Here is a 144,179-nt window from a genome sequence, read left to right on the forward strand (position 1 = left end):
ATGTGGTGTATGTGTATGTGCATGTATGTATGTATGTGTATGTGTGTGTGTGTGTTGACTCTGAGGGAAAGAACAATAAGAAAAATTCAAGATTTCCAATACACTTCAAGATACAGCACCCATTCCATGCAGTAAGATTGTTTATAAAGATGGAATAAAATATTACTATTAAAATACAATTACAGAATCTGAGTGAAAAAGAATGAAAGGTCTTCCAGGAAGCTAGAAAGGCAGTATTCTGCCAAAACCAAAATCACGACTTAGCAGTGAGTCTGGGCACGTTGATCTATTCTCTTTAAGGCCAGTGACTGAACCATGAAAAGTTTGTTAAGCACCATGAGTCACGGATGATCTTGATGCTCACCTTGAGCCAGGCACTGTGCAGAGGCTGCTATGTCCTCAGCACCTGCAGCAGGCAGCAGCAGTTGTAAGTGGATTACCAGGCGCTGCTCTGTGCCTTCCTTACACAATTGGAATACACAACCATGAAACCCATGAAAAAACAAGTCCACCTCCCAAGTGAGGGGAGTCACACAACGGAATAGTGAGTCCTTTGAGAAGAAAACTGCTCCCCGTGGTAGAAAATAAAGGGGAAGGAGTCTCATGTGGGGAGCCCAGCAAGCAGAGAAGGTGGGCCCTAGGGAGCGTGACATTACACAGGGCATAATGGGCTTGACTGCATGCTTGTCTAATTACTAGAGATATTATAATCTCTATAATTTAGATTCAGCCTCCCCTGCCCCCCCCCCAAAAAAGAAAGAAAAAGCAAAAAGACTTCTATAAAAAAGAACACGTGCTCCTGATTGGGCTTTACAGACCCATTCCTTTTAGTCTATAAAGACCCCATCCAGCTGTGGACATGTGGCTGTAAACCTGACTGATCTTCTTCCCCAGACCCTGTCCTCACCACTGACTGGGGTGCTCTGTTACTAGAGAGAGCAGTTGGGCCAGATCAGGTGATGCTTGATGAGGTCACATGTGTTGGGGTTGAGCCCCAATACTTCAGTCAGTGGGCTTAATCTAAACCAAATGTGTCCCTACCACAACCTGAAAGCTTCAGGAATGGAGACAACAGGAGTTTTACCTTCGTTCACAGAGCAGATGAGATTCTGAAAACTCAGAGAGTGGGAGCAAAAAAAAAATCTCTCTGGAGTTTAATCCAAAGAACTCTGAGTAGGCATTTGCATGCAGGGGCCTTAGCACATCCCAGACACCCAGGAAACAAACACTTCGGGATGGCCAAATGGGCAATGGTCACCATGGGAGTGTAGCACCTATGCTTTTAGCATCAGACTTCATTCTGCCCCGTCTCTGTCAGGAGACTTGGGTTCTGTATTAGTTAAGGTTTCAATTGCTGTGAGGAGACACCACGGCCACAGCAACTCTTATGACGGAAAACATTTAATTGGGACTGACTCACTGTTCAGAGGCTTAGTCCATTATCATCATGGTGGGAAGTATGGTGGGTGCACAGGGAAAAATGTTCTGGAGAAAGAGCTGAGAGTTCTAAGTCTGGATTCATAGGCAGTAGAAAAAGAAAGAGAGGGAGAGAGACACTGGGCTTGGCTCGAGCACTAGAAATCTCAAAGCCCACTCCCAGTGACACACTTCCTTCAACAAGGCCACACCTGTAATAAATACTGATACTCATAGAGAGCTATGGGAGCCACCTTCATTCAAACCACCACAAAACCAAATCTGCAAAATGAAGCTGTTGTTGCTACTGCTGCTGATTATAGTGGTGGTGGTGGTGCGATATTGATTGGGGGGATAAAATAAATTAATGTACCTGTGCAATCAGCATAGAGCCCAATAAGTAGATGTAATCAACTAACTAATTTTTATTAGTCTTAATACCTTCCCTAACTAATTGGGCCACTCCTTGCCCAGCTGACAAACCTGGTGATGGCAGTAAGGATGAGGGTGATCTCTTGAATCTATAAGAAAGGTAAACACAGATAAGTTTCCAGAGACACCTCAACATCTGTTACACTTTATTCCATCTGGATCTCAGACATCTGTAATTTGAAAGTCTTCTGCTGAGCTAGAGATTGTTGGTCAGTCAATGTTTGAGATACCGAAAGGACAGGTGAGCATCCCAAGGCCATTTTGTTCCAGTTATTGTCTAAAGAAGTATTTCCAAGGAAGCAAATAGCTCTCAGTGACTGTAGCTAGTGACATAGTGATTTGGTAGTCACTTATTAATTCACTTCAAAAGTATTTTATTGCCATCTTTGCATGTGAATATTAATGTGTCCTGGTACTCTCTATCCATTCAAGTAGTATTTTTGTTTTCTTTAATCACAGCTTTTTTTTATTATCTATTTTCTTGGTCAGATTTCTATGTTATGCTAAAATGTCCAGGAAGGTCATCTGAAAAGGAGGGAGAATTTATTTGGGCCTCTAGTTTCAGAGATGTTAATTGGTCAATAGTTTATTAGCTCCTTTGTGCAAAAGGAGAATATCATGGCAACTAGTGCACAATAGAGCACAGTGTGCACCTCATGATGAGAAGTAAAGAGAGAAGAATGAAGGATGGTATATGTGTATGTGTGTGTGAGAGAGTAATATATATGTCCAAAATAGGACATAAATATGTGCTATATATGATATATGTACAAAAATGTCCTTTGCAAGAGTCTCTAATACCTAAATTTTTTTCTAGTGCCTATCTCCTAAAGATTCTGCACCCCCAATAATACAAAATAATAGTGACCCAGACTTGAACACATTAGCTTTTGGGGTGTACTTCAGGTTGAAACTATAGTACTGTGGAGGCCCAAAAATGTGAGCCTATTGCCACCTTGTCTGATAGTCTGAGAGTTTGGAGGTTGCTCAAAATGTTTGACAAGTATAGCTATACATACTGACTGAGGATGTGTTTACTTGGTTCTTTTGACATTAAGATGGCTTACACAAGAAAATCCATTCCATCCTGACAGATGGTCAGGATATGCAAGTATACTTCTGCTCCTTCTTTTGTATTATGAGGTTACCTGGAGAGTACCTGCCTTCAGGAGACTTGGTCTAGGGTAGTTTCACTGCCTAAACAGCAGGATGCTAATAATTTGAAGTCTCAAAGTGTTAAAGCAATTAACTGTTTGAGTTGTCCTTTGTATCATGTTAAACAAGTCTTTTGTTGCCTTCTTCCCCTCCTTTTGTATTGGGTATAAAGGTGCATGGAAAATTAAATGTGGATGATTTCAGTATTCCCTGGCATGCCCTCCCAGTACTATTCTATTGCTTATGTTTTATTATTTTTCACTTGTTTTCGTATTCTTTACTTATATTTCTAAATCACCACAATCTTACCCTGGTAAAAGATGTTTTTGTCGAGACTAATCCCCCACATAGCACCCTGCCTCTGGCCCCACAAATCTATACCATCTTAAACGCAAATTATCTTCAGTCCATTTGCAAGAATTGCCTAATAATTCTTAACAGTTCCGACATTTCTCGAAAATATAATTCCAAAGTCTTTGGACTCAAAGCAAAGACTTATCTTGGAGTCACTGAAAAAGAAAAAGAAAAAATTTAGTACTTCCCAGGAATACTGGCATAGAGTGAACACTCCTATCCAAAAAAAAAAAAAAAAAAACAAAAAAACCAATAGGAGCATTACAATGAAAGATCAGATCAAAGCAGGAAAAACAGACCAAGTTCCCATGTCTGATATTGAGATACACAGTGGTAAGATATGGGCTCCCAATGATTTAGGTAGCTGTGTTCCACCAGTCTTGACAGCTACAGCCACACAGCTGCTTCCTCAGACAGCTCTGCCCATTATGTGCAGCTTCCTTCAGCAGGCATTCCATATTCCTGGCATTTCTGACTTCCAGGGATCTCTACAGCATCCTAGGCTTCACTCTCAGGGACCTCTCAGGAAATGCTAGTGAGGACAGTAACCCTTCCACACAATGGCTGGTTCATGTTTTCTCTTGAAATCTTGGAAGGAGCCTGATGAACATATAACTCTGGCATTCTGCATGCCTGCCAAACCAGCATATGGACAACATCTAGGTCAACCACAGGCGTAATCTATACAAGACCCTTTCAAACTCCAGATCCAGCATCCTCTGAGTCCCAGGCGAGCTAAACATGATGAAATGAACCATGGGGGACCAATTCTCTGGGCAGCCCTGTGTGAGCAGGATCCCCTGGTGTTTCTTTATCAACAGAAAGGGTAATACTTTGATATCTTTGAACCCAGGCCCTGTAGGTTTAAAATTCCTGATGAGTTCTCAGGGCATCTTTCCCACTACCCCAGTGCAAAGCCCTGGACACTTTCTGAATCATGTCAGTCTCTTTGGCAATTGTATATTCTTTGGCTAGAAACTTATACACAATTCTTGCCAAATTATAAATTTAGTAAAGATTTCTAATCTGCATTTGTTCTCTCAGTTCTGGTAATAAATCTCCTAAGAACAACAGGAATATCTATGCTATATCCTGATGCTAAAACATTCTTCACCAGATGAACTAGCATGTCCTCCTTCAACTGGATTTATCCAACATATTAGGGCTGGAACAAATGTAGACATATTCTTTGCCAGACTGTATAAAATTGCCTAGAATATGATTCCCAACACAATCCTCATTTCTACCTGAGCTTCCATGAGCTGAGTCACTCCTATTCATATTCCTATCAGCATTCTGGGCTGCTGAGCCTTTCCTAGAGTTGCCCATTACAGCTTTCATGCCTCCCATGATCTGATTCTTCAATGTTCTTCAGATTCTTGACAAAAATCAAAGTCTTCTCAACCACAATTCAGGTGTAGTCACATCAACAGTTCTGGGACCAATTTTCTGTGTTGGCTTTTTTTTTTTTATAACAATGACAAATCAGGTCAGAGAGTTGGAACTTACTTCAGTTCCTTCAAGGTTACTGTCAATGGTTCAGACAACAGGTGTGGCTAATATACAGAACTGGTATTTCAGGTTTTAAGAAATAGATCTGTTTCTACATCAAACAAAGGTCAAGGATCCGTTCCACCTTGATTTAGATCAGAGAGTTCTATTCTTTCAAGGTTATTGTCAGCAGTTCAGACAAGAGGTATAACTGCTTTCCAGACCTGGTATTTCAGGTTTTAAGAAGTAGATCTGTTTCTATATCAAACAAAAGTCTAAGGGTTCAACTAGATCCCTATTCTCTTAGGGAGATAACAATGGATTCCACCCAGAGAGTTGTGTGCCTACAGAATGTTTTGGTCTAGAGTATGAGCCTTACTTGTTTTGTATTGGCAACAGAATATTTAACTAGGAATGTAATCCATAATCCTTCAACTGGTCTGTTCATTCCTTGTATAATGTTAATAAAGTTATTTTTTAGATCTTACTCCTGCCTTTTGGGGTAGGGGTATTTAAGCAAATGGAAATTAAACATGGCAAATTATCAGTATTCACTGGAACTCCCTCCTGATACTAACCTATGTTTCTGTTTATTATTTTCACTAGCATCTTCATTCTCTTTACTTACTTTTTTAACCCCCATGCCCCTACCTTGGTAAGTGGGAGCCTTGTCAAAGCCGGTCACTGACAGCTGGGTCAATTGTTAGTTGGCTAATTTATTCCGGGGCATAGTAGACACACAATGAGGCAAAGAAGTGAAGGGGGAAAACTGCTTACTTCAAGGAGACCAGGAAGCAACAACAAGAAGGGGACAGGGTCCCAGTTATAGAAATATAGGCTAGGAAGGCAACTCTCAATTTCAAATACTTTATATTGGTATGGGTTTTTGTATATTGATGCAATTTGAGATTATTTTTGTTATACTAAATGTATGCTTCTATTCTTGTTTAAGGTATTGTATCTATACATCCCATTAAAATGCAGTGTTCTAGTATTTGAAAGTTACAAATTATTTAGGATAATTAAGAAATATAGGATTAGTAGTTGTTAGTAACCTATAATAATCATATTTGTAGTCATGTTAGGTATGTTTTCAAGGTCATACAGAGGTATATTTTATATAGACAGGTTGTCTTCAAATACTTCAGAGACCTACCAATAAGCCATTTGAAATGTTTTGTTAACAAAGGGCTCATGATGGTAAGACATGTCTGCTCCTGATTTACTTCACAAAGGATGACAGGCATGAAAACCCCCATATAGTGTTTGCTTTCAATAAGACAAAGCTAACCATCTAGGCAAGAAATTGTCCTTACCTGAACTGCTGACAGTATGCTGTCCAAATTGGACAAGCAGGGTACAAAAGAAGGCAACTGCTGAACTTGGCCACCACAAGGTAGGACAGTCCTTCAGAATTCCTGCTTCACAAAATAGTCTGTCAAGAGATTCTAGTCCTGTAGACTGAGGATGGATGCCCCAACATTGCAATGGAACCTTGGGCTACATGTCTCTGTCATTTTTATAGTTTTGGAAGTTGCTTGCTTTGTACTTCTGTTTACTCAGGTAATATTACATCCTTCTTGGATCTCTGATGGAGTTGAAACTAATAGAGTTATAGGTTTACAGTTTTCCTTGTTACCAAATTCAGAGAAGAAATTTAATAAGAAATGCAAAGTTTATAAATTTGAGAAGCATAAAAGCTTAAGCTGTTTATCTAAAAAAGTTTTTAGGTCTAAAACATATTTTTAGGATGGTGATACAAGTTATGATATAAAGTACTTTAGGTATAAGACTTTGGACTCATTATGATAGGATAGATAATACAGTACTCTCACCAAATTTGTCAAAGGCAAATGGCCCAAGAAGAAATGAAGAACAAAAGACTGAAAGATAAAGGAGAGAGAGAGAGGGAGCCACCCAGCCACCCAGCCTCCCAGCTAGCCACAGAGTAAGAAAGACATATAAAATAGAAAGATAAGAAGCCCAGAAGCAAAATATAGAAAAAGAAACAGGCTAATTTAAGTTAGAAAAGCTGTCTAGAAATAAGCTAAACTAAGGCCAGGCATTGGTGACTAAAAATGAGTCTCCGTGTCTTTATTGGGGAACTGGGGGAAGGCCCCCTAAAGAGAAAAAGCCTGGTACATTTTGGCATTCCAATGTGAGGCCAGAATTTCCACATAGGGCATGAGAAAGGTAAAAAAAAAAGAAAGAAAGACAAAAGAAAAGTAAAGAAAGAAAAAAAAGATAAGACTCCTCTGCCATACAGCAGACTCCTCTGCCATACATAAGACACTCTGCCATACAGCAGAGCACTTAAACAGCACATTAAGTAGAAGTAAAAAGTGAAGTAGGGAGGAGAGAGACTGGGAGGGGAGCAGAGAAAAATGTAGAGCTCAATAAAAATCAATAAAAAATAAAGTGAAGTAAAACCTGCCACAGGGTAGGCAATTCCAGAGTTAGGGCAATTGAATGCAGTTCCAGGTTAAAAAAAAAAATACTTTCAGCCAGATGGTGGGATGGGGGAGGTATAGAGCTTGTCTCTCAGGGACCTGAGTAGGGTGGAGTCAGCTGCCAGAGCAGCCAACGCAAAGCTGCTTAGCAGTTTAAGGGTTTACTCATACAGATAGAAAAGACTAGAGATGCACAGTAAAGAGGGTTCAAATGGAAACAACAACAAAAAAACTCAAAACCTCTAAAGTGATCATAGTGTGTTTAAAAATGTACATAGGCTTAAAAAAGAAAAGACAGTCATAGAAAAAATATATACTTTAAAAATAATAAAGTAAAATCATGAACAAAAGAAGTAAAATTAAGAAATTAAAAAAAGAAGCCATGTAGAGATGGAAAACAGACAGGGAGTCTGGATCCTGTACATTGTATTGACTTTCAATTTTCTGAATGGCGATAAAGCAAACAGCAGCTGCTGAGAGGCATGAAACTGTGGAAGGGATTGTTGAATTAAACTGGCCTGTGTACTTTAGGAATGCCTTCACTTAAAAATGGCAGTCAAAAAATGTATTCCTTTGTGGAAGAAGTTATGCTTTTGTTTCCCCAGGAAATGAAGGGCTGTGGATTCTGTTCAGGCTAATACAGATCAGGTTTGATCAGGGAGACCCCCTGAAAATCCTGGCTACAGACATAAAGAAATAATATCAGAAAAACTACAACACAAGTGACATATATTTTACCTGTTCAAACATAAAACAAAAATCCATCTTAGGTTTCCCTGTATACAATGCATGGTCCATTCTTGTGTTAATGCAGATATATTTGCTACGTTAGAAAGTTTGTGTGTTTTCAGAGCAAGAGGACAAGACACCAATGAAAATGGGTGACCCAGATGACCCAACCTCTCAGAGTGCCTCTGTTGCAGTTTTCTTAGAGTTCTGCATCCAGAACAGCATCATGACTGCTGATTGAGATGGTCCAGTCTCATAGACTATTCTATCCAGAAGTGCAGATAAACCTTGTGTTTTCTCATTACACAGAAGCTGGACAATAAATGCTATGGCTAGTTTTTCTAGGACTTGACTATTACTTCAATTTTCACAGGTTGCCTAAAAAGATTCCTTTGCCCACAGACAATGGGAAGCAGTCTAGAGACAAAATACCCACATTCCCAAGAAGTGGGGTAGGTGGTTTTTTGGTCATTTGGTGGGTTATGTTTGTTTATCATCATTTAGTGGGGATATATTTTACATTGGTATGGATTTTTTATACCAATATAAACTTAAAGTGATTTTTTTATTATACTGTACATATGTTCCTACTCTTACTTTTGGGTACCATGCTTATGTAACTCATTTAAAAACATAATATATAATTGAGAAATGCAGGTTAGTAGTCATCTATAGTAATCAAACTTGTAGTTGTATTATTTCAAGGTTAAACAGATATATTTAGATAGATAGATTGTCTTATATGTTTCAAAGACCTACAGAATATGTCATTTAAGACGTTTAATAATCTAAGACCTTTCATGGCAGTGAGAGACTTATCTGCTTCTAGCAGCACCAATCTTCTTTATAAAAGAATAATGGGCATCAAAGAAACTTCATATGGAGTTTGTCTTCATTGTGACAAGATTAGCCATTTGGGCAAAGAAACTGCTTTTGTCTTGCCTGATGACAGTATACCCTACAAACTGGACAGGTAAGATGCAAAGGAAAAAGACTTTCAAACTTCACCAACATAAGGTGAAAATTCCTGCATCATAAAAGTGTCTGCTTACGCCTATAGGTTGAAGCTGGATGCCCCAACATTGCAGAGGAACCTTGGGTGACTGCCAAGGCAGTCAGATGTCTATTGTTTCTATAGGTTTGGAAGTGGCTTGCACTGCATTTCCTGTTTACTCAGGTAATACTATCTTCTTCTGAGTTCTTTAATGAAGTTGAAGACTAGATAGATATAGTTTTCCCTAGTTGTGATAGAAGGTGAATTAGGAACAGAACTTTGGACTCATCAAGATAGAATATATAATAGAGTGATTTCTCTGAAATTGCCAAATACAAATGGACTGGATAGTGTAAATGTAATCCTTATTTGATAATTGTTCTTATTACATATAGTTTTACTGTGTTCAAGTTAAAACCCTTTCTTTTTATTTAGACAGAAAGGGGAAAATGTTGTAGAATGTTATTTTAACTGGGCAAGGATATGTTACTTTTGTTTATGCTGCATATTACTTTAAATGTGTAAAAATCTGTTACTTTTGTTTATGCTGCATTTGTTTAATGATGTAAAGATGTGTGTTTAATTATGTAAAGATGTATTATGTCTGTTTTACCTTGCCTTCTTAAGGTACCTGATTGGTCTAATAAATGTCAATAGCTAGGCAGTAGAGGCATAGGCAGGGCTGTAAGGCAGAGAGAATAAATAGGAGAAATCTAGAAAGGAGAGAGAAAAGAAGAGGAGGAGGAGAAGTAGGAGAGAACAAGGGAGATACCCAGGGCAAGAAGCCAGCCAGATATAAAGATAGTAAGAAATAAAAGGTTAAAAGACCCAAGGCAAAAGGAAGCTAAGGAGACAAGGTTAACTTAAGTTCAAAGAGCTAGCCAGAAATGAGCCTAAGCTAGGTTAAGCATTCAAAACTAATAGAAGTCTCCATGTCATGATTTGGGAACTGGTTGGTGATCAAAAAGAAAAAGCTTGGTATAACAAATTATGAAAAAAGTGCTTTAGGATAGGATAGATAATATAGTACTTTCTCTGAATTTTCCATGTGCAAGTGGATGGTATATTGTGAATGTAATTCTTACCAGATAATTGTTCTTATCATATAGTGTACATAGTTTTACTATGTTAGAGTTAAAACCTTTCCTTTTTAATTAGAAGAAAGGGGGAAATGTTGCAAAATGTTTATGTACACTAGAATGATGTGTCTTTGTCTAAGGCATCTTCTGATTGGTTTAATAATAGTATGGTCAATATCTAGGCAGGAGAGAATAGGTGGGATTTTGGTGGAGAAATAAGAAGAGGAATCAAGGCATGCATATTTTTGCCAGTGGACTTGGAGCAAGTTGGATGAGCCATACTGAAAAAAGGTAAAGCCACATGGCAGAATATAATAGAAACAGATCAATTTAAGCTATAAGAGTTGGTTAGGTAAACACCTAAGCCAAGGTTAAGCTTTCAAAATTAATAAGAAGTCTCCATGTCATTATTTATGAGCTGGCAACCCAAAGAAAAATCCAACTACCCTCAGTATTCCCTTCTAGGGACCCATCTTGAAATTTCCTCCTACCAAGTGACTTCTACTAAGACACAAATCATAAAAGTTCCTTCATTTTCCAACAACACACCAGATGGCGAATGAACTTTAGCATAAGATCTTTTGGCAGACACTTCCAACTTTGTCACTTACCCGTTAGCTAGCTGTTCTTTCAATTGAACTTCTGCTTTCACTATATTAGTAGTGTCCCAGAGAGCTAAGAGTGTGTTTGGTCCGGCACTATACACCACAATAGCCTCAGCTGCCAGAGTACTGATGGCATGCTAAATGAATTTCATCAATGTGGGTTAAGCTATGGAGATTTCCTTTGCTTTAGGGTAGATAGAGTGCTTGCTTCTCAAATCACAGTTCTACCAGATACTGGCACTGATTTTTATTTATTTATTGATTGATTGATTGATTGGTTTGACTTTTGTTATTTCACAACCACAGAATCTACTTTTCCCTTCATGTTTGAGAATCACAAGGCTCCACCTTTCAACTGGTGTGTCAGGTAATTTATCCCTATAATACCCATTGTTGTGTGGTAGCTGTGAGAAGGATGAGGTTGTACATGCAGATAAAAGAAAGCACACAATTCTGATGCATTGATAATCCAGCAGCAGGAACAGACTACTAAAGCTACTAAAGGAAAACCATCATCATATTCTTCTGATCAAGAAATCTCTGGTGTGCTGGAGACCTAATGGGGGTTCATCAATCCTAAAGAACTGGGTGGAAAAATTACTCCTTTACCAAGAAATTTTAATTTTTCTTCCCCTGGTGGAGTAGGTAACAGAGTACAGTTGTGCTGATTCATAGGTCTTTAAACTTTTCTGAAATACTCAGAAAAACATAACTTATCCTTATCTTCTATCTCTCATCTAAGCATGCTTTCTTAACACGTTAGCCATCCCTAACTTTTCCAGCTTCCCTCTTCCTCCCCTTCCCACCCTATAGACCATGAAGCTGACATTTAGGCCAGACTTTCTCAAATAGTGTGATGTGTTTTCTTTTCCATTCTCCTCTGGCAGGGCAGCTGCTGAGACTTACAGTTTGTCTGCCCTGGGTTTTTATTTAAAAATGCTAATAACAGTGTCCTCAAATTTCCATTTGAGTCTATCCTTAAATTTTTTTTAATAACGAGAGTGAGAATCTCAAGAGGAGACATTGATATTCTCCATATCATCTGATGACCACAAAGAGACTCCCTAAATTTTCTGGTACTAAATTAAGCCCTTGGATATGGTGGCTCTTCACTTCCTGTCACTGAGACATTCTTTTCTTGCGTTAGAGTTCTGGTAAGATGGAAAGCCATATGTCCAACCTGTGGTTCATGAAAGAGATGTGTGGTGTAGTTCTATTGTATTTGCATATACAAAGCCCTGGGCTTAGTTCCAGTAGGGGAATGCGAGCTGGGCTTTCCTTCCCTCACCACAATTATTAGTTATACTTCTGAATCCATATGGACCAGAATGACAAACCCACCTTTGGCAAATGGATTATTCTGAGAAATTAGGCGTGGAAAACAGGGAGATATCAGGAAACCATGAAGTCAGGATAAAGTTACCTTTTTCATAAGGAAACTGACACCTGCAAAGGAAATTTCCTGTATGTGCCTTCTTCTCTGAAACATGGAGAGAAAGACGACCAATATGTTTATTTGCTTGTTATTTGTTTTTAGAGGGATGCTGGGATACAGTTGACCTTGAACTCCTGGCCTCAGGTAGTCCTCCTGCCTCTGCCTACAGTGCTCCAGCATCCACTATGCTTTTTCTGATCTGATGCTGAAAGTTTTGAATTAGAGGAAAACAAGCATAACTTCCAGTTAAGAAGCAAGTAGGAAACTTAGTTTGTCATTTGGGGACCAACAGGTTTAATGAGTACCTATTCTATTGAAAGAGCACCAAACTCTTTGAGGGGCTCTGAGCACAAAGAGAATAGACAGTATAACCATGCAAAGCATCATGGACTCTGAAGCTAATGCTTTTAACTGATATGAGAACTCTAGTCACGACAGTGGTGTCAACCCACAACCCATAATGCTTTTTAATATAAACATTTTACAGTTCTAAATGATTTCTAAGTCATAATTTTAAAGGAGCCAGGATGTACTTCATTCATGATTTCTCATACATAGAAAGTCCAGTAATTATAAAACTGACTTGGAATAAAATAATCAGGAAGATACTTGGATGGTTAGCCAGCATTATTAACTCACAGAAGAAAATAAACTGCAAACAAGAAAGTTAAGGAGAGGTAGCTGGGGTTCCCAAAACAAGATGTCCTATTTTTTCCAGACAGAGAGCAATGGTTACCATGCAGACCCAGGAAGTCCTCAGTCCCTCATTCTTCTGAATATTGTCCTCCTGATAAACATCAAGCTTCCTTCTGCATGGAAGAACGGCCAGAAAAATGGCTTTCTGATTGTGAAAAATGTCAACTTATCTTTTTTTTCCTTCTAGCTAATAAGGTTTTCTTCGAGGAATGCTCCCAAATTACACCATTTGAAGAAACTAGCATTGTCTCTTCTGTCTCACATGCAAAAATTATGCCCAAAGATGCTAAGATACCATCATAGTTTATGACTAATTTTGTACATAACAAGACAACACATAGCTAATTATTCAAATTGATGTGTGCTCCATCTAAAATGTATCTGGGAATCTGCCGTTTAAGAGATATAGAACTTAATTGGCTCAAACATCAAAGAGTATGGAGATCAGAAACCTTTTCTATCAGGACCTCTGTACTTGGAATGTCTTTCAGGTGGCTCCTTGAACCCTGCAAATCTATTTTTTAAATCATGATGTTTTCTGCAGGAGCATTTCCTAAATGTGACTTTTCAAAGTTCTTGAAGGAGTATATGAACCCAAAAAGTTGAAAACTGCTTCTCGGTGGCCTGTTGATGTTTTAAATGCTGCTCAATCATTTGTAAGAGATTCACATAACTTTTCTTTTGTATTTCCTTAGACTTGATACAAGAAGCCAAAACGTGTAATCAACAGAGATGTGTTTTACTAATGAATAACACATGTAGTTTATGCCATGATTCTTCTTTGTGTTTGCATATTTCCGAGAAATGCTTCTTGACTCTGAGAGGCAGAACGAACTGTTTGGCTAGCACTGGACTCAGGACTGTAGTTGAGCGGCTAACAGAGCAGAAGTTCTACAAAGTAGGCAGATCCTCTCCATTCCCATAAGGGATTTTAGTGTCAGGCAGGCCCAGACCAAGGGTAGCAGATGACAGAACTATCCCTTCCCAGTGCACTGGGATAGAGCTGATAATTGCAAGAAGACTTCGTGGGTAGAACCTTATTCTGAGTAAATAAAACCAAGGGTTTGTATTCTCTCATCTTGCTACTCGGCTAGGGATATAAAAGACTCATTCAGTATACATGCATTTGCTTTTCCAGCAGTTAACTCTACAGATCGAAAAGCCCAGGGATGTATGTAGGATCTCATCCAAATGAAAAATTTCTGCGGTCAAAACTGCTCTCAATTATGACCTGTCTTACTCGGTATGTACAGATACACTATGGCTGATCTGTCGATGTTGTTGATTCTTCAAAATATGACTATGAAAAAATCCATTTCGTCTGAAGGTAAATTTTAAGATCAAAACTTTTAGATAAATGGCAGCTTTGCTTTCCATAAGTAAATTTGTGTACCTTTAGGGAGTCTTCATCCATCTAAGTAATTGGCCTCTGTACGTTTTCTGCCCAGAAGCAGACAGGCGCAGCTTTCTTCTCTGTAAGGTGAAGAGGAAACAAGACATCTCTCTCTCTCTATGTGCACACACACATATGCATTTACTTATATACATGAATATATACATGAAGTTCAGTAAAAGTTGCTATTTAAAAATCTTATCAGACTAGAAACATTAAAGCTTGATAAGATTTGTAAAATTTATAGGGGCAGCTGCTTCAAGGCCCGATGTGAGTTATGAAATCTAATTTTGTTTTCATAGCTCTGTGATAAAATTTTGTCAATGTTATAAAAAGGGTCTTTGGTAAGACTGACCGGAAACCTGAACTATCTGGCCAGGCAATAAAAACACATTCCTTAACTGCAAAGTGTCAGACAAGCAAGGTTTGACTGAAATTGATCGATAAGTCTTCCTTTTACAGCTGAGTGCACTCACTTTGCCTCACAAGATAATAGGTCTTTTTTTTTTAATGGTTTTTCCATTAATATCAGACTCTGGTGTTCGTGAGAGACAAGAAAGACAAGAAAGACATAAAAAGGTAAAAAGAGAAAGAGAGGCCACCAGCATGATTAATGGTAGGGCCAAGTGCTTAGGAGGGGAACTCCGATCTTTTATTACTATTGTGGGTGTGAATTGTGTCCCCTCAGAATCCACATGCTGAGGGCCTGATCTTCAACACCTCAGAAGGTCACTTGACTTGGGAAAGGGACCCTTGCTGGTGTAATCAGTGAAGGTGAGGCCGTGCCAGAGCATGCTGGGCCCTGATCGCCAGCATAAGCAGAGTATGCTGGGTTCCCGATAGCCAGCATAACCAGGGTCCTCACCAAAGTGGAAAATTCAGACCCTGGCATTTAAAATAGTGATGAGAGAAATTAGGGTGATAAATTTTAAAGACAAGGAATGGCAAAGATTGTCAGTTGTTTTAGTTTATTTCAGTGATATAGCAAAATGCCTGTACCTTAAAAGCCACAGAAATTACTTCCTCAAATTTCTGGAAGCTGGGAGGTGTCTATTCACAGTGACAGTAGAATTTGCCTGGTGAGGGAAGGCCTGCCTGCCAGTTCCCAGATGGCTTATATTCTTATGTCCCCACAGAGAGTGTGGGGGAAGGTCGCCCTCTGAAACTGCTTTTATAAGGGCACTAATCCCCAGGGGTATGATCTCCAAAGGTCCCACGCTTAACAGGATCACACTGGTGATTTGGGGAGAAGCCCCAAACATTCAGATGGTAAGATCAGAGAGCACTGAGAGTCTGAGGATATACAGGGAGCACGTTCTTGGTCCTCAGAGGGAATCTGCCTTCCTCGTACCTTTTCCTTGGAATTCTTGCTTGCAGAATTGTGAGACAATACACTGCCAAGGTGGCTTAACCCACGTTGTGACCTGAACATGTCATGCAAAATTCGTATGCTGGCAACTTAACCCTCAAAAGCATTAGGAGGTGGGACTTCGGGGAAGCATGTCGGTCACAGGGCCTCTGTTTTCATAACTAAGTGAGGGCAGCTACAAGAACGAGTAGAAAGTTGATATTCCTTTGCCTTCCAGGCTTATGCCATGTGAAGACAGAGTGGAAAATTCTGAACCAGATACAGATGGCTTCAACTTGATCTTGGACAGCACAGCCTCCAGAACTGTAGAAATAAATTTTATGGTTTTTTTTTTTAATTAATCACTTAGCCTCAGATATTCTGTTGTAGCAGCCAAGTGTGGACCATAGTCATGTCTCTCGCTGAAGTCACTTCTAAGTCCTTGGCTGTCACAGGGCCAAGGCATGACTTCTTTCTGTGGTTCTCTGTACATTTAGGCTGGGTTTCTAAGGGCAAAGGTAACCCTAGATACAGATCTAATGACCCTCTGTAGAAAGGCTTTACAGAGAGAGAGAGGCAGGGGGGGGGGACTTTAAGACCCACTTGGAATGACTGCTGCCCCCGCTCTGACAGACCCCTTGCAGCTCACCACTGTACCAGAACCAGACTTTTAAAGCCGATCTATCTCATTGAGAGAGGCAGCAGCATCACAGGCAGAGCCCCCAACCAGTGAGTACCAAGTTGGATGGTCTCTTGAAGTACAGTCGAATGTTCCTTCCAATCTATAAAGTGTCCCAGACAGCAACAGATGTCAGCTCAGAAACAGAAGGCCCACAATAGATCTAGTACACGTGAACTCTTCCGAGAATTAACCTTGGCCATTGAGGAAAACGTGTGTTGGCACAATCAACTCCGTTCCAAGTCTGTGATTTGTAGAGCGGAACAGGTGAGGATGGGTTTCAAAAATGACACTGGGACTGCAATTTACCGGAGGGGTGGGGACGCACTGGGCTCCCTCATATTTCCTCCTTTGAAGGGTGCCCCCTGAAGAGGTGCATGGCAATTTCAGAGCAACCAAGAATTTAAGGAACAGATACACGTTTTTTTTTGGAAATCTCCCCAATTGGCTGACTCCCATTTACATGCTGTTTCTAGCAGCAGAGATCAGTCTGGGTCACTCAGCACTACTGAGTAAATATGCTGAAAGTGATTACTGTTTCAGACAAGCAGTTAACTGTTCTCAGATTATCTGTGCCACCGCAGGCCAAAGTCACAGCAATCTAACCAGGGAGCGAGTCCATGTTACCTCGTGATTTATGGAATGAGAATTTTGGGTGCTCTGTGGGACTAATTTAATACGAAACATTCAGATGTCTGTCTTCTATGGCCATTCATCTTTCCTTAGCCCGCCTGCACCAGGGGGCATGTGGTTCAGAGAGCCGCTCCTCCCGTCTCGGCCACAAATCATCGGGCTTGTGAAAGGGAGTGACAGGTCTTCCCTTCTAAGCCAGGCTGCTTGGGAAGAGAATCTACGTGGGCTCTGATGGGAGCCATGTGTTTTCCAGTCTATCAGGTCTGTACTGGGAGCAGGTAAAGAAGGCATTGTAAGCATAAGCAGCATGAGTTTGGTTTGCCTTCAAGGAAGTATAGCCAGTGGATAGTATTTCACCTGCCAGAGCTGACTTGCTCTGATGGGGCACTGTGATTGTCTGTGCATGTGAGGAGAAGGAAGTCTCGTGGGAAACCAAATTCTCATCCAGTACATTTTCCATATTCAAAGCCAGACATAGCCGTGCCTGGTAAAAATAAAATGAAAAGCTTTCTTAGCCAAAAAGTTACCATAAATCTCACATTCATTTAACAAATGTTCATCCTGTGTTAAAAATAATGTTCAGAGCAGGGTGGTGTTGTTACCTGCCTTTAATCCCAGTACTTGGGAGGCAGAGATAGGCAGATCTCTGAATTCAAGGCCACCCTGGTCTACAATGAGAGTTCGAGGATAGCAGGGTGGCATAGAGAAACTCTGTCTCAAAACAAAATAAAAAAGAATATTCAGGCCCTCGATATTCAGGAACCCAAATCTGAATAAGCCTGACCTTACTGTAAAGGGGTTTTCAGATCAGGGGAAGAAAGCGTATGCTTTTAATTAAAGGCAGTTTCCGTTCCTGCCGTGTCAGAGGAGTGGTCAAGGGACATGGCCTGAGAGAGCTGCAGGAAGAGATTGTGAACAGGTGCGGAGGAAGAGAGAACGTGCCGCCTGGTGAAAGTGAGGACGTTCACAGAACCCCGTGAGCAAAGGACCAAAGCCAAGATGGCTGATCCAAGGCTCTGCAAGAACTGGAGTGCCGTGGGGGACTTTGTTCTTCAGTGTCTGGACAAGAAGCTCCTGAAGGACTTAGAGTAAGAGGGTTGGTGTGGGACAATTCTGTATTCTGTCAATTATGTTTGAAATAAACACTGATTGGCCAGTAGCCAGGCAAGAGGTATAGGCAGGACAATCAGACAGGAAGTAGAGGTGGGTCAATGAGAAGAGAAGAATTCTGGGAAGGAGGAAGCCCATTCCTCCCCAGTCCTGTCCAGACACTGAAGAAACAGGATGTGACCTGCCCCACTGAAAAAGGTACTGAGCCATGTGGATAACATATACAAGAATAATGGGCTAATATAAGTTATAAGAGCTAATACGAAGCCTGAGCTAATGGGCCAATCAGTTTATAACTTATGTAGACTTCTGTGTGATTCTTTGGGGCTAAAAGGTGGTGGGAACTGCATGACAGAAACCCCAACAAGCAGGCCCTCATGTTAAAGAGGATGACATAGGTGATTTTCATTCTAGAAAGATGAGCCCAGCTACTACACTTGTAACAAAATGGACACAGAATTAAGTTGATTCCTGTTAGACCCGTAGATGAAGAGATCACTCAGCCCTCATCAGGGAAGCTTCTTTTTGTAGCAGACAGAAATTATCACAGAGGCCCACACTGGTCTGTTCAGCCCTAAAGGTTATCTTTATATCACACCCCGTCCCTTCAAGGCTCAGGGATTATCTCAGAGGAGGCAGAAAGAGTGTAAGAGCCAGCGGAAGTGAATGACTGTAGCGCAGCCGCGTTTTCTGCATGCAATGGGCAGTCACACATACGCATTGACAGTAGCTGTAACAGCAGACACAGGACTTCCAAGACAGACAAAGTCCCAGCATGGTGGGAGCAGGTAGCCAGGAAGCCCCCATTCTCATTGAGGAACTGTTGGCAATTGATGGCTGCTGGGAGGAAAACCCACTTTCTTGAGGGATGTGGCCCACCAGAGGCTATTTGTGCTCCAGCAGGTACCACAGCATCCGTGTATACACAGGCAGCAACAAGTGGGCTCTGTAGAGTATGACAACGACAAAGGAAAGGAGAGAGAAGACGAAAATGGAGGAAAGGAGGAGAATACATGAATCTGGAGAAGGGTAGCGGAACTATGGGTGGGAGGAGTGGAACGGGAGTGAAAGGAGAGTGGACTTGTTCAAAATACATTGTGTGTATGTATGAAATTGCCACTTCTTAAGAAGGAAAATAAACTAGGGAGGAGAAAGGCTAGGGGCAGAAACTGTGCCGTGGTGAGTTATAGGGTTGTTTTCATCCCAATGATTGATGACTGGCCTGAAGACAGTGAAGGTAAGTAATTTCACAGCCAGAAGAACCCTAGGAGTCCTGTTTCAGCCATAATAAAAGTTGCAAAAAATCAGCCTCTGTTGTAGCCTCAGTTCCTGAGTCAGACAGAGGACCCAGGATGTGGCTCCTCTCTGAGGCTGTCAGGCACTGCTGTTGCGGTTTGCATAGCTTCTCAACACATAGCTTTAGTTACATGCACAGATGTGGATCATACAAACTTTTCATGTGAACCATGCCGTACCTACCTACGCTTCTCCATGGCTGTCCTACGGCATGAGAAGGGGTTATCCTCAGTGGAAGGCTAGCCTAGGATGCATGAGATCACATGACAAACAAAACCAAACAAAAGCCATCAGAAACAACAGAATATTGGGATGGCTGTGGACACAGCCATGGGCTCATCTTGAACAGAGGCCTCCTAGAAGCTTGAGTTCTCGGGCTGCTGTGTTTCTTCACTGCCCTGATCATCCTGGCAAACCTCCATCACCAAAAAGAGGTGGAGTATTTTGGGGGCTTGTACCCTGAACATCTGCAACAGCTTCCCTATTAGCTGCCCTTATTGGCCACTAGATCTCCCAATTTTATGTTGGTTGTGTAGCGCAGTGACAAAACCTTGTATATACCGTGTGCATTGACCAAGACAGAGGTATTAAACTGTATCTCACACATTCTTTCTACTTCTAAAAACGTGGCCACTAGAAAACTCTGAGTGGCTCGTGGTTCCTTCCTCGTCCTACTCGACAGCCCCACCTTCCGTCTTCCCTCACACTTCCATGGCGTGGGTAAGTGTTCCCTCAAGGACCTGGTGCTCAGAGTGGGCAATATTATGCATCATTTGGGAGGTGAACACTATAAGAAGGAAATGAGGTCACTGGGGGCCTGACAGGGGATACCAGGACATTCGCTCTCTTCTGTTTTTGCTTCCTGTGTGCCATGGGGTGAGCAGCTTTGCTTTTCTGTCTGTTCGCTCTGTAGTGCCCTACTGTGCCACATGACCAAGGGCAACAGGTCCAAGTGACCTTAGACTGACACCTCCAAAACTGTGAGCCCCAAATGAATCTTCTGTCGTCTAACTAAAACATTCTGTAATAATGTAATGCTCACACAGGTCTTTTGAGCATGCCAGGCTCTTTCCTGAATATTATCTCTGTTTAGGAGTGTCATTTCCATACAGAAGACTTTCTGTCACGCATTAAGTAGCTCACCCCTCACCTGATCTCTAATTATTCTCAAACTCATTTTGACATAAGACAGTTTTTGATCAGTTTATTTATTACACATAATTACTCTATGGGATGTGCAGAACCTATGAGTGTCTCCTACCCACACACAGCATGTGATCCATGGGGATGGAAATCCCATGTCATATTCACCTTCGCATGCTCAGTACTTTAACAGCAAGCACACACACACACAAATATACACACACACACACACACATACACACAGACATTCACAAATACACAAAGAAACAGACACACATGCATGGCTAAGTACATGACTCGTGAATCAAATCTTTAAAATACTAATTTTCTTTATGCTTTCTACACAAAGAAAGTGGCTTCTAAAGAACTGGCTTAAACATTCACATTAACTGAGCCAGGCAGACACTAGAGAGGATTAACCGTCCCTGCCCAGGAAGCTCCTACACTGAGGGAGGGCTCTCAATTAGGGAAAGCAGAAATCCTGTTTTCAGGTCTCTCTTTATCTCTCTTCTTATAAAACTGTATTAGAAAACTGGTTCTTTTTACCGAATTCAAAATTATCCTGCTGCTTGTGTCTGTCCCATGACTCTGACACTATTTCTGCGACCTTTGAAATAGCCCTGTTATTGACACCGAGGGTGTCTGATTAATATGAGAAGCTGTCATGCCTATGATTCCATTTTTCCTCCCAATATCCAGGTCTAGTTCCAGCCTCTTAGGTGGTTGGTTCTGACCTGAACCATTTAAATATGGGCATAATGGCTAACACTCTCAATTCTAGCACTTTTGAGGCTGAGGCAGGAGGATTGCTGTGAAATCATGGGGTGTCTGAACTCCATAATGAGCTCTACACTAGCTTGAGCTAAGTGAGAGACCCTGTCTCAATAACCCAACTTAAAAAAATGAAAGACTATCTCCCTCGTTTCTTAAGGAAATGGTAATGAGCACACACAAGGACAGTTAGGTACAATCCCTCACACACAGCAAAGGGTCTGGCAAGGACTGGACAATGGTCTTCAGATTGGGACTTCCAGCTTGGGCCACCAGCTAACAGTAAACAGCACACTCCTCGGCAAGCCCTGAACTCATGAGAAAGCTCCTTCAACTGGGGCGACTTCCCATACTTCTTCCCAGGTGCTGGATAAAATGCCACACGCAGGCGCTGGGATCATGACGTCTACCAAGGGGCCTAGGAATCTGCATTTCCACCAGGCTTTCCAGGTACTTCTGTGTGCACTAAAGTATGGAAACTATTAGGGAAGCACCCCTTGTTTAGTCACAGGTTCTGGGGAGGATTTTTATCTCTTTATTTGTGCATCTACTCATGTGTGTACACATGCCTGTTTGTACATGCACATGCAGGAGGCCAGAGGACAATTCTGGGTGTTGTCACTCAGGAGTTGTTGACCTTATTTCCAGGCAGAATCTCTTCTAGGCCTGGAGCTCACCAATTAGGCAAGGTCAGTTGGTCAACAAACCCCGTCTCCCCGCTTCAGCACTGGGATTACAACTGTAAACCACCAAACCCAGGTTTAAACATGTTCTTTTTTTAATTAACATAATCACACCCATTTCTCCCATTCATTTTCCTCATATGTCCTTTTTTCTTATGTCCCTACTGCATCTCAAATTCATAGCCTCTTTTTCTTTGATTTTTATATATATACATATATATGTGTATATATATATGTATATATGTATTTATGATATCGTTACATATATATGTACACACAGGTGTGTATGTGTACAAATACATAATATAACCCAATGAGTCCCTTTACTGTTGCCTGTACATATATGACTTAAAAGGTGACCATTGATTTCCTTGTTCTCTGCATTTTAACCAGTTGTGGTTTTCCGTAATGGTCTGTCTATTGCAAAGAGAAATTTCATTTATCTGGGCACATAAATATTTAGAATGAATGCAGTTAGGCATGAGGCTGGTTTAGCAAAGTGGTGGTTGTGGGATATCTTCTGAGATCCGTGACTTCACTAGCCCTGGGTAGTTGCCTGGGTTTCTGGTGCCAGGCACGACTTTCCTCCTGTTGAGCAGGCCATAAGTCCAACTAGACTGCCAAGACAGGACTAATGCTATTGCACTTTTAGGGGTATCTTTCTAGGCTGGTCATTGCTGTGAATCACACCCAGCTTTTCTACATGGGTTCTGGGCACCAAATTCTCAGATCCTCATGCTTTGAGGGCAAAAGCGCTTTTTCCAACTAAGTCACCTTCTTGGCTAGATTTAAATTTTTTAATATAAAAAATCAGACTTGAAGTTTTGTAGAGGACAAAAGACCAAAGATGAGGAGGAGCAGAGAAGGGGAGAGGAAAGAGCGATAGGAAGAAAACAGATAGGGTTCAAGTCTCACACTCTGGGAGGCACTAACCCGAGAGTCCCAGGACATTCCCAGCTTCAAGCTCGTCCCTCGAGAATCACAGCTACCAGTGGCGGTCCTGTAGTTGGTCCAGCGGGCCAGGTGTCATGGCAGTACTGACGCTCTTCAGCATTCACATCTGTGCTTCAGCATCAAAGTCAGCATTCAATTTGTCACCTCTGCTGTATAATTAACTAGGAGTACCTCGCCTGACAGCTTGGCCAGACCTGTCTATCCCGAAGCTGTCAGTGCCTGTCTTAGTTAGATTTCTATTGCTGTGAAGAGACGCCATGACCACATCAACTCTTAGAAGGAAAACGTTTAACTGAGGGAGCTTGCTTACTGTTTCAGAGGTTCAGTCCATTGTCATTGTGGCAGGAAGCATGGTGCCATGCAAGCAGACGTGGAGCTGGAGGAATTGCTGAGAGTCCTACATCTTGCCACAGGAAGTCGACTGAGATGCTGTGTGGTATCCTGAGCATATGAAACCTCATAGCCTGCCTCCACAGTGACACACTTCCCCCAACAAGGCCATACCCATTCTAACAAAGCTGCACCTTCTAATAGTGCCTATGAGATTATGGAGGGCAATTACATTCAAATTACCACAATATCCTTCGGAAACCCTTGAGATTCCAGTGTTTAATGAACCACGAACAATAGTATATTCAATTCAGAATCACCGTCTACTTACCTTATGAGCATAACTTTGGGCCTCTGCTCTTTTGCTCTCCTCCCACTCAGTTGCCTGGGGACACCAGCACTTCCTCTCTCCTCCTATATTTCTGCTTGCATATGTAGCACAGGGTGACAGCCTGTAATACTTTTGCATTACAGGCTGGGGGAATGAAAAGATTCTGTGGCTTGAGAGTGGGAACCCTGTGGCTATCCGCTGCTACTTGGAAGGTCCACTGGCTCTTAGCAGCATCAGTTTGGAGTGGGCTGTGTCGAACCTAATTTGCAGTTCCTTATGACTTTGCAGCCCCACACCAAGCCATGCAGGCGGAATTCTGGTTTATCGTGTTGAGAAGGAAAGTGCTGCTCTCTGGTTCAGGTTACCTAGCTTTGGGAGGGAAGAAAGTCTGCTCAGCACCAGGAGGAAACGGGAGTCCCTGGCCTAATAGACACAACTGAGTATCACTGTCCAAGGGCCCAGATTCTGTTTAGTTGAGAAGATTTGCATCTGATTTTGTTAGATCTAGAATGACACAGACTTGTATGCTCTGATCATATCCCCCAAAATGATGCCACCCCCTGAACAGCTCATTGGAAAATCACAAATCTCTCGGTGACATTCAGCACATTAGAGCTGTCCCTTCGTTAGCCAACAAAGGTCACAGCACCCAGAGTCCATAGTTTCTAAGGGAATTTGTGGCAAAAGAGGACAAATTTACCTTCATTTTTTCTTTTGGTTTTGCTTTCTCTTTATTTTGTTGATTTGTAAAATCATATTTAGTTATTATGAGCAATCAAGAAAAAATAGAATTTCATAGTGACTATTCTGAAATACCTCAGTTATTTGAAGCATTGCAGAGTCCTGTCTCACAAAGCACACAGACACACTCAGGTGGAAGGTTCAGTTACAGTCATGTAACCTCACACGTGTACTGCGTGTTACCAGCATTGTTAGAATTCTAGTTCTCCTGAAAGTGATTGCCAGTGCAGGTGTCTGTGGTTGACTCCTGGCTCACCTGGGGAGTCAACAGGGACTATGTTTCCGGGGAAGGCTATGGCCGGGAAGGTTCTGCTTTAGTATCTGATAATAAGTGGCTCTCAGTTGATGGAATAAAATACTGAAATCTGTCATATGTACGAAACTGATTCAAATTTGATAAACATGTCTCCAGAGGAACTGACGGCATTTATTAGAAGCTCGGGACAAGTCACTGAGTTAAAATAGCCTTTTCCTGTAGTCCTGGCTGAGGGGTAATAACTGCTCCCTGGTTAGACTCAAGCCAGTAAAGAGAGGCAATCAGAAGGGAAAACTCGGGAGTGTTTCAGCTTTATGGAAGTCAGCGCTGACTTTGAATGCTGCAGATATTCTGGGCAAGCTGTCATCGACAGGGTGAGTGTGACTGCCTCGCTAGTAAGATGTGTTGTGTTGATGGCTGTTAGGTTACATCTAAAATCCCATTTGCTGGCAACAGAGAAGTTCACTTGAGGCTTCTGCCTGATGTCTCCTGGTGCTTGATAGGACGTTGTGTGATATTATCAATTTTCGCTTCAGGCCCGTTCCCACGCAACAGCGAACACTTCACAAGAATTTGCACATTTGATCTAGGGCGAATGATACCGTTTTTTACAGCGAGGCAACTTTTCCCTGGCAGTAAATGATAGGTGCTTCTGCACCTAAAGAAATGCATGTGTTTTCACAGAATTTTGAAAAAAAATGTTTATTTCCTTCATGGGGGTTGTGAACAAGTCATTTCACCGCAAGGAAAGACCCAGTTGGTGGGAGTCTTGATGGGCCACTGTCAGGCCATGGGCAAGTCCTCTAACCTTTCTTGTTTTCTTTCGGGATTGTTAGCAAAACAGAAGAAAGAAAAGCAAAGTAAAAGCATCATGTGGTATTGCCTCCTCCGCGGCACACAGCTGCCCTGGGCCACCTTTGCTTCTGTCATATCACACATGAGAAATGTCTGCCACAGGGACAACTCCTGCTCACCTGACACCTGAGATCCGGCCGGCATGGTGTCCCAGGCAGCAGGGATTTATTTATGCAGCCCTGCTGATCTGTAGACTGGAACTAAATTCCAGGCCTTTTACAGCAGTTGCCAAGGATCCCCTTCAATAGAAATGACACATTGCCCTTCTGTACCACGTTAAAGTGGGGGATTGAGCGGGGAGCCTGGCTGTGCTTTGCTGTGTGTATACACCTAGCCGTTCTGGCAGAACTGTGGCTGGTACGGAGGAAGACAGGGAGGAAGGGCGGTTCCCTGACACATTCCACCAGCGACAGAACCAAACTCAGGCCTGGCACTGACTGGCTATTTGTTTTCTAAATGGTCTTTCCTCTTCCCAGGAACAAATTAACAGGTAAATTCCTCTTGTCCTGTGGAAGTGGCATTAAGACTTCAGAGACACACATATTCACACCCCTCTTCCTTACATGAACTTTCTTTGAAATACTGTGTTTAGATCCTTCCTGCATTTATATTGAGGACATAGTCTATGACTTCTTACTACTAATCAGTCACTGTAACCACCCACCTTCATTCTCATGAGTGACACCTAACTGTGCCCCGAGAGAGGCCTGCAGAACTGCAGAAAACCTGGGGAAGAAGAGACAGAGGTCTGTGTTTTTGGTAGCCACCAGCCATTCCAGTTTTATTGGGTATGTGAGGGATTCTAACAGAAGCCCCCAAATCAGAGTAATGGAGCCACAAAATGCCACTTGAATTTAGGGTTCAGTGGTCAAGAGTAGTTTTATTATCAATGTCCTAGCTAGATACATACCTATATGTGCATAGACGTATGTTCCTTGATCCTTCTAAGTTACTTTCCAGCAACTTTTATTTTCTCAAAGCAAGTTCACCTAAGAGAGTCATCTTCCTTGCATTATTTGTCTTGTTTCGGTGCTGTTCCAGGAGCAGACTCGAGGCATCCAATGCTACTTCACATACAATGTGGAAACTAATAACCTTTGAAGGAGACCGAAGGAGCTGGAGGCGTAGCTCAAGACGCTTGACACACCGCTCAAGTATATGTCCAACACCTAGGTTCAAATCTCAGCGGAGGGTAGGAATAAAAGGGAAACTGTGTACAGGTTAAAAGGGACATAAAACGGTCATGTCATAACTAGCCCTCGAGAATCTACACATAGCTATATCCATAAAATACAGCACAAGATATGAAGCTCTGCTTGAAATCAGTTGTGTGGCTGCAGGAGAGATAGCAGCTTCATGGAGGGTGACACCACAATGTCTGTGGCTTCGCGGCCCCGCTGCCTCCGGATTCTGGCATAATTCGCTTTGATTTCCACCAGCTGCTTCTTTTCTGTTCCAAGAAAAGCACAAAGATATTCAGAGACAGGTCAACATGTTTATAGAGTTCAAGTATAGAATTAACGTGCAGGGTGATGAGGGCATCTAGGCTCCCTCGGCAATCCTTGCGTTCTCATCACACTTCCTGCACTCATACCGTCAGGTGCATGCTGCTGTTCTTTGGATCTCTGTGCAGTCAGGGGCACTAGAGTGCGGTGATACCTTGTTTGTGCTCTAACAAATAAAGCTTGCCAGGAGATCCGAGTGTGGAGCTAGCCACTAGTTAACCATAGAGGCCAGGCAGTGGTGGAACACACCTTTAATCCCAGCACTTGGATCTCATGCGTTTGCTCCCAGTAACTGGGAGGCACATGCCTTTATTCCCAGCACTGGGAAAGATGGAGACAGGAAGAGATACTGCTGGGCAGAGAGAGAGAGAAATATAGGTGGGAGGAGCCAGGCGTTCATCCCCTTCCAGGTTGAGGAGGTGATGGGTAAGAAGTAGTTGTGGCATGCTCCTTTGTCTCTCTGATATTTAATCATTTAAGATTTCTGATCCCAGGTTTTTATTACTAAGACCCGTTAGAATTCACACTATACTAGAGAGGACTTTCTTCCAAACAATACAATGTCTGAATGGGAAGCTCACATAGGGGTGTGCTAAAAAGACCAAGTCCAATGAAAAGATGGAAATGCAGCCATTGCGGACAGCACTTGGCCTTTACTGCAAAGGACGGAAAGCATTATTAACAGTTTTGAGGGTGTGACAAAAAGACACCATTCGGAAAGCTTCTGTTTTGTTTTGCCAAATGAAATTCATTTTAAAAATCAGTATACTACATCCTCCTGTTAAATAACTTTTGCATTATTGTGCATGAAATAAATAATTATCATGTTTTGAGACACTCAGAATATCTTATTTTCTCACACATCCTTTAGCTAGTAGGTCAAAGAAAAAAATCACATGTGGAATGATTAATTAGCTAAACATGTCATAGTGAATAAAATACATTCAAAAGCATTTCTCTTTACTTTTCAAGTATTTGGAAAATGTAGATTCCTATTAGATGATTACTTTTATTTTACTTCACGGAAACAACAAAATGGCTTAAAATCAGGTTCGAAGGAATAATTAAATTTGCTTCTGTGACCAATCATATTGCCTAAAATAGACATGACTCATTTCTGTGACCAATCATTCTGCCTAGAACAGACATGACTCACTTTTATGACCAATCATATTGCTTAGACAGACATGACTTACTGGAAAGAATTGAGGCGATTGGGGGAAGCCACAAACCCTTCACCAGGAAGGTGACATAGAGCACCCTTTTCAAAAGGCCAGGAGCCAGGTTTGACCTCACTGAAATGTGAGTCTATAAAACTAAAGATTTGAAAATGAAGGTTTGTCTGCACAGACGTGTAGACATGCTTAGCAAAGAGAAAAAATGGTGGGGAGACTACTATTTGAATATCTAATATTCAAATATCTAATATTCAAAACCCCTCACAGGTTTTACTGGGGAAGATTTTACTGGGGATTTATTTGCTCCCGGGAAGGCAGTCTGGATTTTCCTGGCGTGGGGGCGGGGGAGGTTGGACACTCTTTGTGATAACTCTCCTGAAACAGGCATAGCTTCATTCACCAGTCAGACCCAGAGAGCACTACACACAGCCAGGAGGCCCATGCTGAGAGCAGGAAAGACCCAAGCTGTGAGGAAGGACAGAGCCAGCACCTGCTGCTGCAGTACCCATTTGCTCACGGTTCCATTGACTGTTACCCTTTGAAAGGTGCTCACTGTCGCGGCTGATATTGAGGGCGACTTCCTGGCTGCAGCTGCAAAGTGATCTGCAATCTCATTGGCTTCAGGGCATTCTCTGCCAGGGTGGGCGCTACCTCCAGGCTTTTGGTCACAGCAATATGGAAGGTAACTAGAGCGTTTATATTCACAGATAAATGGGAGCCTCTCAGGACAGGAAGTCTTGTGTATATAGTCCTGACAGGATGTACACTTTGAGAAGACTGAAAGCTATTAACTTTTAGACATGACAACAAACTTTGCCGTTTCTGAATGCATCTAAGTGGCCACGTACTGAGCTGAGGTACCAAGCAGTGGTGGAGAGGAGGATAACAGAGTATGAAGAAAACAAAGCCTGGGACCTTGCTCAGAAGGAAGGATGCGCTGAGGGAGGATTGTGCCATCCCTCCAAACAGTGTTAGTGTTCCCAATAAATCTGTGTCTCCCCAGTTTTTAACTAGCAATTCGATACTTTTGTCTCTTTTGGTTTAAATGTGAGGATATTATCTCCAACTGTCTTAAAACCTTTTTGTTCATCCAGCTTATATATAAACATAGTAATTCTATGGTGCATTTTTAACAGAAAAACTGCAATATTTTTATTATAGGGATGTCAGATAATTTTTTCCCTAATATTTTAATTTCCTTGATGTAAAAACATATCTTTTGGAATTTTCTAAAAATTATATTTTTGCTGGTATCTTCCTTCCTATAGAAAGGGGCTTTAAATGCTTCAGGATAAGCAGTATAAAAGACTAGAGCTCATTTTGTAAACATGTTCTTTCCATTTCTGTCACTTATCAATGAAAATAATTAGGAAATAGGGAGCTTATTAAAGCTAGCACACGCTCACTTTCCCGAGAGAATGGGAACCTGGAAGTTGAGAAATTCCATTAATGAAGCATTGTTTCAAATGATTCACATAGTAAGATGGCAACAGGAACCTCATTTTCCAATCATTACTAAGGAAATGCCTTCGCACGTGGGTATCAGTATCTCTGCAAATGGGACTGGGTGAGGCCCAAGATTCGCTGAAATTTGGTTGAGTTCCTTAGAGTAAACCATGTGACAGTGGTGTTTCAGGCACACACAGATGAGAACGTCACCTTCATCACATTGACTAGCACAGCATGAGGAGTGTAATTACTAAAATCATCCAACAGTGTTCAGAGTTCAGCAGGCAAGGCCTCTGCAAAGAAGGCTAAATGCTTTAACCCTTCAAGACCTTGATAAAAGAGGAGGTGTCACCCATACCTTTTGAGGTTATAAAGCCACATCCTGCAGACACGCAGACAATCATATCTTTCTCTATGCTGTCCCAGGACTCAATGAGCTCCCCATTTGAGGTGTACAGGGTTTTGGCAGGGTGGGACATTTTCAGACGAGCAGTGCACTCATCCAGCAACTGAAACACCAAGGGACAGCCATATTTGAATGACAAATATCACAAAATAGTTATTACAACTCTTTGTTTTGAGACAAGGTTTCATGTAACACAGGCTCTTAGCCTCCAACTCACTATGTGGTTGAAGATGACCTTGAACTTCTGATCCTCCTTCTTCTACCTCTTGAGAACTGGGATTACAGGTGTGCACCACCGAGCTGGGTTTCTGTGTTACCAGTCTCAGGGTTTCATGAATATTGGGCAAACACTCTACCAAAGGAACTATATCTCAATCCTCTAAAGCAGTGGTTCTCAACCTCCCTAATGCTGTGACCCTTTAGTACAAATGTTATGGTGAACCCCAACCATAAAATTATTTCACTGCCATTCCATAACTGTAAGTTTGCTATTGTTATGAATTGTAATATAAATATCTGATATGCAGGATATCTGATGTATGACCCCTAAAGGGGTCACGATCCTGCAATTGAGAACCACTGCCCTAAAGCAACGCTTTTCAGAGAGTTCTATCCTTACTTAAACATTCATTCAGTTATACTTTTTGGACATAGGTAGTAAGGAGGGCTTTGAAGAATGGCACAAAGTGAGTGTCTGCTGACATTCTTTAAAGTGAGGGAACTCCAGTGGTCTGAGGGGAAGTTTCCTTGTAGGCACTATTATTTTTTTTCACAGGCATCTTGGTGTTTAACAAATTTTCAAATACAGCAAATCTTGGATTAGGAATCTGGACATGACAAAATAGCTTCAATTTTTTTTCTTTTTTCTTTTTTTCAGGGTTTTTTTTTTTTTTCTCTTAATGACCAAAGAACTAGACAAACGAATAGTGAGGAAACCCAGACCCTGTCCTTTGTCTCACAAACAGAAAGTCTGGAAAATTGGCAGAGGTTGTAATACTTTATTATCAGTTAAAACACTTAATAAACATAGAATCGCCGAATGAGAGAAATCTTAATATAGAATGTACTTTGTAACTGAGATGACATTCAAAGCAGGTTCCAGAGTGTAGGAAGTAGCTTTTCTCAGTGGGTAGGAATTATTTTATTCTTAGGAAGCTTTGGTCAATCAAATAATGACGAACTCAATCATAAAAATGAGAGCATTTAAATGAAAAGGTAAATAGTAAACTTTAGAGCATTAATAGTGTTTCTGTTTACTAAAATTAGACATTCAGAAAATACAGTGGACGAAAGTTTATCGCCCAAACAAAATCAAACAGAAATTATTATTTTTAAAATGTGAGTTCATTGTATGAGAACTATACAGTTTTTCTGATTCCATGCACATAAGACTGCCACAAATCTGACTGTGAAAAGTTGTCAATTTTCATGAAGTTGCTTAATAGTCTTATACAGCTGCAGTCGAAACACCCATGTGATGACTTTATAGGGTGGAAAAGGACTTCCATGATTTGTTTACAAGATTCAATAAACAATAATCCTGCAGTAAAATATGATAGCGAAATGAAATAGTAAGTGTCACTTTCAGGTAGCAAACTATGTTATAAATTGGCGATAGTTTTAAAAGCATTAAGTGCTGCAGCCCACTTAACAGCCGGGTGATCTCTACAAGAGCGTAGTGCCTTCTAAACCGGCATTGCGCTCTGCAGGGACCAAGGCTAGCCAGTAAACAAAGCTGAGAGAATCATTTTAAGCCAACAAAGATGAAAATATTTTCAATTAAATTTTTACCAGAAAAAAATCCACATAGTTGTTAAAAGAAAAACAAGCATAAAAATTTAAAATAAAAATCACTGAATCTTGTTATAAACTTGATATAGTGAAGAATTATCTAAAAATCTTAAAAGCAACAAATTAACATACCACTGATTACTTCTTGTATGTTTGCTAAAAAACAAAACATAGACAAGTGGAAGGTCGGATGCATGCCACCATGGGTCTGATAGTCACATGAAATGACAGAAAAAGGCATCAATCATCAACATGCAAAATGCATCCGATAGCAAACTTCAGAATTTCATAAGAAACCTGGAGAACTCATGATATCATATTGTTCTTCAGGACAGAATGCTCTGAATGAAAATATAAAACCTGTCAATATGCTCTGTATAAGTCACTGAGACAAATAAGCTAATATCAGCCTCTACCATCTCTCTTTAGTCATATGTGCATTGTGAGTGTGCGTGCGGTGTGTGTGTGTGTGTGTGTGTGTGTGTGTGTGTGTGTAAATACACATAGGTGTCCATGTGTGGAAACCAGATGCCAACCTTGGGAGCATCTGTCACTTCCCTCCTTTTCTTTAACATAACTTTTTTTTTATTGAATCTTTGGGAATTGGGAATTTCACACTGTACACCCCAATTCCACTCATTTCCCAGTTCTTCCATGTTTACCCTCTGCCCCCATAGCCTCTCCCCAAAAAAGAAAATTTAAAAAAAAGAAAAAGAAAAACATTTTACTTCTCTGTCCTTCCTGCCTTTCCATCATATATTCGTCATAGTGGCCTTGGGAGCTGTGGTATGTCACACAGCAGACCCTTTTGTCCAAACAGATTTACTTGCAAATGTTCATTGTAATGAGTTGTTGATCTGGTTCTAGACCAACAGCTTCTGGTACACCATAAATACCGGACCCTCACCAAAACTTCTCCCAGATATCCTGCTGTTGCCCTGAGTCTTGGAGATCCTGTGGCTATGCCTCACAGATTCCAGCAGGTGAGAGGTGAGACCAGTTCTTCCTTGTGGCAGCCAGCGGGGGTTGGGGGACAGTTCTCCCAGGGCCACTGAAAGTCAGGCCAGCTCTCCTGTGCCCACACCACTGGGGCCAGTTCTGAGGGTTGGGAGCTCTTGCACTGAGGCAGCTGATGAGAGGAAGGACCAGTTCCCTCATGCCCAGGCCAACATGGCCAGCTCTCCCATAGTGCCCAGTAATAACATGGGCCACTGACATCAACACAGAGCCCAGCTGCTGTAGGACCACAGACCCAGATATGGTCCTCAACCACAGCTCAGTCCAGATATTCCATGGCACTGGTATTGCCCTGTGGCGGCATGGCTCTCAGACACTTCAACCATCTTTGAAGATGAAACCTCAAAGAGACACATGAGGTTAAACATGGGTATGAAGGAGAGGCTTGCCCTAACAGGGATGGTTTCTTTATAAAAAAACAACAAAGCCTCTTTTTCAGTCACACAAAGAAAAGGTTGTGCAAGAACAGAGCTAGAAGGGGACCCTCAGCAAGCAGTGGGAAGGCGTGTTGGCAGAAGCAGGAGGTTGCTAGTCACCTTAGAACCACAGTCAGAAAAGCTGCAGTGAATAGGAAGTCAAGCTATGTATAAAGTCTCATCCCCAGAGACCTACTTCCTTCAGGAGACCTCCTGAAGGTTCTACAACCTTCTCAAACAGTGCCACCTGCTACGGACCAGGTGTCTGAAGGTTCTACAACCTTCTCAAGCAGTGCCACCTGCTAGGGGCCAGGTGTCTGAAGGTTCTACAACCTTCTCAGACAGTGCCACCTGCTAGGGGCTAGGTGTCCAAACACCTAAGCCTGAGAGGGGAAAAACCACAACACATCCCAAAAAGACAGTCATCCATCTCCCTACTCCTTGATGTAAGTGTCGTCTGCTTACCACACCACATCAACACCAACACTTATGCCTATGCTTGGCACTTCTCCTCATTAACACTTCCTCTGCCCGAGCTGCTGATGCATAACCCCTTTCTCAGGTTCTGTCAGAGGCGGTAACGGACTCCTTTGAATTGTTGTTCCTTATCTGACAGATAAAGTCTCCTTCCCTTGATGGCTGAACTGAACTTCCACTAACCCGACCTTCATCTCTTTTGTTAGCCCTTCTCCAAGAAGGTGATCAGTTCCCTTATCACAGAAGAACAATCTGACTTCATCATAAAAAACCCAAAACATACAAACACACAAGAAAGAAAAATACAAGTAACCCATGATCCAGCCCAATCAAAAATGAATACTGCGAGCAGTTAAGTCCTTCCTCGCTGCTTTCAATTTACAGTGTATGTAGAATCCAATATCATGTGCCTTACATTATGTTTATTTTACTTAGTGTATCTCAGCCATATTTGTTGTTTTTATTCTCTCCTAAAGTTGATTTTAATTGAATTACGATATTCCTTCCTACGTGCTATAATTCACTTAACCAATTTCCGATTGATAAGCTTAGAATTTCTTCTAGTTTATCTCTATTGAAAACACTTCTGTGATTAATATCTCTAGCAAACAAACTTTGCATAGGTTCATGAAATGATCTTGGGGCAGGTTATGGTTCGAGTGTGAAATACCACCCCCACAGTCTCATGGGCTTTAACACCGTTCCTCAACTGGTGGCTGTCACCGCGGCCTCCATGATGGACCCCTGCTATGACGGGCTTAACCATGTACATAAACCAAGTCTTTCTCTCATAAGTGCGCCTGCCCATTATTTTGTCACTGTGACAAAGAAGCTAATGTAGATGCATTCAGAAGTGCATTTACTTATGAGATGTATAACCAAGTATGTCTTTTCTAAAAGGTTCAGTTTCCATCAACGTGGAGTGCCTATTTCTCTGTACCCAGTTAAAGCCTGGATATATTTTCATACTCTTTATCAACTTGAGGAGACAGATTAGAGGCTACTTCCATGAGAGCTGGTGAAAGAGAGATTAGGAAGAGTAAAACCAAAAAACAAAACTTTATCTAAAGAAAGGAACAGAGGCAAGCTGATTCTGAAACTCACAAAAGAAGTAGAAGGTCCTGGAAAGAGCGAAGACAGTATAGTATGTACAACGGTATACTCAGCACAGTATGTATACTCAGAGGAGCAAGCTGAACACAGCCGCCATGGCAGAGCCTTAGTCAAGAAGAGGACTCAGAAGTTGTCTCCAAAAGGTAAACCGGATGAAACAGTCAGTCCTACACCCAGAGCAAGCCCACAGTCTTCATGGGCTTTAGTCTAGCTGCAGGATGTGATCAACCATGGGGAAATATCCAATTTGATCACATCATGTGACTCAGAGGTCAGTGGCCTGGGGCTATTTTGAAACAGGATGTATGGTTAAAGCCTGGCTACCCTGTGGACCTGAGAGCAGGGCACATCCTCAGGATAGGGAGCGTTGATTTGGTCGGACACAGAACCTGTGTGGAAGGAGGATCAGTGAGGCAATGGTAGAGTACAGGCCATCAGTGAGCTGAAAGATGAAGGTGGCAGGGGGCTGGCTCTGGCTGCGCAGTACACAGAGAAAAACAGGCCCACCAAAAGTGACCTGAGACAGATCTAATCCGAAAATCACTCAGGGGTTTAATAGCTCTGAGCCAGCAGGTAGGTCAAATTCTGGAGCCAACTCTCTGTCATTCTCTGTTATTCCAGGGGTATATACCCACAGGGCCAACATCCCTCCTAGGGTGAACTGGTAGTCAGGAGGCCCTGAAAGTACAAAGGCAGGCCCTCTGCCTGCACCCACCCCAGTACTGAGGTACTAGATCCTTCCATCAAAAAGTGGGCTAATGAATCAAATAGACCATTATCAAAAGAAGAAATATAAATGACCAGCAAATACCATATGATGTATTTTATATCTTTAGTAACCAGGGAAAGAAGAATAACTTCCACCAAGAAAACAAATAACAGCAAGCATCAGAGAAGATGATGGGGGTGGAGAAGATGGGGGTGACAGGAGCCTTTATATGTGCCTGGTAGAAATATAAACTATGAAGATCAATGTGGAGGATCCTCACAAATCTGAAGTTAGAACAAAATGGCCCCGCTATACCATTGACAGGCATACATTCAAAGGACACTGAGTCAGCATCCCACAGAGGTACTGACGCCTCCACGTTCACGAAAGCCAGCGAATGGAACCAACCTAGGTGTCCACCCATCAGCAGATGAACGGATAAAGAAACTGTAGCACATGCGCACTAAGAGATATTATGCAAACATAAAGAATAATGAAATTACGACATTTGCAGAATAACGGAAGCAACTGGAAATCATATTAAACAAGTTTATGTCAGACCTTGGAAGGCAAATATTGTATGTTTCCTCAGACATGGAAACTAATTTTTAAATTATATATGAGGATGCATATATGTATGTGTCTATGTTTGTAGATCACAGAACTAGAAGGGGGTCAGGAGAGGGAAGTAGTGGAATTTAAGGGTTACAGAAGATAGAGCAAAGAGTACACGTGAAAGGAAAACAAATCGGGACTACAGGGAAGAACGGGGACCAGGAGAGTGGAGTTGAGAGATGCTCTGGTGAGAGAGAGAGGATAATGGAGGGGGAACTGAGAACAAAGTACAACACATACGTATGAAGACTCCCCGAGGATTGGCTGGTGGTGCTGAAGGCCTTTAATCCAAGCACTCGGGACACAGAGACAGGTGAATCTGTGAATTCAAGGCCAGCCTGGTCTACAGACGGAGTTCCAAAATAGCCGGGGCTACACAGGGAAACCCCACCTCAAAAAACCAAAAACTAACAAACTGAACTAACAACCAAACAAAAGACCACCACCACCACCATCAAAAAAAGAAAAAGGAAAAAAAAGAAAAAAAAAACTCCCTGAAGAAATCAACCCAATACTTTTTGTGTTAACTTAAAAATTAATTTAAAGATAGTAACAAAGACCAGTATATAATTTATATTAAAGAAACCTGTCAAATATAGTCAATACTGCCAAGAATGTCATTAAAGCACATATACTTGTTTTGACATAATGGATTGCTTTGTTCTAGAATAAAGTATTCTACATGGAACAACTTGCCCCTGAGTGTAATGAGTCTCTGTCATCCCGACATCATCATTTAATGAGATCCTGTGGCACATGCTCTCTACCATTGATGTTAACCTGTCGATTACACGGTGCTTTCAGAGTTTATAAATGTCGACTCACAGACGTAAATTAAAGTGATACTTCACAGCTTCCAGCACTGTATATAAAGTTCACCATATATAAAGTTCATGAAAGTTATATGATCATGGAACCGTAGTTACGGAGTGCCTTTCATTCTGGACAGTGTGAGCAACATGAATCGGAAAGCCAGCTCCTGACTAGATAGACCCATACGCCATCTTTGGAAAATTCCTTGTGAGTGTCGCCACACTGTCGAATAGGCGGCTTTCCTATCATCCAGCCTCCTTTCTCTGTCTATTGGCTGATCACTGCCTAGGCTTTCACTACTTGATTGCCTTTAGTTGCCAAGGCTAAGTGCTCTCTCAGAAGCAGCATCCACATTTGACTCTGGTTTCTTTCTTTTTTAATTAAAAAGATTTTTTTTTTCATTTTACATACCAACTCCAGTTCCCCCTCCCCTCCTTCTACCTTCTTCCTCTACCTCCCTTCAATCCCACCCCCATCCACACCTCAGAGCCTGAACTGGCCGTGACTACCCTAATTGTCCCCATAGAGTTTACTATACCCAGTAAGGGATGGAAGCAGATGGAGAGCTCCTTGGTGAGAAGAGCACCATTTCAGCCACTCTTCAGAGTCTCTCTAGGAAGTTGGCTTTCGCTTTTTTTTAATAACCATTTTTCTCGTCCAGGTATACAAAGCGTTTTCCCTTTATTTGAATGTTGTACATTTTCACCTCATTTTTCAAGAGCAGCAAGTTCGCCACCAGCTTCTGAGATGTGGCTGCCCTCAGGGTTCTTTCCGTGAAGAGAGGCTTTCTTTGAGCCTGGAGCATCCCTGGAGGCCAGCTCAGCTGAGATGCCTTTGCAATTCCAGAACCTTCATCAACTCCATGAAGTTCCTAGACCTTTCTATTGCATCTTTCTATTGCACCCCCACCCCTGCCCCCAGCATCATTTCTGTCTCTCATCCCAGGAAAGTCTATGCAAGCACTTCACAGAGGAAAACAGGCAAAGCAGTGTTAGCATTACCATTGCAGCAGGAAAGACTTTAGGAAAGCCTAAAATTTAAACCTACTTGCCACTTGCTTCTTTTCCACTTAAAGACTAAGACCAGAATGCCAAACTTTAGATTTATATTCTTCAAATTGGAAACAATTCAGGAGCAGCTGCTTGTCTCCTCAAGCCAGTGTTTATCCCTAGGAAGCAGGAATTCTGTTGGGCCAGGATAGCTGGTCGTGAGACTATGACAGGCTTTCTGTAAAAACCACAGCCGCTTTTCCATAAAGAACATCCCTGGGGAATAAGTCACAACAGGGAGTAGAAACGACTCTTTTGTGAGCTAGATTTAAGATGAATGAGAAAAACCATTTTAAGTAAAATAAACTGGGTCCCACTTAGCCCCGGCTGACCTCAAGTTCACCATTGTAGCTAAAGACGACCTTCAGCTCCTCGCCTCCTGCCTCCACCTCTCAAGTGCTGGGATTAGAAGCTTGAGCCACCACTTCCACTCTTAAGTGATTTTAAAGGGCAGTCTTGGTCTGGAGTGTGTTCAATCTACTGGTTATGTATTCTATTTGAATACACACATGCGCACGCTCACACACACACACACGTCAGGTAACGTTAGACATGTGCACACAGGTGAGACCATCCAACGACCTGACCAGCCTTGTGAGGGCAGTTTTATTCCCATTGGACAAATGAGAAAAGTTCACTAACTTGCCTGATCTGCCAACCTAGAGAAGTCAAAATCGGGGTCTGATTCCAGGCCTGTTAGACATTCACATTAGACTTACCTCTGAAATAGTGCTGGCCCAGGCATGAGCACCATCGTTGGGTCTGCCTCCATTCTGGTAGGCCCACACTCGTTTCACACGTGGAACCTGGTGCAGGCTGTGATGCTCAATTACTTTACGTTGACTCGCAATCAGAGAGCACCTGGGCTGTAGTTCTTGGCCTTCAGAAAGTTGAGCCTGTTAAGAAAGCCCAGAGAATATTGCATATGGAGAACGATTTGGTGTGCAAAGGGAATCTGGTGGAAGCCAGCAATGCCATGTAATCACAATGTTTACCAATGTGTACTTGTTCTAGTAAGTGTGGCATGCCCAGACCTCTCCTGCCATAGACTTGGGTGAATTCCCCTTTGCTTCCATGAAGCTACTGGGATAATAACAGAGACAAACTCACTTAGACAAAGCATTTAACTGATTTGCAATGCTGAGAAATGAAGGGTGATATGTTTCTGGACATGCGTGTGGTGTTTCTCCTACAGGAGATGTCTCTGCAATTAACGAGTGAGGTTTTGATGCAGAACCACAGCTCCATTTTCTCTTGTTCAGCGATGCTTAGGGGACTATGTGTAGCAAGTCCTAGCTCACTGGTTTCTGAAATGCAGCTGCCACCTTCCTGCTTTGCCAAGCCCTTGCCTGGCAGCCCCTCATCCTACCTCAAGCGTATCCTAGCCCAATGCTTGTTGATTCATTCCCTGACTACAGACTGATCCTTCTGAGCTTGGCAAGGAGACAAGTCTCTAGCAATGTCAGCTTCTTCACTCCAGGCACCGTGATTTAGACATACACTTAAAGTTTACACTGAACGCATGTCACGAGTTGGATAAGCCCCGCTAAAATAGCGGCAAAGAGTTGGATGAAGAATTTCATGAAGCATGCAGCTTCCCCCCGTCTCTATCCCCGATCCTGCCTCAACAGCTGACCTTTCTCTTTTCAAGTGTTTTATGTCTGGCAATCTTGACTGATTAACCAATTGGCCGAAACCACTTTTTCATCTTCTTACTTCCACATATCTCCATCGTGATCGGCATTGTGCTGCTTGCTCTTTTTACATATTGCGCAGTACCCGCAGGAATGATGGGCAATGAAGCCATAAGGTTCAACTTGACTACACTCAGTGTAATTACCTTTGTACATATCCACTGGGCCTTTCTCTCGTCTCTGCTAAGGTCATAATTTCTGGTCTCCATTCAAATAAAACAGACGTTCATGTGAGCTGGCTGTCTCCAGGATAGCTACTCTCCAAATGCCAACTCATTGCTTGGCATATGGTTATGGTGGTCATAACTGCCTAGCTGCTGAGAGCATATTAATAGCATGATTTAAAAATTCAACATGATACTTATAAATGCTGCTAACAGGGGCAGAGTCCTTAATGTCTGGGACCCCAAGGAGCTTACCTCAGTCTCTCGTATACGCTCCATGAGCTTCGTCTCCTCTTGAGTCTGTTTAGTCCAGCCTCCCTCCATCACTACCGGCTGCAGAGGGCTTTGGGTGGGCACCATGGTGGCTGGCTGACGGGCTGCCACTCGCCGCCCTGGAAAGAGGAACCAAAAGATGTTGCTTCTGAAGATAGGTTTCCAAGTTTTAGGGGAATTGGACTGACTTTCCAGGCATAAATTGTTCCACCCAGGGGTAGTAAATAGGCTATAAAATACTAAAAATATCATAGAAGCCAAGATGACTAAGGTGATACTATTTAGCAATATTCAAATGTAGGGCTTTAAATGGCCGTGGCTGTACAGATGGAAAAGGAAGGCAGCGTGCTGACTTCCACCTGGCCCCCACACAGCATCTGCGATCTGGTTCAGCAGTAATTTAGTCAAATAGAATTCACGACCTCACTTGGTTCCCATCATTTCTTCCAGTCTCGGAGCATATGTTTTGTTCTTTCCACTAATAACCAGCCTTCCCCCACAATTAGCCTCACAGCCTGGGGATTAAGCATTTCTACAATAATATTAACAGAAGAGATGGGAGCCCCATTTTTTTCTATCTAATAACACCCCCTGAGCACAATTTTCTCCTGATGTCTCTGCGGAGTCCTTTCCGCTGGTGAAAAGCTGGAGGAAGAGAAAGTATTTGTTGGAATACTGTGCTCTGAAGAACTGCAGGCATAAATTATTAAGTGTGGTGACTAGGGTGTATGCATTCCTTCACGACCACTTTGAATCTTTATATAGGATTTTCAGTCATGCTTATATGATATTGCTTTCTCTCTCTGAGTTGAAGGTGAGTACAGCTCCAAGTCCCCTACTGCCTTCTAAACTTCTGAAATAAAAAAGTCATGTTTTATGTTGTATATTTTGCACTGCTTTCAGTGAGCTCTTGCTTCAAGGTCAGTAAGGAAGGAAAATGGTAAGAAAGTGTCTATAGCTACAAGCTGAATGTGTGAACAGTATATAGATATCAGACACCCAAGCTTCCATGAAGGCTGAGGCAGAAGGATGGCGAGTTTGAGGCCTGTCTGAGTAAAAGCCAGGCTAGCTAGAGCAATTCTACCATGCCTCAAAATTAAAAAAAAATAAAAATCTAAATTAAAAAGAATTGAAGGCACAGTCCAATGCTGTCACACTTACTTCACACATTCAAGACTTGGGATTCGATTCCCAACACTTGATAAACAAACTGAGAAAGGAGACATTGGCAGGCGCTGCTGACCTAAGGTTCTACAAGGGTCTCTACGGGGGCCAATCTGATGAGTAAACTAGAGAGCTCGGAAAATGAATGAAAGTCTCAACTTTGCTGCCAAGACTCTGTCAATTTGAAGATTCTCAGATGATGGCTACAAAAAGAAAACTCTAAAAATAATTCAAGGCTTGCGGAGGATAAAATCCGTGTGTCTTTACAGCTAAAATTGATGAGACGATCTAGCAATAAAAATAAGTGATGGCAATGACTTCTCTGGGAAGCAAGCACACAACATGGCTCATCACATTTTGCGTGCTGTTTGTGAATGTGGAAAAGCATAATTTGAGCGGTCGGTAAGTCACAGGGATGGCATCGCTAGGTAACCAGCTTTGGACCACAGCAATCTTAACACAAATTCATTAAAAAAAAGAGTCAGTTTTCATCCAATTTTATTCACAGAGTGCAGACAATATTAATTTATGAAGCATACATTTTAATGGATTATACCTAACAAATATCATATTTAGAATGTACCGCGGACATTCAAATTTTGTTCAGATACACAGAGTTCAGTAATAGCTTCTCATTTACACAGCTGAAGGACAGTAGCTGAAAAATGGAACCTGAGAACTAGATTACACAGCATTCAGTTCTGCCGCCTTGCTTCTAGAGGTCCTAAGCAAACAAATACATTAGCACCATAATGCTCGTGAAAATGCACAAAAGGCTTCAGTCAGTGGAAAGTTTTTCATAAGCTATTGTAATTTACATATGTAAAGATAGCATAAACTGAAGCCGAGCAAAGGGGTTCTGTATAAATTATTTCATTTCCTTGTTATGGTTTCTATATATTCTACTTTATTTTCCATGAGACTAGGAATAGGCTGTTGGGGACATGAGACTGGGGGATAGCGATGAGCTGGCTGTTGGGGACATGAGACTGGGGGATAGCGATGAGCTGGCTGTTGGGGACATGTCTCTTTCCTGCTCCTACTGTTCCATCTGAGGTAGGTGGAGCTATACTGACAGCAGATGGCTTGTACCACTGGAAGTTGGGAAAAACAAGCAGAGGATTCTTGTTCTGTTTTCGGTTTTCTCTTAGAAGCCAGAGAGTGTGAGTGTTTTTGTTGCTGTTTCACATGGCCCCGCTCATCAGTTCTCTGCACTCCACCCCTTACTGGGACACCCACCCCTTTCGATATCTGTGTCTGGGAAGGGATTTTGGCTATCAGATCCACCTGGTTCATATGCAGCGAAGGCAATACTTGCTCTGATTTGTAATAATGAGATTAATTAATTTAAAAAGCCAAGTTAGGAAATATATTTTCTTCTCAGAAACACAGGTATCAATATTTATTTTCTATTATGTGGTAATCATGCAATAACTATTTGGCAAAAGCTACGCAATCACAAAATTGTTACAAAACAATTACTATTATTAATAGTACCGATCATGCTTACAAATGAAAACCAATCAGCTTAATATAGTTTTTTGTACACAGTATTTGCTGCAATGACCAACAAACGTTCATACCTCCTGTTCTAGGCAACGCTCAAGATGTATAAAATTAAGCAGGGGTCGGTGTCTACAATACCAGAATTTAGGAGTCTGAGGCCAAGAGATCATGATTTAGAGACTATTCTCCTCCCACCCTCTTCTCTCCTTCCTCCCCTCCCTTCTCAGAGTTTTTATGAATTGTGCTTCAGCTAAGACTTGATTACCATTTATTCTGATAATCCTTGTAGCTAGTCTAGGCTTTTCATGAGAGCAATACATATAATTATGTTAACAGCAGAATACATGCCAGTTTTTAGGGGGAGACAAGAATTAGCACCGAATCTGAAAAGAAAGTACATCTGTGGATAACTACATAATGGGCATTCACTAACAAACAAAACATCAACTGTTTAGGTGTTGGTACTGTGGCTGATACCAAATTACATTTAAATGTCTTTTTGCAAATTATAGTTAAAGTTGAAGGCATAATGTAAAACCAGAATTCAGCAAAGGCAATTTTTCAGATGCTATTTTCAGTAATGTTGCTTTCTACAAATTTAAGTCAGTAAAGAAATGAAGCTTGGAAGATTCCCTGCAGTGAATGAATTGAAATTCCATTCATTTTTTTCTTTCTATCATTCTAAAACTAGTCAGGAACACACTAAAAGAGTGGAACATTTCTCATCTGAGGAGGATAGTCCCGGGAACAAAGAATTACCATAATATCTTGAGGGCCATGGGAGTGGAGTTCAAGATGTGACAAACTGCTTTACCCCTGGATTAGAATGCATTGTGGGGGGACCCCTGGAAAAGAAGTAAAAATAACGAGGGAGAATCCAAGAGAGTCAGAGGGAGAAAATTTGAAGTAGAGAGAATTAAACTTTCTCAAGAGCCCCAAATTTAGAAAGCATGTGATAAATCTAGAAAACTCATGGGTGGAGTGAGCAAGGAAACAGGAGACTTTATAGACAGCAGGATCATGGAGGCCCACATGAAGACGGCCCAGACTCTTTTCTCAGGGTGCTAGGGAGCCTCAGTAGCCTGTATACCCGGGCTGCCTTAACATCTTTGCGTTTTCACACGGTCATTTCAACTCTAGAGTCTCACCCTTGCTCATAGTGCCTGAGTACTGAGTTGGTGGTCTGACTGCTGAGCCACTGTAATCTTGATTCTCTTTGAGGTTGATATGTATAGCCGTAGGCTGCAACATCTTTTTTATCTTACTGAAAGTGATGACTGCCAGAGTGGTCTCTCCCATCAATCTCTGTCTCTATTATAATCCCATCTGCATGCTAAAAGACAACCTTGTGCCAGTACAGTTGATAGTTGCTATGGTAACAACCTGAAGGAATCATAAGAGAAAAAGGAAATGATGCCTGAGTTCCAGGAAAATCTCTGCTCGTTCCCAGGAAAGACAGGAACATTTCCCACTAGTGGCTATTCTCCTTCCTCATTCCCCCTCCATTTATCTTACTCTGAGATCAGTCATTTTCCACTTTAAGATCTCATTTGAGGTTTATCTTCCATTTCTCAGGTTCTTGGCCAAGAAGAAAAGCCTTCTTCAATTATAAATCGGTGCTCAGTATTAATCTTAGTTCCCAACCGTGAGTGGGGAAAAAGACCCAGTTTTTGGGTCTTTTCACAGGAGTGAAGCTGGGAGCCATCAGATGGATGCTGCCAAGACTTGAAGCCGGAAGACCAGTTAGTTAGAAACCGTTCTGCTAACCCAGTCATAGAGGCTCTGCTTGAATTTGGATAAAGGCAGAGGAGATTCTTCCAGTTAGCTTCTCTGTATCTATGATACAACACCGAGTAGAAGCAACCTGGGGAGTCTATCTGGCTTGCAGGTTATAGTCTTCTAGAGGGATAACAAGGCAGGTACTCAAGGCAGAAGGCTGAAGCATTAACCATGAAGAAATGCTGCTTGCTGGCTGGGCGGTGGTGGCGCACGCCTTTAATCCCAGCACTCGGGAGGCAGAGGCAGGCGGATCTCTGTGAGTTCGAGGCCAGCCTGGTCTACAAGAGCTAGTTCCAGGACAGGCTCTAAAAAAGCTACAGAGAAACCCTGTCTCGAAAAACCAAATAAATAAATAAATAAATAAATAAATAAATAAATAAATAAATAAATAAATGCTGCTTGCTGGCTTGCTCCCTGTGGTCTGCTCAGCTTGCTTTATTATAAAATTCAGGAACACCTAGCCAGGGGTGGCATAGCCAGAGTGCACCAGGCCCTTGGACACCAGTCACTAATCAAGAAAGTGCCCCACAGATATCCCTATAGGCCCAGCTGATAGAGCCAGCTCCTCAGTTAGGTTCCTTCTTCCTGGGTGACTACTTTTTGTCAAGTTGACAGAAACTAACCAGCACATAGACTTAAGGAGGTTGGAATTCATTAGTGCTCAATGCAACTCAGGGGACAAGATTTTCTAAAGACTCGCTTGGGGAAGAAGAGAGGGGGGTGATAACAAGGACGACTTGCAGGTTCCTGGTAGAGAATGCCTGGATGAACAGTGGCAGAAATTCTGGTAGAAGATACTAGAGAGGTGTTGGCACTTAGGTGACGTAACAGTTTGAGTCTGGACTTGTCCCCAAATACTCAGATCACCATGTCTAGTAGTTGGATAGCAGACATTTGGAGTGGTCACAAAAAGTTTTCTCATAGCCGGAATCTTTCCTCAGGTAAGGAATGGATAATGGCTCTCCCAAAGCCAGAGCTGCTTTTACACTGAGAACTATATGCGCTGTTGTTGAAGCAAGACTCAAGGGCTTAAGACAAAAGCCAATGTTTATAATCAGGAGAGGAAATTCTGTGATTACAAAGATTGAAATGCATTCCTTCCTAGTCTCCAGTCCACAGGACACTGATTCTCTCCGAACAATCACCTGCATCTCAAGTGCTCGAAACAGTATGAAGTCAGGAACCTGAGATTCTGCGGGGAGAAGAATGGATGAGGACACACACTGGTCGCTGTTAGCTTTGACTATGAAAAGTATATCTCATGCTGTATTAAGAGGGTCCTTGGCTCACTGAACATGACCTTGAGGATTTCAGTACTGCTCTGTTCTAATTGCTAAAATGAAAAATGTTCCATAAATAAACTTTATATCCAGTAATAAAATACCAAGGAGTAACAGCAAGATTTTGCTTAAATATGTAGGTCTTGTTTTAATTATTCCTAAAGTTTCTACAGTGTCAGTTAAGGGAGCATTTCAAATGCAAGGACAGACAACCCTTACTTTTTTCAGTGCAAATGCAAGTCATGGGGTATTCCTTTTTATATTTACAGATATAAGACCAGTACGAAATGGCTATGCTATTAGATTTCACACCTTGTTCTAATTTAGACAGCATAATGGTTCTGTAGCATGTATTGACTAACTATTTGGTATCAAGCAGTAGAAAATAATTATTGGTAACCATTGTTCCATTTGGAATTAAACACAGTGACTAACTTCATCCACACTGACCTTTTAACTGCCGCATCTTGTGTCTCATGGTGTCTAAATCAGCCAAAATTTGGTCCTTCTTTAGCCAGTTTTGTTTCTTTAATTTTTCTGAGTTCTGTGGGGCTACAGTAAAGAAATAATGTTTTGCATAGTGCTCTTTTGTCAAGAATAACTTATCATAGGTACCAATAACTTACAAAGAACTTTCTGCTTCGAGAGACAGATTGAATTAGAAAGATGTAATTAAAAGAGGTAAGGGCTGTTGAAAGAAGCTTCGTTTGAAAGATGAGAAAGCTTAGGGCTTTTCTGTATGGAACAGAGGCGGGCCAGGAAGGCAATCAAAACTGCTTTATTGTATAGATTTACCATATGCAATAGCCATATTTCATTTTCTGCTTCCACCAACTGTTTGGTGGTGATGAAAGCCTAGCTTGGGACCATTCATTTTTTTTAAACATCCACCTACTGCCTAAAGGGTACAATTCCTAAAAATGAAAATGTGCAGACAGGTCGTCCTCAGTGTGAATTAAACTCATTTGTTATTTTCCAATGGATATCATTATTCTCCGCCTTATAGACCAAGCATCTCTTTATCAACTAAATTAGACAGTTCTCTGTGCAGAATAATCCATTCCAGTAAGAGAAGAACAAGCAATTGTGTAAATAAGTGCATATAGCTGTCTTTGCAAAAGTATTAATTGACTGATTGGCTCTCTGCATAAATACAATATCCTTATGGTGACATTATATACACTTTATTCATTTTTTCATGACATAAAACTTATTTCCCCCTCTTTTTACATGCTGTCTAATAGGAAGCAAAAACAGAAAAACCTTACCATTTAGAGGCAGAAATGGCTCACCACAAGACACCCAAATTGCAATAGGACTTTTGAGGATCCGAGCAAGCAAAGATTTATCTATGCCCTCCAAACAATCCAATCTGTTTCCCATTTTCATTTTCGAGTTTTCTGGGAAAGAAGCAACATGTTTACTCTTGTCAGTTAATAATGAATGAATATCCTTTATGAATTCATTTGCTCAAAGTATTTTCTTCTTCACTGATGACTTCCATAATTATTATGAAAACTGGAGCCAATACACGCATTTAGTCAGAAATGTCACAGACAACCAAAGAATTGAACATTCAGCCCAATACTTTAAAATAAAATAAATCTTTAAAAAGTAACTGAAACACGTGAAGTTTAGAGACATTGCTGAGCTGCAGCAGAGCTGAGTGATTTTAGCAGACGTGTTCATCCTGCTTCCTGCCCTGTAAGCACTGTGCTGAAACACTTCAGCTATTTCTTTAAAGTTCTTCAATGGAAATTAATGGCATAATGCCGAAACTTAACTCCATACAGAAGCGGACCACAAATGACGCTGCCTTGCACCAGGATGGGTTCTAGAATATGGGAGAAGAAAGGATGCCACAAATAGATAACCTCTGGTCATCCTGATGAGCGGCATCCTCCTGACAGTCCTGGGCAGTCACACTGCTCTGTTCTTCAAGAAGACTTTTAGAAAGAATGCGAAAGACTTGCATTTGAGGTGATCACCCTTTTAACACTAAGTAGAGGGAGAGCCATGTGCTTTGAAAGCCATCCAGGCACAAGTTGTTCAAATCACTGTTTCTTAAAACTCATGGGAAAATCAAACAATATAATATACACAATTACAATAAATAAAAGCCATGACTGATAGATACCAGCCAAACACTGGTCTAATGTATGTTTGTATTCACAAGGACCAAATATAAATTATATGAAAATAATATTAAATATTCATTCAAGTAAATATGCACATAAACATGCGTATATGCGAATATTTACCCATTTGTGTTTTGAATGTGTCCATTCATAAATTAAAGTAGAGAAAATTAATGGTCAACATGATGTTCTTAGAGCGATGGATTCTTTCATTGACTTATTTATTCATTTAAACGGCATGTGCATATGTTTAGGCATGATTGTCTGTGTAGGTACATGTATCTGCTTGAGGCTGGTTTGGGAATATCATCCTCTATCATTATCCATCTTAATTTTGAAACAGGCTCTCTCACAGACCTTAGTGATTGCTCTTTCACTGAGGTTGACCGTATAAGGCCCCAGAATTTACCTGCCCACACTGCGCAAGCCTAGGGTTATGGTTGTGTACTACCATGAGTGCTGGGGACCTGAACCCATTCTTCACACCTGCACAGCAAGCATTTGACCCACTGAGCCATTTTCCCTGCCCTGAGATGGGGATTTAAATAATACCATTACATTGGGAGTGCTTCTCTTCTTGTGACTGGGACTGAGCCCTTTCTAAAGGAGCTTCACACAGCTTATGGCTTTCCTGTCTATCAACTTTCTGCCAGGTGACAACCAGCACCTCTGCCCTGTGGGAGATGCAGCTCTTGATCTTACCGGTTAATCAAACCTACCTGTGCCTAGATTTGGACATCCTGGTCTCTGTGAAAAACATAGTTTGGTTTTAGAATTGCCTCATCAATTAGAAAAGAATAGTCCCAGAATTGCACAAAGAAATACAAGCTAGCCGGGCGGTGGTGGCGCACGCCTTTAATCCCAGCACTCGGGAGGCAGAGGCAGGCGGATCTCTGTGAGTTCGAGGCCAGCCTGGTCTACAAGAGCTAGGTCCAGGACAGGCTCTAAAAAAGCTGCAGAGAAACCCTGTCTTGAAAAACCAAAAAAAAAAAAAGAAAAAAAAAAGAAAAAAGAAAAAAAAAGAAATACAAGCTAGTTTGTAGGTTATTTACTTCGGCAACCGGGTTGGAGATGACCCGAACTGAGTGAGCGAGTACATTGGGGCTGGAGGTTCACTTAGTTCTTATTCTGACTCAGGTGGTGACTGTGTCTTGCCCCATTGGTGGGAGCTAGACCCCGCAGCCTGGTTAATTCACTGCTGGTGAAGAAAGGAAGGGTGTGGTCAAGTCTCAGAAATGTCTGATATCTAGCGGGGGCAAACAGGAACGTACTACGTTTTCACAAGATGGAGGAAACTTATAGACTATTGGTAGGCCAGCCATCTTTGGTAGAACAAAATGTTTTTCACACTGTAGTGTTTTATTTTAATAGAACAAAAAGGAAAGAAACAAAAATCACAAGCAGATACATTCTGTTGTGAACAAAAGCTCCTGAATAGAGAGATGGACTGACTAATTAGAATGTCACTACTGTGCAGAGATTGGAGAACTTCAGGTCCAGAGGGTAATTATCTTATCTTGGACTGGTTCCAGCCCTCCAGAACAGCCATTCCTCACCCACCAGTGTCTGAAGTAACATTGTGTGGACAGTAGGTAAAAACATTTAAAAACCTATTGACAGACCAAGGCCACTAGATTGCACCAATCCAAAAGCTAAGAATGTCACCAGAAAGCATATTGGACTTATAAAAAGCTTACTGCATCTCCAATGTACCCATCAATGTATTTTAAACTTGCCTTGATTTATGACTTTCTTTGTTCTGTAAAACCATAAAACAGCTTCCATATTGAAACAGAATTTGGGGGAACAAAAAACTATGTTCCCTAGCTTTGGTTACTCAAAACAACTCCAGAATAAACTATCTCTTATTCCCTTTAAGATAAGTTTTTCTTCCTTTACTCAGCATTTAATTCCTTTGCTTCTCACGAAAATTCTATAAGAAAAGTGATTATTGGTAAATCTAGGTACAGATGCAAGGATTGAGGTAGAGATGGGTTCAAGACCTTGATCAATGTCATTCAGCTGTATCTGGCAAACCTGGGATTGGAAACTGCTATTCTGACTCCCAAACCAAAGTTTATAAGCTCTAACTCATGACTCTCAGGACCCGAGTAGAAAATTTCACACTGAGAGCACACTGTTGTGTCACATCTGACAAGAAAGGAGCATCCACCAGAGCTTCTAGGGCTTCACAGAGCAGGGGGAGCAACAAGGTCGGGGTGGGGGAGAGCAGAAAAAGTAGAAGACAGAGACCTTCCCATCAACAGTGGGAAGAGAGTGGCGCTGGTCTAGCAACAACTTCACTACTCCCAGGTGATTTGGGTCTGAGTTTTAGAACAAAACAATGTTAGTACTTTACAAAGTAGTTAAATTAGCTACTGTTGTCAATTTTATGAATTGATTTATTGGTTCAGTTCTAAAACTAGAATATGTATTATTTATTTACTTACTTATTAAGAAAGTTAAGGACACTATGAGAACCTCACTTTCTCTGAACCACTTACAAAAGTCACTGGTATAATTTTGAAATCCTTGCGCTGGTGACTGGATGAATCATATTTAACTTTTTGATAACGGAGCACAAACATCACCAACTAATGCCCATAGAAGCTAACCAACCTTCTGTATTTTGAACAGCTGTCTGTTCTGTCCCAAGAGACTCCGTGCTTCTCTCTTGTGCCTCAGGGTAACTCTGGGTGAGGGTCTCACCTATGGCCCACAGAACCAAGCTACGCAAAGTGAGTATGTTGGTTCCATCTCTGGTGTAGACTTTGGAGGCTGCTCTAAAGAGTCCAAGTCGTTCCGTGCACTCTGAAAGAAGCTGCAAAGTATGAGTTGTAAGTAATGGATAGGAGGCACTTGAGAGCTGGCTGGGCAGTTACAAGCACCTACTGCTTTTGAGAGAACCCAGGTTTTGCTCCCAGTACCCACATGATGCCTTCCATCCGCAGATAACTGCAATTTCAGGGCATCCAGTGCCCTTGTATGACCTCTGAGGGTCCCAGACATGCATGACAGAACACAGAAAAATAAAAACAATGTTTTAAAAACACTAACAGGAAATAATGATGACTCTGAAATTATAACAAGCTGTCAGCCACTGTAGAAATCTGTAAAGCCCTTATTTTCGGAAAACAGACCCTGAATAACTGGTGATGTTGATTTTTGATTACAGGCAATTTTTACATCTGTTTTCTCTAAGTTAATATGAGCTGCGCCTGGCGTTGAACATTCTCTGTTTTGGAGCCCAGCAGCTTATATACGGTGATACATTTTTCCACGAGACATACTTGCTTAAAGCATGTAACATCTCCTTCCCTTTTGTTATACTATAAGATATAAAGTTGCAATACTGCAAATTGGTGAACAGTTTTAAATAAACAAATAGTTAATTTTCTAACCCACACTCTCACACATTATTCCCTCCATTTTGCAGATGTGAAAACAATTCTAAAAGCTGGCCTTGTAGGTCAACAAGATGGCTGAGACTTAGCGTGCCTGCCACAGACCAGAAGGCCTGAGTTCAATCTCTTGGATCCATGTACTGGGAGGAGGGTATCATCTACCTCCAATGGGAAGAGAGAGAGAGAGAGAGAGAGAGAGAGAGAGAGAGAGAGAGAGAGAGAGAGAGAGAGAGAGAGAGAGAGAGAGAGAGAGAGAGAGAGAGAGAGAGAGAGAGAGAGAGAAAAGAGAGGAGGCCAGTCTTGTAGTCTTGTAGCCTTGGATAAATCTTGGGGTTAATTTTTGTACTTTGCTTTGTTCGTTGAGCAATAGTTTCGTTTTGGAAAAGATTCACTTTTGTTTTTATATTTATGGCTGTCCATCTCTGTGTGCCCATGAGTGCAGATGTCCCAGGAATCCAGAAGAATGTATCAGATGCTAGTGAACTGGAATTATATACAGACTGTGTGGCCTACCAATAGGGGTGTGGAACCCAAACTGATGTCCTCTGCAAGGGTAGTAGATACTCAAAAACGTTGAGCCATCTCTCCAGACCTGAACAACAAGATCTTAATAAGAAAAGTCAATTGTTTCCAACCCCAGAGTTGAGTGTGACAGGAAGGGAGTGGGAGGAGTTGGCAGAAAAAAACTATACTGTATAAACATATAAAATAGGTTATTAAAAGTATTAGGAGGATTGTTGAGACAGAATCATCACTTTGGGGGCTCTCCTGCCATGACTGCACAGCCTCATAGGCCATCACACAATCTCTAACAACTTAAGCACCCCCCTTTTAAAAGTGAAGTGTCAACAAACACATGCTCAGAAGCTCCGAGTGAGAGGCAAATTTAATGTCCAAATGAGGGACATTAAAAAACAGACCAAAGCAAACAAAAAACCATTCAGGTGACATTCCACTTGTAGTACAGGGAACAAGAGGGAAAAGGCATTCTGTTCACAAAGGTGAAAATAGCCTGGTGGTTCCATTTTCCTACCTCCTTTACATCTTTGTACTGGGTCCCTTGAAAACCAAGGCGCTAGTTTTACATTGCTTCTAACTTTATATTCAGAGAAAAACCATCAGAAAGAATGCTTCTAGGAAAATGGAAATCTTCAACTCCTCAGCTCAAACTGGTGGATGTAGACAGGGCTACTTGCTGCTCAGCTTTGAGGTACTTCTTGTCCAGAATTCCCACCACCATTACCTCTAAGGACACATACATCATTTTATTAATAGCCACTTACCCCATGGAATGTTCCAGCCATAATCAACTTCCCATTCCGATATCCATCTCCATTTTTGTATGCAATTATTTTCACTGCTTTTTGGTAGGAAGCTACCAAGCCACTGTGGGATGTAGTGCATGTGCGTGCCTTCATCCATAAAGATGACAGTCGCTCTTCGTAATATCTTAGAGTGTTTTCAGCTTCATAAGAAGATAAATCAGCCTAGTTTGTTTAAAAAAATAATCATTTACACAAATTGCATTTTCTGTTTTGTTATCTTAGCATATCTCTACTCCCCCTTTATCTGCATATGTGTGTATGTGGTGGACCTACATTTTATAGTGTCTTCTTTATGTACCTCTAGATACCTGGTGTGGAGGAAGAAGAAAGTTGGGCCAAAAGTCCTCATTTCTCTTCCTAGCCCTCTCACTGACTTTTGAGCAGTTGTTTTGTCTTTCTGACTTGCTTTGGTTTTCTTTAAATGTTGCTATATGTTTGTTTGGGTCACAGAAGAAAGGAGACCAGGACCAAAGAGAACCGGGGATGGAAGTAAGGAAATATGAACACTACAGATACTTTCTTAATGAACAACTCTAGAAGGAGGCCATCCATTGGTGGAAGATGAAGGAGGAGGGTAGAACTTCCCTTAGAAAGCTTTCCCTAGTGTCCTGACTAGGAGCCTGCCCAGATTCACAGGCCCTGGCTGAACTACTGTAATGTAGAGGAGTCCTTCCCAGTTTCCTCTGTAAAACCAAATACCCTCAGGTTTCCAGATGACTGCTTCCTTTTTCCTTCCAGGTTACTACTTAGGGTGAGTTCACTGCAACCTGTCACTGTCCACCTTTAGTAAAAAACCGGTCTTGGGAGACAGAGGAGTGAGATCTAGAGACAGACAGGTAACCCCTGAGGGGCACACCAGGGTGGTGGGCTGCCACATTTTAGGATTACCTCCTTTGAATTCTGCTGTTTAAATCCACCCCTCCCCCACCCGACCCCCATTTCTTTACACTGTGATGTGGGAGTCCCCTCTGTGTGCTATTATTACCATTAATGAATAAAAAAACTGCTTTGGACCTATAGCAAGGCAGAACTAAAGTAGGTAGGTTTGGTAGCAGCATTTTCTTGGGTGGGCTCTGTTTGCTAGAAGCAAGCAGAAGCATGGCTTTCTAAAGAGAGGTCTTACTGATTCAGTGGTAGCAGCCTCTTGCACTTTCAAAACAGCAGCTTCCTGACCATGGGCCATGCTGCTAGCATGAACTCAGACTCTTTTGGGAAACCGAGCATTTGAATTGGGTTTATGAGCAACATGCTACAGCTTGCATGGTGACAACATGGGCCAGCTGTGTGCCTAGAGATGGGGCATTGTTCATTGCTCTCAGAGGCAGCAAGCAGCTCCACCATGCTGGGCTGGGTGAGGCAAGCAGGTAGTAAAGTATATACCCTCGTAATGGTGCAGCTTAAGTTTTAAAAAGCACTTAGCATTTTAAGAATTGCTCCTTAAGCATGGGGACTATGGGAGAGGGCTGAAAGGGAGGGGAGAGGTAGGAAGGGAAACTGAGAAAAATGTAGAGTGCAATAAAAATAAAAATAAAGATGAAAGAAAGGTAACTCCATTAACAGACCATAGATTTATAGAAATGGTTTAATTTAAGCTGTAAGAGCTAAATTAGTAATAACCCTCAGCTATTGACAAGCAACTAAAATTTAAAAAAAGAAGCACTCCTTAACAATAAAGAATTACAGATACTCAGTGGGACAGATTCAGACATAAAAGATCTCTAAATGGGTGACAATGTTTGATATATGTGCACAGGCTTGGAGGAGAGAAGGCAAAGAGTATAGATAGTTGGAAAAGAAGTAAATGGTTTTTAACAAAAGTATAAAGTCTTCAAAGAGACAGAGTACAGACAGTCATAGATTAAAGTAGTAAAGATAATAAAATAAATATTAAAAAGTAATAAAGTAAAAATAAGCCATATAAAGATGAAATTGACAGAGTCTGGATTATGTATATTATTGTGTTATCTTTGAATTTTTTGACTATGAATGAGCTAAGTACAGAGAGACATTTCATTAAATGGGCTGCTAAGCTAAACCAGCATGTATATTATAAAGGTATCATCACTTCCAAATTTGGATCTAAATATATGTTGCTTTGGAAAAGAGGTTCTTCTGTTGTTTCCACAGAGGATGAAAACCTATGGAGACTGGTGTGGTTTAATGAAACAAAACCCCACAAAGGTTGCCATGAACACCCCCGAAAATTACTACACCCAACAATCAGCAGGAAGCAGTATGGAAAAAACTACACCCATATTCCCAAATCTTGTCTATAAATGTTTCTTTACATTTAAAAGGGGATATGCTAGAGAGATTTGCATTGGTATTGATCTTGGTTTATTGATACAAATTTAAGGTCAATTTTGTTATACTGTGTATATATATTTTGGCTCTTGATTAAGGTATTGTGATTGTGCAGCTCATTTTAAAATGTAATCTGATGTAGGTGTGTCTTCTATCTATCTGATGATTTCATTGGTTAATTAATAAAGAAACTGCTTGGCCTGATAGGTCAAAACATAGGTGGGTGGAGTAGACAGAACAGGATGCTGGGAGTGAGTCAGATGCCTCAGGCAATTGCCCTGCCTCTCCTCTCTGGGACAGACGCAATGGAGCCAGCTGCCAGGTCAGACATGCTGAATCTTTCCTGGCAAGACACCACTCGTGGTGTTACACAGATTATTAGATATGGGTTAGTCAAGATGTCAGTAAGAGGCTGAAACTAATGGGCCAGGCAGTGTTTAAATGAATATAGTTTGTGTGTTGTTATTTCAGGGAATAAGCTAGCCAGGCATGTGGGAGCCGGGTGGGACGAAAAGCAGGCCTGCCCACAGCTCATCACTACAGTAATCTATAATTAAGAAATATAGGTAAATAGAGAATCATTTATAATAGTTAAGCTTGTAGTCATGTTAGTTAGATTTTCTAGATATACAGAGAAGTATTTCAGATGGATAGCAGTTCTTCAAATCTTTCAAAGACCACAGAATGTGGCATTTAAAGTGTTTTAAGAATTTAGGACTTTTCATGACAGTGAGACACATGTGCTTCTGGAAGCACCAAATTACTTCAAAAGAAGGATGGGCATTGAAGAGCCTCCTTATGGAGTTGGTTAGCCATTTGGGCAAGAAACTGCTCTTGCCTGGACTGCTTAACTGGACATGCAGGACCCACAGAGAAATGACTGCTGAACTTCCCTAAAAGTGAGATGATCCTTCAGGATTCCTGCTTCATGAGAGAGTCTGCCAGACCTTCTGCAGGACACAGAAGAAAGTGACTGACAAACTGCCAATATAGGCAGAACTGTCTTTGAAATTTCCTGCTTCATGGAAAAGTCTGCTATATACTATGGGCCTGTAGGCTGAAGATGGATGCCCCAATAATACAGAAGAACTTTTTGGGTGACTGTCCAGGTAGCGAGATGTCTCTATCAATTCTAGAGTTTCAGAAGTTGCTTACAATGCACTTCATGTTCACTTAGGTAATATTATATCCTTCTGGAGTCTTTGATGGAGTTGAAGAATTTATAGTTATAGTTACAGTTTTCCTTAGTTATGATAAAAGATAAAGTAGATATAAATATTGTAACTGTAATTCTTGTTTGATACCTGCTTGTTATATGTAATTTTACTATATTAAAGTTAAAACCTTCCTTTTTATTTAAACAGAAAAGGGGAGGTGATGTGGGAGTCACCCCTTTGTGCTGTGATTACCATTAATGAATAAAGAAACTGCTTTGGACCTATAGCAAGTCAGAACTTAGGTTGGCAAGGAAAGCTAGGCTGAATGCTTGAAGAAATAAGGGCAGAGTCAGAGAGACACCATGGCGCCACTGCCAGAGTCAGAAGCTGGAAACTTTAGCTGGTAAGCCACAGTCATGTGGTGATACACAGATTAATAGAAATGGGTTAAATTAATATGTAAGAGTTAGTCAATAAGAAGTTAGAGCTAATGGGCCAAGCAGTGATATAAGTAATACAGTTTCTGTGTGATTATTTAAGTCTAAGATTTAAATTGCATTGTCTTCTAATAGTTCTGTCCAGCCTTTGGAGTGAATTGGGCACTTTTGCTGCCACAGGCTGCAGACACCTTTCCCTTCTCTTTGTGTAGCCTTTAGGTCGGGAAGTGACTTTGAGTCTTTGCTTGGCACAGCCAGGCAGCTGGGAACCAACTGCCTCCTTCAACAACACTGCTCAACTTAAAGGGAAGATTTTCCTTTTTAAAATGGTGTCATTTTAAATTAAGGTCACAGAATGTGGCAGTGTTAGTCCCCCACCATCACCCCTAGGGCTTCTAAATGGTATTAGGCATGGATCCATGAATTCTGCCACCTAGCCTGAACTGTTACTAACAGCAACATGTCAAATCCTCCCTGAAATGCACCATGCTCATAAAAAAGGGAAAATGCTGCTGTGCCAAGCAAAGACTCAAAGTCACTTCCCGACCTAAAGGCTACACAAAGAGAAGGGAAAGGTGTCTGCAGCCTGTGGCAGCAAAAGTGCCCAATTCACTCCAAAAGCTGGACAGAAGTATTAGAAGACAATGCAATTTAAATTGCAATTAGGATAAGGAATCAATGTCTGGATGGGAAAGTGCCTCTGAGGAAGATGGAGTGGACACACAGAGGTGAACCTGAATGTAAGGCCAATCTAAATGCACCCAAGGTTCCAAATCATTGTCCCATGGGCAGTAGCAGAGCTCAGCCGGATAAGTGGGGAAGTACCTTGGCAATGCTGATGACCTTGAATGGCTTTCGTGGCAAGGACTTCTGCTCGGAGCCAGAAACACAGAAGAATGGAGCGCCTGGAAGCAGCTGTTTCCACCCCTTCTGTGCACGCATGGACTGCCCGCAAGCCAGGCACAGCATCATTGTTTCCTTTCCATCGGGTGAGAGGTAACAGTATCCCTAAAATACCGGAAAAGATGCTTCCATGTGGGGCTCCTAAACCATGAGGGGATTTTTGCAGTACTCTTTACAGCACAAGGAAAACACACGTGTCATCATCAAATGCTAAATTTAAAACCACAACCCAAATGCATTATTATGCTTCTCAATAATTAAGTTTTTACATGTATTTATTTATTTGGTGTGTGTATGCTGGGGGCAGGGCACATATGGGTGGAGGTCAGAGGACATCTTGCAGGAATTGGTTCTCTCTTTCCATCAGGTGGGTTGCATGGACTGAATTTGGGTCTTCAGGTTTGCCAGCAAATGCTTTATCTGCTGAGCTAGCTCACCAGCCCCGGTAATTAAAAAATTTAAAAGTATTCCTTAACTCTGCAATGACTTTGTAATACTGGGAACCCTAACTTCTATACAAAATCAAGATTTCTTTGAAGAATGACCAGTGCCTCTTCGGGAGCAGAAAAACTACAACATACCATCTTGTATATAAGGGACACCTTGTTGTGCACAGAAACTAATTGATCCTGGAGTTAAAGAATAAAATCGAAAAAAATGCAATAGCAAAAATAAAAGTGTCCCAAATGACTCAAAGAACGGCAGTTTGAGACTAGAAAGAATGATAATTCAAACAGTTTGACTGGATTTGAGTATGTAAGCTCACAGGAGTTCATAACACGGCTATTAATACAAGTAAAGAATGAATCGGGGATGGGACCTCATTTGACATTATGCAAAAATAATTGTGGTTGGTAGACACTGACTTGAAAACTAACCATGTGGCTGTTAGTGTAGGAAATTATTTCTAAAGGTGGCTACAGTAAAACCATTCCAATACTGTTTACATGTGCTTTCCACTGGTGACATTACTGTTCCCCTGGTCAGGAGGTACAGTGCTTTTCTCCTCTCCTCTGCGTCTGTGAGCAAGCTATGTCCTTGACATTGGCCCAATGACAGCAGAAGTAAGAGGCAAGCAGGTGCATGAAAGCAGCTGCACAGCAGCGCCTGGCTCTGTAGCTACAGTTGGAGCCCTGAGCTCACCCGGAACTCATTGGACCAAGCTTCTTGAGAAGTGGAACGGTCAGAGGGTCAATGCAAGTGGGAGACTCCATCTTGGACTATGCAGTCCTCATATGCTAAAAATCCACAAGATGATGAGAGCCACTTTTGCAGCCCTTGTCAAGACCAGCAGAGCTGCCCGGCAGAGCTCAACCCAAACTGCCACCTCACAAGAAATATACATTTTTTTTTCAGTTGATTAAGTTGATGTGCAAGAAAAATCACGCATTTCCTCTGCCTTTCCTTTCAAACTGTATTTCTGACTACTGAAATATTATAATGAGGTAATATTCTTATTAAATCTTTAGCTAATTGATGTGGAGATAAAATTGATGGATTTGAAGCAAATTATGACATTAGATGAATAGACATTGAGAAATTTTCAGGTATTGGGCTGAGGAGAAATTCCTTCAAACTACTAAAGCATCATGAAAAACAGAAGTTAGGTATAGGTTTCAGAGACCTGAGTTTCTGAAGTACACATGGCAATCCATGCAGGCTCTGTAGAAAATGGTAAGCATAGGTTTAACAACAACTTTAGTGTGAATCCTATTTACAGAAATCGTGGAGAAAGAGAACCAAGTCAAATGGCATCACATGACAGCAAATCCCAAGGCAGAGCATGCTGCCTGCCTATGGACCATGCTGTGAACATGATCCCACCTGAGGGTCTTTTTCCCAGCCTTGACTCAAACTACCAACGATAAAAATGAATTTTTAGGACAATCTAGAAAATTTGGTAAAACATAGTTTATTATACTACCCAAATGTCACTGTTCATTTTATTAATCATGGCAATGGCATGATGATTTTGTCAAAAATGATCAAAATTATAAAACTGCGTGTTTAATATAGATGTAAAATAATATCATATCTGGGATTAGCAAAAGTGTCCAAATCTTGATAAATGTGATTATCAATCAAGAGTCAGTGTGCTACTGTCTGCTTTAGAATATGTATAGAATTTTCCACAGTAAAACAAGTAGTTTTAGATAGAGGGTGTAATTTATTATACTTTCATAATTTCCTTTCATTCTTTCCTATTAAAAACCCCAGAGTCTAAGTGATCTCATCAAAAATCAGTATTCATGCCAGGCATGGTGGTGCACATGTAATCCCAACCTTGGAGGCTGAGAGAGGAGGGCTGCTAGTCAGAAGCCAGCTTGGGCTCTGTAGCAAGACCTTGTCTGAAGCAAGCAAATTAGTGCTCAGCCTTATGAACTTAAACTTCCCCATGGGGAGAAACCTCCTGCTTTATTAAATGACCCTATTTTTCCTCCATCTTTGGGAAGAGGGAACTACTTACAGGTTGATCAATGTTTTCTTTAGTGACAGATGACGTACAAAGGCCGGAGGAATTGGCTGCTGTGATTTTCCGATCCAGGGCAGTGCTGTGAAAGACCATAAATGTTCTCGTGTTTGCCACGTAGTGCCACTTTTGATTGGCAGCCCCATTGCTGTATGGCTTGTATTTCTAAAAAATGCAAGAGTGACAAAATATGGGCTCAGAGAGACGGCGAGTTTATAAGATGGTGGAGCAGGTGCTCTTTACTGGATAAATTTAGAAATACAATTACTCATAACTTACTGGAAATGATACTGTCAATATTTAGGAGTTACACACAAAGCTACATAACATTAAACATACTTGATTCACAAAAACAAAAAACAAACAACAAACAAACGAATTAAAATTTTGTAATTCCACTATTTTTAACTCCTGACACTATTTTGTAATTTTTTCTGACATTTTAAAAGGACATTAATCATTTCTTCTTAGAAAAATTATGCTTAGGAAATTAGGGAAATTCCTAAATAGTTGAACCTGCAGGACATTTTTTAAACATTTCCTCTAATAAATAAATTGGCAGAATATATGAGCACATGTGCATGTGTCGTATCTCTGTGTGTGTATGTGTGTGTGTGTGCACGTGTGTGTGTAAATTCATGAAAATATTTTAGGAAAAGGTTCTAGAATGACTATTGATTAGATCATTTAAAAGATTATGATATTAACCAAAAAGGCATTTTCAGAAACATTATTTGATTTTCTTCTTTCCCAACCATATGTGAATTTACCTATTGTTTTTATGTTTTTGCCCAACATGCATGCACAATATCTCCCTAAACACCAACTCACTAAATGAAAACACAATTTGTCGACATCTCAATACGTGCTTGATTGATATTAAAGGAAGTGAGTTTTTAAGAACCCACCTTTAAAAATTCAGCTAACTATGCAATAGAAACAGGATATGTGTTTTAATTCTATTGTTTGCACTATTATAGAATGTGATTTTGTTATTTAATTATAGCATTCTCTGAGTTATCTCAAGTGGAAGTAAATAGACATAAGCCGGCAGGTTAGCTCCAGGAAAGCATATCACGATGCCTCAAGGAACTTTATAATTTATAACTACTGTGCCTGGTGAAATGTAAACAGCATTGAAGGTCTTAGCACTAATTTAGTGGGTCAGACAACAGAGGTCCCCCCAAGATCTGAAAATCCATAGGCTAAATTCTCAAACAACAAGAAAGGATCTAGTGGCATTAACCTGAAGGGACTCATTTCCACTTATAGATACATAAATGTTTTCTCACGAACTTATTATTTAATACAAAAAAATGGAAGCGCTGGTAATGGGAAGATACACTAGAAGTTAGTCCAGATTACCTTATGATTAAGCTTATTTCTTATAAAATAAGACACATTGGGGGTGACATTCATATCGCCAACTGTTATGAAAATGAGTAGGGAACGGAATGTGCAGCCACGTGAGGCTTCACCTAGCTGTGGCCCGTGTTGAAGAGGTGCCTGGTAGGAAACATGAAATGCTATGTGTGCTGCATTTTCAGTACAAATGTCTACTTCTTATTAACCACAAGGACAGAAAACTTAATTAAGCGAACTTCAGAATCTATCCAGATTGCTGTGTCCTGATTTGGGATTCCAAACTGCAAAACAAGTTTCCTCATTAAAAACACAGAATAAAGCAAATGTTATGTGGAGATGATTATGCTGTTTGATGGGAACCAGGGTGCAGCTTCCAGAAGGCGGATGCAGAGCTGGGACGCTCTTAAGCTGTTCCTTGACCTATCAGGGAGCATCACACGTCCATTTGTGAGTGTTTGGTTCTAAGGAGGGGTGACAGAAAAGAGCTTCAGGGGCTCTGCCCCAAACTCAAATGAAGCCTGCGTTAGAGGTACTGCACGTAAGTTTCTTAGCAGAATTACCACTGAGGGCTCATGACCTCCCAAAAGAAGGACAAGGTCTCTTCCTCCAGTATCTACACCATGGGACCTTGCCTGTGCTCCCCACCAATACATTTAGGTGCACCAAAGAGCCATCACCCCCTGAGGTTGCAAGCTTCTGGAAATCTGTAGGGACAGTTTCTCCTGCTTGCCAGTGTGTGACTGTAATAACTGTCCCCACTTTTGACTACCAGAAAGCCTATATTTACCATTGACCAGAATGAACCAACCTGAGGTATCTCAACATATTCAATTTGAAGTCTAGGTAGGGTATTACAAAAAGTATTTTCACAGTGACATTCAAAACAACATTCTATGGCAGCTATCCCTTTGCTCTGTAACAAAGGGGCACGGAGTCTTGCTGCAGCTTCCGGAAAGGGCATGGCTTCTTGTTGGCTTGTGTGTATCTTACCTGAATGATAACTGGAAAGCCCTGGGCTTCATTTTGAGCCTTAGTCATAGACACTGCCAGCACAAGATCGGGGTTACTCGCGAGGTGGAAGGTCCTTAAGAAGACAGAATTAGTCCCACTAAGTAACAGACTGTGGTTAATATAATTTAATATTTAATATAATGGAATTTTTATACATTTCTGCTATGTAGAAACCCAGGTTTCTTTAGGTCTCACCAGCTTATCAGAACAAATAAGTTATGATAGTCCTATATAGATAATATCCATATAATAATTTCTGTAGAATTTATAAGCAATAGTTTGTGTTTATCATGGTTTAATAATTCCTCATAATCTATGTACCCTATGTAAATTATTGTACGGTTTCTGTCTCTAGATTCTATTCGCCCTGATATATCTTTATCGTCCATGCTGCTATTACTGAGAAGCATTGAAGATGATGAAATGGAGTTTATAGTTTTGCTGCATGTGATGGAATCCTGGGTCCATCTCTTAGTAATGTATGACATTAACAAACTCCATGTTTCAATTTATCCATCTGTACGCTGGAATAATGTGCACCCTGTGGGAGTTGAGTGAGTTAATGCATATAAAAGTAAATACCATAAGGGAAATCATTAGGTGTAATTGTACATTGCTGTGGCTTTTTAAAGTATTTTCCCGGGGCTGGATTGATGGTTCAGCAGTCAAGAGCACACACTTCTCTTACAGAAGATTCAAGTTTAGCTCCCAGCCCCCACACTGACCCACAACCACTTGTAACTTCAGTGGTGGGAGCTTGGGTACCTCCTCTGACCTTCAGAGGCACCTTCAGAGAATATGCTCATTCCCACACACAGAGAGAGACACACATAATGAATAAGATAAATCTTAATATGTATTTTTCTATTAAATTTTCATGTTTCCAAAGGAGATTTTCTAAAATCCAAGATGTATGTTGAACATTATAAAGATTTTATTGGTGTGTGTACTTGTATATGTTCATGTGTGTGTGCAAGCCTGGGAGGCTAAAAGAGGGAGCTAATCACCATGGAGTTAGGGCTGTAAGCCATCCGATGACTGTGCTACCAACCAAACCCCAGTTGTAGTGATGAGGTGGTGGGCCTGCTTTTCGTCCCACCCGCCTCCCACATGGCTATCTTATGCCTGAAATAACTACATGGAAACTGTATTTATTTAAGCACTGCCTGGCCCATTACATCTAGTCTCTTCTTGGCTAACTCTCACATCTTGCTTTAACCCATATTTAGTAATCTGTGTAGCACCACAAGGTGGTGGCTTACTGGGAAAGATCTTAACCTGCGTCTGTCTCAGAGAGGAGAGGCACGGCGTCTGCCTCACTGCCTTCTTCCTCCCAGCATTCTGTTCTGTCTACTCTGCCTACCTATGTTCTGACCTATCAGGCCAAGCAGTTTTCTTTATTAATAAACCAATGAAACAACAGATAGACAGATGACCCTCCTACATCACCCAGTCCTCTGGAAGACTGGGAATGTTCTTAACTGCTTAGTCCTATCTCTAGCCCCTAAGTTGAGTTGTTTTTTTTTTTTTTAAGATTTATTTGTTTGTTTTCACATGTATTTTGCCTACATGTTTGTCCATATGCCTTTTGCATGCCTGGTGCAGATGGAGGTCAGCAGAGGGTACTGGATCCTCTGAAAGTGGAGTTATCAATGTTTGTAAACCACTGTGTGTGCTGGGGACAGAACCAGTGCCCTCTGTAAGAGTAACCAGGGCTCTCAACCGTGGGACCATTTCTCCGCCCCTCAGTTGAAATTTGAAAGAGATCTTGGAGCAAGTACAAATCCTGAGAAATTAATTTCAAATGACTGAGTGAAAATCTTTATGTCATTTTTCTTATATCACTTTGAAAAAAATAAAATGAATATTCAAGCAAAAGATTATTTCTCTGGATTTCATCTCTATTTTTCAGAACATGGTTACATTAGAGACCAGTGGTGGCATTTCTGTCATTGAAAATATAAGTAACCTACCTTGACTATAAAATGTAATGGTGAGAATAAAAGGACAGAGAATATATATATATATATATATATATATATATATATATATATATATGTGTGTGTGTGTGTGTGTGTGTGTGTGTGTGTGTGTGTGTATTATATATATATATATATAATATATTTTTTTCTAAAGACTTAAAAATGTTCAGATAGCTTATTCAGTTTTCTGAGAATAAAAACAGCACACACTTGTAAAGAATCACAAAGTTCTGGAAAACAGAAAACTTAAAACCCATCATATGGGTGAAAGATGGTCATCTAATCTTACAATCTATTTCCTCCTCCATAGTTAGTTAATGGTGTACCACTGAATTTCCAAAATGGATATTTAATGTTTTGAAATGCCTCTTCAGCATTTGTCAGGGCTTGGTTCTGCAAGACCTCACCTCTGTGGGCTCAGCTGTTTTCATACATGTGTATTTCTTACATGTGTATTGGCACCCAATAATATTCAAATGATCAGATGATTGCTGACTTTCTGCAGTGACCCCCTGAGATGTCACTACCTTAGGGTCCACATTACCCAGAATAGAGCCACTTAGGACTTAATTCTTGAAATTACATTCATCTTGAGATCATTGGGGCACATTGTTTCCACCTTGTTCTTTAGTATATAGGGGCTTCATGTGGAAGTTTCATAAGCACATGCTTCTTATAGAAAGGAAATACGTCTCTGCTATCAGCAAGTGCCAATTAATAGTACTGTCAAAACAGGGAAAGACAAAAGCATTATAACAGCCAACTATCCCCACAAACTACCCCTCATTGTCCCATGGCTTGACCCGGGATAGTCTCAAGATGATCAAGTTGTAGAGTTCCAGAAGACTGAAACAGACTTCGGTGTTGCCCATGGCTAGAGTTTTCAGAGCTGTTCATAGCCCATCAGCTAACAGTTTTAGGCGAATTTCTCTTCCTGTTTTTAATCGCCTTCTGTGCTCCTTTCTCTCCAGCACCCAGAAGAACAAATGACCAAGCTAACCAGGACTCAGAGCCACAGACATCTCTCTCACAATGGCCACGGAAGCACTTCCAAGATTGCCCAAGTCAGAGTCACATGTTCACCCCCCTTATGTTCACCTGCACTCAGCCATGCCGGCATCCAGATCTAAGAAAAATTCTGGTTTTTTTTAATGGGATTTCTGTGTGTGTGTGAATGTGTATGTGTCTGTGTCTATATTTGTTTCGTGTGCTTTTACTTTGGCCCATTTTCTCTTGGTAGTTTGTTTGTTTTATCCTATTCTAGTTTGTTTTTTTTTTTTATCTTGTTTGTTTTCTAAAGGGAGAGAGACAGAAAGGTGTGGAGTTTGGTAGGTGGGGTGTTGGGGAAGATCTGGAAGGAGTCAGGGGAGGGAAAATCATAATAAGAATATATCATATGAAAAAGTCTATCTTCAATTTTTAAAAAAGCAATCACAGGAACTTGAGCATAATCCAGAAAAACAAGGCAGAAAGATCCACTAAATATAGTGCATATATCTTTGTACTCTAGGCATCTAGCTCCAGAGGAACAAGAATTTTACTCTTTTTAGTTTTTTGCTAAAGTTCCACCCCTAAAACAATGCCTTCAATGACCCATAGCCTTCATCTATAGTGGTCAGGATGCAGGATGGTATTTCAGTTTTGCTAACTTTGTTTAGAGTTGCTTTGTATTCTAATATGTGGTCAGTTTAAAAGGAAGTCCATGGCTTGCTGAGAAGAAATTGTTTTCTTTGGTGTTTGGTGGAATGCTCGGTAGATGTCTGTTAGGCCCATTTGATTTATGATAATCTTGAATCCAGGGTTTCTTTATTTAGTTTTTGTCTTGTTGGCCCGTCTGCTGGTGAAAGTGAGAAACTGAAGTCACTCACCATCACTGTGTCACAGTCGGTGGGAATCTTAGATGGAATAGCATTTCTTTTATGAAACTGGGTGCCTCATATTTGAGTTTGTAAATGTTAAGGGCTGTAACATCGTGGTAGATTTTCCCTCTAATGAACACATAGTGTCAGCTGAATGAGTGAATTATGGTCCTTATAACTAGTTGTTTGTAGGGCTAAAAGCCTATTCTCCTAGCTCCTCGTCATAGACAGCATAGCCTTGGTGGATGGAGTGAAGAAACAGGCCTAGCAGCTTGTCCATCAGATTACGCTCCAGCTCCCTTAGCACACAACCAATGACCATTCCTTGCTCTCTGTTGTACTCACCCTGGAAATGGCAGAGCATAGCTAACTGCCATGCCAGGATTGCTGATACTGCCTCCCAAAGCTTATTCCATCTCCCTCAAAGCACAGAGCCTAAGCCATGGGCAGTCTGCTCCAAGAATACAAAGTCACAGCTCCTTCCCATTAAGAAATATTTTGCACAATATAAAAAATATATCCTGTATATTATTCAAAAGGCTGAGGAGTTGACTAGAGCTCCACTATATGCCACAGTAGAATTTTAGGTAGAGTAGTCCAAAAAAACAGGAATTTATGCTTTCTGGTTAAATTAATGTTCAAACATATACAAAACAAAGAGAAATATGTAATAAAACATGAACCGAGACACTGTCAACATTTTATCTTGTTCCATCTATATCTCAGCTTTTGATACTTTTATATTTACTAGAATTTATGACTTATTTATTATTGGTTCTGTGTTTACACAATAAATACAAGTTGGCTATATGCATGCACATATACGTTCAAGTGTCCACGGAGGTCAGAAGAGGATGTTGGCTCTCCCAGAGTTTGAAATAAAGATAATTTGGGGCCCACTCTTCTGTGGGTGCTGGGAACTAAGCTCTGGTCCTCTGCAAGAGCAGCAAGTACTTTTAACTGCTGAACCATCTCTCTAAACCCTTGCTAGAATGCCTAAAATAAAGCTCATTTAACATCTCATATTTTTATCTCTAAATATAATATAAACTTAATTGGCCAAGGCCCTCTTTTTATCTTAACACAGCCATTGACCAATTATGATATGCAACAAGATTAATAATATTTTCTTACTATAATAAAGTAGCCAAATTGTCTTATTTCTTCTGATCTTCTCAAGAAAATGTTTGATCATTTTGAATATAGAACCAAGGTCAGACATTGAATTAGGCTAATACATTTGATAAAGCAGGAATCAATGCTCTCTGTATGACTAGAAATCACTTGTTCTTTTTATGAATGAAAACTGAGAAGATACCCATGTGAGGAGAGACAAGGAGAAAGACTGAATAAACAAAGGTCCCATTTAGAATTCATATCTGATTTCTTCCTGTCACAAAGAGAAATGAGATGAGTATATAGTCTTGAGGCAATGGCCAGATAAAACTAAGAAATAAATGATGTCTTACCTGAATCTAACAGTTGTTAAGTTGTGTGTAGCTTACCTAAATTTTTTGTTTATGTCTCTGTCTCTTCTTTGACAAGAATAAAGAATTTTCACCAAGTAAAATAGAAAACCCAGTTCCTCAACTATATTTCTTCACGATATGTGGAGAGCAAGGCAGAACTCTTAGGGTCTCATTCACAGTTGGACGGATATTATGTGTATTGAGTATTTGCATATGCGCCATGTGCATTCAGGGTTTGTGGAGGCCAGAAGAAGGCATCAGATCCTCTGAGAGTGGAGTTACAGATGGCAGTATACCATCATGTAGGGGCTGGGAATTGAACCCAGGTCCTCTGGAAAAATAACCAGTGCTCATAACCACTGAACCATTGTTCCATCCAGTTTGGTGTATAAGACCTCACAATTCAGCGGGTTTACCTGCTTTCTTCCTTATGTGTCCAGCGTTGGTTCCCATCATCAGATTTCTTCTCCACCAAAACGACCTCTGTGCCTGACCGGGGTTTGCAGCCCTGTACACCCAGGACCAGCTGAGGAGCAGCAAAGCTAATGATTCGCCCATTTCTGTATTCAAATTCCTGATGATGCAGCTTCTGCAATTTACTGTGCTTTGGGAAATGGCTAAGGTTAAGAAAAGCCTGTTAGTGACCCGAAAATGTCCCCGGAAGTGTATGCACTAGAGATGCTAAATGCTGCTGCTCAGAGCTGCCTGTGGGCTGGGTGTTAACTTTCAGTGATAAATAGAACGGAAGGACAGCAGTGAGGCCATCAGCAATGTGCTTCTAAGCTGGGGTGGAAGGTGGAACCCTGTGGCTGGAGATGGGTCAGCAGTGATGTGTGCCGGCTGCTCCTTTAAAGGGTCTGAGCTCGGTCTGCAGCACCCACATCCAACAGTTAGCTCACAGACACCTCTAACCCCAGCTCCAGGGATCCAACATCCTCTTTTGGCCTCTACCAGCTTGCACTCACCTATGGCACACTCACGCACACACACACACACACACACACACGGCGCGCGTGCGTGCACACACACACACACTCACAGACACAGAAAGAGAGAGACACTAATTTAAAAAATTTAAAGTAGAATCCTGAATTCATTCTATAAAAGAAATAAATGCTTATTTAAGAGGACATTTGAAAAATTTGCCAGCTAAGAGAAAGAAAGCTCAGATGGAAAGCAGGAGTATAGCTAAGGAAGAAAAGGTGAAATTCAAGCAAAATAAAAAGACAGAGAAGAGGCATGCAGAATGAAAACAGAGAAATAATTGTGTTCTGTGCAAATTGAAATCTTTTTTCTTCTTGCTGCTGCATTCTGGGCTCCAAAATTTCAGCAAAACACTGTCTTAACGGACTAAGGAAATGCCAGGAAGTTAATTTAAAGAAATCTCTTATTTAAGGACCATAACATTAGGTAGATGTATGACACACCATCAACATCGAAATACACTGACATACTAATCTAAAGGCTCTATTAAGCCCCCACTGCGTGCATACTCTAATGGTCATGGCTAAATCTGTGGACATTGTTTAACTCACATGTGCTAGTAGCCACTATAACATCAAGCAAATATCTAAAGATTATGGAAAAATACAGTATATGTTATATTCCTAACATTTCATTAGATGACAACCAGAACAAAAATGTTTAAAAGGAAAAATTGTATTTTCCTATCTTCTTAAGGTATTAAGAACATCCTAGTTAAGGGTTTAGTACGTTACCCACACACTCATCCAATGAATACAAGCATTTGAATTCTATTCTAAGTTCTCAGAAGTCAAAGGTGAATGGAACTACCATTTAGTAGAAAGAGTCCATCAGATACCCAAACATCATGTCAGCCTGCACAGGAGGAGATGAGGGGTAAAGAACATGTTCTTCCTACATGTCACAGATGCTGTGATCAGCATCACAAGAGAAGAATGTGCACGCTGGCACATACAGCAGCCAAAGTAAAGATGTTAAGGAATGTGCTTGTAGCCGCACGAGGAGAGCTAAGACCAGACAGAACCTTCCAACAGGAATCCCATGCAAACTTTACCTGTGTTTCTTTGGGGGCTGCACATTTTCCAGGAGCTCTTTGTCCGTTTTCTTTGGAAGGCTGTCACCATCAGCAAGGTTGTACGAAGGGTCCTGCCAGGCATACTTGGGCATCCTGCAACGGGCTTCCATGCGGAGATGGGCTCTTGCATGTGAATCTCTGTCAAGATGCAGGGCAAAGTCAAGTCTAAGAGTGCTGGTGCATGTCCACAGAGTCTCCAGCTGTAGCCTGACCACAACCTGCAGGATTCTGGCACTTCTGTAGATCATGTTTTCATATGGGTGCTTAGATTGGGAAATCTACTAGTGCACCTCTATTGGTAGATGCATACAAACAAAATCCCTCAATGCCACAGTCCACAGCATTAATTTTTGTTATTTTAGCTTTGAATGTAATCCATGCATTATATTTCAAAGTTCTATTAAAGCCATTAAACAGTATTTTGAGCAACTAATAGTGGACACGAAATGACACTCCTCACACTGGTGCTTAAGTGGCTCCTGATTTTGTACAAAGCAGTATAGCTCAGATGACCAGACTGCAGATATTTATTCTGAAGTTGATATTAAGATAATAATTCCTCTCAATAGAGGAATTGAAAGTGACTCAAATCACAGCTGCATGCATGTTTTCTAATTGAGAAAAACACATGGAAATTTTAGAATATAATAGTGATTTTGAAAACTCAAGACAAAGGGGCAGGAGTAGCAGCCACTGTTCAGATCCATGGATTCTGAACTCCAAGTTGTTCTTAGAACAAGTAAGATCAGGAGATAGTGTTATGAAGACTTGTCTGCTGAGGGATGTATAAAAAAAACAGCATGCATATTTCAGTCCTAATATGTGACTGGGTAAATAAAGTTCTTTCTCTGGGATGAGCTGTGATCAACAAGGTAGTAGTGATAATTTGGTGTAAGCACCAGCATTGTCAAATGACTGAAGTCTTCCAGGGCAACTCTGGTGTTAACACATCTGGCTTTGCACGTTTCGATGCCAGGGCCAGTGCTGCATATGGGTATGAGGTTGGAGCGCAACCAAGGCCTCTTTCAGAGCCCAGGCAGCTTCCCTGGTCAGCATATCCCCAGTCGTTGAAAAGACGCCAGTGCCATCTTGTGTTTGAAACAGAAAACACAGCTCCTCCACCCTCACCACACAAACGGTGTCTACTCCAAATTTACCAGCCTTTGCTAGTCCTGGCAAGTCAAATGCAGTCAAGTCAATCTAGAAAAGCATTCTAAAAATCTATCTTGTTTAAATAATTAATCAACCAAATCCCTTATTCATAAGATGCATATTCTGCTAGTCATTTATTCCTTTCACCAATATTTATTAAACTTCTGGTATATGCCAGGTATAGAACTCTTTGTTCTGGGTACAGTAATGAACAAGACAGGTAAGGTCTTGGTTCACTATGCTCGCATTGTGCTGGGAAAAGGAAAGATAACAGACAAGGAAATGAGTGGCCACAGCTAGCTTCCCTGTGGAAGAAAACAGGATACTGCAGCGGGGAGTCGCTGTGCTGCCATCTGCGGTGCTTTAGAAGTGAAGCCAGACCCCTTTCCGAGGCCAGCTCCAAACTGGGGGCCCAGAAGAAGCCTGCTATTGAGGATGAACATTCTAGTCAAAAACAAACATATAAATAAAACTGAAAAGATCAAGAATGCATTTGATTCATTTGGGGAACAGGAAGATGCTGACATGTCAGAGTGAGCAGTCAGGGAGGTGGTTCCAGACAGAGCTCAGGTGTTAGCAAGGGACAGTCTCTGCAATATTGCAGGGAATGAGAAGGTCGTCCCCACGTTCTGTGCTCTGAACTTGCTTCCCATCAGTAGGGATGTAGACCCAGTGCCCAGGCTCTTTCCCACACTGCTCCTTACAGGCTTTCGCACACATCTCTCCACAGAACCCAGCAATGAAAAAAGCCTGCCTTTCAGCCCCGAAAACATGCATACTAGTAACATATGGACTGAGCGGGTTATATTTAGGAACATATATGTACATGCATACATGCATGTGAGAGAGAACAAAGAGGTCATGGGTTTGAAAGAGAGTGAGGAAGGGTAAATGGGAGGGTGTGGATGGAGGGAAAGGAAGGGAGCAATGTTGGAATCAAATAATAATCTCAAAAAGAGAAGCGAAGGTCCCTTTTAGATTTATGTTTGCAGAGCTTGCTTGATGGATATCCTTTCTTAAATCACCTCAATTCTCACAAGCTAGATCCTGCAAAGATGCAGAGTGGAGGATTCCAGAGAAATCACACAGGGACTTCCTAACAAGGAGTTTTGTCATCAAAGATGTCTTACTGGACAGAGAGGAAGGAACATGAGAAAGGATCATGAAGGATATGTGAAATGGAAGCCCAACAGGGGCATTTGGGAAGAAGGTGACTACAGCAGAGCAGGAAGGAAGGTGGAGGAGGGCAGCACAGCGAGGGAGGGGGGGTAACACATAATGGGATGGGGGTAACTCATGATGGGATGGGTGTATGATAACACTGTAGCCAAACCCATGACTTTTCATGCCAACTCAAAAATAGATAACTAAAAACACAATTAAATAGATACAGAAGACGTTGTCTTTGGACACAGCTCAAATAACTAGTGAAAGTTTTGCTCAAAGAGGGACAGCCAGGTACAACATTGATAAGTGAGAACTGAAGGTCTGCCAGCTAAAAGTGGATTTCATCACAGGGAAGTAGGAGTTCAAGGGGCAGGGATTTCTGAGAGCTAGTCATCTGTCTCAGTCAGGGTTCTCTTGCTGCGAAGCAACACCATGACCAAAAAGCACGTTGGGGAGGAAAGGGTTGATTTTGCTAAGACATCAGCATTCCTGTTTACCAGTGAAGGAAGTCAGGACAGGAACTCAAACAGGGCAGGAACTTGGAGGCAGGAGCTGATGCAGAGGCCATGGAGGGTGCTGCTTACTGACTTCGTTCTCTCATGGCTTGCTCAGTCTGCTTTCTTACAGAACCCAGAACCCAGGGATGGCACCACGCAGCATGGGCTGGGCTGGGCCCTCCCCCAACGATCCCTAAATGAGAAAATACCTTACAGCTGGATCTCATAGAGGCATCTCCTCAGCTGGGGCTCCTTCCTCTCTGATGACCCTAGCTTGTGTCAGTATATCATCAAAGCAGAATGAGCTGCCTTGTGAGCCCGTGGCACCCTGGACTCAGGGAATCTTTGAGAGCCTGGGTCACAAAACCTGCCTGGGGTGTTTGGGTGAGAGCCAGCAACCCTGTGTGCTGGAAGCTATAAGTTCCTGCACCGTAAGGACTCCAGGCCTTGTCGTGACTGATCCACGAAGCAGATCTTTGCTCTAGAAGGTTATTCCTTTTTCCTCACTCTGTTTTGTCTGAGTGCAGCCTGGTAATTTGGAGGCCGGAGGAAACATTCTTCAGAAGAATGGAAAGCTTGTTAGGAAAGTTTGTGTCCAATCCGCTAACTTTTATAGGAGACGCCAAGTGGGAGAAGAAACTCTCCGAAAGCAAAAAACTGCTTGCCAGTGCCTGTATTGTTTGGAGACCTGGACTAGATGAATGAATCACTTGTCAGATTAAGAAAAGTGCTTCCTAAAACCAGCTTCCTACAAGTTGGTAGCAAGGTGGGCCGGCAGTGGCTCAGCAGGTACAGCGACCTGTCACGGGGACCGGCAGCTTGAGTTTGATACCCATAGGCCACAGTGGGAGAAGAGAAGTAAGTCCTTATCTTCTGACTTCTGTACCTGCAGTGCACACACACACACGCACACACACGCACGCACGCACGCACGCACGCGCGCGCACACGTTCTAAATTAATAAAGGCAAAAAATATAAATTTGTGACAAGGAAAAGTGAGTTTGGCAATCGCTGGGCTCAAGTCTGGTATGAACTCATACCCTTATTCTGCCTATGCAGAGCATGTGGGTGGGGTCCTTTGCCACACGGAGGCCCCAGGTTGGACAAGAAGGCACAGGGCGAAGAGGCCCGACATGAACATCTCCGTGTACAGCACTGTCTAAATTAAGTGAAGTCACCACAGATAGGGGTGTGACAAGAAAGAGAACTTGAGGCAGAAAGAAGGAAGTATCTGCGGTGAGCATTAGGGATATGCCATCTTCAGGTCATAGTTTGTCATTATTAGAAGCTGGTATGCTAGACAGCAAGAAGAGATGTGTCAAATGGCAGTTACCATGAGGTAAAAACAGGGCCATTGCTGGCAGGGCTGAGGGCCATAAGAGGGCAGGTTATTACTCAGCTGGTCAGCCTAGGCTCTCACGGAAGAACTGAAGACATGTTAGCAGATAGCTGTCCACAGAGGGACCTTAGAGAGCCTGAAAGGATGGCGTTATGACGATCTTCCAGAAAGTGATTTCAGTGGCTCAAGATGGTTCAGTGTTTACTGGGACAAAACATGGTGAGAAAGGAAGGAAGGAGAGAGGGAGGGAGAGAGGGAGGGAGGGAGAGAGAGAGGGAGGGAGGGGAGGGAAGGGAAGGAAAGGAACGTACCACGCTAAGATAATATTGTAGTTGCGTCGCTGAAAGGAGCTGAAAGTGACGGTTAAAGCCCTAGCTCTATTAGTCTGTCAGAAACTAAGTGAATTCTGTATGACAAGTGATGGAGCTTCAGAAACATCTCTGAGTTCCCTGCATGGGCTCCACACTGCCTTAGGTGGAAGAGCTGTGGGCACACAGCACAGGCCCCTTTTCCGGCCACAGTGACGACTTACAGAGCCAGAGCATCTCTGGGAGCATTTCCTGGTATTAAAGCATCATTTTGCATCTGAGTTCCCTCTGGTCCTTTCTCTTTCTTCTCTTCTTCAACAACTACAGGTTTATGCACAGCGAGCTTGCCCCCAGACACAAGGTCACTTTGGACTTCTAAAACGAGAGCTGAGAAGAAATGAACCAATTGCAAAGACATATTAGTCATGACTGAAGAGCACCAGGAATTCAAAATTACATACTCAACCAAGTGCAAAACCTTCAGCCTTTGGGCATTCTTTAAACTAAGAAGTTGGACTTTAACTAGACACTTGCTCTTGAGATTTACTTAGATAAAGGCACTCATAGTAGATATTTCTGAGGTTAATTTAATTCCAATTATTCCAATTATTCAAATAAGCTATAGTATTTCCATATACGTCTTTAGATGGTTCTCTGAGATTCAGACTCAAGCATAAAATCTAGTCCTGCCACAGGTGTATAAAACTGTGGGGGATAATGGGTTTTCCTTACTTTGGTAAGTGAAAGGGGAAGTCCACAAGGGAGAGAGAGAGATACTACAAGAGAAACTCAAAAGTCCAAAGACAGGAGTAGGGGTAGTAGTGGCAGAAGTCTACCATATGCTGTTCCTCTGCCGCTGTCCATCTTGTTTGTTGAGCCAGGGCTCCCTACGGCGAACTGAGGCTGGCTGATTAGGCTGGTTCAGCTGACTAGTGAGTCTGTCTCTGTCTCCAGTGCTGGGATGGCAGCTTCTTGTAAACACACTTGACTTTTCACAAGTGTGCTGGCAATCAGCCCCAGTGACTAGCGGTTTACTGACTGAGTTGACTTCCCAGATGCTAACGACAGTTTTTTACATTCAAACAGCATACTGTCCCGAGATGACAACTATAGAAGTCAAGAAATACAGCACTGGTGTGTGCATTTCTCACAAGCCTTTCTCTCCTACTTAGTGTATAAAGAGTTTACCTTTCAGTGTTGGCCTGCAGGGACAGAGGTAGAAGGCCGAGAATACTAGAAACCAGTGCAAGGAGTTGTATTTCCCCTTATAGGTGTCACTGTGGAAACACTAGGGAAACATCAGGCCTCTGTGACATGACACCCCACCCCGCAAGGCTACATGCATATGGACTTGGCTTTCTGGATATGCAGGTGACCTATCAATTGCCAAGAAGCTTTCTGGAAAGTTCCTAAAGTGGTTGACAAACAAGATTAAGGTAGCTCTCTAGCCAGAAGTAAGCCAGCTCCTACTGCCTGATTCCAGAGAGTAAGCCAGCAGGAAGGAGGCTGAGCCAGGTAGGAAGCCATGGCCCACTCCCAGTCCTGTCCAGGCCAAATGAACAAGCACAAGTGACCGCAGACATAGACTTCAGCCTGGGAGCTCAGGAACAAGAGGATCTACATCCCAAATTCTTTCCTCTCAGTCAAGGGAGGGCTCTGCAGACTAGAAAGTTCTAAAGCCCTGCCTAAGAGATTGATGACATAAACAGATGGCACAACATTAAAACATGATTGAGCATCTAATCCTCTTTCCTTAATGGGAATGCATGGGGCTCACAAATTACATATCTGTAAAACATAAAGAGAATTATATTGAGTTGTTTTTTCTAACCGTTGGCTCTTCCGAAGTAGAGTAGGTAATAAAATGTGCAACTGTGTTAAATATTCTTTAATGAATGAGGCTAAAGAGCCAAACAGCAAGATGCAGAGCTGAGACATGGACTGTTTGAATAAACATGATTTTAATATAAAGCCATGCCATTGGATGTATTGGGGTATCGAAGTAAGGTATTGCCAAAGCTTACCTTTCTCCTTGCACAAGCTACAAAAGGTTTTAATCTTGGAAACGTCAAACTCAAGGCTCCTGAGGAGGACTTGCTTCCTTTGTTGAGCGATGGAGAGGTCAGGATTAATCCAGGCTTCTCCACATGAAACATATACCTATCAAAGAGATGCGTCTGGGGGCTGGTGTGGAATGGATCAAAACAGCTCAGAGTAGAAGCAATCCGAGTAGTCAGGACCATATGGAGGGTGAACAGCCAAACTGCAGGGTCATGGAGTACCACCCAGTAATGAAAAGGAACAAACCACCAACAAAGGCACTGGTTCTGCAGAGCGCCGGGCAGGTGGCGCCTTAACTGCATGCATGCTCTTAGACCCCAGGGCCTCTACCGTGGCTGGCCAGTGATGCCAGCCTCTCATGCAGCACAGCATGGAGCAGGGATAAAACAAAACAACCAACCAAACAAACAAAACTATTCCACATCTTTTTTGCAACTCCTATAAGTCTATAGTCATTTACAAATAAAAAAATTCAAATAATTTTTTTAATGAAAAGGAAGGTAAGGGGGAAGGATTGAAATGAAGGGATAATCAGAAGCTGGCCAAGTGCGACCATGGCCCAGATGTGAGCTGCTGGTACATTTTGTAAATACAGATTTCCTGGGAAAAAGACTTGCCGATTTGTTTGCTTGCAGTCAATGGCTGGTGTTTCCATAGAGGTCACATAGTCACCAAAGCCTAAGATCTCCACTCCTGCTTTTTCATGGAAAAAAGATTAAGATCCCTTGCAGAGATGGACTTGTAGTATTATATAAACACCAAAATACTAATGTGGGGATATGGCGAGCAGTTTAAGACATGTACCACTCTTGCAAAGACTGGAGCAGGTTCCTAGCATCCATGTTGGGTGGCTCACCACCACCTGTAAATTAGCTTCAGGAGATTACAACACCCACTTATGGCCTCTGGAGGCACTGCATGAATGTGTATAAACATACGTGTACACATAATTAAAAATCAAGACCTTTTTAAATACACACACATACATACACACTACTGGGTATGTTTTTGCTGTCTGTGTGGTTTCAAGGCTGGTCACTCTGAATCAGACAACCAATAAGGGCTCATCCCTAATTCTCCTTCTCTCAGTAGTCATTAGTTACCTGTGGTTCTTTGCCTAGGGATGGGACTCTATGAAACTGTTCCCTTCCATGTTAACATGTCTGCTGATATTGCCATTGTTCTGGTCTTGTTTATGCATATACATAATACATACATACATACACACATATGTACATACATACATATTTGTATAAAACAAAAATAATCAAAGAAAAAGGCCACCAACTTGAGAGTGGTTGGGAGAAAAAAAAGGAGAGAAAGTGATACAATTCTATTTTAATTAAAAAGTATAAAGAGTTCTACTTTAATTAAAATGATATAGAATTAACATTTCTCTTTTAAGGTAGCTTTAGCTTATTGAACAATGTTAAAATGTGCATAAAATATTGATGTGTAATTTCTGGATAATAATAGTAGAGATAGCACTGTCCCTCATTCCATGTATCTGTTTCTTAAATGCCCTTAAATACATTCTCTTCTCTCCTTCCTCCCAACCTTCCAGCCCTCCCTGTCGACAGAGGCCCTCTATATAGCCCAGGCTAGCCTTGAGCTTCAAGACCCCTCAGCCCCAGTCCCCTGACTGCTGGTAGCGTGGGACTGGGTCACCATACCTGGCACATATTCCCTTAAAGACAGGAAAAACAAGAACATGCTGAGACCCAGGCAGAAGAGAACCCCAGTGCCACCTCTTGCCATCAGCATACACCCATCACTTATTCTTTGCATGAGGATGCAGGAAAGATCCTCTTAGGTTGCCCCCTTCTTGAACACCAGACTTCCCATTCTCTGACAAACGCTACATCTAACAACTGGCCCCATTACAATTTTCACCCTCACAGCGCAGTGAGTTAACCCCTGGTGACGAGAGACGCACCCCCGACGCCATCATCCCACCCTCCTCACGCCCATCTTCCCTTTGCCCTGGTGGCTCCTCTGTACTCATCTTTAGGCTACATCCATCTTCTGTGATTCTTTATTTTAACTTATTCTGCCCAAAATTCCATCTGAGAAAAAGAAAACAGAAACAAGCAAACCACAGAATAACCCCAGCATCATGTACAAACAGAAACATAAGAAACAAAACTCTTAGAAGCGATAGAATTCGCGTTCCACATAAAACTGGCCGAAACAAAGGCAAGGCCTCTTCACCTGCTGCCTCTCACACTGTTCACTGAACGTGGCTTTTACACGCTCAGGAGGTTCTCAGATTCAGAGCACTCGCCACGTTGCTACGTTTCATTTTGTTTTGGTTGCATTTGTGTGCACGCATGTTGTTTTTCCTTGAGATGGTGTTTTCCTACACAAATCGGACGGGCCCAGAACTTATTATAAAGACAACAGTGACCTTGAACTCACAACAATCCTCCTGTTTCAGCCTCTAGGAGTAGTGGGGTTACCAGCATGAGCCACCATGCTCAACTTGGAGATTTTATTCAATGAGCTTCAGGCATCAGTCAGGGCAAGGAATGTTTCCACCTACACAGATATCTCTAATTCTAGAGAGGAAGGGGTGGGTAAGACTAGGCCTTGCAAGGCCTTCCATTTCTCAGCTTTCTCTAGACTCCAATTAGAGGGTATGAAAACGTATACTTTTTTTTTAAATCTGAGAAAGCAAGGAAATTAGTCATTAATAAGGAAATCATTAAATAACTATAGATAGACTTGAAAAAGAGTTAAGGGTCTGTCTTTTTCAGCAACAGATGTAGAAACCAGAAGCGGTGAATAACTGGCCTGCCGTAGGCTCTGTAGTGGAGGAAAAGGTATCCTTTTTTAAAAGGCATAATAAACACATATTTATTTATCATCTTGAGTCACACAAGCCTGACCCGCTGCCTAGGAAGACAGCAATCCTATCGGATAGCATTGGTTTCTGATGATTGACACCTTAGGGGGACTTCTGACAAAGAAGAAGCACAGCAAGCATGGAAGCCTTGCACGGAAGGGTGTTCTTCTCAGCATCTGCTCATCGATTCATAGTTCCAATCCCACCCTCCCCTGGTTACCAGTTCATCTCTCTGCAGGTCATTCAGGGAAAAAATTTCCTTCCCTCTTTCATTGAAAAGTCTCCGGGCAGCAGAAGGTAAATTTAGAATTTTAGTGCACCTGCAACAGGAGACATAGAAATTATGTCGGCTTCCAGGAGTAAGGTAAGAAAACAGAAGAAACCAACGCCTGGCCATTAATGACGACTCAAGAGCCAGCGTGTCCTTTCGACTCTCAGTTCCTGACTCTGGTCAAACATTCTCAGTCTGTGTCTTACCTACATCTGACCATCTCTTTGGCTTTAACTCATGTTCATCCTTCTACCTCAAATACGTTTCTTGGCTTTTTCAGTTGAAGCTCCATGTGTTCTCCAAAGTCACAAAAGCCACACCTGCATCAAGAAGTTCCTCATCTTCCTCCGCCAGAAGTGATTGCAGCCAGGATGTTCGCCTGGTTAAATGTTATTATTGACCACCCCCAAGCTTCACACAGTATTTTGTGGGCACTGAGATGAATGCCATACACTCTGGACTCCCAGAGGAGTCACCTATCTGGCCATCCACTGGCTCTCAGCATGATGCAATGGGTACTGTTGTCGGTGATGGTCAGTGTCTTTCAAGAGCAAAGGAAAACAGTGGATCTCTTCGTGCAGGGGCTTTATCTAAGGAAGTGACATTGACTTGGACTTGAAAGCATGAATCATTCTTTAAGAGCAGGATGTGGGTGTTATAGAGGGAGAAAGAAGAAAGGGGTCAGACAGACTGTGGCTGGGGAGGGGAAAGGAGAGTACAGAAGGAAAGAGGAAGAAGAATCAACACTAATGATGTGTGAGAAGCCCATAAAAGGAGCATATTGTTTTATAGGCTTAATTAAAAATACAAACATACATACATTTACTCATATATGCATGTATATCGTTCAAATGTAGTTATATAATGTGGGGTGATAGTTTTCCCAAGAGTCATAGATATCTAACAAAAATCGCTATTCCAGGCATTGAAAACCTTTTTTTGGCCAGGGGTTTCGAAGAGACTTCAAAAACAACATAGATTATTGCCCTAGCCATAGGTTTCTTCAGAACTCAAAGGTAAGACCCTGTTACAGAAGACACTTCATACTTCAGACACAGAACTTGGAGAAATCAAGCTGTAACTGGCATGGAAGCCTCCTCTTTGTGGCTAGCTCTCATAATATCAGAAGGTACTTTGCAAGGCATTAATAACCCCATCCAACTATAAAGCCTTGGCAACGACAAATGCTTCGCCGGTAAGATGCCTTCAGTGGGACTATTATGGGGGTGTGTAACTAACAGCTGTCTAATTGGAATTAAAGCCCAATCAATAGGAGGGAATTCATGCTTAGTGTTATAAACCTAGGCAACATCCCATGGCTGGAGAGGTCATGGGCCCTGGAGGAGAGCCCACTACTGCCATTTTTCTCCACCAATATAATTTCTAACTGTACTCTAAATACTAGACCTCATATCCGAAGATAAGTGCGGCGCCCACCCGTACTTTTGAAGTAGACAGAGGCTACTACAAAGAGCCACCACCAGGAAAACTGCGGAGGGTAAGTGACTATGAGGTGTCTAGCCCCGTTTGGGAGATGTACCATACAACCTAAGGCTCAGGAAATGCCACGGAATATGGGGGCAGAAAGACTGTAAGAGTCAGGGAACATGGAAGCCTGCTAAGATGGTGTGTTCTAGATCTGACCATGATGCAGCACTCATGGTATAGCAATAGTAGAGCTGCTTAAACAATACCTGCATAATGACCAAATCAATGAACATGCCAACACGGGTGGGAGAAACTCCAGGAGGTCCCACCCCAGATGAAGAGTTATAAGCCAATCACTATCTGCTGAAAGAGGCAGAATCAGTTTTCTCTGTGGATGAGCCCCCAGACAGGCTATCCAATACCAAGTTGTCATGGTTAAACACATACCCATATGAAAAACACTAAAGGGATTCAGTAGGTGTGTGTGTGTGTGTGTGTGTGTGTGTGTGTGTTCAAAACAATAACAATAAGAAGAGGAAAAGTTGAACTTGACAGATGAGGAGGAGGAGTTGGAGGGGAAGAAGGAAGGTAGAAATGAAATTCTCAAAAAATAAAAAATTAAATTAAAAATCAAATAGAAGAATTAAGGCTGGGCCAGGGTTTATGAACGGGTTGGGGGATCTGCTGAGCCTATAAAGAAGAGAGCTTGAAGGCATTCTGGATTCTAGAATAGCATTCCTGAGTTCTAGCTCATGGAGAGTCACTGAAGGGATTGGAGCATAGGTTTCCTTGCCTTTAGCTATGCCTTAACCCTAGGGAGGGAGAAATAGAGCTAACAGATGGGCCAGTCATTCATTTCAAAAGAATATTGTTGGGATGAAGGTCTTGACATACACTGCTGATGCTACCTGTACCACTGTAGTGAGCCAGAAATGACGTGCTCCTCAGCAAGGCTGAGCACGGAACATTCTAACTCTTATTTCCTACATCAGCATATAGCAATTAAGCAGATAACGAGACCAGTGATGTCATGTCCTTGAGGTGGTCCTGAAATAAGCCAGGAGGAAGTATATCGTCTCATGCTCTATTTGATGAAGCAGTGTACACTGAGTGAACTCCCTCACTTGCAGCAGTGGGTGGGACTGCCCTGCTTCTGTTTGGCTGAGACCACAACAGCTAATGCAATGCCTTCCCATTTTCTGCACTGATATCCTTGCATATGTGCATGGTTACAGCGAAGCCCATGGGAGAGCAGCGTTCATCCCTCGCTTGTATTTTCCTAGAGTGAATTCTCACCTGTGGGAACATCCGGAGTTAGGACAGTTGGGTCGCAGGAGAAGGGGTGGATGGCTAATTACTCTTTCTTTACCCTTTGTTCTGTTTCGAAACCCTAGCTTTGGAGCTGAACTTGGCCCTTCCAGGCAGGCTGCAGAGGGCTGAGACAAGCAGTTTTCTGTGCTCTCCTTCCTCTTTCTCGTTTTCATGCTAGCCAGCACCAAAGTATAGAGCAGAAAACAATTGGCTTCTAACGCCTTATAATGAATATGTCTTCCGGACTCAGGTTATCTAGATTCAAATGCCGGGCTTCTGTTATTCTGGTTTCTGGAATTTTCCAATCTTGCATTTTTGAGGGAGATTTTATAAATTAGCTTTGTCCTCCTATCTCAATATATACTATATATGTAATATATAGTATATACAATATATTATATATGATTAAAATGTCTACCATCATTATATTCACAACTTACGTATAGAAACGTTTTGTGTATTCTCTGTTAAGTGTGACTACTCAAGCTTTCTCATGCAAAACACACTTGCATTTCGAATGGTAAACATTTACCTCTCCAAAAGGTGGTGAAATTCAGTCTGGTTTCTTTCTGCTTCAGAATAGTTTGCAGCATGGCTTTTCTCCTTTCTTTCAGCATCAACATTTCTGCAACGAATAATTCAAGGCATGCGCATCTTATGTGACACGGTTGACTAGTGGCAGTGTGTCACCGTGTGGGAAAGTGGTGAGACTTTAACTTATAATGATTTGCTGCCAATAATCTGCCTTCCTTTAAAAGATACAATTTCAAATTTTAACTAAATATTAAACTTCATGTTTTATAATTAAATATAAAATTTCATACTGTAAACTGAATGATATGGCATGCTAAAGAAGCATGTATTCTGTGAAGGATTTGTAAAAGAAAATCTATCTGCAATATTTCGAACCTTTTTTCACAGTGCTGAAACCTCTAAAATGTAATTAAATGAAACTTAAAGATGACATTCATTTTTCTCAGTAGTGTTTTATTTACTTAATGATTTTATTATTCTAAACGAATTTTAAATAATGATGATCAGAAAAAGGATATTGATAGAGATATTGGAATGCTTAAAGATCTTCCTTCGGATCTTCAGGTCAGAGACCTGGTCTGTATTTTAGGAAATGAAAAATGGACCAAATACGGTTAATCACTCATGAGTGCTGCTGTGGCGCCCCCTGTAGGCCTTAAACGGTTATGTTAAAGTGGCTCTAATGCTTTAATCCTTGATGTGACAGCAGGCAGCACACATACAGAGGTAAGCAACAGCACAGCAGGTGATCACGACACCGAGAGGCAGGGCTGTCTTCCTCAGTCTTTGTCGATGGTGGAACCAACAGCATCATCAAACCCTCAAAACCATCCACAGTTGGTTGTTACACAGCTAAAGGACAGCAGGTAGCCAGAGCAGGATGGTGCTAAAATAGATTTCTATTCTAGCATGATATACACGCATACAAACATCCATCCATACATACATACTCACAATAGCTCAACTTTATAAAAATAAATATATCTCATATAAATGTGAGCAAAATATTTCACATGTCAGTCAAATCTTTTCTTCTGGAAGATACTGAGCTTGGGTCTGTTAAAGAGAGCCCAATAAGATGCCATTACACAGACTCTAATATGTCCCTTTTGGAGATGGGGCCACATAACCATGTTTTCATGTAAGCTGTGTCTTTCTATCTAAACCTTTTGTCAGCCAGTATTTCCACGCAGCTCTGGGACTTGCTATAGATGATCCTGCACAAAACTGTCTCAGTCAGCAAAGGAAGACAGAGCTCTCCTTGGGAGGATAATTTTGTCAAGTGAATGTCAGGTTATTTTAATTATTTGGGCAAAAATAATTTGGGGTGAACAAAGTGGCATGCCACTATCTGCACACTTGATGGCTCAACACGTTGTTCTGTGAGTAGAGCATTCGGACAATGGGCAGTTCACATACTCTCTGCCAGGATATCTGTTCAAATTTGCTAATCTCTCAACATACTTCTGAATTCCTTGAGTGAGCTAAGGACCTTAAACACTAAGGTAAAAGATGCTTTCTGTGTATAATTTATAATTACAATTAAAGGTACAAAATAAGATTTTAAAAAAGCGTAAATGTAGAAAGGGAAAGAAATGATGTGTTAGCTTCGGGTGTGAGAGAAAAGTCACACTCTCTTTAAGGGCATTACCCTCACATCTTACATTGAGCAGAATGAGCTAATTATGAGATGTATGCGTCAAAGATTTCAATTTCAGGCTTGACTTTACTTTGAAGATTAATTTTTTACTTTATCATCTTTACAGGCAGTTCAGTGGACAGCCAATCTGAAAGTTACTCATTGTTCAGTGATGTATGAAGTATATTTAATCGATGTGAAGAGAGTAATATTAAACTATTATCAGCAGCCTCAGATATCCTAAATATCTCAGAAGAAAGGTCAAGAGGTAACATTGCTGGTAATTATATGAGAAACAATGTGTTTAACTCATTCTTCCCATCAAAGCACTTCCACAATCCATAAAATAGAAACATACAGCAGGCGATTGGTCTCCCGTGGTAGAGAAACACAGGCTGTCTGGGATGGCTTATTTGTAGATCAAAGTTTTTCTAGTACTTCAGAGAACTATGTGTCTTAAATACTCCAAAGATAGATGAATAGTTATTTACAATCATTAAGCAATTTAAAACCCAAATTTAACAAGCATATTGTAAATTACTTATATCTACATACACTTGTAGAACTCAAACAAAAGAAATATCTGAAAATGGAGAGAGAGCTCTTGGAATTGCAATCACTACTCCTATCTAATGCATTCTTCTGTTCGTGTATGGATGAAAACAGAGGAGAACAGTTCAAGTTCCTGATAAAGAAACTAAAGAAAACCGTGTCTGTTTTCGTCTTCAAATAGGACCCCTTTTGTACATAAATATATAATCCTTCCAGAAACATTCAAGCTGAAGACTGGCACCTGTAGAAGCTGGAGAGTGTCCTGGAAGGTCACTGGGAATGGGTGCCGTTCTTACCGCAGTCTCCGTCCCAGTGAGGTGTCTGGGCCCATAACAAGGGGTCTGCTCTTTCTCTTGTCTCCATTCCTCAGGATTTGGAGTCTCACAGGGACAAACTGCTCTGGTGTCTTACAAACCAGCCTCTTCATGGCAGGGCTGTTTGGCACCAGTAGACCTTCTATTGGCCAATCAAATGCCTTCAAAAATGGAATGAAAGAATATAAGAACAATAAATAATATGAGTCTTGTGGACCTTCAATCCTTCATCCGTTCAGCAAAAATTGGACATCTGAGCCATTCCAAAAAACTGTAGGTATTTTTTTGGCATAAAAAAACCCAGTGATTTTTTTTTAATTTAAAATTGATCACTTTTTAAAAAGTATCCAACTTTTTAAATTTAAAATTGATCCTTTTTTAAAAAGTATCAAAGGAAAGAAACATTCTAGAAAAGCAGAAGTTAGTTAACCTCAAGTATCTTTGGTTTTGCTTCTGTGTGAAGTATTTTTAGCCAGTGTGAAGGAAATGAAGAATGTGTGAAAAGGAATTTTACAATAGCCTGAAATTATATCATCTTGAACTCGATCAAGGCAGCAGAGCAGACTACACGGGTAGGGGGAGGGGTGTTAAGAAACAGACTAAGATGATGAAGTAATAACAGCACATTCCAGACATTTCCTTTGCGGAGTTTAGTGACTTTATATTATTTGACTAAACTTTTACTCATATCATTAATTCATCCACTCTTCAAATAATTACTGATTACTTATTTGGGGAAAAGAAGTAAAAAATCGTAAGTTGGACAGAATAATCTATACTTTGAAGAACAGCAGAGGCTTACTTAGACATCAGCTGGAAAATCCTGGTAATGAAGGCAGGAGCTGCAGGGGACCTCACAGGAGGAGACCCTGACTCAGTAAGACCTCGCCACAGTTCTGAAACCTTTAGGACATAGTTGTGATACTGCATCAATCCGACTGGGGTGTTTTGTTTTGTTTGTTTGGGTGCTGGGGGCACAGCTCTGTTGGTTAGAGTGCTGGCCTCCGTGCAGCAAAGGATTGGTAGCAGCGTGCTTATCAGATATGAAGATTAGTGGAGCTGATGTGTGGGAAATAATGAAACTAAGGATGGCTCAGGAGCACACTGATGGCTGGGGATCAAATTGCTATCTACGGGGATTAAATGGAGCAAGCAGAGTAAACAGAAGAGACCGTGGTCAAAGACGATGTCCAGCAAAAGACAAGCTTGCTGCCACCCCTCCCTTCCCTCCCTCTCTGTCTTTCTTTTCTTTTGTCCTTCCCCCTGCATTAACAACTGGCCTGGTGACATCATACCCATTCTGAAAACTGTCATGATTCCACTCTGGTTTGTGAGTGCCATTCTCTTCAGCATGTCAGCGTGTCCGCCATGCACAGTACCCTCCACCTGGTGACACTCCTTATCTGGTAGATCTCGGTATCCTGTCTTCTTTGCATATTGGCTCTTGTTGACCCTCTGCCATTTCTTGTACATATAAGTCAGCTTTTCAAAATTTGTTTGGTATACAGATGTCCTATGTACAGTTAAGAAAGTCCCATTTTGCTACATTTTTAGGATGTAAGATGGGACGTGGTGGTAGATCAGAGACTGTGTAACCTGGAGGAGAACGTAATTTCAATCTGAAGCATCTCCATTAAAGTGCTAGACATATGTTGGGCCATACTAAGCTCTTTTAATTGTATTTGTGTTTATATTACTTGTGTTTTCATCATTTATGTGTCAATTACATTAATTAATTTTCTCATTTTAAATGAAGCTTACATTCCTGCATAAAGGTCATTTATTCAAACCAGCCACAGTGTATTTCAATGTCTATAGATTGCTGAATTCAGTGAGCTAAGAGCTTCCTTAAGATATTTGCAGATATTTGTAACTGGAATTAGCATATAAAGTTTAGGATCCTCATCAATGGTGGTATCAATGCTTCCCTACTCTTGTGAAATGAATTGGAAGCTATTTCTTTGCTTTTTGTTTTCTGAATGTTTTATTTGTTATGAGCTTAGTTCAATGAATCAGAAAAATGAGGCCATGGTGGAGTTGTGGGGTTAACTTTTTTCCCATGGCTGATGGATCACTCATGTTGTCTGTCTTCCTTTAAATAAATTTGTGTTGCTATCAGGAGGTGTTGTGTGTGCAGTGCTGTGCTAGAGATCAGAGAACGGCTCACCAGGCAGTGCAGGTCTCTCCTTAGGCTGTGTGGGTCCTGGGGATGGACAAGCACCTTGATCCAGGGAACCAGCCCACCAGCCCCTTTGCTTTCAACTAGACTATTTTATAATATTATTTTATAAAAGTTTGACCATCTTATTAATTAATTATTAGCATATAGTTATTTATAACATTCCTTTACCTTCCCAAGCAGCTATACATATATATCTTCTTTTATTCTTAAAATTATTTCATTTTTTCCAAATTTTCTTAGTAAGTATGACTATGCATATTTTTTATTAATATTTTCAAAGAACAGATTGTCTTTTGTTTGGATATTTCTGTGTATATGCGCCATCTAGTCTGGTCTGTCAGCTTTGAATTTTATGGTTTATTTTATTTCCTGCTTTCTAATTTTTGCATATTTTGCCGTATTGGTGGTCAAACACAGGGCCTTATGCATGCTAGGAATGTACTCTACCACCGAGCTACATTTCTAGCCCACTACCTAATCCCTAACAGTTCATCCTTCCTGTTATTCTCCTAAATCCATAAGCTGAATGCTGCTTTTGTTAGTTTTTAGTTTTTCCTGCTTCTTAATTCTAAGCTAATGAGAAACCCTGGCTATAAAAAGAACAAATAGAAAATCCCTGAGGATAGAAATCTAAGGTTATTCTCTGGTTTATACGCATGCACGCGTACACACGCACAAACACACACACATATGTGCAAACACAGATTCGTTTCACACTGATATATGAGTGTAAAATTACTAACATTTCTCCTTTTTTGAATCATGGAAGGGGAAAACAAGAGAAATGATTCTCTCTCACTGTTAGCCTGTGTACTTGCCAGTTTACAGAAAGAGGGTTTGGAACTATGAGTTTCTCGACACCTCATTGTGACTGAATGAGAGTGGCTATCACCATAGGGTGATAATATTTTAATGCTTGGTTCCTATTTGGGGGAACTGTTTGGGAAGGAGCAAGAGGTATGCTTTTGTTGGAGAAGACATAATAGGGTGGGCTTTGAGATTTCAAAAGTCCACCCCATTCCCTGTTAACTTTCTTTCTGCTTTACCATTATGGATCAAGATATGAACTCTCAGCTATTTCTTTATCTGATCTGATCCTTGGCCATTATGGAATCTCACCCTCTGAAACTGTAAAGCCAAATCAAATGTTTTCTTTCTAAGTTGCTTTGGTTATTGTCATAGCAATATCAAAGTAATTTCGACATTTTATTCTGAGGAACAAATCTGAGATGTGATAGTTTTGATTTATTTAGCCTCCAAGTTGCCCCTGACAGTGGTAGTCACTGTGGACATTGGTTCAGTTCCACAGATGCCCTGCTACCTTCAAGTGGGTTCTCTGATTTCTAGGTAGAAGAAAGAAACCCCAAAGATCACTTTCCCCTACCCCTCTCTCAGTGTAAGACATCACAGAAACATCCAGAAATGCAAAATTAGCTTTCTAAGTATCTGAGCTACAAACATCAATTCTTCCTTTTATGATACTTTAATTCTCAAGAAGGTGAGATGGCTCATCAGGTAAAAGTGCTGGTCACCAAAGCTGATGACCTGAGTTCAATCCCCAGGACCCCACACTGTAAAAGGAGAGAACTGACTCCCATTGGTTGTCCTCTGACTTTCATAGGAACAATGTGGCAAACACACACACACACACACACACACACACACACACACACACACACACACACGCACACACACATACACAAACACACACACATACACACACAGAGAGAAAGAAATGTAAATAGAATATTAAAATATCTTAATTCCTGTCCTTACAGGTTCTTTAATTAGCTTTTGTTTGTTTTTCTGAGACAAAGCATCACTATGTAGTCCTGGCTGACATGGGACCATCTATTTAGCCCAGGGTGGTCTTCAACTTATCATAATCTTCCTGCCTCGTCTTCCCAAGTGCTAGGATCATAGGGGTTTGCCATTATGTCTGCTTTCCCATTTAAGACATTTACTTTGTCCTTCATGCAAATAGATAAATACGGCCTCGGGATAATGATGGACAACAAAAACATACTTAATTAAACTGGCTGCGGCTGTCTCTCCCCCTCCATTTTCTCGGTTGGAATTCTGGCCTTCCCACTCATTTCTTTATTGGTCTTCTTCGTGCTCAGGCCTTTCTCAGCATGGCTGCATTGTCAGGGGAACCCTGAAGGGCCCTGGTGCACCTTGAAGGGGGTAATTCCCCTTGTTTTCCCTTAACTCATCTCACACACAGGTGAGCGGGTTCAGAAGGGAGCTCTTAACCGATGACTTCACCTTCTCTAAAATACTGGCCCTTCTTCGTCCGTTAGTAATAATCAAATCTTCATCTTCTTGCTTGTTCATTGAAGGCTGTATTCCTCCCACTTTCCTTTTTTTAAAAATTGTTTCTGAGTTTGCTTGACATTTCAAAAAGCTGTACATCATTGGTAAGAGAGTTCCTGGTCTATGTCTTACATCTTCAGATACCCATCATGCTCACCTTTTACCGTCTTTGGTCACTGGAAAGTCGTATCTCAACAGATTAATAAAACATGTACTTTTAATTTTCTTCTATCATTGGTCTATCTGAATAGATGTATTTTAATTTAGTACTTTTAAGACCATTATCCTGTTATACAAACCAAAATCTTAAATCTCTTTAAACTTGCTAATTCTAATGCTATCATCCTTGAACAGGAAAATCCCATCATTCCTTGCCTTTGAAGACTTAAAACTTAATTTCTCAATTTATAACTTTTCTTCAAGGTTTGAGAAAATGACATGAGAGTGCATTCCTATAAACTATTTCTAAATAAACTAAACAATTCCTGAGTAAAATAAACATACTAAAACCATTGGTTTGTTTAGAATAAGCCAACAGAATGTGTTAGTTCTCTGTGTTTTTTATCATGTTTAAATATGTTATAAAACAATGATGTCCTGTATGCACAAAATTTTGTACTTGACTGGCTACATTTTATTAAATGTTATTCATTTCCCTTTAGGATAATTAGTATCCAGAAGTGGCGTTTGCACAGGAAGGGTTCTCAGATCAGCTGTCTGGTCCAGCATGTATGCAGCCTGAGGCACAATGAAGACAGCTTCGCTTTCACACAGGGCTTATGCTTCTCACCTCTTCTGTTCATCATCACTGTGTGTTGAATAACTCTTGCCATGAAATTAAAAGAACTAGATAAAAAAAAAACTGGATACTCATTCAGTTCAGTGATTGTTAGATGCTTTTCCTAGATTCAATATTGTGACTCAATGTTCAGGCCTCTCCAGGCTATGAAGCCTGGCTCGCTTTTCCTGGACAGGCAGCCTTCACTCCTTAAACACAAAGCTTGTTACATAGATTTCATCTCTCTTCTCAGTCCATTCTTTATTCAGCATGCCAGCCTCCTTTCTCTGACTTAGTTTCTCTTCTCTTATAGCCTATCCTTAAACTGTAAGATTTGAGACTCAGAGATCACATCTATTTTCCTATTCTCCTCCCGACATCTAAACACATAACAAACAATAGATACGTCTTAAAACTGGAGATCAGATCCAGAATAAAATTAATGAACACATGCCCAAAGTGTTTTGAATTCCACAATGGGAATGTCAAACTTCCAAATCAATTATGTGAAGAAGGACGTGGAAATATGGGTCTTTCTAATGAAATGGATGCAGGCTTGAAGTGAAATGGGTTGTGTTTAATTTGAGTTCCCTGCTTGCTAAGTACTTTTTCCTCCAAACATTTCAAGAAGCAGCAGGACCCCAAAACCCAGTCATTTTTGGAGATGCAGTCCATCCATCTAACTCTAGCTAATTTAATGCCTCAGTTCTTTCTCTTCATTTTACAAGTAAGGGCCAAAGAATTTGGGGGTATAGTCTGACAAGAACAAGGGTGCAGTAGAGGCACTTTTAGACAGGTGAGCCTTAGCTATTAGGCACTCACTAAATGAAAGGCAAGCAGGCCAGAAGGAAAGTAACCTTAGGTAGAGGACCTGAGCTGTAAGGTGAAAACTTTAGAATAAGTGGAAATATATATCAGCTGCATGCAAAAATGTCAATATCTTGTGGAGACTTAAGATACAACTTAAATATATGGCAATAAATAATTCCTTATATCAGAAATCAAAAGGTTGAAGCTAACTATTCTAATGGTCCTATTACTTGAGAGAAGATAAAACATGATTATTAATTTTGCATATTGGTCATTTATTTACGCAAGTTAGAATGTTCAGGATAGTTACAGTAACACTGCCCCCCCCAAAAAAAATGAATAGAAAAAACAATGTACAACCTAGTATATGGAGAAAAAAGCCATCAGGACAAAAGAGCCATGATAGAATAAAAGACTGAGGTGAAGGGAAGATAAGGCATGAAACGCAGAAAGAAAGTAGAAAGTCAGGTCCACATGTAGTTAGGACAGACAAGGCTAGCCGCTTTAGTTTAGAGAGGATGACGGCAGACAAACTTCCTAAGTTGATTATTGGGCCCATCCATTTCAAGAATATACAAAGCCAAAATGTAAAATGATGGAAAGAAAACATACAAGACATACAACAACCAAAATTTTGAGATGCTTTCAATGTTGTTGAATACTGAACTTTTTATTAGAAGTAGACAGTTTCTACATAATGAGAAGACTGACTAAAATATACTACTCTGATCATATGTGTGCCTATGCATTTCAAAGTTTAGGAAGTAAAACATGAGGAATCACAAAAGAAAACAGCTCAGTTTGTTTCCACAGTGAATGATTCACACACCTCTTTTCAGTAATCAACAGAATTAAGAAGATTTTTTTAAATATTGAAATCAAAAGGTACATGGCATTTTCTGAAGATCATAAAGACATAAAATAAAGCCATACAACCTCATTAAGCTGGCCACTGGGAAGGATTGGCCACATGTAGTGAGCTTGTTCCACAGAGGAGTCTCAGCTTTGGAATGTTTCCATTGGCCAAGCTTTCTGGTCCCAAAGTTATGCTTTATGGCCCACCTAGAATGAAACAGAAAACAAAAGCAAGATGTAGCAAGGTTAAAGGTCATTCCATAGTCTGAGTCTCACTGAATATCTGCTATGTGTCAGGAAAAGACTCAGCTGGAATTAAGATTCCCAGTCTGGTCATTTGCTATTTCTAAGAATATAAATGAACGTTGTAGAAATAAATTAATTGTAAAAAGAAGGAAACTGATTAAACTGAACCAAAGTTGGCAACTCCATTAATAGAAAAAAATCTGAGGCAAAAGACAAAGTATCAAAGTCATTTACAATGACAATGGCATACATAATAGCACAAAGGTAGAAAAACCAGTGGAAATAGAAAAATTCAGTGAAACTCCTAGGTGGTCAAAAGAAAACTACTATGCACACACTTATTGTGGAAGGAATTTATTACATTGCCAGCAGACTTCAAACTATTAGGTGAATTTTAATTATATGTGCATGCATGCGTGCGTGTGTGTTTATAGTAGTGAGCATTGAATCCGGGGCCTCCCACATGCTAGGCAAATCTACAGCCTGTAGTCTTTAAGCAATAAGGCATACACCTGCTACCCCAGCACTCACGAGGCTGGGGCAGGGGGAATCACAAAGCCACAGAGGGATATGCAGCAAGATCCTGTCTTTAAACCAAAAGTTAACTATTCTATCATTGAAATTAGTAAATGTAATTGTTACTACTTATACATATTATAGTCTGCTTTCAGAGAATGTCCTTCTCAACAATTCCTATAGTATTAGAAATATTTGCATCATATGAAAAAAGTAAACTTCAATATAGTCACATATGGGCAGTACAAACCTGATGACTTAAATTTGGATCCTCAGGCCTACATAGAAGCCGGACACAGTAACCTGTGTCTGTAGGCCCAACACTCGTACAGTAGCCTGTGTTTGTAAGCCCAACACTCCTCCTACAGTAGCCCATGGCTGTAAACTCAAGACTCCTACAGTAGCCCATGGCTGTAAACCCAAGACTCCTACAGTAGCCCATGGCTGTAAACCCAAGACTCCTACAGTAGCCCATGGCTGTAAACCCAACACTGCTACAGTAGCCCATGGCTGTAAACCCAACACTGCTGCAGAGATGAGACAGACACAGGGCATTCATTCTCCCAGAGGCTTGCAGACCAGCTCACTGGAGTACACAGTACAGCAGCAAACAAGACAGACCCCACCTAAAGTGTAAGGGGGGGAGACAAGCACCCAATCTGACTTATACACATATACATGGAGACATGTGTATGCCCTCATACATGAAGAAATACACACACTGTTCATTCATCCATACACAAAAATAAACAAAACATTCTTTAATTTACATGTGTCATGGTAAATGACACACACACATACACACAAAAGTACAAATTTTACAATATCAACAACATACTATTTTTAAAAGCATGGTATCTTTCTCAAAATGCTATTTTGCCAGTTGGAGAAAACAAAATGACCAATAGCTATTTGGTAAGCAGTTAAAATTATGTCTGTGAAAATATATAGGACATACCTAGAATTGTAGCCAAAGCAAATTTGTACTCTAAAGACATGTTTGTGAGTTAAATAGAGGGGCTAGCAAGATGACTCAGCAGTTAAGAACATGGCTTCCTAAGGACCTGGATTCAAGTCTCAGCATCCACATGGTGGCTTACAACCATTTGAGGCTAGCAGGGAATCCAATGGTCTCTGAAGGTCTCTGAGGTCTCTGTACACATGTACACATGTGGTGCACAGATATGAATGCAAGCAGAACACCCACGCACAGAAAATAAAAGTTAAATAAATCTAACAAAAAAAAGAGCTAGAGAAGGCAAATCAATAAAGCACTCTATTAAATAATTATTTTTTAAAAATTTGAATTGTACCATAGAAAATATTTGGGAAGATATAATATTCAAATGGAACTAAAAATTTAGAAAATAAAACTTCAGTAGAATAGTTGAACAAACATTTTTAAATTAAAAATATAGTAAAAATTAAAAATCTTTATTATGATAATGGTTTATAGTTTCTTAAATTCCCAAATTAGTTTTCAATGTAAGTGTCCTTTTAAATATTAAGTATGAGAAATAATTATTTTTAAGAAAACTAGAATTCTCACATCTCTTGCAAATAAGTACAGATTAATAAAATTGCAACAAAGAAAATAAAAAATCAAACTAAACATTTGCTATAGAAAAGATTAAAAGTGAGGGTAGAGTGTGCGTGTGAATATTACTGGTATAAGAACTCTGTTAACTAGGAGGAAGCATGTCCTGCTCCACTCCATGATAGACTGCGTGGGACAGGGAAACCCACAAGCTTGCCAGGGTCTGTCCTGGGCTCCAAGGAGAAAACATAGGCGCGTCAGGCGCCACACGCACTATTACGGTGAGCAAATGTACGGAGTAGTATGGCGGGGGTGGGGGCCTGATGGGTCCGGGTCCCTACGTTCCAGAGGAAGGGGGTGTAAACTGAGGAAAGAAATAGACGAGAAACAGAAGATAGAGTCAGAAGGATATTGAGGGAGTACTGTGACCAGCCCCAAGGCTGGGTTTTGTTGTTGTTGTTGTTGTTTTGTTTTTAATTTTTTTTTTCGAGACAGGGTTTCTCTGTATAACTGCCTTAGCTGTCCTGGAACTAGCTCTTAAAGACCAGGCTGGCCTTGAACTCACAGAGATCTGCCTGCCTGTGCCCGCCCCCCCCCCCCCCCCCCACTCTTGGTCAATCGTCTGTTCATCCTTGAGGAACAAAACTAGATCTGACCACTCTGACCTTTGGTCAAGATGGAACAGATTCAGAACTGTGGCCCTCACAGAGAGAAAGGGAGAGAGAATGGTCCATGTCCCGTGGACATGGCATATCTGAAGAGGTGCAAGCGGTAAGAGCAGGCAGAAATGGGTGACTTGATTGTCACCCACGGCCGTGGTGATGTCTGTGCCAGAGCTGTTTATGGGGTCCATGTCTGGGTTCATGGCCCTGCTGCAGCTGCTGTCTGTGTTGATGTTCATGGCTCCTGGTAAGGCCAAAGGCTGAGAGGAGAGGGCTGTACGGAATTGGCCCCGGCCTTCACTGACTGCGGCACTAGGGAGAGCAGGTCCTACCCCTCACCTGCTGAAGCACTCAGGAGAGAGGATCCTACACCTCACCTGGGCAGCACAATAGAACTGACCCTGTTTGTGGGCATGGGCGAGGTGCTTCTGCAGGTGTAAGAATGGGAGAGCGGGTTCTGCCACTCTCATCTGCTACTTGGTGACCTAGGAGAGAAAACCCACCTTCCTTCCCTTGCCCCTCCCCACCTGACCCAACCCCTCACTGGCAGCAGCGCTCAAAGAGAACGGGCTCCTTGCCTCACCTGGGCAGCACGGTAGAGCTCACCCTGTAGACAGGGATGCAAGTGAGCCAAGTCTGAGGGAGGCTGGCTGGTACCGCCTCTCTCCTCTGCTGTCTAGTGGTAGGGGCAATGGAAAGATGCTATCCTCCCTCACCCCTTCTGCCTCTAGCTGGTGAAGGAGCTGACTCTCCTGTTTATCAGCTGCAGCACTCAGGAAAGCAGGCCCCGCACCTCACCAGGGCAGCACAGTGGAGCTTACCCTATTAACAGAGGAGCAGGAAGGCCAGTCTTGAGTAGGTGACCATGGGGGATCTGGCCACTCTCCTTATCTGCCATATAGCAGCATGGGTGGGGTAGAGATGCCCTACCACCGACTCAACACCTGTGGCAGATGAGAGAGCTGGTCCTGAGGTCCTAAGAGCAGGAGAGCTGCCCTGACCCTTAGAGCTGCAACACTTGGGAGAACAAGCCTCGCACCTTACCAGGGCAGCACAGTAGAGTTGACCCTATAGACAGGGGTACATGGGAACTGGCCCCGAGAATGTGAGCTTGGGAGATCTTGCCCCATCCTTCATCTGCCATGTGGTGGTATGGGTTGGGGAGAGATGCCCTCCACCCCTGCCATCCCTTAGTGTCTGTGGAAGAGTTGGTCCAGAGGTCATGAGCTGTCCCTGCCCCTTACCAGCTGTAGCACTTGGGAGAGTGGCCACCGTACCTTCCCTGGGCAACACAGTAGAGCTGGCCCTGCTCCTTGCTCCTTACATCAAGGGGTGAACTAGAAGGGGCAATGCCAGAGAACTCACCCTGGTCATGAGGACAGGGAAGAGCTAGAAGACTGACCAACCCTGCAAACTACCCAAGCCCATAAACAGGATTATGAGTTGGTTCACCCCAATATCCACCCCATCTATGATCTGCTAGAGCATGTGAAGGGGCTGGTCCTGCAGACCCAAAGCTGCAGGATCTCCGTGATACAGGGCAACAACAGGCTATCCAAGAGGAGTACCATTGAGGGTTCAGTATTGATGGTGTAGCAGAAACCAAAGGTCTCAAACCAGACCAATGACTCTCTGCAACAAACACTTGCAATCAAAGATATATGGACAAGAAGGTAAACTGTGTGACTCACTGTGTCACACTACAGCTTCCATGGTGAGAATGTTTTCTTTCTTTATTCTTTTTTTTCTCTTAAATTTTATTTTACTTTGAGGGGGAGGTGGTAAAGGCAGAGGGTGGATACAGAGGGATGGGGAGCTGAGTGAGATCAAGATGCGTGATATAAAAGACAATGAATAAGTAAAAAGAAAGTTAAAAAGAAGAATTCTGATAATGTAATTTCTGAAAATATTCAGATTTGAAATACAGATAAATACAGATAAAGGAAGTAGAAAGCATGTATGTTCTCACCCACATAATTTAACAGGTCATGGAAAAGAGCATGTGTGTGCTATATAAACATTCGAAACCACGGCATAGGGGAAGCTAATTAATTATTTCTATGACAGGTTGAAAACCTTCATAATAAATTCAGTCACTGGTTATTGAAGAAGAAATATAACAATGTTATTTATAATTAAAGATACAGCACTTCTAAATCAATATTAATAAAATATAATATTATGGCAGGAGACTAATCACTGTATATAAGTCAAACTGATCCCAAGGATAAAATTCTGGACAGAATTTTAAGTTCTTAATTTAATCCATTACTGAGAGTAAATGATACAGAAACAGTACACCATCCATACTTTTCAAGCAGAGATGGTGATCTGTAGAGACCGGGAAATTTCTAAGGTCATCCAACCCCATCAAAACTATATGTAATATCTGTCTTATGTGGAAGAGCCCAGCTTTTCAGCCATCCTGCAGCAAACATAAAGAGCCAGAAACCAAGAGATGATAACATTTCCAACCAACCAAGAGGTGTCAAGCTGGGAGCTAGCTCTCAGGAACCAGGGTGGTCATGGGACACGGCCTCCATCCATGTTACATTCCTGCCTTTCCTTGGCAGAACCTTGCATGTATTGTCTGAACATTCTCTATCATCTTCCTTATACTGATCCCAGATGGTTAGCTACATAAAAGACAGCAGACATCCAGTTACCTGGAAGGGAGTCTAAAGAGAACTAGAGACTGAACCGTTCAAAGGATTACAAAACAACCCCAGATGGCAGTAGTATTTAACTCATATCAATTTTATTTTCTGTTTTGGATACCTAACCATCTCTAAGAACACATTTTTATGTGGCACTTTTTATCCTCCACATATCAAATCACTCTGGGCACAGAGGTAGAAAGCCTGTAGATCTCATTCTTCCTAGCTTTTCTATACTAATCTATTCCATACACCTCTCCTCCAAATATCCCAGATATTTAGAAACACCAGCTGTCCCAAACCAATGCATTTATCACATTCTCATTCTCCCAACCTTTCACACCCATGCAAGACTCACAGTCTGCCAATACCGCCACTCATGTTTTATTCTCTATCTATTGCCCTCATGATATCTGAGCTACAAATACCACACATTTGCATACCTCGGTGCTTGTAATACCCGTACTCAGGAGAGTCCATGCATAGGAGCAAGCACGTGCATGCTGACTAACTGCCTAGAGAAGGGATATCGCAATACTTTTGCTTTAAAGCTATTTTTATTTGACTAGCTTTTTTTTTTTTTGTTGCTGATGGGAAGGTTATCTTAAGTAAGGATTTTATTTCAGAACAGTAAGCCCTGCAAAACATTAGCTACTGATGGAGACTGGGGCTGACTCACAAAGGCTGGCTCGCATACAGGTTGATATGCCATGTTAGCCCTTCTCAGTTTGCATCAGAGCTCTGTGCTCCCACTTCCTATAGCTATGAACAACAGTGGCAAACATTACTCAAGAAGTCAGGCACTTTGCAAAAACATGTAGATAAAAGAGTTGTGTAAATATATTCATACATGGGCAGTGATTAGGAATTTTGCTTTGGGTATAAAAGGGCTATAAAGAAATAAATCTTCAGTATTCACTGAGAGCCCCCCGACTCTATCTTGTCTTTCTTTCTCTCTTTCTCTCTCTCTTTCCCTCTTTCTTTCTTTATTCTTTCTTTCTGTCTGTCTGTCTTTCTTTCTTTCTTTCTTTCTTTCTTTCTTTCTTTCTTTCTTTCTTTCTTTCTTTCTCCTCACTTCCCTATTCAGGTTGGCTAGCCCCAACACACACACACACACACACACACACTCACACACACACACACACACACACACACACACACACCACATTGAGTATGTAAACCTTGTTGTAGGCAATTGTTTACTAGGAAAGTAAAATTAAAACACCAAAACAGGGGTATGGACTACTGAACTATTTAAATGACCTATTCTCAAACAAGATCTGTTACCACTTAAAAAAGAAAAAAAGAAAGAAAAGAATAAACTAAATCAAAGTCTCTTGATCATATTGTATGCTGGGTATAGGACTGGATCTTTGCTGAGGCTTGAATGGGAACGATCCACATGGATCATGTGGCACACCTGATCCATTGTTCCCCTTCATACACTTGATCCACTTGGTACACTCGGTACACTTGCTCTGCTGGGGTACACTCGATCCACTTGGTCCACTTGATCCACTGGGCACACTTGATCCACTTGTTACTAAACTTGATCCATAATGGTACACTTGATGGTGGTGCTGTTTTTTGGAGGTTAGCGAACCTTTGAAATAGGCCTGTGTAGGGTCTTTCCTTAGGGGAAGGTCTTGAAAGATATAGGCTGAACCTGTTCCATCCTTCCTACTGCTGCTGAGGTGAGATCAACTGTATGTCCCTGCCACACACTGACTGCTCCTGCTGGCACACACCCCACTGAGATGAAGTGAATGTAGAGCAATGGTGACTCTTCCCCTGCCCCTTTCTGAACAGAAACAGAGGAGGGGTGGACTGGGGATGCAAGGGGGATGAGAGGGGAGAAGGGAGGGGAAACTTTGGTGAGAATGTAAAATAATAAATGAATAAATTAAATATAATAATAATAATAATAATAATAATAATAATAAAGTATTTCCAAAGATAATTTTTAAAAGTGACTCCTCCATCCTTACATTGTTTCTGCCATGTGTCTAGTCATAGCTAGGGAAAAAGGAAGAAATACTGAAAACCAGGAGCATTGCTGTGATTAACCTGACCAGGTATCCTGCTCAAAAGAAGCTGTCTAGGGTTTTCCCCAGGTTTAGACAGACTCTGCTGCAGTTGTGATGAAAGGGGGCAAGGATATACCTTGAGCTAACAGAGCTCAAGAACCCTCTTGAGAACCCTCTGCTACCCACAGAGCCAATTTTGTAGGCATGCGGAATGAAACAATGATAGAGTGGCTGAGGCTCACACCAGTCTCTGAAAGAAGATGATGTGGCTGAATTCCTTGAGAGAGCTCCCAGGAGGCCAATGTGTAGAGAGTTAAGAGTGAAGCTGGAATTGCACTGGAGACCCCGGGGTGTCGGTAAGGTCAGGAATGAGAACATAACATCTGTCTAAGAAAGGATCAGACAATGAGGAAAGTCAGCCTAAGAGATGCTGATAGAGGTTTCTGTCCTGCCACGTCCTCCCTCCTGGTCCCGCAGTTATTCAGTCCCAAAGAAATACACAGAGGTCTACATTAATTATAAACTGGTTGGCCTATTAGCTCAGGCTAATAATCTTATTAACCAATTCTTACATCTTAAATTAGTCCATAATTATTGTCTGTGTTAGCTACATGGCTTGGTACCTTATATCAGCAAGGAATTCTCATCTTTCTTCCTCTGCATCTGGGTGATGGCTGCAGAATGAGTCTTTCCTCTTTCCAGAATTCTCCTGTTCTGGTTGCCCCACCTATACTTCCTTCCTGGTTTCCCTGCCTATGCTTCCTGCCTGGGTACTGGCCAATCAATACAATGTACAAGATTATTGTCCCGCAGCATTCCCCCTTTTAATCCCAAAACAAGAACTCTGAATCTAATCTTCTTTGTTTAGCTGTTTTTTCCCCATTATCCATAACAACTTGCAACCAACACTCTAAACAAAGATAAATACCCATAACCCATTTTTGGGGAATATGGTCCAGCTGATTGGGAGCACTGATAATCCTATGGGGACCTAAAGAAAATTTAAAATTATGATCAAGTCCTGACTGCAGTATCCTGTGAGGCTTGATCATCTCAGCCAGCAGTCTTGAAACTGTTCTAGATGTAGAACTCAGACATTGGGCCATCTGTTCCTATTAAAGATTTTTCAGGGAGGGTCTTCCTTGAACAAACCTTATCTTTCTTAATCCAGAATGAATCCACAGCCTCTCACTTCCTGTAGAAACAAAAGCAAAATATCATCTCCAGAGTAACATATCTTTTGACTTAAATTTTGAAGTCAAAGCATTTTTAAAATACATATGTTGGATTAACTCAGCAGCATTTATAATCAAATGTCTTTTAGCAGCTGTTGCTCCTTCCTCAGTCATCAAACAATTCAAAGACAACACAATAACATACAATATCCTGTTACTCTGTGTATTTTCCGTCTTTATGTGGCTTTATTTTAAACTTTATTTCTTTTCTTTTTCTTTTTAATTTTTGTTTTGTGAGATAGGGCTTTTCTATGTATCTTTGGCTATCCTGGAACTCACTCTGTAAACCAGGCTGTCCTTGAACTCACAGAGATCTACCTGCCTCTGCTTCCCAAGTGTTGTGATTAAAGATGTGTGCCACTACACCCAAGTGGGATTAAAGGTTATGCCATCACACCCAACTTCTCTCTCTCTCTCTCTCTCTCTCTCTCTCTCTCTCTCTCTCTCTCTCTCTCGTCTTTATCATTTTTCTTTTCTCTCCCAAACCTACATATATATTTTTAATACACTGTAAATCATTTAGAGGTTTTCATCTTTGAATCTATCTTTACTGTATATCTCTTTTCTGACAACATGAGTCTTTAATTTGCTAAGCAATATGACTAGGATTAGAGCTGTGGCTTTAATGACTGGGTCCACACCATTCCTTAGCAAATGAAGCCCACCTGACAAAATGCTGCTACCAAGAAGCCATGCTTAACTCTGTTCTTTTGTGTCTATAATTACTTCCCAAGCTCTCTTATGTTTTAAGTGGATTTAGCTTTGCACGTTGGCGTCATTTGTTGACAGAGATTTCTGTCCCATCCTGTCCCACAGCTGGTCAGTCCCAAAGAAAATAAAAGGGGGGGGATGCTGTGGGTCTTGTACCCTGTCACTTATATTGTATTGTTTAAATAAAATGCTGATTGGCCAGTAGCTAGGCAGGAAGTATAGGCAGGGCAACGAGAACAGGAGAATTCTGGGAAGAGAAAAGGCTCAGTCTGCAGTTGTCACCCAGATGCAGAGGAAGCAAGATGAGAATGCCTCATTGATAAAAGGTACCAAGCCACGTGGCTAACACTGACAAGAATTATGGTTTAATTTAAGATATAATAATTAGTTAATAAGAAACCTGAGCTAATAGGCCAACCAGTTTATGATTAATGTAGACCTCTGTGTGTTTCTTTGGGACTAAACAGCTGCAGGACTGGGTGGGACAGAAACCTCTGTCGATGAAGAGAGAACCCATGGGTGCCGCCAGTGCCTGGGGGCTAACTTTACAAGAATACCAGAACATGGCTGACTACCACAAACCCTAGATACCAGACACAGAGCCACAGTACTTGGTGCTTGCCTTGCTGAGTTTTGATCTTGCATTTGATCTTACCTTTCTAAAGTTCCACTTTTTTTTCTGAAATGGGACTGTTTATCCTGTGCCACTGTCTATCACAAGTATCTAACTTTTTAATTTTATTAGAGCTTTCAGGGACTAACAGTTAAGAGAGTGCCTTGAGTTTCAGTAGAGACTTTGAAGACTTGAATAGCATCAGTGTTGGAATGTTAAAAAATATGAGGGATTATGGATTTGGACTGAATGTACTTTGTTGTATGTGGTGACCATGAGCATTTGGAAGCCTGCATAGAATATTATGGTTTGGATGTAGAATGTTCTTCACCAATTAATGTATTTGGTCCCTAGCAAGCAGTGCTTGTTTGGGATGTTGTGGAAACTTGTAGACATGGTCCTAGCTGGGAGAAGTAGTACCATACCATAAGGGTATGTCCTGATGGTTGTCAGTCAGTCCCCTATATGGCCTCTCCACTTCTTGTTGGCTACTGTGATACAAGCAGACACATGTTCCTGCCACCGCTGGGTGACCTGCTGCTGCACTGTGCTGTCCCTGCCCGGGTGGACCGATAATTTCTGAAATGTGAACCAACAATAAGCCTTCCCTTCCTGAAGTTGTTTATGTCATGTGTTTTTATCCAAGTGAGAAGCAACATCTAAGTTACTAAGTACTATCTAATCTTCAAGTGTGAAGACTCAAATATAGAACCTTGTCCACACACATAAGATGCTTACATCCTATAAACATGCATGGTTCTAAAAATATCACTCCGTGGTCGATTCCTGGAGTTTCTCAAGCAAGGGAAAAGATTTGTCATTCTGGTTGTAGTGCCTCTGCAACTTCAGCTCATTAGGATGTCTTTAAAACGAGCTGGCCAAGTTCAGCATCCATTGCTAAACATTCCCACAGAGCAGAAGCCATTAGACTTCAGAGTTCTAACGCAGCATGAGCTTTTATGCAAAAGCGATAGACCTCTTAATATTCTGCATTATAAATGAAGCACTGACAGACCCTTAGCTGTAATGGCACTAGCAGGCCCAGCTCAACTATAATGACAGTGCATGTGCATAATATAAATTAGAACCCAGCATCAGAAAATTCTCAGAGCCGCAGTTTCAGGAGTGACCACTAGGTGGAGATAGCGTCTCGTGCAAAGCTTGCAGCAGGCTTCTTGGAAAGTTTCTACTTAACATCTTCCATTTTTCCCCCCTAAGTATTTCTACTCAAAGAATCATCTAAAACAAACTTCCAAGATGTGGAAGAACAAAACTGAAAACATACATGGGCACAAACTCCGTGTATCTGTCAATGGTCTGAAAACTGTTTTTCTTTTCATGGCAAAATTCTACTTAATATGCTTTGGTGGCTATCTTCTCCAGGTACAAAAATACAACTGAAATTATAATATTCTTCCAAATTTACATAACTTCCAAAGTTATAATATTCTCTCAAGCCAAAAGGAACAAAATGTGGGGCTATTCTTTAATATTTTGGTTGGATGATATCGCCTCTCAAAAATGAAGTCCAGAATTGACTCTATTTATTCTAATCTGATCAGTTTAGGCACAGCTCCAACATAAGGGTCTGTTGAATGCTTTTCATGAAGGAACATGAAGAAAGTAGTAACACTTTGGCTCATGTTTTCAAAGTCCAGCGTCTTTGGCAAAGCTACAATATTATGACTGACTATAGATGTGTGTGAGAGACTTCAACCATTGAGCTAGGAAGGTAGCGTTCGACACTCTCGGGATTTAGGAACAGAATAAACCAAACCTGAATGTGTCTCTCTTGTGATATTCTCTCAGGACACAATAACATTTTCCAACAACATATTGAACTTGGCAATAAAATGATGCATATGTAATTTGGATCGGATTCAGTAAACAATAGGTGCTCAGACTCCAACCCAAATCATCAGCATCTTACAAATGTGCATGCCAAGTGTGGATGCATGTGCCATGGCTCTTATAGAAAGCATTTAACTTTTTGCTTGATATGTAGACCTATTTATCCTCTTAACTGATCACTTTTCTGTTTTTAAGATTATCTGAGCCACTAGGTTAGATCACCTAGAATTCATCTATCATTACGGCAGAAGGGTCCAGTTCCTCAGAGACAGCGAGCAGCATGATTCCATACAACACAATAACACAGTCACACACCGATTTTGATGGAATTCATTTTATGAGACTCACATTAAGTGCCCAATTTCTGAAAGAAAAAAAAAAGAAACAAAAATGGGTTGTGGAAGAAATAGCAATAATGTCCTTCTCTGATGAGATCTGATAAATAGCCCAACAAAATCCCATTAATTTGAATTGTAAGAAGCACTCTAAGGTCTGAGTCTTCTACATAGGAAGAAATCATTCAGAAAAAGACAGACCATGCACAAGCTGACCTTGAACCCACCCGAGGGTTAGAAGATTAGCTGCACACCTGAAAACTCAAATATGACTCCTCAGTCTACGACTAGAACAGCACAGGAAGTCCTTTAAGCTATATTTACTTTGCAATTTATACTGATTATTAAAGATAAACATAATGGCTGGCTTATGTTAATAATTTTTAGGATATTAATTTTAAGTAATTTATTCCAGAAGAAACAAGACCCTTTAAGAATGCAGCATTATTATTCTGTGCTTCAAAATTTCAGAGAGAAAGTAGCTCATATATTACATATTATTTTATTTTGGGGGGGTTGCATTCATATTATTTAGTTATGTTATTTTAATAACAGACACGAACTTTCATCATCTATTATGCCATACTCACCTTTGCTTTGTTTTTTACATTATTTTGATAATTAGCTTAAGTAGAAGCTGGATTTTAGTATCAATTAATAGGTAGGAATAATAAACACAAGATCATGATCCACCTGGAGGAATTTGGAATTTATAGGAAGAGAAGTTGTTTCAACTATGACACTGGGAAGGATATTTATTTCATTATAATGTTTCTGTCTCTATATTATATTCAATTAAAGATCACTGCAGTTATTTTTAAAAGATTGTGTCATGCAGTGGGAGCTCGGGAGGGCTTATTAATGATAAGGGTGAGCATCACACATGTATTGAGTCTAGGGAAAAAATAGATACAAAGCTAGTCGTACATCTCTTGGAAGTTTGGTTTTTGAAAATGTCTTTTACCTGCCCTGTGCTGCTTTTCTAGTTGGGTGAGTTTCCTGGCTATTTAGATTCTGGATCCATAGGAGTAATCTATATTCAGCTCTAAAACCCTATCATTATCTCCTGTGCTCAGGGGTTTCATACTTGGTGTAAAAGCAAGTTCTCTTTGCAGCGATGGTAAAGCCTCTACCAAGTGCAAGATTTGTAAGAAAAAATAAATATAAAATAAAATAAAATAAAATAAAAGCTTTTCTTCTGAATGCTTGCGTGTGCTGGCACTCTGGGAGATCCTGGGCTGCTGGGTCTGCTTCACATAGGATAGCTTGGGTCTGTCACTTCTTTGTGATGAACCCTCTGAAGTTTCCCTCTCTATAGTCTGCACGTAAGGGAGATGATATTGTCTAGTGAGCCTCTGCGCTCCTCCTGTGCCTAGGCTAGATGGACATCCCAGGAAATGCAAAGAACTTTGGAGTAGCTCAACCCTCTGGAAAGTTACAGTTACTTTTATAATTTATAATTTTTTATTTTGTATGTGTTTGGATGGAATGTGGTGCATTGTGTGGCATGTGTATGTGTGTGTGCAGGTGAGCAAGTCTCTGCACACATACTCTGTGTGAGTGTGTGTGTGTGTGTGCAGGTGAGCAAATCTCTGTACACACACTCGTATGTGTGTGTCTGTGTGCAGGTGAGCAAGTCTCTGTACACAGACTCGTATGTATGTGTGTGTGCAGGGAGCAAATCTCTGTACACACGCTCGTGTGTGTGCGTGTGTGCAGGTGAGCAAGTCTCTGTACACATGCTTGTGTGTGTGTATGCACATGAGCAAGTCTCTGTACACATACTAGTGTGCATGTGTGTGTGTGCAGGTGACCAAGTCTCTGTACACATACTCGTGTGGTGTGTGTGTGTAGGTGATCGAGTCTCTGTACACACACTCGTGTACATGTGTGTGTGCAGTTGAGCAAGTCTCTGTATACACGCTCGTGTGTATGTATGTGTGCAGGTGAACAAGTCTCTGTACACACGATCGTGTGTGTGTGTGTGTGTGTGTGTGTGTGTGTGTGCAGGTGAGCAAGTCTCTGTATACATGCTCATGTGCATGTATGTGTGCAGGTAAGCAAGTCTTTGTACACGTGCTCATGTGTATGTATTTGTGCAGGTGAGCAAGTCTCTGTACACATGATCGTGTGTGTGTGTGTGTGTAGGTGAGCAAGTCTCTGTACACATGCTCGTGTGTGTGTGTGCAGGTGAGCAAGTCTCTGTACGCATACTCGTGTGCATGTGTGTAGGTAAGAAAGTCTCTGTACACATACCCACTGAGTGTAAAGGAGGATGTTGCCTGTCTCGCTCTTCTGATCTCTGTCTCTCTTATGTGAGACAGAAGAAGCTGCCTCAGCTTAGCTTATTGGAGCTATGCTGATGGACAGAAAGCCCAGCAATCCTTCTGTCTTCTGCCTTCCCCACAGTGCTGGGGTTCTGGGCATGTGCGACCACATTGGTCTTTTTATAGAGGTGCTAGGGTTTTGAACTACAGACATGAAGAAAGAGAGGAATAGCTTTCGGAAAGCAACTTGTCTTGAAAAATATTTCTCCAAATAACTTTGGAAGTCTGTAGATAATCCGTTGTCCATTTAGCTCTCTGTCAGCCAAAGATACCAGAAAAGAGATGTAACAAAGATCAATAAGAAACTGAGAAGGAAAGAAGGCCGCAGTAATGGCTTCATGTCAATCAAAAATTAGCTATCTAATGGAGTTCCATCTGGACAGAACCTTCACCTGGCGATGGATGGAGATAGAGACAGACCCCCACGTTGGAGCACCGGACTGAGCTCCCAAGGCCCAAATGAGGAGCAGAAGGAGGGAGAACATGAGCAAGGAAGTCTGGACTGTGAGGGTTCTCCCATCCACTGAGATGGTGGGGCTGATCTAATCAGAGCTTACCAAGGCCAGCTGGACTGGGACTGAAAAAGCATGGGATAAAGCCGGACTCCCTGAACATGGTGGACAATGAGGGCTGCTGAGAAGCCAAGGACAATGACACTGGATTTAGATCCTACTACGCATACTGGCTTTGGGGGGGCCTGGCCTGTTTGGATGCTCACCTTCTTGGACCTGGATGAATAGGGGAGGAACTTGGACTTCCCACAGGGCAGGGAACCCTTACTGCTCTCTGGTCAGGAGAGGGAGGAGGAGTTGAGGGGGAAAGGGGGTTAATGGGAGGCGGGGAGGAGGCGGAAATTTTTTAAATAAAAATACATAAATAAATAAATATTAAAAACATTAGCTATCTAAGGAGGAGAAAAGATAGGGTCGGAAAGCTCTGAGGGCCAGGGAAGAACACATATTAATGGAAGTCTACAAACATAATGAAGTAGCAAGGGCCCTCTGTCTAAAAGTTGGTTTTGGCAAGCACTATCTACCACGTGTTTAGCATCTGTACTTATAATACAAAGGATTAAGGAACTGAGGCAGTTTCTAGCCTCAGTTTGTCGGAAAGAAAGTCCCAGTTTGTTGGAAATAATGGACCAATAGATGAAGTTCAGGGGGGGGGGGGGGACAGGGGAGCAGGTTCAGTGTAATAATGATGTTTGCACAGATCTGCAGACAGCTAGCCAAAGGTTCACTGATTCCCTCTGAGGAACTGACAGGGTTAATGAAGAGGAAATGGAAGTTAGTCCTCTGGTCTCAGAAGAGAGAACTGCCCCACTTATAGGTACATTGAGTATGTATCAAATACATAAATGAACTAAGAAACTGTATTTAAAATCCAGGCAGAGAGGAATAGGAAAATGGCTCAGGCAGTAAAGTATTTGTCTTGTAAGCATGAGGACTTGAGTCTAAGTCCCAAAAACTTGTTAAAACTGCCCAACACATGCTTGTGATCTAGTGCCAGGGAAACAGAGGCAGAGGGATGCCTGGGGCTCTGGTCTAATTCTTGAACCCCACACTAGCAAGACTCTGGAGAGAATGGGACCCACAGTTTTCTCTGTCTTACGCATATGTGCATGCCTCCATGCATGCACCTGTGTGTACATGCTCCATGCATGCACCTGTGTGCACAGGAACACACAATACAAGAGTGAGAGATAAACAAGGGGCTAGTTGAGGTGATGGCTTAGTGGATAAAAGATTTGCTGAGCAGGCGTCAATAGCAGGGTTCAAATTCCGAGAACTCACGTAGAGATCTGACAGGCTTGGAGGTCACTTGTAACAGCGGGACTCAGGAGGCTGAGATAGGAGTATCCTTGGCAAGCTGGTTAGCTAAGGCTAGCTGAATCAATGAGTGTGCCAAGTTTGGTGAGAAACCCTGCTTCAACAAAACAATAATGCAGAGCGATCCAAGGAAGATGCCCTGTCGTGACTCTGGACCTCCACACAAATGCTACACACATTCACCCTCACCCACGCTCCTATTTATAGTCAAACATACACACAGCAATGCATACTATCCTCGTGTATATACACAATAAATAAATAAGTTCAGCTGAGAATTGTGAGTTCCCCATTCAATTTATATTGATCCTCAAGATCCCTGAATTCTTAAACCTTAAACCCAAGATGAGCAAACACGGACTTATACATTACCTAAGCACAGCAAGGGATGCCCTATGTGAGATGGACCGCAAGGCCTACTCAAGATGCTTTTCAAAACTGAGTCTTAACATCTCGTTGAACAATCAATATCTTTATTCTCAAATAAAGATTTGTTCATTTTTTTCAAGGCCGTTGCAGGGTGTCATAGCCATTATCACCTGTGGCAGGTGCAATATGGTCTCTGAACAGACACCCTTAGGTTATCCCCAGAATTTGTGAACATCACGTGATGATGCAAAATTCAAATTTTCAAACATGGCTAAGGACTTTAAGGTGGGGAAATTGTCTTGGCTTAACTGGATGGACCTTGAATTAAATACAAATATTTTTATAAGAGAAAAGCAGAGGGACAGAATGCATTAGTACATGGTTGTGATCCAGCATTTGAGAGATGGAGAAAGGAAGATTAGGAGTTCAAGGTCATCTTCAGCTATGTAGAACGTTCTAGACCAATCTGGGCTGATGAAACATGTTCTCAAAACAAAATAAACCAACCAAACAAAAGAGGCAAACAGAAGAAAAATTGGCGGTACCGAAAATAAGAGGCTAGTGTAACCATGGAAGCAAACATTGAGGTGATGAAGAAAGCGTCCACATATGGAAAGAACATGTAGCATTTGTCTTTGGGGGCCTGGGTAACCTCACCAAGTATACTTTTTCCAGTTCCATCCATTTGTTTGCAAATTTCAGTTTTCAGACGGGCTATCGCCATTGTTCTTAGCTGCACTTCAGAAGCAGTTGGTGAGACATCTTTTGTACAGATAGCACACTTTTCAGTTGTAGGACGTCTAGGAATCCATCTTGAACTGACCAGGAAACACTTTTCCTGCTAGCTAGCATTCACAGTGCCAGAAAATGCTGCACAGACTGTGACGGGGAGAAAAGATACCAGTGACCTGCACTGAACCCTAAAGGCTACAATAATGGATGTCCTACTAGGCAGGATATATCCAACGCTGTAATAGAGGCAATACTGTTTGTAGGGTTGAGGTCTGCTTCCCAGGAGGCATTTATTCTTGCTGTAGTAACTGTGGCCAAATTCCATGAGTCAGGCAGTCACAGGCCCCAGGGCAGAACCTAGGAATGTCGCTTGTCCAACACTCATGTTTTCAAACTCTCTCTAAATATTTATGTTTATATCCATAGTCATAGGCTGCTCGCAGCCTTGATCAGAGACATGTCTTATTGCAGTGGGTAATGGTAAATGCAGAGTATTGAACCTCTTCAAAAGAATGAGAATGAGTGTGGGGGCTCGGGCATGAATAAACTCTGTCATCGCTTCAACCTTCCGCTCAGGGACTGGGGCAGAAGACAGGGCAGAAAGAAGGACAAGACAGAGAAGAGGAGGAGGTGTGCCAGAAAGGCTGGTCTCTTGACATGGCATGGCTGTTACATCATGAATGCAGAGCTGCTATGGCTACTCTCACAAGTCCTCTATGAGATCGAGAGACCTAAAAATTCTCATCCACACCAGGGAGGAGCTCCTGATGTCCCACTCCAAGCTGAGGACCTAATGGCAGTTGCTTGCTTCTGAGGGAGGGGCAGTCAGTTTTCTTTAGGAGGAGTGGCCATTAGTAGCTAATCTATGATTTTATTGATGATCCCTCACACGTATGGCACTAATTGGGCTTATTGGATCACTTTTTACAAAGACAAGAATTTGGAAGGGAGATCAAGGATTTGTTGATGGGGAAGCTGAACAGAGAAGTACGGAATGAGTATGAGCAAGACGCATTGTTTACATGTATTGGACTTTAAAAAAGCAAAAGTTAATAACATTTAAAAAGCATGCTGCACGTTTCTTAACTAAATTTTTACATTTAAACATTTAGGGTGCTTCTAAGACTTAGGTTTATATAAAACATTAAAGTGAATATATTCACTCACTCTCACCTTCTCAGTGTGTATCATAACTTCCTTAAGCCTTGAATATTTAGAAATGAAGTTGTTAATGTAAATAATATTAATATTTAAAATTATATACACATATTTCCATTTCATTTTGTAATGGAATGGTACTAGATCTGAAAATTTCTATTAAAGATATTATTAGGCCAATACTTGTATTTAACTATTTTGTTTAAAAAATATCAACTCTGATTTGAAAAGCAACTAAAAACATATGAACTTCTTTCAAAGCTCCATGATATCCATGTCATTTGTGAGTGTCTTAGATATTCTGATGTGGGCAGGAGACTTTCTAAGACTGTCTCAGACCCATCTGGATTAGGTTCTTCTGTGTTATAGATAATTTTCACCAGTACCACTCCACTGGTAACTGTGCGATTATTTTAATTCTCTTTTCTAAAATGTAAGGTTGGCGAGAACTAATCTTAATCCTCGTGCTCATGGCTATATCTGCAGAGTCTAGTATGCCACCTGAAATACAACATACAGGTGTTGAGTTTTCTTTACTCTTTGGGGAGCTCACCACCCAGCTCTCAAATAATCACACGGAGAATGATTCTTTCTTATGAATGTCCAGCCTTCGCTAACTTTATTTCTAGCCAGCTTTTCTTAAAGTATTCCATCTTTTTGCCTCTAGGATTTTACCTTTTTCTATTTCTGTATATCTTCTCTTTCCTTCTTCTGTGTCTGGTTGTGTATCTGGGTATCTGGCCCTGAGGTCCTCCTTTCCTTCTTTTTTCTTATTCCTCCCTTCTCCTCTTTATTCTCTCTGCTTGGCAGCCCCACCTATCCTTTTTCCTGCTTAGTTATTGGCCATTCACCTCTTTATTAGACCAACCAGGCATTTTAGGCAGGCAAAGTAACACAGCTTCACAGATTTAAGCAAATGCAACATAAAAAGAATGCAACATGTCTTTGTATCATTAAACAAACATTCCACAGCATAAACAAACGTAATATGCCTTAAACTAATATTTCACAGCATACAGGAGGTGCTAAAGAAAGTCCTGTACATGGCAGAAGGGTGACAGTTGGTGGGAAATCCCGGAAACTCAGGATTTAGAAGCTCTACTAGAGTCCCTATCCCTATATTTGAAGGTACCTCTTCCCCCAAAATGTCTTAACAGAGCCACAAATCATCAAGAGTTTATATACACCGCACCTAAAGAATTCTCCTAAGAACAAGAGGGGTCAGGAACACCAAAGGAAAGCTCACAGAATCAACTAACCTGGGCTCACAGGGGCTCACAGACTGAACTGACAACCAGAGAACCTGCATGGGACTGACCTAAGCTCTCTGCATATATGTTACAGTTGTAAAGCTTGGTGTTCTTGTGGGACTCCTAACAGTGGGAATAGGAGCTGTCTCCAACTCTTTTACTGGCCTTTGGGACCCTAGTCTTCATACTGAGTCACCTTGCCCAGTCATAATACTTGGGGAAGTGTGTAGTCTTACTGCAACTTGATACACCATGTTTTGTTGATATTCATGGGAGACCTGCCCTTTCCTAAACAGAAATGGAAGGGAATGGATTGGGGTTGGGAACAGAGGGGTATGGGGGAGAGGGCCTGGGAGGAGAGGAGAGAGGGGAAACTGCAGCTGGGATGTAAAATAAATAAATAAATAAATAAATAAATAAATAAATGAATAAATTTAATTTTTTAAAAAAGAATTATCCTAAGCATTAGGGGGATCTAAAAAGGATTATAAAAGTACAACACTTGCACAAAACAGAAATGGAAGTAGGAGGTGAACTTAGAAAGAAGGTATCAGGAGGGAAGGAGAGAGGATAATGAGGGGCACTTTATCAAAGAACATACACACATGCATGTAAATATACATATATATATATATATATGAAAATTTTATTATTTTTTCTTTTTTTCTTTTTTATTTTTTTTCATGGTTTATTTTTTTATATTTAAAAATTTCCATCTCCTTCCCTCCTCCTTCCCCTTCCCTCCCCTCCTCCTCCCCCTTCCCTCCCGTCCTTCTTCCCCTTCCCTCCCTCCCCTCCACCCATACCTCCCCTCCATACCTCCCCTCCCTCCCTCTCAAGGCCAAGGAGACATCAGGGTTCCCTACTCTATGCTAAGACCAAGGTCCTCCCAACACTCCCAGGTCCAGGAAGGTGATCGACCAAGCTGAGAAGGCTCCCACAGAGCCCATCCATGCAGAAGAATCAGAGCCCAGCACCATTGTCCTTTGCTTCTCAGTCAGCCCCCACTTTTGGCCACATTCCAAGAGACGGGTTTGGTCACATGATCCATCGGTCCCATTCCAACTGGAGTTGGTGATCTCCCATTAGTTCTGTCCCACCGTCTCCATGAGTGAACGCACCCCTCACGTTCCTGACTTTCTTTCTCATGTTCTCTCTCCTTCTGCTCCTCATCAGGACCTTGGGAGCTCAGTCCAGTGCTCCAATGTGGGGCTCAGTCATTTTCTTCATCTATCGCCAGATGGAGGTTCTTCACGGTCCTGACTTTCTTTCTTTTTTTTTTTTTTATTTTTTTTTGGTTTTTCGAGACAGGGTTTCCCTGTAGTTTCTAGAGCCTGTCCTGGAGCTAGCTCTTGTAGACCAGGCTGGCCTCGAACTCAGAGATCCGCCTGCCTCTGCCTCCCGAGTGCTGGGATTAAAGGCGTGCGCCACCACCGCCCGGCCCCTGACTTTCTTTCTTATGTTCTCTCTCCTTCTGCTCCTCATCAGAACCTTGGGAGCTCAGTCCGGTGCTCCAATGTGGGGCTCAGTCATTTTCTTCATCTATCGCCAGGTGGAGGTTCCCTCACGGTCCTGACTTTCTTTCTCATGTTCTCTCTCCTTCTGCTCCTCATCAGGATCTTGGGAGCTCAGTCCGGTGCTCCAATGTGGGGCTCTGTCATTTTCTTCATCTATTGCCAGGTGGAGGTTCTATGGTGATATGCAAGAAATTCATCAGTATGGCTATAGGAACTGGCCTTTTCAGGCTCCCTCTCCTCAGCTGCCCAAGGAGCTAACTGGGGGGCGTCTCCCTGGAAACCTGGGAACCCCTCTAGGGTCAAGTCTCTTGACAACCCTCAGGTGGCTCCCTAAATTAAGATATATGCTTCCCTGCTCCCATATCCACCCTTCCTGTATCCCAAGCATCCCATTCCTCCGAGCTCCCCCCATTCTCCCCTTCACGCTTTTCTCTCCCCATCTTCCCTTGGCCGCGTCTCGCCCAACCCTCAAGTTCCCAATTTTTGCCTGGCGATTGTGTCTACTTCCAATATCCAGGAGGATTACTATATCTTCTTTTGGGAGTTCACCTTCTTATTATCTTCTCAAGGATCCCAAATTATAGGCTCGATTTCCTTTAATTATGGCTAGAAACCGATTATGAGTGAGTACATCCCATGTTCATCTTTTTGGGTCTGGGTTACCTCACTCAGAATAGTGTTTCCTATTTCCATCCATTTACATGCAAAATTCAAGATGTCATTGTTTTTTACCGCTGAGTAGTATTCTAGCATGTATATATTCCAGAGTTTCTTCATCCAATTTTCCACTGAAGGGCATCTAGGTTGTTTCCAGGATCTGGCTATTACAAATAATGCTGCTATGAACATAGATGAGCAAATGCTTTTGTAGTATAATTGGGCATCTCTTGGGTAGATTCCCAATAGTGGAATTGCTGGGTCCTGGGGTAGGTTGATCCCGAATTTCCTGAGAAACTGCCACACTGCTTTCCAAAGTGGTTGCACAAGTGTGCATTCCCACCAGCAATGGATGAGTGTACCCCTTACCCCACAACCTCTCCAGCAAAGGTTATTATTGGTGTTTTGGATTTTAGCCAATCTGACAGGTGTAAGATGATATCTCAAAGTTGTTTTGATTTGAATTTCCCTGATAGCTAGGGAGGTTGAGCATGACCTTAAGTGTCTTTTGGCCCTTTGAACTTCTTCTGTTGAGAATTCTCTGTTCAGTTCAGCGCCCCATTTTTTAATTGGGTTAATTGGCATTTTACCGTCTAGTCTCTTGAGTTCCTTATATATTTTAGAGATCAGACCTTTGTCAGTTGCAGGGTTGGTGAAGATCTTTTCCCAGTCAGTAGGCTGCCTTTGTGTCTTAGTGACAATGTCCTTTGCTTTACAGAAGCTGCTCAGCTTCAGGAGGTCCCATTTATTCAATGTTGCCCTTAAAGTCTGTGCAGCTGGGGTTATGCGTAGGAAATGGTTCCCTGTGCCCATTTGTTGTAGAGTACTTCCCACTTTCTCCTCTATCAAGCTCAATGTGTTCAGATTAATATCGAGGTCTTTAATCCATTTGGACTTGAGTTTTGTGCATGGTGATAGATATGGATCTACTTTCATTCTTCTACAGGTTGACATCCAGTTATGCCAGCACCATTTGTTAAAGATGCCCTCTTTCTTCCATTGTGTACTTTTGGCTCCTTTATCAAAAATCAGGTGTTCATAGGTTTGTGGTTTAAGATCCGGATCCTCTATATGATTCCATTGGTCAACTTCTCTGTTTTTATGCCAATACCAAGCTGTTTTCAATACTGTAGCTCTGTAATAGAGTTTGAAGTCAGGGATGGTAATGCCTCCAGAAGAACCTTTATTGTATAAGATTTTTTTGGCTATCCTGGGTTTCTTGTTTTTCCATATAAAGTTGGTTATTGTCCTCTCAATCTCTGTGAAGAATTTTAATGGGACCTTGATTGGGATTGCATTGATCTATAGATTGCTTTTGGTAGAATTGCCATTCAAGAGTCGGAGTGCCTGGAAGGTGAGTTACTATGTGACAGGACTGTTGCCAGTAAATGACTGTCAGGTGTGCTTGTAATCAGAGTGTGAGACGAGCCCCTCTCTCTGGTTGGCAGGGATCAGAGGAGGCTCAGAGCCAGTGCAGCCCTGAGTGCATGTGTGTTGTTGACACTGTCATGGCCCTGCCAAAGGCCTCAGAGCATTGGAAACTGGCTAAGCCGTTTCCTCATGTGAGCTAGGCTCAGATGGATGTCAAAGTTTCCTCATGTGAGCTAGGCTCAGATGGATGTCAAAGCCTTCCTCAGGGAGTGTGAGCAAATGCCAGGCATGTACAAAACCTAGCAGCTGTAGCTTCCTGCACCAGTTGCTTACAGACTGAGACTGCTTGCCTACAAACAGCTTCTACTGAGAATAGCTAACCCCACCCTGGTGATGGACCAACTGAACACGTTGGGGTTCCAGGTTATAGATGCAGCAGGTCTTCCCTCAGAGTGTGCACACTTCCCCTGACCCCAGCTTTGCTGTTCGTCTCTCTGTGTATCTGTTCTTCCTTATTTCCTCGCTACCTCTAGTCAGGGTTCCAAGGCCAAGCCAAGTAGGTGGTGCTGGTTTGCTCTGAGTCACAAGGAGCCTCAGCGTCTCTCACTGCCTCGGTGCCTCTCAAGGCATCCTTTGCATTTGCTCCCTGGTGCCTCTCAATGTTTTACCTCAAAACCAAACACAGCAAACACAGCAAAGAGCCCTCCTTTCTGCCCTCCTTTCTGCACAGCCTGTTGGTGTGGTTATCCCAGGGCTTGGACTACAGGAAATAATTTTTGTTTCTGTTTTTGCCTGGAGGTTTGTTTCAGTGTGTTCCCCATGCCTAGAACAATATCTACCATAGAGCTAACACTCAACATGTATTCCTAAAACATTGGTCATCACTAGCCACCAGCCTAGGCAGCTGGAGTTATCCTGGGCCCATACTTTAATCAGTGGGCAATGAATGCCAGGAAGCAAGAGGAGAGCTCTACATGGAGTTTGTGCCTCTTTCACCTTCTCAACTATTCTCCAAGGCTTCACCTTGGGTATGGTACACTTGTGGCAAGACTATTTCTGCTTCACAGATTTTTAAAAAGACATCCTTAACTGTCAAGGCATAAGACAGTGTCTGGCTCACAGAGAGCTGCCTTGAATGTCTGACTTCCAGAACTGAATGTGACATTGGCAAATGATAGGAATGGTATATATATCTCATGGTACTAGTTATTATTAGAGAACATGTCATCGTCCATATCCCCAGCAGGTTTGGTCTCTAAGATGCTGGTTCTTTTCAGTTTTAAGGACTAGCCCCTAAGCTAACTAATAGCAAAACAACTCTGCCAAGAAAAAGAGATTTCAAGGTTTGAAAAATGTTTGGACTAAGTTGCCAGAGTTGAGGCAAGTTAGAGGAACAGGAATTAAATAGGAAATGTCTAAGCTGGCAGGTGGAGACACTGGGTTCTCACCTTGACTTCCCTCTCTAATTCAGACATGTTCAGTGTTTTAATCATTTGCAGTGGATGCTCCAATAGAGCACACCTCTCCATCGCTGCTGTAACACTGTCTGCAAAGTCTATAGGAGAACACTGACCAGAGGAAACACAGGAGCCATGAAGAGCTGGCTGGAAGAACAAAAAAATTAACCTGTACGAACTGGAGAATCACTGTGGTGATATCAATAAAGGCCATTCGTCATCTTTTATGTAGTGTTACAATGGCTTTGCTTGTACACATTTTAACACATTCTTTAAGGTTTTATAACTTTCCTTACTATTGTGTCTCTAATTCTTGATCTCAAACAGAGAGAAGCCGCGTGCCTAAATTTTCATGCAGCTGAGTGGTGTATGGCCACCCTTCTCCTGGGCAAGTTCTGGGAATAGGTTTTGAACTCCAATGTTTGTCTCAATGTGGTTGTTCTGCAAGCTTCTGCCAAGGAGAAGATGCCACAACTTCTTCCAAGGTGTGTTAAACTTACATGCGCTTTGAACAAAACCCTCACATTTTAACCTCACTGCTTCAAAGAGATCCATGCATATATTATCAGAAGTGTCAGCAACACAACAAAGTGAACACCCCATATCTACCAAACTCCATAAGCCTGGCTTCTCTCTCATGGGAGTCTGACTCATTCAAAAGATAAGCATTTGTCTGAAAATTAATAGCAACATTCTTTTGTTTCATATTACACATCTTTAAAGACCGAAGAAGCCTCAGGAATTAATTGTAGGCTTCTAATAAACACAATGATGTAATGACGTATTTAACATTATGGGTTTTTTGTTTGATTCCAAATAAATTGCAGATTTTTTTCTGGTGTGATACTAAAACAATTACCATTTTGCAAAAAGGATAATTAATCTGCAATTTTTTCACATTAGATCATATATCTCTAAAGAGTGCCCACGGGTTTGATAGTGTTCAGCTGCTGTGTATTTAGTTTTCATTTTTTCCACTGATGCACCACCCCATCAGTGCTGACATTTAAATGAGTGAGTATTCAACACAAATGTGATCATTTGTACAGCATCCAATGCAGCCCCATGCTGAGATGATTGCCTCTGGGAGCCGTCCCCGGGTTCTCAAATAGGGGGAAAAGCCAGGCAAAATTTTATCAATTTACATTTTTCTGTGATTAATTTTTATGCAAATAAGGGCCCAACGTGCTCCCATCTCACCTGAATCATCCGGATCATCAAAGACAAATTGAGCATCACTTATTTAAAAAATAGGCTTTAAACTACAGCTGTGCTGGAAAACGCTGAGAGCGGGGCGTGGGCTTCTCGGATATCACAGGAATAGATGAAAACAGGCCATTTGTGTGCATTCCGTGTACAGTGCCATACATGGGGAACTTAACACAGTCCGAAACAACATGTCTCTGCTTTGAATATTCTCTGGTCCTTGTAAACATTCAGTAGTGATAGGACGTGGATGACGTACGGTTTCCCAGGTTTCGGAAGAGATAACCGTGTTTCCCCCAGGAAACAAGAGCTATGACCACCACACTTCCACCAATGTTCCACTGCTTATAGATGAATGTGTATCGTGAGAATGGAGAGCTAGAGCAAACAGGATGCCCTAGAGTGTGCAAACCACCCGAGGTTAGAGAGCTTGCACTGTGGGTTTTCTCTTGCATCAAACTGATCAGCAATTTCGAGTCCATCCATTCTAGTTCTATGTTGTACAGTTCCCACTCAAGCAATAGGATTATTTGGCTCAAGAACAGGATCCATTTCAATTGTAAAATCCTATTCAATTTTAAACATTATAATATTCCTCGGTTTCTGAACTAAAAATAAAGGTCTTCTCCATGCTTTCTGAAATGAAGCTAGCAGTGTAATTTATACCTAAACATTGGCCTGGCTTACAAGTACTAATGGAGCTCCATTTGCCATTTTTAAGGGACGACTATTTTATTGCATCTTCTCTTTTGAAAATGTGCTTAGAGTTTTGTATACATGATTCAGTTATCAAAATTTGTGCCTCTCTTTCTCCCCCTCTCTGTGTGTGTGTCATGAAAATAATCACCAGAGCAGAAGTAAATTGTTGACAATTCTCCGAGAATGGAAACAGACCACAGGGGGTAAAAATCTGGTTATCTGAATGGGCGACATAATCGAAGGTTCAGCTAAGCTGAGGGAATCGTAACATAAACAGTGCTCTTATTTCTACGGAGAGATTCTCCTTTCCATGCAGTACTGGAGGAAGTCCAGTGCTCTCCTTACTGCTGTGAGAAAAGTGCTGGACAGGAACAAGATTAGAATCTTAAAAGCTGTCCTGGGGAGCAAAATTACTGAGCAGGGTACAGGTGAGGGGGTAAAGGGAGCAAAAATAAATGGAGTTTATTCCATGGATTTTAGAGTTTATTTCACAAAGACAGAAATAAAGATGTCTAAATCCGTAGTTGCAGTCACTCCCTGAGAGAGGGCTCTGAGAGAGAGAGAGAGAGAGAGAGAGAGAGAGAGAGAGAGAGAGAGAGAGAGAGAGCATGTGTGTTTACTGACTAGTGGCATTGGGCACCTTCCCTTATCAGTATATGTGCCATTCAGCATCATAGGTCATGGAACCCTTACTTCAGTATCCTTGCTTCAGAAATAACCTGAAGAAGGAGACAAGATTTATTTTTTGCTCACAACATAATTAATTTTTGTCCGATGAGCAAACAATGAGCAAGAAGAATAGGCAGTTGCTATAACTCAGATCTATTTTGTCTGATCTTGGGCAAGTTGCCTTAAACCAACCAGCACAGAACCTCATCCCCTATGATTCATGATCCATTTGGGAGAAGAAGCAGCCATCATTCAGAATCATAACAACTCCTGTTCACAAACAAGCGTTGGGTATGACCCACTCCATTCACAATGACCCACAAGCTCGGCTAGGGACCGGGCAGCAGCTGTTTGGTTAAATGCAGGTCACCTGACAGCCACACAGCTGTTTTCTTAAAGTCCAGGATAATGTGCAATGTGAAAGGCAGTCTGTCGTTCACAAGAGCAAATTGGCACCTCCAAATGATGGGGAAGCTGCTCCCATGTGTGCGACATACGTTTGGGGTCAATGAGAGAAGGAAAGAACAACTACAGAGAGGAGCTCACAAACTCAGGCAGGGAATACCGTCGGTCCTAAAAGAGGGGGCTACCCTAGAGAGCTTCAGGAGGCTTCAAAGCCTATGCACTTGACTTTGGCAGAAATTCTCCTCATAGACACTACAGGACGCCTCTTCCAGTTTCGAAGCCATCCCTTCTTTAAAGGTCTTCCCCAGGTCAGGGTCATGGATGCCTCATTTTAAATGAGAAATGCTTCAGATGCTGTTTCCTAAACTTCAAGTCTCAGCATTGGAAAGTGGCTGACATTCTCTAAAGAATCCACATCTCCACGGAGACTACTGAAGATGTGCGTGCATGCATGCATACACACACACACACACACACACACACACACACACACACACAGACTGACTGACAGACTGACTGAAACATCGCGAGGGTGGAGATGTGGAATGCTGCAGATGTAGGGTCAGAATTATCTTGGGTCGTCTTTAGTGGCTTGATAACCGTTTATTACCAAACTCTCTGTTTGCGAGCATTAGGCAAACTTTGAAATACGGACCATTAACTCTCTCCAACTTTAAAGTTAAGATTATCATAGGCTGGCATCTGCAGCTCCCCAGCTGCCCGGTACCCTGCCTACCAGATGTCTTTAGCAGTGTATGTGGCAAATGCATTGCCTTACATTTTTCTTTTGTTCTGTGATTATCAATGTTCATGAAACATCTTCCACAAGCGTCATGTGATCAAGGCAATCTGAACCCATGTGTCTCAGTCATGGTTTCTCATATTTGGCTCAATAAAAACCACCTATTGTCCTCTTTAGCTCAAGGTGACTATTCAATTAATGTCACAAAATTACCACGAATTACAGGTTTGGCATTAAGGTTCTCTAACAGAACAATCCAAGAGTAGGAAAGAAAACTTCAGCAAGATATGGTACTTTGTCTGTACTTCTAGTAGAATGCAACCTTCTGTCTCTGAATTTCAGTTTAAAATACCTGTGAATTTCCCCTCCCCTCTGAATGAGTCTCTCGGTCTTCACTAGGGAAATGATGGCATTGTGTTAAAACAATGAAATAAGGGAGTTTCTTATTTACCTAAGGAAAATGCAAAAATCGTAGAACTGCAATCCAGTGATTTTCTTTTACTCATTTAGATATGTGTGTGATGTGGGATTCCCCTCTGTATGCTGTAATTACCATCAATGAATAAAGAAACTGCTTTGGACCTATAGCAGAGCAGAATTTAACTAGGCAGGGAAAACTAAACTGAATGCTGGGAGAAAGAAGAACAGAGTCAGAGAGAAGTCATAGAGCTGCTGCCAGAGACAGATGTGCTAAAACTTTGCTGGTAGGCCACAACCTCATGGTGATACACAGATTACTAGAAATGGATTAAATTAATATGTAAGAGCTAGCCAATAAAAAGTTAGAGCTAACAGTCCAAGCAGTGATTTAATATAGTTTCTGTGTGATTACTTCTGGTCTGAGCTGCTGAGCAGCTGGGAACCAACAAGCAGCCTACTTACAACATGTGTTGAGTCGGTATGACCTCAAGCAAAAGACAATTTCCATCATTTGTGCATACTCTCCAAAAGGAATACGCTATTAAAATTATGTAAGCTGATATCAAGAAACAAGATCTGGATAAATTAAGAAATTTGTCAAATGTCATATAGTAGATGATGTAAGTTTTAAACATATGACTGTCAGTCCTTAGAGCACAAATCCCTTCTCCAAACCAAATTATCAAAATAGAGGTCAGGAAAAATCAGCACTTACAGGGATAAGCTGTACCACCAAATTATGTCACATGACTAACAAGAACATTTTATAAAGCAATTTACTAAGACTGACTTTCTGATACTTTCAACATTCCAGAAAATATCATGCTTTCCTTGGGACTGAGAAATCAGTATGAGTCTCAGCTGCAGTAAACTGGGAAAACTCAACAATGAGGGATTAAACATGATTGGGTTGCTTTCCTGATACCTGTAAACCTAGAGACTGTAAGTCCAAAACTGGTATGACATTGACTTATTGTGACTGAAAATGTGTCTTTTTTTCTCTCTACCATTTCCTTATCTTTCCCTTCTTCCTATTGCCGCAGAGCCATTGCTGCAGTCCCAGGCAGCAAGACTGACAAGATGCAAATGACAAAGAATACCCCTAATCGTTTAGTCAATACCTTTCAAATACTCTTTTCAAAGATGTCACATAATGGGTTCCACTTTTTATGTCATAGGAAATCTATATCTGCAACGGGCACCAAAGCAGCTAGCATTTTTGACTACACTGAATTCAAATCTTAAAGAGGCAAGAAAAAAAAGGTAGAAATTTGGTAGACAACTAGTAGTTTCATTTCAGGAAAAGAAAATGTACACAAGTAAACAATTCGAGGGCTATAAATATAGGAAACTGTAACTAGAAAATAAACAGTTCTGTTCATAACCAGGACATATTGCACTGAAAAAACAAACAAACAAACAAACAAAACCTCCAGAATGGTTTGTGGGGGCTGGAGAACGGCTCATTAGTTACGCATGCTCACTGCTTTGCAGAGGACTCCTGTTTGGTTTCCAACACAGCTCTGGTGGTTCACAGCTGCCTGCGATTCTCTTCCGGAGGACCCAATGCCCTTTCTTTCTTTTTTCCCTTTTATTGATTCTTTGTGGATTTCACATCAGGCATCCTATCCCACTTACTCCCATCTCCTCAAGTCTGCCATCTCCCCTTGTAACCTCCTCCCCAAATCAAAACCAAAAGAAAAAACAAAAGGTAAACAATACAAAGAAAAACAAAACAGAAATAAAAACAAAAACAGAAAATAACAAGAATCTTGTTATGGAAAGTATAGTGTGACCCATTGAGTCACATAGTTTACCCTTTAGTCCATTCGTCTTTTAACTGCAAGAGTCGTCTGTGTGACTCGAGTACTCTGGTTTCTGCTACGCCAACGATAAATGGCTCTCACAGGGGCTCCTCTTTGATATCCTGTTGTTTGTGTCTTGGAGAACCCGCTGTTTTTGGATCTGTAGGTTCATCCCCTTCACATGCTCATAGTTCATATATTCAGTAGATGGGGTGGGGGTGGACCGACCGACCCATAGTCCTGGTCCTGGACCTGACTGACAGCTGTGTTGATTGGCTCTCTAGCTTTTCCTTATCATCTCTCTCCAGGCGCGCTCTCCAGCACGGCCTAGGCTGGCCAATGAAGCCTACAGCAAGGAGCAGCAAGGCCAGTTCTGTTCTCAGGCCCCCAGATCTGCATCCCCCTCACTCGTATTGCCAAGGCCAGCTCTACTGTTTTGCTCAGACAAAGAACAGGGTGCTTTCTCTTGATTGCTGTAGGGCGACTATCAGGGAGTGGCAGGACCAGTTCTACTCCCATGCCTTAGGGGCTGGCTCACTTGCACCTCAACAACAGTGCCGGTTCTAGTGTGTTATGAAGGTGGGGTGCAGGGTATGGTTGCCTGTGTTGCCTGTGTGCTATAGCTGGTGAGGGGCAGGGCTAATTCTCCTGCCCTCAGGCCCTCATGCGAGCTGGCTCACCTGTGTCTCCGACCACAGGGTCAGCTCTAGTGTGTTTCCCAGATGAGGTTCACACCTATGGCAGTGGAGGCGGTGTGGGGAGGTCATCTTTTCCAACTGCAGCGGTGAGCTCTCTCCTGGGGGGGGGGCAGCTCACCTCCTGCAGTTTCCAGCAGGGGGGAAGGTCAGCCGTCTCAGGGCCAGTAAAGAGCAGGCCAGCTCAGTCCAGCGTGGATCTAATGACTCAGTGCTAACAAGGGCCATGGACATTACCACAGACCCCAACTGTTGCGGGACCATGGACACAGACACAGCCCTTGGCAGCAGCTTGGGTAGAATGCCACCACAGGCCCAGTAGCATCATGGTCCCAAGTGTCTGACCAGACCCCAGGCAACCACAGAGCCCCTGGTGGCAACTGGAGTCACAGACACCACCCAATACCCCAGCCTCTGAAGGGCTATGGACCCAGACATGGCCCTAGGAAGCAGCCCCTTCCTGGACATCCCCATAGTTCCAAGTGGCAGTACTGGCTACCCTGGTCGCCTTGGCCCCAGGCACAGCATGGGCCTCGGACACCAACATGGTCAAGGTGGCTAACTAGGCCCTGGTCACCCTCATGGTTCTCAATGACAAAAGGAGCCCTGGACATCAACTCAGACCCTGGCTGCTGAAGGACCACAGACCCAGTCATGACCTCTGTGGAAGTCCTAGTCTGAATGACACCATGGCCCCAGATGACACCACGGCCCTGCATGACAATGCAGGCCACTCAGATCAGGATATTCCTGGTGACAACACAGCCTTTAGTTGCCCTCCTGGCCACAGGTTGTAGCTCAGGCCCCCTCCCCACCCAGGCATCTATGTGATCATTGGTGGCAACATGGCCCACAGACCTTGGCTGTGAGAGGACCATGGACCCAGGCAAAATCCTAGCAGCAGACACGATGGTCCCAGGAGACAATGCAGGCCACTCAGGTGGGCATGGCCCCTGCAGCAGCATGGCCCTTGGATACCAACATGGCTCCAGATGGTGGCCCAGCCTACACCCCTCCCCCTAACATTGGTAGGGTCTTTGATGGTCTCAGAAGCCATAGACATCAGCATCTACCATGCTTGTGGTCTCTGGAGCCAACATAGGTCAAGGACATCACCACAGACCCCAGTGGCAACAGGACCTTGGACCTATACATGGTTCTGGGCAGCAGCTCAGGCCAGGTTGTTACCATGGCACCAGAGGGATATGTAGGCCACCCAGATTGGCATGGCACTATAGCAACACAGCAATATGGCCCCAGGTGGTGGCCCAGCCACAGGTTTATGCAAGGCCCCCATTGGTAACAAAATCCACAGACATCAACATAGGCTTCCTGGGCTGCTCCAGGACCCAGGACCAAGACTTCTCCCTGGACTAGGGTGACCAGCTGGCCATTCCCAACAGCTGGCTCCTCGCCACCCTCACCTCTTCATATCTGCCTAGCTCCCCTGCCCATGAACCATTTTGTTTCTCCCTATCTTCCACCTCCTCACCCTGTCCTCTCTTACTACATTAGTGCCTGACAGACCAGAGCCCCCAGCTCTTGGTTGGGTCACAGGTAATGCTGAATTGAGTACTGCCTGCCCCAGCCACCAGGAAATGGTGGAGTTGTTGCCTTTCTTCTCTTGATGCCTAGGCTTAGAAACCTTGAATCAATGCCCTTTTCTAATGTTCTTGGGCTCAGGAACACATGTGGTACAAATGCATACATTAACATGCACACTCATATGTATATATAAAAGAAAATAAATAATTTCTCTTAAATGGTATTTTTTAGGGACCATAGATATGGCTTAGCAGTAAAGAGCACTTGCTTCTCAGCCATGAAAACTAGACCTTGGTTTCTAGTACCTGCCAACATTGGGTTGCTCTTAAACACCTGTAACTACCTCTGAGGGGTCCAGTACCCTTTTCTGGACTCTTCAGGAACCTTCACACTCATGTGTATATGTGTGCATAAACACAAACACACACATACATTTGGCATGCCTCCCAAGTTGACCTAGCCCAGGTATCTCTTACTGTTTAAAATAGGAAAAATAATAATGGAAAATGTGGAAGGCTGGATGTTGTGTGTTGTTTCTCTTGGGTTTTATTTGTTGGATTTGTTTGCTTGGTCGGTTTTAAGGGAATGAAAATTCACAAATAAGAAGGTGTGCCTTGATAGATATTTTGTAATGTCTACAGTTTCAGGAATTGTTCTGAGCACTGAGAATATAGGCATGAACAAAACACACTCATGTTGGGAGTCAATCATCAAGAAACAAACATCTGAAAATGCTGTTACGCAGAGAATTAAATCAACATACCAGACAGAAACTGTGTGAGTGCTCTCACACACCAAAGATCTCTGAGAAAGGAGGAGGAAGGCCAAGTTCCTGTGGGGCTGGAGATCCAGCTACATGACAGCTCTAGACGGAGAAAGAACTCAGCGCTCAAGAGGAAGACGAAAGGCAAAGAACCCATCAGAAATAGGACAGTGAGGCCAGATGAGCTGGTGGGAAAGAATACGGAGCGTCTTGTAAGCCAAGGTAAGGAAATTTTATTCTCAAGCTGATGAAAAGTGTCCAGCATGAGGGAAATATGTGGTTTTAATTCCAAAGCAGTAACTGAAATCTGAGTGAAGAAGGGATGTGGGCCAAGGGGTAGTAAAGGATGCAGAGATCAGTTAATTATCAACTGTTGTAGAGCAAACTGTCTTGGCTGGAATAAGAAAATAAATGGATGAGGATCTGAACAACAACAACAAATGATGAACAGATTGAACTTGAGAGTGGGTGAACAAGGAATTTGGTTGTGGTTGCTGAAGGAACACAGACAGCAACGAAATTCTCAGCTATTCTGCCTGAGGGAAACATGAATGGAATGAGCAGAGAATATTTAAGAGAAGGAAATACTATTAGCATGTGGATGTGTTCAGCTTGAATCTCTACTGCACTTGCCAATACTCATTTGGTATGACATTGCATTCGTGGACGTGAAGAGATGGGAACTGGGGCTGTGGGTTTGAGACACATAATAATCAAAACACTAAACATACACAATGAAGAAAGAATATTAAAAGCTGCAAAGGAAAAAAAAACTAAGTAATATATAAAGGCAAACCTATCAGAATTTCATCAACTTCTCAATGGAAAAAATGAAAGCCAGAAGGTCCTGGTCAAGTGTTATACAAACATTAAGAGACCACAGATGCTATCCCAGTCTACTATACTCAGCAAAACTTTCAATCACCATAGATGGACAAAACAAGATATTCCATATCAGAACCAGACTTAACCAATACCTAGCCAAAAACCCAGCCCTACACAAAGTACTAGAAGGAAAACTTGAACCTAAGGAAGTTGGCTACATCCACAAAACACAAACAATAGATGATCTCAAAGCAGCAAATACCAAAGAAGGGTAAACCACGCACAATAACATCATCAACAATGAAAACTAAAATAACAAGAACTAGCAATCACTGGTCATTAGTATCCCTTAATATAAATAGACTCAACTCACCTATAAAAAACACCACAGGCTAACAGATTGGATGTGAAAAACAGAGTCCATCCTTCTGTTACATACAAGAAACACACCTCAACCTCAAAGGCAGACGTCACCTCAGAGTAAAGAGTTGGGAAAAATTTTCCCTAAGAAACAAGCTGGTGTAGCTATCCTAATATCTAACAAAATAGACTTCAAACTAAATCAATCAAAAGAAACAAATAAGGACATTTCATAATAGTCAAAGGAAAAATACATCAAGAGGAAATTTCAATACTGAATATCTATGCCCCAAATAAAAGGGCACCCTCATATGTAAAAGAAACACTACTAAAGCTTAAATCACACATTAAACCCTATTCACTAATACTGGGAGACTTCAATACCCCATTCTCACCACTGGACAGGTCTGTCAGACAGAAAATTAACAAAGAAATAAGGGAAATAGCAGATGTTATGACTCAAATGGACTTAACAGACATCTATAGAAATTCCATCCAAAGATTAAAGAATGTACTTTCTTCTCAGCACCTCATGGAACAGTCTCAAAAACTGACCACGTATTAGGTAACAAAGCAAACCTCAACAGATACAAAAAAATTGGAATAAACCGATGAATCTTATCAGATCAACATGGCTTAAAATTAGTATTCAAAAGCAACACTAATTACAGAAAGTCCACAGACACATGGAAATTAAATAATGTTCACCTGAATCATCAATGGGTTGAGGAAGAAATGAAGGAAGAAATGAAAGACTTCCTAAAATTTAATGAAAATACAACATACCCAAATTTGTGGGACACAATAAAAGCAGTGTTAAGAAGAAAGTTCATAGCATTAAAAGCCTACATAAAGAAGTTGGAAAAATCCCACACTTGAAATCTAGAACAAAAAACGGCAAACTCACCCAAGAGAACTAGATGGTAGGAAATAATCAAATTGAGAGCTGAAATCAACAAAATAGAAACAAACAACAACAAAAAACAATAGAATCAATGAGATAAAGAGTTCTTTGAGAAAATCAACAAAATAAACAAACCTTTATCCAAACTAACCAAAAGACAGAGAGAGAATATCCAAATTAACAAAATCAGAAATGGGAACGGGGACATAACAACAGACATGGAGGAAATCTAGAAAATCATTAGGTCATATTTCAAAAACTTGTACTCCACAAAATTGGAAAACTTGAAGGAAATGGACAACTTTCTGGATAAATATCACTTACCAAAATTAAATCAAGACCAGATAAGCAAATTAAATAGACCTATAACTGCTAAAGAAATAGAAACAATCATTAAAATTCCCCCAACTGAAAAAAGCCCAGGGTCAGATGGCTTTAGCATAGAACTCTATAAGATTTTCAAAGAAGAACTAATACCAATACTCCTCAAATTGTTCCACACAATAGGAGCAGAAGGAACATTGCCAAACTCTTTTTATGAGGTTATAATTACACTGATACCCAAACTACAAACAGAAATTACTAAGAAAACAATTACAAACAAATCTCACTCATGAACATTGATGCAAAAATACTCAATAAAATACTGGCAAACCGAATCCAAGAACACATCAGAAAAATCATCCACCATGATCAAGTTGGCTTCATCCCAGAAATGCAGAGATGGTTCATCATACAAAAACCTGTCAATGTAACCCACCATATAAACAAGCTGAAAAAAAAAAACACATGATCATCTCATTAGATGCTGAAAAAGCCTTTGACAAAATACAACATCCCTTCATAATAAAGGCCTTGAGAGAGAAGGGATACAAGGAATATACCCAAACATAATAAAGGCGATATACAGCAAGCCAACAGCCAACATCAAACTAAATGGAGAGAAACTCAAAGCGATCCCACTGAAATCAGGAACAAGACAATGTTGTCCACTCTCTCCATAGCTACTCAATATAGTACTTGAGATTCTAGCTAGAGAAATAAGACACCAAAAGAGATCAAGGGAATACAAATCTGAAAAGAAGTCAAATTCTCACTATTTGCTGATGAAATGATAGTTTACATAAGCGACTCCAAAAATTCTACCAAGGAATTTCTACAACTCATAAACATTTTCAGTAATGTAGCAGAATACAAGATTGACTTGAAAATAATCAGTAGCCTCTCTTTATACAGATGATAAATGGGCTGAGAAAGAAATCAGAGAAACATCATCCTTCACCATAGGCACAAATAACATAAAATATCTTGGAATAACTCTAACCAAACAAGTGGAAGTCCTGTATGACAGGAACTTCAAATCTTTGAAAAAGAAATTGAAGAAGACACCAGAAAATGGAAAGATCTCCCATGCTCTTGAGTAGATAGAATTAACATAGTAAAAATGGCAGTCTTACCAAAAGCAATCTACAAATTTAATGTAATGCCCATCAATCCTAGAAAAATTCTTCACAGACTTCAAAAGAACTCAACTTCATATGGAAAAACAAAAACAAAAAAAAACTGCAGAAGCCAAAATAATCCTATACAATAAAGGAACTTTTGGAGGCATCACAATCCCTGACTTCAAACTCTACTACAGAGCTACATTACTAAAATCAGCCTGGTATTGGCATAAAAACAAACAGGAGGAACAATGAAATCAAATTGAAGACATAGATATCAATCCACATACCTACAAACACCTGATTTTTGACAAAGAAGCAAAAAATATCAAATGGAGAAAGGAAAGCATATTCAACAAATGGTGCTGACAAAACTGGATATCAACATGTAAAAGAATGAAAATAGATCCATATCTTTCACTATGCACGAAACTCAAGTCCAAGTGGATCAAAGACCTCAACATAAAGCCAACCACACTGAACCTCATAGAAGAGAAAGTGGGAAGTACACTTGAATGAATTGGCATAGGAGACCACTTCCTAAATATAACACCTGCAGCACAGACACTGAGAGAAACAACTAATAAATGGGACCTCCCGAGACTGTAAAGCAAAGGACATGGCCAACAAGACAAAACAACAGTCTACAGAATGGGAAAAGATCTTCACCAACTCCACATCAGACAGAGGGATGATCTCCAAAATATGCAAAGAACTCAAGAAATTTGTCATCAAAAAAACAAATAATTCAATAAAAAAATGAGGTAATGACCTAAACAGAGAACTCGCAACAGATGAGTCTAAAATGACTGAAAGACACTTAAGGAAATGCTCAACATCTTAGCCACCAGAGAAATGAAAATCAAAACAACTCTGAGATTCCATCTTACACCTGTAAGAATGGACAAGGTAAAAACCACTGATGACAACTTAAGCTGTGGAGATTGTAGGGTGAAGGGAACACTCATGCGTTGCTGGTGGGAATGCAAACTGGTACAGCCCCTTTAGACATCAATATGGCAATTTCTCAGAAAATTAGAAAACAACCTACCTCAAGATCCACCAATACCACTTTTGGGTATATACCCAAAGGATGCTCAATCATACTACAAGGACATGTGCTCAACTATGTTCATAGCAGCATTATTTGTCATAGCCAGAACCTGGAAAAACCTAAATACCCCTTGAGCAAAACATGGATCAGGAAAATGTGGTACATTTACACAATGGAGTACTATACAGCAGAAAAAAAATAATGACATCTTGAAATATGCAGGCAAATGGATGGATCTAGAAAACATCATATTGAGTGAGGTAACCCAGACCCAGAAAGGCAAATATATGTACTCACTCATAAGTGACTTTTAGACATAAAGCAAAGAAAAACCAGCCTATAACTCATAATCCCAGAGAACCCAGACAACAAAGAGGACCCTAAAAAAGATATAAATGGATCTAATCTACATGGGATTGTAAATTGGGAGCATGGGTACCATGGGAGAGGGTAGAAAGGGAGAAAAGTGGAGAAAAATACATAGCTCAATAAAACAATTAAATTATTTTTAAAAATTAAAAATAAAAAATTTGTAAAGAGGCAGTAAAAAATGCTATGTGTTCTCTTCAGCACTTACACAGCAGGAAGGAACATATTTGTACCTTTCAATTCTATAGCACCAGGTAGCATAAATTATTTCTGTTTAAACATTTACAATAAAATAAATCTTGGAAAAATTATTTGAATAATACATAATATTGTACATTCATGTTATTTCCTATCCTATAAAGAATCCATTTACTGAAATTTGTTGCCATAAAATGAAAAAGAAAAAGAAAATCTAGCTTGCAATTAATCTTATAACATGAAGTAGAAAACCTTTAGGCATTTGGGTTTTGATGGACAGGAAGTTGTGATTGGTGGGAAGAGGAGGCACAAGGAAGACCTGGGTTTCTTGTCTGAATAGTTGAGCATGGCTGGTGTGCATGTGTGTGTGCTTGAATCTAAGATTATGGAAATGGAAAATGGGTATCAAGTATTAGTCCTCTAGCTAGCCCCCAAATCTATCATGCAATTCAGGTGTGAAGGAGGGGCTTCCTCAGAAGGCGCTGTGCAACATAAGACACACATGGTGCTGGATCTCAGTGTTGAAAGGCATTTCAGTGCTGACATGGCAATAACAGGGAACGAACACACACACAGCACAGCACACACACACACCCACACACACACCATATATACAGTTGAATTTATATGTGAAACATATCTGTTTCCCTAGGAAAAATTAAAAATATTAATATATTTTACAAAAAAATCTCATTAGAATTTATAGTCACCAAAGAACATATTTGGGCATCCTGACTATAAACCTAATGAGACATAACTGTTCCGTGTCACTGGAAGATTTGGTAACACAAGAAGTCATAGAAGAGTCTCTCAGGAGCAGGGGAGCCTTGGCATTGTGGGAGTACCTGTGGCAGAGTGGACATCTCCCTTCTGAGTCCTACTCTCACAGAGGACCAGGCTACCACCAGAGGACTGCGCACACACACCAGGAAACATCAGGAGCAACCCAGGTGACCTAGGGAATGATCTTATGAAAGAAAAAAGGTTTGGGAACTATGCAGGTGAAACACGAGCATTGGCTGGATGACCTTATTTTGACTTCAGGCTAATGAGGACCGAGGACATGAGGGTCACAGTAATATCAAAGCACATGTGTTCATATGTACAGCTCCATGTTTATTTGGTTCTCACTAATGGCACTAAGCTGTTTGCTCGGTAGAGCTATACTTCAAGCAGTTATTGGGTAGAGACATGCCAGGGGGAGACAGTTTCACTGACATTAACTGCGTTAGTACAGCGAGGCAAACCCACGTTCAAGCCATTGGCATGGGTGAGAACTTTCCATTCTTGTGACACTTTCCGGGCCAACGGACTTGAAATTGTGCTATTCGAAAATAACTCTGGGGTGGGAAGCTCTTTAGGATAATACAGGCACACTTAAGTGAGAATCCGAGGGGAAGCTGACGTGAGCAAGCTGTAATATTACTGGTATAAGAATAGGTGCTGCCAAGGATGAGGCAGATGACAAATGGGCTTGCCGAGGGAAGACTAAGGACATCCCTGAAACCAGGAGGAGGCAGGCCTGAAGCAGCAGGTGCTTGGCTGTAATGAAAGCTCAGACCTTCGAGAGCAGACAAAAGAACGCATGAGCGAGCTGTCTTGCTCCTTGAGGAGGAGGGAGGTGCAGTCACAGAAGGGCCAGCATTAGGCAGATGAGTATCAAAACACAATAATACACAGAGTAACGATAACTGGAAAGAAAGACAGAAGGCCCAGAGCACAAGCCAGGAGGGCTGGAAGCAGGAGGTGTGGACCTGGCTGTCCGACTGTCACTCGTTACAGAGGTCATTAAACTTGCCGCAGCAACCCAGTGGTGGAACCTCCTCCCCATTTCCTCCTGATGCCCTTGTCTTCTCCAGCATAAACATATTTCCCAAACAAACCTGTCTTGGAGAAGTCTCATGAGAACTTGAGGACTTGCTAGGCACAGTTACAAGATAGGTGTGTTTGGAAATTATTTTTTCCAACAAATATCCAGTAACTTTTCTCTACAGAATATGAATGGAAAAATCAATTTTCTCATATAAACGTGATACTAGAAAAGCTTTTATTAACCTTAGGAGGGGAATAATTTAAACTTATTATGATGAAGAGTTTGAACAAAACAAGAAGAAAACAACATACTGGTCTCTGTATTATTCATTCAGCAAGAAATACCTGGACTACTTCTATACTACTGAATATTATTGCAAAAATATTAAAAATAAAATAAGTAAAATTTAAAAAAATTGTTTTTCATCTTACTTACACAAATAAAATGCATTATAAAATGCCTTCCTTTAGGGAGACAGAAGAAAAACATAAATAAAATTATGCTTACTTTTATAAGATCTAAGTTGAGGCTCACCACAATGAAGCATATCTTTAATCCCAGGACATGGGAGACAGAGGTAAACAGATATTTGTGAGTTGAGGCCATGTTGATCTAATAGTGAGTTCCAAATCAATCAGAGCTACAGAGTGAGACCTATCTCCAACAACAAACAAACAAGCAAAGAAACAACAAAATTCTACCTCAGCTGAATATATATTTAACTGTGAAATGAAAACGGCAAACATCAGCTCATTTAAAAGAAAATGATATATTGTCCTTTTAATCCACATTTACTTGTGTGTTAGAGTTATAAATATTACATCCAAAAGATCAAGACCCTGTCAGCGTGACCATCGGAATAATGGTAAATCCATTGTGGCGAAAACCTCATGACCAACAACAAAGTGAGACAGGCTCCTCATGGGATAAAATCCTGACCTCCAGGGAACCTTTAAACCCAGGCTAAGTGAGATAACATAGACCAAGACAGGTACCAAACTGACTTCTCAAACTCCTCCTGCTCAGACTACAGTGAACTCTGAAGGAGGGCCGCCTCCCAGTGACTGCTCAGCCACAACCTAGGCTCTTAGCCTGGCCTTGCTCCACGGTGAACGGATGATTCATGTCCTGGCAGTTCCCAGAAAGTGCGCTTTAAAGACTCATGGAGCATCCTTAGGGCTGAGATGTACATGCTGGATGAAAACAAATGAGATAATCTCTAAAAAGATTGAAACAGCAAAAGTCCTAAAGCAAGATACGGTGCAGTCATTAAGACAATGTATGGAGTTAGGGATAATGTTACTGCTTGACTGTCAGTATTAGTCTTGCTACAAAGAATATAACAGAACCCCCCTCACACACAGGAATATTAAGAAGATGGAGGCTGAGTCTGAATTTCATTTCAAGTGTAATGCATTGCTCATAGTGAATTGAATTGAATGAGCAAATTTGATCATTTATTTTTATCAGGTAAGTTAACTTTGATTTTTTCAAGAAGGACTCATAAATAATGTCTTATTTATTAAAACCTAAAATGGCATTCCACATAAAAATATTATTTAGTTGTCTAAAAACTATCAAGTGCCAAAAATCCATATTAAATGCTATACCTTCACAACACAGTTTGCATCTTTCTTCTAAAGAATTTACAGATTAAAGAAAAAGTGTCAAAAGAAACTTTAAAATAATTTGAAGTAAAATATTTAAATTAGTAAAAATTTTTAGATGAGTTGGTTAAATGAAAATAAAAATATCAAGTGTGGAAGACACAAATAATAAAGAGAAAATTAGAAAGAAATTAATAGCATTCAATGTTTATATTTCTAAAGAAAAATAAGGTAAATAATTAAGCCTTCCAAATTAAGATACTATAAAATAAAGAGCAAATTAATTCCAAGCAAGCAGAAATGGGAAATGATAAAAATTAGGGCACGGACCAATGAAATAACAGAAGAAAAAATGAATGAGATAAAAGCCTCATTCTAAAAGCAGTGCATGTCTAGTCAGACTAACAAGAAAAATTAATACACAAAAATATCACAAGTTAAGGGGCTGCACAGCTGTTAATCCCACAGACACTGAGAAAGTAAGTAGCACTACAAAGCTCTACAGCCATGAATCTGACAATTTAGATGGGATGTGCCAGCTATGTGAGTAACATAAACCATGCAATTCATTCAAGATAAAAGACACAGAGTTCATATCTCTACTTAAGGCAGGAGATTAGCAGTGAATGAAAAAACTCAGCTCACAGGACTTCAAAGTCTACCAAATACTGCTCTAATGCTATCATCATTTCCAGAACTTTAAAGGTGAAGAAAACTTCCCATCTAGTCTCTAAGGGCCAGCACCATCTCAATCCCAAATCTCAACAAGGATCTTCAAAGAAAGAAAACATCCCAGCTGCTCGGGAAGTCAAGGCAGAATAGCCCCAAGTTCAATGCCTGCCTGGGCTATGGAAGTCAAGACTACCCGTGCAACTTACTGAGACCCTGTCTCAAAATACAAAAGGAACAACAAACAAACAAACGAAACAAAAATCTCGGAAAACTACAGACTAACATGGACAGAGATGCAAAATGGGAAAATCTTCAATAAAATACTGAGAAAACAGATCCAGCTGTTTTAAAGGGAAGTGGTGATCAAAATTTCTGTAACACATTAGATTCATTATAGGAATCCTGATTCGACACTGAGAGTCAGTGTCTTAGGGTTAGTATTGTTTTGAAGAGACACAATGACCACATCGCCTCTTATAAAGGAAAACATTTAATGGGGAGGGGGGCTTACAGTTTCAGAGGTTTTGTCCATTATCCTCATCGTGGGACATGGTGACCTGCAGGCAGACACAGTGTTGGAGCTGAGAGTCCTACAGTTTGATTGGCAGCAACAAGACGTGAACTAAACCACTAGGTGTGGCTTGAGCCTAGATGAGACCGCAAACCCGCCTCCACAGTAACTCACTTTCTCTAACAGGGCCACACCTACTTCAGCAAAGCCACACCTCCTAATAGTGTCATTCCCTGGGAGCTTATGGAGAGTCAATTACATTCAAACTACCACAGTTGGTGTAATTTTCTTTATTAGACTAATAAGAGAAACCTGCTACTGTCTCAACTTGAGGGTCTAATGAAAGGATTTAGTGGGTAGAGAAGCTTGCTGCCAAGCCTGGGATCTGATCTTGATCCCCAAGACCCACACGGTGCATAGAGAGAACAGACTCCTGCAAGTTGTCTTCTAACCTCCGTCTGTGTTCCATACATGATGGTGCACATGCTATACACACAGTAAGAAAGTAAAATTAGTAAATACAATAAAATTGTTTTCTAAACCATTAAAATTCTAAATTCATGCATGATAAAAGTTTTTAACAAAATAGAAATAGGGTGAGAATTATTTATCATGTGTTATTATCATAACAACAAAATCCAGAGCTAACATTATACTCTGGTCTGGAATGCGATGATCTTCCCCTAACATCAAAGCTGAAACATTTCTTCCCTCATTGTTACTACCCAGTGCGGCATTGGGATTGCTTTTCTAAGGCCAGTGGGAGACGGGAATGAGAGGTAAACATTTTGGAAGACTAGATGATCCCGACCCACAGACAGCAAGGAAGTTCACATGGAAAACTAGAGAATCTGCAACAGAGCTTCTAGAACTAGCAAGCATTCATAGGGTTGCAAGATGTGATCAAGAATGAAAGCCAACTATATTCCTACAGACCAGCAGTGAAAAACTGTGATTTCAAACTGAATAGTTCACTTGCAATCACACAAAATATTAAGAGAAAATACTTACAAACACATCTTTTAAAATTTGTGCAGTGTTTATACGATGAAAATTACAAACACCAGTAGGAAAAGTGATCTAAGTAAATGAAAAGATACAACATATTTATGAGCGAGACAAGTTAATATTGCTAAGTGCTGATTTTTTACAATTTGATCTACAGAGTCAATGTGATTTCAATTAGAATAAAAATTCAAATATTTTTGAGGATCTTGACAAACTGCTTCTAAAGTTATTTAGAACATCAAAAAAACCAGAATATCCAGTTAAGAGTTCTGTGAAAGAGCAAAGTGGGTCTGTATTCACGTCTGACTGAAGAGGACGCAGTTAAAGGACAGGATGGAATGTATTTACCACAAGCACAGCAATCAAAGCATATAGCTAACTTCCTGCTCACACCTATCATCACTTATCAGTGAGAGACACATGCTAGTGCACTTGCTCACTCTGTTAGTGACAACTCTTCCACATACACACTGGATGGCTTAATTCTACTATGTTAAATTATGAATCTGTTCACCGTCGCATTTTCTATATTAAATGAAGATCAAAAATATCTAAGAAAAGTTAGGCTAATTGTCTTCGATACTGTTTTTACTCTTTATTACAATGTTTTAGCCTCTCTCTCATAAGCAGTTTGGAGTTGCTATGGCTACACAACAGCATCTTCTGAGGTGAGTATACTTTCCCTTCTACATCCACCACTGTCTGGGAGGCCAGGCTCCAGCAGCACAGGATTTTGAGAGGAATCCATGGAGTCAGTTTTTTCTTTCTGAGGGGCATTTAGGAAAATAAACAGTCACTCTCCTGTTGGCTTCCCTCTTTATTCCCTGTTCTCTCTCCACCTCACGTTTTTCTACAGCTTATGTATCCCAATAGAATCTTTCAGACAGAAAAGGACTCACAGACAGGTTTCATTCCATTTCTCAAGTGAATGATTATAGGTAAAAACACGTTTTCCATCCCCCTTACATGATTAAAAACAGTCATCCCAGTATTGCACATACAATATATCTAGATCATGAGCAAGCAAGAAGCATTTTTTTCTCGGTCAACTCTTGCGTTGACAGGTTACAAGTTATGGTTACAAAGAAAGAATCAATTGCTTCATGATGAAAGGTAATCTTACAAGGAATTTTAAGGGAGACACAAACCTCAACTTTTGTACATAAAAACCAGTCAGTCCGCTGAACTGTTAGTCTCCAGGGTGCACACCCATTCATCAATAGCAAAAGTTGAGGTCAGGGATTGGTGCAAGAAATTAATCACTACCTTTAATTATTAACCAGACTTAGCAAGGAGAACTAGCAACAGTCAGATCGTTTTGTATCTTCAACCTTAGCCTAATGAGTCAGACAGCTCAGCTATGTGTCCTTGTGAACTCTAGCTTGGTTTCTGGGGTTATTTATTTATTTATTTATTTAGGTTTTTCGAGACAGGGTTTTCCTGTAGTTTCTAGAGCCTGTCCTGGAACTAGCTCTTGTAGACGAGGCTGGCCTCGAACTCAGAGATCTGCCTGTCTCTGCCTCCCGAGTGCTGGGATTAAAGGCGTGCGCCACCTCCGCTCGGCACGGTTTCTGGGGTTATTTATCTTAAAACTATTAGCAAAGTGTCTGGTCCAACCTGAAGTTATTTTGAAACTTTGTTTTAGCTAATGGCACACGACTGCCTCTTTTCAGCATTAAGAGAATTAGAACCATCCTGGCTCCTGGAGGCAAACGTTTTCCTTTTATTCATTAACCTGAGCAGCTCCTAAAGCAGAATTTACAGGCCTTAGCTGTGAAACATATCCTCGTATTTATTTTTATCCATAAAAACTCTGCATAGGCTACAATTATTATTATTATCAAATTAGACAGTACAGCTTAGGGAGGGGTCCTCTTCTTCACAATCCACAGGTAAAAATGCCCAGTAGAATGGGATGTTTCCAAGAGATAAACACACTATATTACAGGCAGAATAGATCTCCCCACATCCTATTCACACTAGCTAGAGACCAGAGAAACGGAGCTGCAGCCAACACGTAAAGGCACAGCAGAAGCAAAAGACATTCCAGGGTCTGCAGTCCCGCGGCCTTGCTTAAACAAGATTGGCCTGTCAGAGTTTCCTCCTGGTGGGCTGACACCTGGAACTTCAGTTGCCACCCACTGCTCCTCTGGCATGGCCATCGGCATACGTCTTCAAAGGAAGCTTACCAAGAATGACACAGACACAAGCACAGACCCTCTTTCTCTAGAGGTCAGTGTTCTTTTCTATGACGTCAAATGGTACTTTAAACTCACAGACAGATGTTTGCGTTGGACTTGGAAATCCTGGTGGATCTCAGTGAGTCTGAACTGTAAACATGCAAGATGCCCTCCTCCTCATCAAAGCAGGTTCTGATTGGGCGGCTTGCTATAGTAATGAGGTGTTGTTGGTGGCTTGGCGAGTCACATTGGTAGGCAGCATAAACATTTCTAATGCTGTGTTAAAAAAAGAAGCCATGCCTGTGTAGTGTTTTGATAAAAACAACAGCAACCAAACTGACTTGTGTTTTGATGACTTAGGAAGAAGCCAAAAACAATGTGTGAATACTATTTGGGGGGAGGATAGCGTTGATACAGTTTCAAGCATTAGAAAACTTACATCAACAAGCTTCCCGAAGTCCTTCACCCAGAATCACTAGTGCACAGATGTATAAAGATTGTGCCGAGATACTGTGAGGCTCTATGTACTAATGCTCAATAACATTCACTAGTGAATTCTGCATCATCTATTGGTAGACACGGCAGGAATGGTGATTTCCTAAGTTCATACTCCCTCAGAACCTATCAGTTCACACTCTACTATAAAGAGGGCTTCTCTCGTCTGTCTTTTATTGATCATTTACCTGTCAATATTGACCCAAATACCCCTATGTTAACCAGCCCCTTTAGCCTTTTGACACTTTACACAATAGCCAGGGTTGCATTTGAGGAAGATTCTTTCTGCTCCATATCTTCAAAGCATATTAAGGTTAACATTATCAAGAATGCTTTTAAGCCACATTAAGTAGGTTTTCCAAAATTTCCTTTGCTTTCAGGAGCAAACCGACACTGCCTTCAGAATGTTTTGAGGCAAAAACCATGTTCTTCTGTTTGAACAGAAACGCTAACAAATCTTTTCACTGCTTAAAAAGTCCTGTCTAGACACATTACCCTTCCACAGCACAAAATCTCTGTTTTGCTCTCTATCTGGGGCTGCAGTTAATTACATGAAGAGACAGGCGCTGAGCAGCCTTAAGGCTCTCCCTGCCACCGCGGCGAGGCTGAGCTCCGCTCAACGAGCAGGCAGGCAGTGGAGACAAATGCAGCTTGACAAGGCAGCGCATCCACGCACCTAGGGTTAGCAAACACACAGGCCACGTTGTGTTCCGAAGCAAAAACAGAGGTGAATCGAGCAGATTGCTTCTGACAGAAATCATATCACAGCCACACTTCCAGAACAAGTCCGTGTGAATGAAATGATACACTTTCTGTTTCCCATCTTCTCCTTTCGCGGGCAGCAAGGATAGCCAAGGTACATTGAGGGTGACAGCCCTATACAAGGTGTTTAGCGGGCTCTCCCAAGCTCACTTTCCCTTCAGAGAGATGAAAGAATCAGCCACAGTCCGTTGATTTACACACTGCAGCTCTTCTTCTGATCCCAGGGCATTTCCAGTCTCCTAAATACTGACTTCAGGGCCCAGCAAGTGTTGTGTCCATAGAGAAAACTGGAGATGTGGATAGCCTTTGCAGGGTCAGCAGCGTATATAAGCTCTAAGCAATGCTTAGCTGGCTAATTAATTTCCTAAGTGTAATCTCGTGTCTGAACATTATTTAACTTAAAGGCCATCTGTGACTTATCCTCAAATATTAACAGATATGGAAATTATACAAAAATAGAAACATTTTCTTCACAACTGGAGTAATTAGGAGGGAAAGGAATATTTTTGACTAATACAGAAATAATTATGAAAATATTCCCTCATTAGTGTTGTTATGGATTTGGATAGTTCTTTTCAAAGTAGAACTAAATTATTTTAATATATTTTAACATTTTATTTTATTTTTTATTTATAGGAGGTCCTTATATGCTTTATCACAGACTAAATGAACCATACAACTAACTGTTAACTGATAACAACGTAACTGTTGTTTTCAGGAGTCAAGATGGGAGCAAAGGACACCTACTATGAGCCCAACTATTGGATGAAAGCCCACTAATGATAGTCCCCAAAGGAGAGGAGGGGAGTACATCACAGAGAGTTCCATCCTGACCAAATGAACTACATATACACTGAGACCTGCGTTTTACAGGAAGTCATTGACCGTGATTGTTGTGTTTGCCTTAAGCAACTCTTGGCTATTTCTTCAGTTTTCTTGCACAGACTCTGTTTTAATCACATTTGAGTGGTACCATGTGAGAAGGCACAGAAGTTGGCTAGCAAACGTGGGAGGCCAGGGCGGGGACCTGTGGATTCCCAGCAAGCTCAGGCTACACGGAGACTGGCCCTGAACGAGCGGCCATCGAACTGTAAATTCTTATCTCCCAGTACTGTCTCCGCGTTGCCCTATGATAGCAGGAGACTCACGCCAACCTTGCCCCTAGAGATTTTCGGACGAGAACTTTTCCTCCTTTTGTCTCAGTAACTCGTGCTTCTCCTCCGGGTCAGGCTGAGATGTCAATCATGGGATCATCTTCTCCCCTGCTGCTTCCCCAACTCGCTTTTTACGATGTGCACCCCATGTTCCTCCTAACCCCGTACTAATTACACTGTGTTTCTCTGCACTTCCCACCACTGTCTCCACCGTACTTAGATTTAGAACCACGGGAATAAATTATAGAGATAAGCACAACCGAGAGAACCGTCAGCTTGCATTATTTATTCAAATGCTTCCCAACGTCTGTCTCTGTCTCTGGTCTGAAAAATCTTTGTGGGCAAGGCTGGCATGAGCATCCTCCCTGCAGAGGGGTCGTGAAAAGTGGAATCCAGGGAAAGAGGCACAGCAGGACAGCGTGAAGAAGCGACAGCCTGAGTAGGGCTGCCCATTGCCATCCGTGCATTTAACAGGGAAGGGACAGAACAAGAGCTGTGTTTTAGGCAAAGTAATATCGTGGGAAATGTGTTAAGCGTGGGGAGGTGGTAAACAATAGAAAACAAGAAAAAAAAGTCACGCAGATGGATTTGATTGCCCCATAAATTGACTTTGCTTGGGCGAGAGAGAGGGTAGAGATGGCAGCGAGGCTCATCCTTGGCCAGTTCGTGGATGTTGAGAGTGGGAACTTCTGGAGGGTTAATAGGTGGGGTTCTGAAATACTGAGATTGGATTTCTAGGGAGTATCAAAGTAAATGTCCAATTGCTTATTGGATAAGCACAACTCCTCCCAAATCCTTTATGAGGTGAATGTATGAGAGCCACCATGAGCGCTGAAGAAGCAGCATACTTATTTTTATGCTCAAATGGTCATGAGATGTGCTGTATAGAATTTTATTCCCAAATAGTTTACAAAATCTTGTCAGTTGTTGCAACGTTTGTGTTCAGCATACAGAACATCAAATTGATCTACGCTGTAAGAAACTAACTTCGAATGTCTGAGTGGAAGGCCATGACTTTGATCTGTATGCATTTGTGGGGTGGCCATGTCTAGGGGCTGCCAGGACACTCTGCTCTAAAAGTTAAGACTGCAGACCATATCAGCTGCCCGAGCTGAGGTCCCTTCTTCACCTTTTAGTACAGGTGTAACTGTTAGCATGTGCCTTTCCTACTCTGTGCCTGTTCTGCCATACATGTGAGACACAAAAAAACAAACAGCAGTTGGGAAGAATGCTCAGTAGGTAACGTGTCTGTCACACTAGCATGGGTACTGAATTTCAGTCTCCAAGATATATGGGAAAGCCAGGCATGATACTGCAGATCTGTCACCCACTGCTGAGGAAGTAGAGACCGGCAGACCCTGGAATCTCACTGGCCAGTCAGTCTAGCAAATCAGTGAGCTTTCTCATGGTTAGAGAGCCTGTCTCAAAGAATTCGGTAAGAGCAATAAAAGAAGAAACCCTGTGTTGACTTTTGACCTTCACAATTAGACACACACATATGCACATACGTGTGCAAAATAATAATACCTTCCTTATTGTGGTATTGTATAATTTAAAATAGATAATATGTGTATAATCTATTAGAAGGGCTCAAAATGCTAACAAGAATTGAATATATGCCTTTCATTTTCCAAACATTTCTAGCATGCCTGGATGAATAATACTTGGTTCTCCCTGAACCTATCACGCTCAGGCATAAATAAAGAATATTAAAGCAAGTCTGTGCATGGAGACATGTACCTGTGGGACCATCATCCATGAGGCTATAGCAGAGAAACTATGAGTTCAAGGACAGCCTGAGCTACAGAGCAAGACCCCCCCAAAGTCAGAGAGGGGGAGAGAGGGAAAAAGGGAAGTGGCGAAGGAGAGAAGAGGGGATTGAGAGGGAGGAGAGGGAAGAAATACTAAAATATATTTTCTTAGATATCTGATAAAGCTCTTTGTGTAGACATATTTTCAATATAATTAAAATACAAAACTGACTTTCTATCATTTTTCATACATAAATATATACATGCAACACGTATCATATTACGTTTATGTTAAGTGACATAATTAAAACAACACGTCATTCCTATGTAACTTCTTTATTGGACATGTTCTGTTCTTCAAGCAGTTAACTAAGCCTTAGTCACTCGTTTTCTCAATGTTGTGTTATTGTTTGTTTTTTGCTGGCTGTCTCATTAAAATACTCACCCTTCTAAAGACTCCTTTATTTAAAAGGAAGTACTCAGCTCATGTTGAATAATTGATTTAAGGAAGCTACATGAAGAAACAAACTCAATACATGGAGAAAACATATCTGACAAAGCAGTTAAGACCCGTGTATTTGGCGAGATGGGCAAGGTTGTTCTAACAGTTAGTGACTGTGTCGTCTGCCTCAACACAGCCCTATTAGCTGTCCAGACCTCTGTTCCTCTGTGACTCATTCTCCGTTTTTTTCTGTTCCTTTCCTCACCCAGGTCCGTGTAAAACACAGAACCTTCCAATCTGTCACACTAAAAATACATCTGATCCACCTCCAGCAAGGTTCACGCTATTATCAACAGTCTTTAATTATCTCAATTCATTTAGATCAACAAAAATAGACTATATGCAGAAAAGCTTGCTGGCAGAACAAGATTGAAAACAATACTCACTCCACTCTTATGGTTCAACTCCAAGGCATCCCCTAGAGACTCATGTTTTGAATGTTTGTTGTCCCCTGCTGGTGGTGCTATGATACCTTTAGGAGGTGGGGCCTGGCTGAGAAAACAGGTCACTAGGGGTGGATATTTGAATGCTATTAGTTCTGTTCCAGTTCCTTGTTCCAGCCG

The 144,179-nt window shown here is 41.4% G+C and overlaps 1 protein-coding gene across 2 annotated transcripts; it reads right to left on the bottom strand.

The window, feature by feature from the left end:
* Positions 1-26,681: 26,681 nt before the first annotated feature.
* Dcdc1 (doublecortin domain containing 1) lies at positions 26,682-92,207 on the bottom strand. 2 transcript variants are annotated; one of them, XM_038331248.1, is made up of 18 exons: positions 92,082-92,207; positions 85,042-85,220; positions 79,231-79,330; positions 76,129-76,264; positions 74,329-74,491; positions 69,620-69,778; positions 67,998-68,198; positions 62,251-62,344; positions 59,893-60,060; positions 57,348-57,530; positions 52,583-52,786; positions 50,515-50,716; positions 47,026-47,157; positions 46,208-46,309; positions 40,011-40,147; positions 38,617-38,793; positions 29,850-30,000; positions 26,682-26,809 (listed from the first exon to the last, which is right to left on the bottom strand). In XM_038331248.1, the coding sequence occupies exons 1-18, from the start codon at positions 92,115-92,117 to the stop codon at positions 26,682-26,684; spliced, it is 2,652 nt and encodes an 883-aa protein (XP_038187176.1). In that variant the 5' UTR covers positions 92,118-92,207. The 2 variants fall into 2 exon arrangements, with proteins under 2 accessions (XP_038187176.1, XP_038187175.1); XM_038331247.1 differs by lacking the exon at positions 92,082-92,207 and adding an exon at positions 82,553-82,645 and having other exon boundaries at positions 85,042-85,172.
* Between the last annotated feature and the right edge of the window lie 51,972 nt (positions 92,208-144,179).

The sequence above is a fragment of the Arvicola amphibius genome, chromosome 5, assembly GCF_903992535.2.
Source record: "Arvicola amphibius chromosome 5, mArvAmp1.2, whole genome shotgun sequence".
Lineage (NCBI taxonomy): Eukaryota > Metazoa > Chordata > Mammalia > Rodentia > Cricetidae > Arvicola > Arvicola amphibius.

What these genes read in the sequence shown, in the direction of transcription:
- Dcdc1 (XM_038331247.1), bottom strand. Translation starts at nt 85,172, where the DNA reads ATGAAGAGGCTGGTTTGTAAGACACCAGAGCAGTTTGTCCCTGTGAGA. An exon ending in TCACTGGGACGGAGACTGCG is followed by an intron (nt 82,646 to 85,041) that starts GTAAGAACGGCA and finishes TATTCGTTGCAG; the next exon opens with AAATGTTGATGCTGAAAGAA. An exon ending in TGGCTTTATAACCTCAAAAG is followed by an intron (nt 26,810 to 29,849) that starts GTATGGGTGACA and finishes TTCTTGGAACAG; the next exon opens with AAAAGAAGCAGCTGGTGGAA.